The sequence below is a fragment of the Marmota flaviventris genome, chromosome 7 (genome assembly GCF_047511675.1).
Source record: "Marmota flaviventris isolate mMarFla1 chromosome 7, mMarFla1.hap1, whole genome shotgun sequence".
Taxonomy (NCBI): domain Eukaryota; kingdom Metazoa; phylum Chordata; class Mammalia; order Rodentia; family Sciuridae; genus Marmota; species Marmota flaviventris.
In genome coordinates, this window is record NC_092504.1 from 758,865 (window position 1) to 880,760 (window position 121,896).

At 43.8% G+C, this 121,896-nt stretch overlaps 2 protein-coding genes, 1 long non-coding RNA gene and 2 pseudogenes across 10 annotated transcripts; 2 read left to right on the top strand and 3 right to left on the bottom strand.

Moving 5' to 3' along the window:
* Positions 1 to 8,636: 8,636 nt before the first annotated feature.
* LOC139706479 (polypeptide N-acetylgalactosaminyltransferase 1 pseudogene) lies at positions 8,637 to 27,996 on the bottom strand (annotated as a pseudogene).
* Positions 27,997 to 32,987: 4,991 nt separating this feature from the next.
* Positions 32,988 to 34,261, bottom strand: LOC114092516 (neugrin-like; annotated as a pseudogene).
* Positions 34,262 to 52,929: 18,668 nt separating this feature from the next.
* On the bottom strand, positions 52,930 to 68,209 carry LOC114097044 (zinc finger protein 717-like). Its single transcript, XM_071614036.1, has 6 exons — positions 68,081 to 68,209; positions 64,437 to 64,575; positions 57,107 to 57,233; positions 56,804 to 56,896; positions 55,922 to 56,014; positions 52,930 to 54,816 (listed from the first exon to the last, which is right to left on the bottom strand). Exons 2-6 carry the CDS (start codon positions 64,524 to 64,526, stop codon positions 53,423 to 53,425), a joined length of 1,797 nt encoding a protein of 598 aa, XP_071470137.1. The 5' UTR covers positions 64,527 to 64,575; positions 68,081 to 68,209; the 3' UTR covers positions 52,930 to 53,422.
* A 139-nt stretch (positions 68,210 to 68,348) lies between these two features.
* LOC139706489 (uncharacterized) lies at positions 68,349 to 76,392 on the top strand. Of its 2 annotated transcripts, none has more exons than XR_011708109.1 (3): positions 68,349 to 68,508; positions 75,351 to 75,529; positions 76,248 to 76,392. It is a non-coding gene; the product is annotated as an uncharacterized lncRNA (long non-coding RNA). The 2 variants fall into 2 exon arrangements; XR_011708110.1 differs by lacking the exon at positions 68,349 to 68,508 and adding an exon at positions 74,478 to 74,546.
* Positions 76,393 to 77,356: 964 nt separating this feature from the next.
* On the top strand, positions 77,357 to 120,403 carry Pigg (phosphatidylinositol glycan anchor biosynthesis class G (EMM blood group)). Of its 7 annotated transcripts, XR_011707924.1 has the most exons (14): positions 77,370 to 77,708; positions 78,503 to 78,708; positions 83,595 to 83,804; positions 85,095 to 85,283; positions 86,064 to 86,205; positions 98,555 to 98,767; positions 103,259 to 103,476; positions 103,817 to 104,098; positions 105,309 to 105,733; positions 107,422 to 107,613; positions 110,576 to 110,885; positions 113,674 to 113,837; positions 119,477 to 119,679; positions 120,085 to 120,403. XR_011707924.1 is itself a non-coding variant. In XM_027940748.2 (13 exons), the coding sequence occupies exons 1-13, from the start codon at positions 77,555 to 77,557 to the stop codon at positions 117,086 to 117,088; spliced, it is 2,955 nt and encodes a 984-aa protein (XP_027796549.2). In that variant the 5' UTR covers positions 77,380 to 77,554; the 3' UTR covers positions 117,089 to 117,249. The 7 variants fall into 7 exon arrangements, 5 of the variants coding, with proteins under 5 accessions (XP_027796582.2, XP_027796549.2, XP_027796557.2 ...); XM_027940748.2 differs by lacking the exons at positions 119,477 to 119,679; positions 120,085 to 120,403 and adding an exon at positions 116,839 to 117,249 and having other exon boundaries at positions 77,380 to 77,708; XM_027940756.2 differs by lacking the exons at positions 98,555 to 98,767; positions 119,477 to 119,679; positions 120,085 to 120,403 and adding an exon at positions 116,839 to 117,249 and having other exon boundaries at positions 77,380 to 77,708.
* Positions 120,404 to 121,896: the final 1,493 nt, after the last annotated feature.

A 121,896-nucleotide genomic window follows, 5' to 3' on the forward strand; every position in this document is an offset into this window, starting at 1 on the left:
CTTTTAATTGCCTTTACAAAATATGATTAAGGTTATCTTTTAGTGTAGGGAGCAGTATATAAATCTTACTGTATTTTTTATGGACAATAGGTTTAGTCAGAGAACTTATATAATATCAATGAATTTTTAAAGTTTGTAACCTTTATTGTTTAAAAGTAACATACAACTTTAATTTGGAGAACCTCAGGCCTAAAAAAATCTCATAATTACCTAACAAAATATATAAAAATCAACAGAGTCTTAGTATCTTAGAGTCAATCAAATTTAGTCTCTAAGGACAATTGTTAAAATCAGGATTTAAGTTAGTAGTTCAATATACTTAGTGTTTAATCAACGATGTGAATTTATTTACCAAAATTAATCTTTGTCTTAAACAGTAAGAATTATTAGACAAAAAGGATCTTTTTTTAAGGAAATAAACTTACATTTTAGTAGGTGTTTATCATGTCAAAATATGGACAAAATCTTAGCTCACATCAGTATAGTTAAATTAGGAAAATAATCTGAAATATCCTTGAATTGATCAGTTAAAATTTTTATAGTCAGTCCAGTATATATAAATCTTTTTTTTAATTGTTTTAACTTTTTACATCATCTGTTTAAATAATATAAAAATCTTTTTTATTAAGGAAAATACTTGTATCATTGAAATGAATATAAAGACCTTGTTTTACCCAAAGATGATTTCTTTCTTCTTTTTAAGATCCAATGTGTGCTTTCTCTTTGTTGACGCATCTTTTTTTTTTTTTTTAAGAATTTTTTTCTGGTTATACTTGGGAACAATTCTGAAAACCTTAGAATCTATAAACAAATTATTATACTTTGATAAGAAATATCAATGAAAATATAGTTAAAATCCTTAAATATTTTGTAGACAGAATTATATTTTTTATCATCTTATGAGTTTGAACAATAACTTTGAGAATTAGAAACTACTTGAAGATTGTATTTTCACTTAAAAGTAAATTTATAGTAAATACATGTATCTCAAATATCTATAACTGAAAAGGCAGAGTATCTGATAAATGTACATATAAAACATATAAATTATGGGTTTTCTTTTTTTTTCATTTTCAGTCAAATTTTATTTAAAAAAAAAAGCAGCAGATCAACATTACAATTCAAGAATCTAATCTAAATATGTACTTGACAATGAAGCACATCTGAGTATGGAGTGAAAAAGGTTTTCCAAAAGAAAACATCAAGGGTCAGGACTCACCCGGTGCTTTGGTTGCCCGGCAAGGGGAACGAAATGCTGCCATTCGCATAGGATACCAACATGGCAGAGATCTGATGTCTGCAGAAAGCGGCGGAGGAGAGAACTTCATCAATACCAGCGGTGACATAAGCAGTTGGTCTCCTGGTAGGGGGGGTGAGGCACAGTCACCCGAGTCTCCTCAATTTGTCATCGAGCCAGAGGGGAGAAGCCAGGCCGCCGCCAGCGCCCGGAGCAGGCCCAGCGGCTCGCCAGCGTGGTGACCGCGTGACCCCAATTGGAGAGGGGGCGGAGCGGAGCCGCCACCCGCACCCGCAAGGTGGGCAGACCCGCGACCCAGTGGTACATGGGCGTGGTAGGAGGGGCAGGGCAGAGCCGCCATTCGCGCTTGCAAGGTAAACAGACCTGTGACAGCCTGGCAGGTCAAGCCCAGTGGCCTGCCAGTGTGGTACACACGTCACCCCAACTGGAGTAGGGACAGAGCAGATCCTTCTCCCACGCCCGGATCAGGCCCTGCCGGTGTGGTGGTCACGTGACCCCAATTGGAGTGGGGGCGGAGCAGAACCGCCACCCGTGCCCGCAGGGTGAGCAGACCAGTGATCAACCTGCAGATCAGGCCCAGGGGTCCGCAGGCGTGGTAGGAGGGGCAGGGCAGATCCGCCACCCGCGCCTCCAAGGTAGGCAGACCTACAACAGACCGGCGGATCAGGCCCAGGAGCCTGCCGGCGTGGTACAAACACCACCCTAATTGGAGTAGTGGCAGAGCAGAGTCGCCGCCCGTGCCAGGAACAGGCCCAGCATCCTGCAGGCGGGGTAGTCACGACACCCCAATTGGAGTAGGGGCAGAGCAAAGCCTCCACCCGTGCCCGAAAGGTGGGCAGATCTGCGACCGACCAGCGGGACAGGCCCAGTGGCCTGCCGGTACGACAGACACGCCACCCCATTTGGAGTAGGGGCAGAGTAGAGCCGCTGCCAGCTCCCAGAACAGGCCCAGTGACCTGCCGGCGTGGTAGTCACGACACCCCAATTGGAATAAGGAGAGAGCAGAGCCGCCGCCCGCACCTGCAGGAAAGATACGCAAGCAGTATGAAAAGACAAGGAAAGAAAGGACCACAAGCAATGCAGGTCAACGCAACTTTAGAAGAGGTAACAGCTGCAGCAGATGGAATGTCAGATAAAGAATTCAGGATATACATGCTTCAGATGATCTGGAGTATCAAGGAAGACATTAAACAGCAAAATCAGACAATGAAAGATCACTTCGACAACGAATTACGCAAACAAATCCAGGAAGCAAAGGATCAACTATACAGGGAGATAGAGGTTATAAAAAAACAAACAAACAGAAATCCTAGAAATGCAGGAAGCAATAAACCAACTTAAAAACTCAATGGAGAATACTACCAGCAGAGTAGAACACTTAGAAGATAGAACATCAGACAATGAAGACAAAGTATTTCAACTGGAAAAGAACATAGACAGCTCAGCAAGACTGTTAAGAAACCATGAGCAGAACATCCAAGAAATATGGGATAACATTAAGAGACCAAACTTAAGAGTCATTGGGATACAGGAAGGTACAGAGCTCCAAACCAAAGGAATGAGAAGTCTATTCAATGAAATAATACAAGAAAACTTCCCAGACTTGAAGAATGAGACAGAATCCCAAATCCTAGAAGCCTACAGGACGCCGAATGTGCAAAATCATAAGAGATCCACACCTAGACACATTATAATGAAGATGCCCAACATACAGAATAAGGAGAGAATTTTAAAAGCTACAAGAGAAAGGAAGCAGATTACATTTAGGGGTAAGCCAATCAGGATAACAGCTGATCTTTCAACACAGACTCTGAAAGCTAGAAGATCCTGGAATAACATATTTCAAACACTGAAAGAAAATGGGTTCCAACCAAGAATTGTGTATCCAGCGAAATTAAGCTTCAGGATGGAGGATGAAATTAAAACCTTCCACGATAAACAAAAGTTTAAAGAATTCGCAGCTAGAAAACCATCTCTACAAAACATCCTCGCCAAAGCATTACAGGAAGAAGAAATGGAAAATAACAATGAAAACCAACAGTGGGAGGTAGGACAGTAAGGGGGGGGGGAAATAATCAAAGAGGAAAACAAACCATGTTTAGTAACAGAAATAAACAAATATGGCTGGAAGAACAACCCATATCTCAATAATAACCCTAAATGTTAATGGCTTAAACTCACCAATCAAGAGACACAGGCTAGTAGAATGGATCACAAAACAAGACCCAACAATATGCTGCCTACAGGAGACGCATTTGATAGGAAAAGACATACATAGGCTGAAGGTGAAAGGTTGGGAAAAATCATATCACTCATATGGACTTCGGAAACAAGCAGGAGTGTCCATACTCATATCAAATAAAATAGATTTCAAGCCAAAGTTAATCAAAAGAGATAAAGAGGGACACTACATACTGCTTAAGGGAACCATACACCAACAAGACATAACAATCATAAATATTTATGCCCCAAACAATGGTGCAGCTATGTTCATCAAACAAACTCTTCTCAAGTTCAAGAGTCTAATAGACCACCATACCATAATCATGGGAGACTTCAACACACCTCTCTCGCCACTGGACAGATCTTCCAAACAAAAGTTGAATAAGGAAACTATAGAACTCAATAACACTATTAATAACCTAGACCTAATTGACATATATAGAGTATACCACCCAACATCAAGCAGTTACACTTTTTTCTCAGCAGCACATGGATCCTTCTCAAAAATAGATCATATATTATGTCACAGGGCAACTCTCAGACAATATAAAGGAGTAGAGATAATACCATGCATCTTATCTGATCATAATGGAATGAAACTGAAAATCAACGATAAAAGAAGGAAGGAAAAAGCATACATCACTTGGAGAATGAACAATAGGTTACTGAATGATCAATGGGTTATAGAAGACATCAAGAAGGAAATTAAAAAATTCTTAGAGATAAATGAAAACACAGACACAACATATCGGAATCTATGGGACACATTGAAAGCAGTTCTAAGAGGAAAATTCATTGCTTGGAGTTCATTCCTTAAAAAAAGAAAAAACCAACAAATAAATGATCTCATACTTCATCTCAAAATCCTTGAAAAAGAAGAGCAAAACAACAGCAAAAGAAGTAGAAGGCAAGAAATAATTAAAATCAGAGCTGAAATTAATGAAATCGAAACAAAAGAAACAATTGAAAAAATTGACAAAACTAAAAGTTGGTTCTTTGAAAAAATAAACAAAATTGACAGACCCTTAGCCATGCTAGCAAAGAGAAGAAGAGAGAGAACTCAAATTACTAGCATACGGGATGAAAAAGGCAATATCACAACAGACACTTCAGAAATACAGAAGATAATCAAAAACTATTTTGAATCCTTATACTCCAACAAATTAGAAGATAGTGAAGGCATCGATAAATTTCTTAAGTCATATGATCTGCCCAGATTGAGTCAGGAGGATATAGAAAACCTAAACAGACCAATATCAATTGAGGAAATAGAAGAAACCATAAAAAGACTACCAACTAAGAAAAGCCCAGGTCCGGATGGGTATACAGCAGAATTTTACAAAACCTTTAAAGAAGAACTAATACCAATACTTTTCATGCTACTTCAGGAAATAGAAAAGGAGGGAGAACTTCCAAATTCATTCTATGAGGCCAACATCACCCTGATACCTAAACCAGACAAAGACACTTCAAAGAAAGAAAACTACAGACCAATATCTCTAATGAACCTAGATGCAAAAATCCTCAATAAAATTCTGGCGAATCGGATACAAAAACATATCAAAAAAATTGTACACCATGATCAAGTAGGATTCATCCCTGGGATGCAAGGCTGGTTCAATATACGGAAATCAACAAATGTTATTCACCACATCAATAGACTTAAAAATAAGAACCATATGATCATCTTGATAGATGCGGAAAAAGCATTCGACAAAGTACAGCATCCCTTTATGTTCAAAACTCTAGAAAAACTAGGGATAACAGGAACATACCTCAATATTGTAAAAGCAATCTATGCGAAGCCTCAGGCTAGCATCATTTTGAATGGAGAAAAACTGAAGGCATTCCCTATAAAATCTGGAACAAGACAGGGATGCCCTCTCTCTCCACTTCTGTTCAACATAGTTCTCGAAACACTGGCCAGAGCAATTAGACAGACGAAAGAAATTAAAGGCATAAAAATAGGAAAAGAAGAACTTAAATTATCACTATTTGTGGATGATATGATTCTAAACCTAGCAGACCCAAAAGGCTCTACAAAGAAACTATTAGAGCTAATAAATGAATTCAGCAAAGTGGCAGGATATAAAATCAACACGCATAAATCAAAGGCATTCCTGTATATCAGCGACAAATCCTCTGAAATGGAAATGAGGACAACCACTCCATTCACAATATCTTCAAAAAAAATTAAATACTTGGGAATCAACCTAACAAAAGAGGTGAAAGACTTATACAATGAAAACTACAGAACCCTAAAGAGAGAAATAGAAGAAGATCTTAGAAGATGGAAAAATATACCCTGTTCATGGATAGGCAGAACTAACATCATCAAAATGGCGATATTACCAAAAGTTCTCTATAGGTTTAATGCAATGCCAATCAAAATCCCAACGGCATTTCTTGTAGAAATAGAGAAAGCAATCATGAAATTCATATGGAAAAATAAAAGACCCAGAATAGCAAAAACAATGCTAAGCAGGAAGTGTGAATCTGGCGGTATAGCGATACCAGACTTCAAACTATACTACAGAGCAATAGTAACAAAAACAGCATGGTACTGGTACCAAAACAGGCAGGTGGACCAATGGTACAGAATAGAGGACACAGAAACCAATCCACAAAACTACAACTATCTTATATTTGATAAAGGGGCTAAAAGCATGCAATGGAGGAAGGATAGCATCTTCAACAAATGGTGCTGGGAAAACTGGAAATCCATATGCAACAAAATGAAACTGAATCCCTTTCTCTCGCCATGCACAAAAGTGAATTCAAAATGGATCAAGGAGCTTGATATCAAATCAGAGACGCGCCGTCTGATAGAAGAAAAAGTTGGCTACGATCTACATACTGTGGGGTCGGGCTCCAAATTCCTCAATAGGACACCCATAGCACAAAAGTTAATAACTAGAATCAACAAATGGGACTTACTCAAACTAAAAAGTTTTTTCTCAGCAAAAGAAACAATAAGAGAGGTAAATAGGGAGCCTACACCCTGGGAACAAATCTTTACTCCTCACACTTCAGATAGAGCCCTAATATCCAGAGTATACAAAGAACTCAAAAAATTAGACAATAAGAGAACAAACAACCCAATCAACAAATGGGCCAAGGACCTGAACAGACACTTCTCAGAGGAGGACATACAGTCAATCAACAAGTACATGAAAAAATGCTCACCATCTCTAGCTGTCAGAGAAATGCAAATCAAAACCACCCTAAGATACCATCTCACTCCAGTAAGATTGGCAGCCATTAGGAAGTCAAACAACAACAAGTGCTGGCGAGGATGTGGGGAAAAGGGTACACTTGTACATTGCTGGTGGGACTGCAGATTGGTGCAGCCAATTTGGAAAGCAGTATGGAGATTTCTTGGAAAGCTGGGAATGGAGCCACCATTTGACCCAGCTATTCCCCTTCTTGGTCTATTCCCTAAAGACCTAAAAAGAGCATGCTACAGGGACACTGCTACATCGATGTTCATAGCAGCACAGTTCACAATAGCAAGACTGTGGAACCAACCTAGATGCCCTTCAATAGACGAATGGATAAAAAAAAATGTGACATTTATACACAATGGAGTATTACTCTGCATTAAAAAATGACAAAATCATAGAATTTACAGGGAAATGGATGGCATTAGAGCAGATTATGCTAAGTGAAGCTAGCCAATCCCTAAAAAACAAATGCCAAATGTCTTCTTTGATATAAGGAGAGTAACTAAGAACAGTGTAGGGACGAAGAGCAGGAGAAGAAGATTAACATTTAACAGGGATGAGAGGTGGGAGGGAAAGGGAGAGAGAAGGGAAATTGCATGGTAATGGAAGGAGACCCTCAGGGTTATACAGTGGAGGAGGTAGAGAGAGAGGAGGGGAGGGGAGGGGAGAGGTGGGGAGGGGGGAGGGTGGAGGATGGGAAAGGCAGCGGAGCACAACAGACACTAGTATGGCAATTTGTAAATCAATGGATGTGTAACTGATGTGATTCTGCAATCTGTGTATGGGGTGAAGGTGGGAGTTCATAACCCACTTGAATCAAAGTGTGGAATATGATATGTCAAGAAATTTGTAATGTTTTGAACAACCAACAATAAAAAATTAAAAAAAAAAAAGAAAACATCAAATATATTATCTCCAAATACCCAAATTATAAACCACTCCTTGAAAGCCTTTTGTTAAATGGAATCATAAAGAACTGAAGATTTATTGCTGTGAAAACAAATCTGTAGTACAGTAGTATGAATCTTGGGTAATAAGCATAATCAGCTGAATCAAGTTAGGAAGGTGAAAATGTGGTAAGAATGTGTGTGTGTGTGTGTGTGTGTGTGAGAGAGAGAGAGAGAGAGAGAGAGAGAGAGAGAGAGAGAGAGAGAGAATATGAGAATGAGAGAGAAAAGGGAGGGAGGGAGGGAGAGAAACAGACAGAAGACCGAGACTGTAAGCCAGTTGACCCAAGAACAACTGAGATATCTAACTTGTTCAGTTGAGACCAGGCATCATGTTAATTCTCCATTTTTAGAAGGCAATTAAAAGTCACAATTCCAACAGCCCACAAATCAAATAAAAATATTGTAGAAAGAAATTAAAACTATGTTCAAAGAGCTTTTTCTCCCAGCTCATTTTCACCACCCCAAGGAAAATAAAAGCATCCATGACTATCACAGATGAAAATAAAATGAACGTCATTGGAATCAGTTATTTTTTCCCCACTGAGGTATAAAATCTATATAGAAATTTGATACTATACTATAACTAATTGTACTTCTCATAGTTCTGTTTTAATTTTGTTTAAACCCTGTTTAATATAGTTTTTTAATGTAAAAATGTTGTTTTCATGATTCTGTATCTGGTTTCAGTTCTTTTTCATTTGCTTTTATGTCAGTGTTTAATATACTGGCTACCAGTTATAATCAGGAAAAAAGTCTTGGTAATCTCTTCATTGACAGCACACTCAGCAGAAATTACTGATGTGCAAGCAAACCGTAAAAGGTGCAGCTCTCCAGAAAGCACATTTTGTTGACTGTTTCACTGTCTGAATATTCTTTTCCATGATTCTTGATGAAAGACTCTTTCAATCTTGTAAACATCAGTGTGCACAGTCTCACTACTATGCAGTTTCACATCCTTGGACAGGAAGGCTGGTTCACAGCTAGTGAAAAGCCAGAGGAGTCTGAGTTTTAATGGCTGATAAATCTTACATCCCACAGAGGAGGAAAGCACTTTTCCTTTTTTGCTACTTAAGAATGTGGCAGAAACGTATGCTGAGGTAGCCCAGTCAATCCTTATTTTTTTCTTTTTTTAAAAATTTGGTCTCCGAATATTTCTGGAAGGGTAACATTTCGAAGAAGCCACTGCTGGGACCGGCTTCCACTGCAGTCTCTAATGCTGGGCACCTGGCTGTCCTCTTCCATTGCTTTATCCAGGCACTGATTACTGTTCACATGCTGCAGGGTTAATTTCACTGGGTCATAGTCCCAGAGCTGGTTGCCTTTTAGGTGATGGCACTTGAGCATGGTAACTGGGCCATTAAGTTTGGAAACATCTAAGCAAAGGTCATCTGTTCTAATTTCTTTATTGGCAGTATAAGAGAAAACCTGATTGTCTCCCATACCATGACAATTAAAAATTCCAACTTTTTCATTCTCTTTTCTAGCCATGTTATCTAGACACTGATTTGTTTCCACATTTCATATCTCTCCCAATGAAAAATAGTGACGTGGAATTTGAGAATCAGGGTAAATATTCTCTAGGTACCAAGAAAAAGGTTTGCATTGTAGTTTGTGTCTTAGACCAAGTCTTGATGATATATCCCCATAATCTACCTTTGTAACACCTGGAGAAATTATATAGAAGAAATTCTTGAATTCATCCATCCATACTTCTGCAAGTCATCTGTTATTTTTATTGATAATTTGCCCTGTGCCTCCTGGAAATGTGTATGGGGTAGCCTTCCAAAACACATGTCCAACATGTTTGATGCCTAAGGCTTTGGATATCCCCTGAATGACAGCTGCCTTAAAGGCTGCTCCATTATCACTCTGCAGACTTTGAGGCAACCCAAATCGTGGGATTATTTCCTGTAATAATACCTTGACTACCTCTCCTGCTTGTTCAGTTCAGGAGGGGTAGGCTTCAGTCCATCCAGTAGAAGTATCTATCATAACCAATAAATATTGAAATCCATTACTCTTAGGCATATGGGTAAAATCAAGTTGCCAGTCTTCCCCAGGGAACTGTCCCATCCTTTGTAATCCTGGGGGCTTTTTGGCAGAATTAAGTGGATTATTTCTTTGGCATGTTTCACAGGCTTTGACTATTTGGTGGATAGTCTTTGAAAGATCCTTTCCTTCAAATATCTCTCGGGTTAATTTGAGAGTATTTTCTTCTCCTAGGTGGAATGATTGATGTAAGGTATGTAAAATCTTCCACTGGGAATTAGCAGGAAAATAAAGTTTGTCATCTTTCATTTGAATCCACCCAGAGGATAAAAGAATACCTCCTTTAGATAGTGCCTTGTTAGTTTCCTCCTGGGTGTATTGAAGTCTTATCTATGGGGGAGGGCCTGTCCATATCAAAGGGGCTAAGGTAGTTATCTGTGAATTTCCCTTAGCAGCCTCTTTGGCTTGTTGGTCTGCTAGTCTGTTCTCTTCTGTTATCTCATCTATCCCTTCCTGATGTCCTTGGCAATGAATTACTGCTACCTCTTTGGGTAAATGGACAGCCTCTAGCAGTCTTAAGATTTGCTTATATTTCTTTATAGACATTCCCCCAGTCGTTTGAAATCCTCTGTCCTTCCAAATTGCTGCATGTGCATGCAGGATTAGGTAGGCGTATTTAGGGTCAGTATAAATATTAATTCTCTGTTGTTTCCCTATTTCCAGTGCTCTCATTAGGGCTATCAATTCAGCTAGTTGTGAGCTTGTGCCTGGGAGCAAAGATTGTGCCTCTATGGTGTCATGTAAGGTCACCACGGCATATCCAGCTTTGCGTTCTCCTTGTTCCATAAAGGAACTCCCATCTGTGAACATGGTGAGGTCTGGATTGTATAGGGGAAGGTTTTGAAGGTACTTCCAAGCTGAGTAATTTATAGCTAGGACATGTTGGCAGTCATGTTCAGGATTTCCCTCTAATTTCTCTGGGAGGAAGGTAGCTGGGTTTAAATTATAACAAGTCCTTATTTGAGTTACAGGTCCTTCTAAAAGTAGGGTTTGATATTTTAGAAGGCGATTGTCTGAGAGCCATAGTTCACCTTTTATATTTAAAATTCCTGAGAGATCATGGGAGGTGTAGACTATAAGGTCTCTTCCCAGGGTGATTTTAATTGCCTCAGGGACTAGCAAGGCCACAGCTGCTACTACTCTCAAACAATGAGGCCATCCTGGAGACACTAGATCAAGCTCCTTACTGAGATAAGCTACTGGCTGTTGAACTGGTTCTTTCTTTTGTGTGAACACTCCTAGGGCTATTCCTCTTCTTTCAGTAACAAATATGTTGAATTTTTGTTCAGTGGGTAAGCTGAGGGCAGGGGCTTGGAGTAAGGCCCCTTTCAATGCCTTAAAGGCTTTAATCTGTTCTGGTTCCCATATGAGGGAAGTTGTTCCTTGGCATAGTGTCTCTTTGAGGAGGCCATGGAGAGGTTTAGCTATTTCCCCATATCCAGGGATCCAAAGCCTACAATATCCAGTTATCCCTAGGAAGCCTCTAAGTTGTCTTATGGTTTGAGGTAGAGGATATTGTCCTATAGGGGTTATTCTTTCTGGTCCTAGCTTGCGAGTTCCTTGAGACAGCTGTAATCCTAAATATTGAACTTGTTCTTGGCATAATTGAGCTTTTTTTCTTTGAGACTTTATAACCCTTATCAGCTAAGAAGTTTAAAACTCTTTAGTAGCCTTTTGACATTCTTTTTTAGTAGAGGCACACAAAAGTATGTCATCTACATATTGTAGGACAGTCAGAGATGTCTTATCTCTGAACTCTGTTAAATTCTTAGCTAGGGTTTGGCCAAACAAATGAGGGCTGTCTCTAAAACCTTGGGGTAATACATTCCATGTTAGTTGAGATCCACTATCTGGTTCTTCAAAGGCAAACAGGTATTGTGATTGGGAGTCTAAGGGTATACAACAAAGGCATCCTTTAAATCTAACACAGTAAACTAAGCAGTGGTTGCTGGAATCAGAGATAACAGAGTGTATGGATTAGGAACCATAGGGTGGAGAGAAACAACTACTTCATTAATTATTCTCAGGTCCTGAACTAGTCGCCATTCTCCATTGGGTTTTTGAATTCCTAAAATGGGTGTGTTACATGGGCTATTGCAGGGCACTAAAAGTTTCTGTCTTTTGAGGTTCTGAATGATCTTCAATAAGCCCTTTTTTGCCTCTGGGTGTAGGGGATATTGTCTCTGATGTGGAAAGACAGAAGGGTCCTTTAAGACTATTTTGATTGGAACTGCACTTTTTGCCCTTCCAATTTTGCCTTCAGTAGCCCACACTTCAGGGTTTATATCACATTCTAATAAAGGCAAACATAATGGTCCTCTCAGTCCTAAATTCATTGTAATGGATGTCTGAAGTTTTGAAAGTAAGTCCCTTCCCACTAAAGGGGTAGGACATTCTGGGATTATCAGAAATGCATGAGAAAACATCACCCCACCCCACTCACAACTCAGTGGGGGAGTAAACCTTCTGGTAATAGTCCATCCAGACACCCCTTGTATGGTTACAGTATTAGAGGAAAGGGGTCCGGAATAAGAGGTGAGCAAAGAATAACTGGCGCCAGTATCTAAGAGGACCTCTCGGCTCCCTACAGAGAAGCATACCCGGGGCTCACATGAGGTGATAGGAGTTACGGGAGCCAGAATCGAGCCTGGGCCCCATCAGGCCTGTGTGGAGGAGTCTGGCTTCAAGGACCTACACCCCTGAGGACAGTCACTCTTCCAGTGATTGCCTTGACATTTGGGGCAGGGCCTTTGAGGTGGTCACTTGGTTCTTGGGCAATCCTGTTTGAAATGTCCTTCATCTCCACAATAGAAACAAGTCCCTTTTGTGGATTGAGGAGCATTTCGTCTTCCTCCTTCACCCTGGGAGCTTACTCCTCTAAGAGCAAATACCATCGCTTCAGATTCTTTTTCTGTCTCTGAGCTCTTTCTCCTTTTTTCCCTCTATATCTCTATTATAAAAAACCGAAGTAGCAAGTCAGAGGATGTTATCTAAAGATTGATCAGGGCCATATGCCAATTTTTGTAACTTCCTCCAGATGTCTGGGGCTGACTGAGTGATAAATTTGTCCTTTAAAAGTAATTGGCCCTCTGTGGATTCAGGATCCACAGTGGTGTGTTTTCTCATTGCCTCTCTGAGTTTCTCCATGAAAATAGCGGGCTTTCCTGGGGTCCCTGAATAATTTCTGAAATCTTAGAATAGTTAATGGGTTTTTGCTTGATTCTCCTAAGGGCCTCAAGGATCAACACTTGGAAATGGCTAATTTTCCAAGCATCTTGCTCGTCATTTGGGTCCCACTCAGGATCATTTCTGGGAACTGCCTGTGCTCCAGATGGATAATTGGGTTTGCTCCTAGTCTGGGGAAGAGCAAGGTGTAGGTCATCCCCAAATTCCTTGGCTGCTCTCAGAGTTGCTTCCTTCCCATTGAAAGTCAAGGTCTGGTTGAGTAATAGCATAATATCTTTCCAGGTGAGGTCAAATACCTGGCATAAGTTTCAAAATACCTCAATATATTTATCTGGGTCCTCCAAAAATCTCCCCAAGTCAGTTTTTATATGCCTTAGGTCTTGAAGGGAGAAGGGGGTATGTACTTTGATTGGCCCAAATTCTCCTCCTGGAATCTCCAGGAGAGGTAATATATTTGGTTTGCCTGTTGGGGCAGACACAGAGAGGCCAGGATATGGAGGACAGGAAGGCTATTGTTGCACACCAACAGCAGGTGGAGATTTTGTGGGTCCTCCTGATTCTTTCTCCTCAGTAGGTGAGTCCCCAAGATTTTCTCTCTTCATGGCAGATATCATAGCTAAGACTACTTTACATTGTTGGCATAATTTAGGATTTTCCCTTAGGGCAAAGAAAATCTGAACATAATGCACCTCACACCATTTCCCTTCCCTTTTGCAAAATTTATCAAGCTGTAAAATTGTATTAAAATTGATACTTCCCTCTGGTGGCCAGGTTTTTCCATCAGAGAGTTTGTATTGAGGCTAGGCCTGGTGGCAGAAGAAAATGAGGTGCTTTTTCTTGAGCTTCTGAGGGTCAAATCTATCCCAATTTTTAAATATTCAGGTTAGTGGTGCACCTGGCATATTGGAGAGAGAAGCTCTCATCTGAGTGAGAAGAGAAAAAAACAGGACTCAGGCACCTGTGCTGGAGAAAACTGTTCATCTCCCTAAGCTTGAGCTTCCTAAATGGTCCAGAAAACCTGTCTCTCACCTTGCTTTGCCAAGGGGGTTTCTGATCCCCTTTGGCAAAGTGCTAGGGTCTCAGTTTGCCCTGTGCCAGAGACCCTGGGAGGATTCAGACTTAAGGGCATTACTGCTTGTCCTCCCTGCCACTAAAAACCCACAGCAAAAGAAAATCATGCGCTCTTTTGTTGCCTTTGCTCTGTAGACTAAAGGAACCGCCTAAGGGTGAGGGATATCTACTGGTTGTAAGATAGTGCTTTCTGTCAGAGATTACCGGAGGAGTTGACTCTAAAAATTCCTCCCTCTAGCAGCTTAAAGAGAACACAGCACATTTTAAACATTGGAGCAGTAAAACAGACTAGTGAAAGTTACCTATGCATCTTAGGGAACCTGGGCAGATTTTACTAATAATCCCATGCCTTTCTCTCAGTCCTACAATCTGAATTGCTAACATTTCTGACCTGCGAAGGAAGGGGAGCATCCAAGAGGGAATGGATGCGGGGTTGGGAGTGTTGCATAGCCCTCACAGAGGCAAATGTGATTGGGGCTTTCCCTCAGTGCCATTCATCTACCAATCACCCTAGATACCCCTTAGGGCTGTCGGGAGAGGGCTCAAGAGAAAGGGACCTTAGGAATACATCTGAGTGTAGCCCAGACTGGAATTCCTCAGTTGTTCCAAACTCCTTTCTCCACCTCCATGCATCTGAGGCAGATCGGGATTTAGGGACACTGTGTACTCATGCCAATTGCTCTCCAGGCCCAGACAGAAAACTTGGAAGCAGCTTTGGCAAAACCCAACATGCCTGCTCTGTATTGAATAGGTGATTGAGAAGTGTCTAGGTCGGGAAACCTCTCACCCAAGTCTTGAAGAGCGGCGGCTGCACTAATTGTGTTTAAGTAGCTGTCGGGTGCCCACCTTATCCTCCAGAAAGAAAGAGAGAAAGATGCACCTCAGACAGACACGGGGTGCATAGAGAGGTGCTTACCTCAGTGTAGAATCTCGGTGGGACCTCCAATATGTTACCGCTGTTGACCGGTGACAGGTCCTTGCTTCCCCAATGTTGAAGAAATAACACCAGAGAAGCATGCTGAGGCAAGATCAGAGTGGAAAGTAGAGGCTTTATTAAAGGACAGCAGAAAAGACTTCTCCCAGAGGAAGAAGGGGACCCAAGAGATGGAATCCATTGAAGGGCAAATGTGTTCCCCTTTTTATAGTTTTTTCAGTGACGAAATGTAGGTGGGAAGGCCTGAAAAGTGGGACACAGGTGGGTCAAAGAAGTAATCTGGGCAGGAAGGATTTTTGAGTCAGCATCTTCAAGTTTGCTGGGAGCTGTTCATTAACACTTCTTTGGGATGGGATCTGGGCCTTGGGCTTTTCCCGGACTTCATTAATATTCCAAGAGTTGTTCAGCTTTTCCCGGAATTCATTCTCAACATGGCCTCCATTTTGGATCTTAGTCGATATTAGACTTGATTTACCTAACTACACTGACTACCTAACTTTAAATATAGCAGATATTACATCAGTTTTAGATAACAGTACACCTATTATATGTGTATTAAAGGCCATACTACAGATATTATGTTAATATAAGATGCCATAGTATGAATAACATATTAATATTGTCACATGGCAACTATCATATTACATTTAATGCTCTAGTATGGATATTATATTAGTATTAAAGGTCAGGGAAACTACTGTGTCACTTTAGATTCTCTAGTATGGACAACATATTAGCATTAAAGACAATAAGGCAGCTATTATATTAATTTTAGAGCCCACAGGATGAATATAAAAAACTTAAATGCCACGGGGCAGCTACTAGATCAGTTTTAGGTACTATATATTGGTATCACATTACTATTAGTTTTAAATTTTCAAATATGGATATCATATTAATATTGAAGGCCATAGATGATATAATAAGAATATCATATTAGTATTAAAGACCACAGCTCAGATATTTTATTAGTTTTAGATGCAACAGCATGGATATTCCATTAATATTCAAAGGCACATAGAAACTATTGTATCAGTTTTAGAACAAATAGTATGGATATTATATTAGTATCAAAGGCAACAGGAGCTATTATATTAACAAGTTATATTAGTCTTGAAGCCAAAGTTCAGCTATTATAATAGTTTAAGATGTTATGCTATTAATATTAACTTAATTCAAAGGCCACTGGGCAGCTCTTATGTTAGTTTTAGATGTTATACAATGGAAATATATACTAGTCAGAAAGCCCATAGTGCAGCTTTTTGCAGCTGTTATATTACTGTTGGATGCTACACTACAGAAACTATATTAATATTAAAGGCCACAGGGCAAGTATTATATCAATTTTAGATGCAATAGTATGAATATTATCATAGTTAGAGAACCAAAAGAATCTATTATATTAGTTTTAGATGCTATATTTAGATATCATATGTGTACAAAAGGCCACAGTGCAGCTAATATATTAATAAAAAATGCTATAGTATGGATATTACATCAGTGTTAAAAGCCACTTGGCAGGTATTATATTGATTTTGGATACTATAATATGTATATCATGTTACTGTTAAAGTATTATAGTGTGGCTATCATATAATTGTAAATTTATTATATTATATTATATTTTTAGATACTATAGTATATATATTAACATAATATCCACAAGGCAGACATTAGTTTTACATGGTGTATTATGGGAATAAGTATAGGTCACATAACACCTATTTTATCAGTTTTTGATACTATAGTATGAATGTTATATTAGTATTAAAGACCACAGCATAGCTTTTATATCAAATTTACATGTTATAAGTTTTAAATGCTATATTATGAACATTACATTTAATTAGTATTAAAGTCCACAAGGCAGTTATTATATTAGTTTTAGATACTATTGTTTGGATATTATATCCATATTTAAGGCCACAGGACATATTATATTTGCTTTAGAACTCACAGTATGAATATAATTGAATGCAAAGATCAGCTATTGTATTATTATTACTTGCCACAGGCCAAGTATTATATTCATTTCAGATGCCATGGTATTGATACCACATTCAAGTCAAGGCCTCAGTGCAGCTATTGCATTAGTTGTAGATGCTATCTAATGGGCATCATTTAGCATGAAAGCGACATTGAAACAATTACATTGGTTCTGGAGGCCACAATGTAGATATCATATTAATGTTAAAGGCCACAGAAAATGTATTATATTAGTTTTCCAGGACACAGTTTGGGCAATATGTTAATAATAAAGAAAACAAGTCAGTGATTTGATTAGTTTTAGTTGCAGTAAGATCTACGTCATATGAACACTAAAGTTTCCAGGACAGCTATTATATCAGCATTAGATGCTCTACTAAAGATGTTATATTAATGTTAAAAGCCACAGGGCACTGATAATATCAATTTTCAATGCTATTGTGTGAATATCATGTTAGTATTAAAGATCATGGGGCAGCTCTTATATTAGTTTTATATGTCATAGTATGGATATTATATTGAAATTAAGCTCACAGGGCACTGTTACATTAATTTTAAAATCTATAATATCTATATTGTATAAATTATAAATATTAGAAGAAAGCTATTATATTATTATCAGATACTATAGTATGAATGTTACATGTTATGAGTATTATATTAATACAAAAGGCCACATAGCAGCTATTATATTAGTTTTAGATTATATAATATGGGTATTACATTGGTATGAAAGAGCATATTTTATTAGTTTTATTTTATTAGTTGTAAAATCTATAATATAATCACCACAGGACAGCTATTATATTAGTTTTAAATATAAGACTGATCACAAGTTCAAGACCAGCCTTAGCAACTTAGCGAGGCCCTAAGCAACTTAGTGAGACCCTGTTTCAATTTTTTTTTAAAGTGGGGGTTGGGGCTGCTCAGTGGCAGAGCACTTGCCTTGCAAGTGTGAGGCACTGGGTTTGATCTTAGCACCACATAAAAACAAATAAAGGTATTGAGTCCATATACAACAAAAAAATTTTTTTTAATGGTGGGGGGTGGGGGGCTGGGTATGTAGCTCAGTAGTAAAATGCCCTGCGTTAAATCTCCAATACCCACCCACCCCCCCAAAAAAAAAGTGACTGGTAAAGCTATTAGCAGCTACTATATCAGTTTTAGAAGCTATAGTTGGAGATCATAATGGTATTAAAGTTATTGTATTAGTGATATATTCTACACTATAAATATCATACTAGCATGAAACACCATCATGCAGTTATTTTATTATTTTCAGGTGCTACGGTATGAATACTATATTAGTATTAAAGGCCACAGGACACCTTTTATGCAAGTTGTAGATGCTATATATGGATATCACATTAGAAGCAAAAGCCACAGAGCAGCTATTATATCAGTTTTCTATGCAATATTATTTTTAACATATGATACAAAAGGCCACAGAGCACTATATCAGTTTTTGATGCTTCAGGATAAACATAATAATAATATTAAATACAACAGGGCAGCTATTGTATCACTTTTAGATGCTAGAATATAGATATCATATTAGCTATGAATGCCACAGGGCAGATACGTTATCAGTTTTATTATTTTATTTTATTTTTTATTTTATTATCTTATATTTTATTTTATTTTATTTTTCATTTCATTTCATTTCACTTCATTTCTTTCATGTACCAGGGATTTAACTCAGAGGAACTTGACCACTGAGCTACATCCCAGCCCTATTTTATATTTTATTTAGAGACAGTGTCTCACTGAGTTGCTTAGCACCTTGTTTTTGCTGAAGCTGGCTTTGAATTCTTGATCCTTCTGTCTCAGCCTCCTGAGCCACTGGGATTACAGGCATGTGTCACTGCACCTGGCCCTATATCAGTTTTAGATGCTCTATCATGGATATCATATTAATATCAGAGGCTACAGAGCAGCTGTCATATCAATTTTAAGTGCTATATTAGTCTTAAAGGACACAGGGCAGCCACTTTATCAGTTTTTGATGCTCTACTATGAATCTCATATCAGTATTGAAGGCCATGGAGTGGGAATTATATCACTTTTAGAAGTAACAGTATGGATATTGCATTAGTATTAAAAGCTATGAGGCAGTTAGTTATTATATTGACTTGAAATGCCATTATTTTATTTTATTAATTAATGAATCATTTTGTTACAAAAGGCTACCGTGCAGCTATTTTAATAGTTTTGGAAGCTAGAGCATGGATATTATATTAACATTAAAGGCCAAAGGGAAGCTAGTATATTAATTTTACATGCTGTTCTATGGATATCAAATAATATTAAAACCACAGGCAGTTATTATATTAGCTTAAGATGCAATAGGATGGGTATTACATCAATATTAAAAGCCACAGGGCATGTATTATATTTCTTTCAGATGTTATAGTATATATATTATATTGATCTTAAAGGTCACAGGGAAGCTAAGTATTAAGTTTTAGAGTTTATACTATGGATAGATGTTAGTATTAAAGACAACAGGGCAGAGGCTGAGGTTGTGGCTCAGTGGTAGAGCACTTGCTGAGCAAGTGCAGGGCCCTGGGTTTAACCCTCAGCACCACATAAAAATAAAAAAAATAAAGACAACAGGGCAACTATTATATTATTTACAATGATAAAGTATGGATACTACATTAAAATTATAGGCCACAGGGTTGCTATTTTATTAGTTTTAAATGCTGTAGTATGGATATCATAAAAGAATTGAAGATCACAGAGGAGGTATTGTATTCATTTGAGATGCTGTAGTATGTGTTGGGAATCACCCCAGCTCCAAAGACTAACCTCCCCATCCCCCAAGAAGAGCTGTCCAATGATGAGTCCTGCTGACTCACATGATCCTTACCCACCAATCAGAACTTCCCCATCACCATCCAATGGTGAGTCCTGCTGACTCATATGATCCTTACCCACCAATCAGAAAGCACCCCATGCCAGCTGCCAAAACCATTAAACTGTTAAACTGTTCAACCATCAGACCATCCTGGCTCTATAAATATGCAGAGCTGCCTCAATAAACTGGCATTTTCTCCAATGGCAAGCCTTGATCGTTCTTTTTGGTGCCCAAACCCGGAAAGGGGAATTACTCGCTGCTCGAGGGCCCCCTCTCTCAAGGCTTGCCATCCTTGTCCACTCTTTCAAGTGCTGCTACTCACACAACCCTGGTTCTTCAGTAGGTGAGTTCCCCTATCGGGTATCCAACTTCAGATGAGCTATGCAGGGGCTTAGACCATGATCATCCAGCAAACCTCTGATGCCCAATCTGGAGGAGAGAATGCACCCCACCATGACCTTCATGGTCATGGTGGACTCTCTGGAACCCAGTTAGTGAGCAGGAGGTACTGAGGGGTGGAAGAACAGGCACTTTTCTCTCTCTCTCTCTCTCTCTCTCTCTCTCTCTCTCTCTCTCTCTCTCTCTCTCCCTCCCTCCCTCCCTCCCTCCCTTGTCCCTCTCCTGACCTATGGGGGCCTCTTCTTCCCTCCCTGCAGACTCCCCCTTACAATCAAAGTCAGTGGCCCCCAGGATGATCCCTAGATCCCACAATGCTCAGAGATCTGTTTAACTTCTGTGAGCGCTCAAAAAAGTGGAAGGAGATCCCCTATGTTGAGGCTTTTTCTCTTCTTCATTCTCACCCCGACCTATTCAGCAGATGAACCCCCTCCCTACCGACCTCCCCTGTCGGCTCTGTCCAGCCCCTCAGGTGTTCCCCCTGACTCAGCCGACACCTTTAGTTCCCCCCAAACTAGGCCCTGCTCCCTAGTCCCATAAACCATGGCCCCCTTAAGAGAGGTTGCTGGGCCTGAGGGCATTATCTGGGTACATGTCCCATTCTCTATGAATGACCTCACACAACTTGAGTGAAGGTTGGGCTCATTCACCACAGAAGAGAGTTTCAATGGGTCCTCCAGGCTTATAGCCTCACTTATATGTTATTGGCTAATACTCTCCTTCTTGAGGAATGTACCAGAGTCTGGGAACTTGCCAGAGCCCGTGCCGATGAAACTCACCGAGTTAATCCCAATCACCCTCTGGGGCCACTTGCTGCCCCAGATCAAACTCCCAACTGGGGATTATAATACACAAGCTGGCATACAGAGTAGGGACCAATTCTCTGCATGTATTATTGCTGGGCTCAAAAAAGCAGCACGTAAGGCCATCAATTTCCAAAAATTACAAAACACCCCATCGGAATTTCTGGATTGGCTTATGAAAGCCCTTCAGCAGTAACCTAGATCCCAAAACCCCAGATGGCCGTCAATTTTCTTATGACATATTTCCTCTCGCAGAGCTACCCCGACATCTGGGCCAAACTAAAAAAGCTCGAACAAGGCCCTGCCTCCCCCAGACTGAGAAATTTCAGATGCTTGCCCAGGCCCTGCAGGGTGCTTCCTCGGGTCACCACCAATCACCGAAAACCCCCCTGGCACCTGCTTCAAGTGTGGCAAGGAGGGACATTGGTCCAGGGCATGCCCTGCACCATGCACTCTGGGTACCCCATGCCCTAAATGTCAACAACAAGGTCATTGGGGCTCTAACTGTCCTAGATCCCATAGGAGGCCTATGGCCAGGGAACCCTCTGACCTTCTGGGCATGGCAATCAGTTGACGAAACCTTGAGTCCTTGTCCCCGGCTGTAACGAGACAGGAACCCAGGGTATGGATTCAGGTGGATGGGCACAAGGTTGACTTTCTCCTTGACACCAGGGATACCTTCTCAGTCCGGACAGAATTCTAGGGGCAAACAGTGCCGTCCACCTCTCCTATTGTCAGGGTAGGAGGAAAGACCATTTATCCAAGAAAGACTCCCCTATTACTCTGTTCCATAGACAACTTCCCATTCTCTCAGATGTTCCTAGTTATGCCCCAATGTCCAGTTCCTTTGCTCGGCCGAGATATTCTCTCTAAATTCAATACAACAATCAACATCTGGGCTCCTGGCATCAGTCAGGCCCCACAATCAGCCTGTTCATCTTTTCAGGCCCTTTTGGCAGAAGACTGGCCATTCTGCTCCACTTGTGAGGCTGACATGAAATACCATACTAACCTGGTTGACCCGATTGTATGGGATACCCACACCCCCTCCACCATTTCCTGCCCACCAGTTAACATCTTCCCCAATCAGGCTCAATACCCCCTGTCCACAAAAGCTCTTCTGTGCCTACAACCTATTATTCAGGACCTTCTTAGCAAGGGGTACCTCCATCCTGCTCATTCCCCTTACTCCCATACTAGCGGTAAAAAAGCCCAACGGGTCCTACCTACAACTCATCAACACCTCCGTTAGGCCCATACATCCTTTGGTTCCCAACCCATACACCCTGCTATCTCAGATCCCCCACACTGCCACCCACTTCTCAGTCATAGATTTAAAGGATAAATCTTTTTGCCTTTAACCTAGACTGTCCTTCCTCAGGGATTTCAAGATAGTCCACACCACTTTGGACAAACCTTGGCCTCCAACCTCCAATCTTTTCACCCCCAGTGCCCCAAATCCACCCTCTTGCAATATGTTGATTATCGTCTGGCAAATCTCTTTGCCCACCTGCGGGGAGGAAAACACCTCACCACAGCCTTTAAGGCTGTGGTGGCCTCAGGGACTCCTTCCTTGGGCAGATTCGAAAGTCCTAGTCCTCTCATCTTTAAGACTCAGCCGCTACAGAGACGCTTACCCTCCCCTTCTTCTCCCCTCTTTCCAGCCCTAGGAGTATCCAGCCTCTCCAGGAGGGGTCCTGAAAAGCCTTGGCCAAGGTCTCCCACAGCTCCGGCTCCATCCAGGATGAGAGCTTCGACTGTCAGTATTCAGTGATGACCAATCTCTGCAGCTCGAAACTGCCACTTAGGCACTCCTGATGTTTTGGCTCTAGCAAGGACACCCCTTTTGCCAATAAATCAGTCTCCTCCTTCTCTGCATCCTCTTCCCTCCTCCTTACATGGGTAATGTGTCCTCTCTGCTGGTCAACTCTCCCCTACAATGCCTCTTGGATCAAATATAGCACCCAGGCCTGGCCCACTTATCCCTTAGACAACCAAGGCAGATGGCCCCTTTTTGGGTCCCTGGATCCCTCCATTCTAAGGGATTTCCAGGCTTTCTTCTTGCTCCAATCCAGTCCTGCTCTCTGCACCTCTTGCAAACCTCTACAAATTCTTCTAGCCCATCCAAAGGGCGCTCAACAGATGACACAGTTCTCCTACTTAATTTCTTGGCCTTAAAGGGATATCAGGCCTCTCCACAAAAGGCCCAAATAGCATGTATCTAGGGTTCTCTATCTCTCAAGGGAAAAAGGCCATTACAGTAGACAGAAAACAGCTAATTTTGTCTATACCTACACCAAAGACCAAAGATGACTCTCCTTCTTGGGTTTGGCTGGGTACTTCAGGGCCTGGATTACTTTTGAATTTCTCCCTCCTTGCCAGGCCACTATATAATCTAGCTGAGGGCCCCCAAGATGAACCCCTACCCTCAGCAGTAGGGAAGCCCTTTACAAAAAGACCCTCCTCTGGGCACCCGCCCTGCATCTCCCTGACCTCTCCTGACCCATCACCCCCCATGTATTTGAAAAACAGGGACAAAGTCTGGGTGTTCTGGGTCAGGAATATGGCCCCACATTTGAACTAGTGGCCTACCTATCCAAACAGTTCAACCCCACCATCAGGAGCTGGCCCCCATGCCTCAGAGCCCTAGCAGCAGCCCATGACCTCCAGAAAGAAGCACACAAGCTTACCTTTGGCTCCCTGCTAACCATCTCATCTCCTCAACATCTAAAGGATTTTCTCACTTACAAGGGGCTACAGTCACTTCCTCCTTCCAGGGTTCTATCCCTCTTTGTTTCTCCTTGAAAATCCCTCCATCTCTTTTCAGCCCTGCTCCCCATTAAACCCTGCCTCCCTCCTCCCATCTTCTCCCTCACAAGATCCCATCCACAAATGCCTGGAGGTATTATAGACGATTTTACCCTGCCCTACCATCATTTCTGAGGGACCTCTACCCTCTTCTGACCTTGTCTGGTTCTCAAATGGTAGCTCCTTTATATAAGAAGGGGTTAAAGTAGCGGGGAATGCTGTCCTTTCCCTCTCATCCATCATAGAGGCCAAACCTCTCCCACCCAATACCACCAACCAACAAACTGAACTCATAGCTGCCACAAGGGCATGCAAGCTAGCAGAGAGAAAAACCCTCTCCCTATATACAGATCTCCCACGCAGCCTTTTGGAAGAAAGGGGGCTATTGACCACCAGAGGGATGGCAGTCATCAATTCCACACTTATTTCTGGCCTACTATGAGCCTCCAGGCTGTCTTCCCAACTGGGAATGATCCATTGCAAGGCCCACCAAACTAACTCCTCCCTTACTACTATAGGGAATTCCAAGGCCAATCAAGCGGCCTGATCAGCTGCCCTACAGAGCTTTACCTCCTCTCCTCTACTCTTCATTACCACTGGGTATTGACCCAAAGATCCCCAACAACTCTTCCAGTTTCTTCACTCTCTATTCCATTCTAGTCCACAGAGTCTCACTACTTTTCTTCACTCCTTTTTCACCCTTTCCCCACACAATAAGACCCTCCTACAACAGATCACTTCCTCTTGTCAGATCTGCCAGAGAACCAACACCAATACTCCATTAAAACCTAAACCTTTCCCTTCTCATCAGGCCAGCGGTCATACCTCAGCTGCAGACTGGAAGATTGATTTCACCAACATCCCCCAAGTAAAAAACAAGCCTTTCCCACTTCTAACAAGCAGGCCTCTATGGTAGTTGACTCACATAATCCCCTGTTTCGGGAATGCCCATTTCTATCCAATCAGACAATGGCCCAGAATTCACCTCACAGATAACTCAGGGACTGGCTCATGCGCTATCACTCCCTTGGCATTTCCATTGCCCTTACCACCCCCAGGCTTCTGGAATGGTTGAAAGGATCAACCGGTCCCTTAAAGAGACCCTCACCAAGCTCACCATGGAATTAAGCCTGGACTGGGTAAAGGTGCTCCCCTTGGCTTTATTGTGCATTAGGGCCTTGCCAAAGAAGCCTTCTAATCTCTCACCTTTCTAAGTCATGTATGGCTGTCCCCTCATTCCTCCCAGACTGCCTACAGAACCCCTACCCATCTCTGAAACCTATGCCTGCCCCTCCTCTTCCATCTACGTTCTGAACTCTGGTACTATCAAGACTGCCTCCTTCCTGACCCCAGTCTCTCTCAAAACCCTACCTCTTTAACACCTGTCAACTTGTTTACTATTGCCCACCAGGGGAAAAGCCCCCTCTAAGACCAAAATGGGAGGGTCCTGCTCAGGTGATTATGTGCACTCCCTTGGCTGCCAAACTCAGACTACCTAAAAACCAACTTACCCCATGGATTCATATTTCCAGGCTTAAGCCCGGAACTCCTACACCTTCATCAGAAGAGCCAATGATCATCACCTGTCATTAGGTACTTTTGTTAATGCTCCCTCTCATTTCTGGCCCCTCTTGCATTCTCTCTTCACCCTATGTCTGAAGATTCAAGGCAAGTGACCCTAAGGGCCCCCTCCAGCCAGACTCCCCCACACTTGCTTGAATCTGGCCGGTAGTGGGACAGTTGTGTGTTGTCCTTCTGACAATCCACTTAGGTGTCCAGAGCATGGTGACCCCTGAATAAGTGTGATCATAAGAGAGCACTTTACCAGTTGCCTTCTGGGCCTAAGGAGGAAAATGTGTGTTTTGTTTACCCTCCCAGTTTTGTAAGAATTTCAAGTATCAGTATTTAAAGTTGAGGTGTTTCACATAAAACCTGGAGAGATCTGACTTCTCTCAAAGGGAAATACGGAAACAATGGGCCACCGTCCTCCCTTGGCCACCTTCGAGAAAGGCAAAGAAAGAAGCAAGCTGGTACACCCAGGTAGGAGAAAGTTTGAAGAGCAGCCTTAATAGAGAGGAGAGGGAGCTAGATTGGACTAGGAATAAAGAGTGGAATTGAGGGTGTTAGGTGCAGGACAGGCTGGGCTGGTCTGCAGGGCATGCCAAACAAAGTTAGCTGCAGAATGACCTGGCTTCTCAAACCCTCTGTCTGGTTCTTTATCACCTGTTTGCTTCAAGCCCAAACACCCAAGCCCCCGCTCAAGGCTGAACACTCAACCCCCCACTCAAGGTTGAATATTTAACCCCCTTTGTGCCAACAAGGCAGCTTGCAGACCCAGAGACCCCATTAGATTTGGGTTATAAAAACTCCCTGTGCCTGTTCCTTCCCCCTATCATAAAGTTCATTTAGACTCAGGTGGGTAAAATTTCTAATCAAGCTTTTAACCAGCTTCTCCTCAAGAATTACAAATTCCTAGCTACTGATGATACTTCCAGTCGAGACCTATGCCAAATGGACTGACATCATCATGGATCTGTGGTGGCAAGGAACCTTCATTGATACCGGTCTTCTCTTCCCTCCTGTGGGGGCTCCTTACTTCCCTTCTCTCTTTCTCCCACACCACCCCATCTCAGCAAGAAGCAGCCAGAATGAGTCGATGCCCACTCTCATTTAATAACAAAGAGTGGGGAATGTTGGGAGTCCCCCCAGCTACAAAGACTAACCTCCCCATCCCCTGAGAAGAGCCATCCAATGGTGAGTCCTGCTGACTCACATGATCCTTACCCACCAATCAGAAAGCACCCCATGCCAGCTGCCAAAACCGTTTAACTGTTTCAACCATCAGACCATCCCCGGCTCTATAAATATGCAGAGCTGCCTCAGTAAACGTGCATTTTCTCCAACAGCAAGCCTTGATCGTTCTTTCAGTATGGATGTTATATAGTATTAAAAAGCCACAGGGCAATATCATTTCAGTTTTTTTAAAAGAGAGAGAGAGAGAGAGAGAGAGAGAGAGAATTTTTAATAATTATTTTTTAGTTTTCGGTGGACACAACATCTTTGTTTTTGTATGTGGTGCTTAGGATCGAACCCGGGTCGCACGCATGCCAGGCAAGCACGCTACCGCTTGAGCCACATCCCCAACCCTCATTTCAGTTTTAGGGGGCATGGTGTTGATATTATTAAAGGCCATAGATGCTAGTACAACTAATATAATACAGCTAGTATATTAGCATTAGATGCTATATGTGGATATTGTATTAATATGAAAGGCCACAGGAAAGCTATAATATTACCTTAAGAGGCCACAGTATGGTTATAATATTAACAATAGTATCACAGGAAGCTCCTACAGTACTTTAAGATGCTGTAGTATACACACTGTATTAGTATTAAAGTCCAGGCAGGCAGTGGCACATTCCTGTAATCCTAGTGAGTTAAGAAGCTAAGGCAGGAGGATTATAAGTTCAAGACCAGCCTCAGCAACTTAGTGAGTCCCCAAGCAATTTATCAAGACCCTGTATCAAAATAAATAAAAAAATTTAAAAAGGGCTGGGGATAGGGTTAAATGCCCCTAGTTTCAATTCCTAGTACCAAAAACAATGTATTAAAGTCAAAACTTCAGTTATTATATTAGTTCTATATGCTATATTATATATATCCTATTAGTATTAAGCTATTATATTCATTTTAGGTACTATAGTTTGGATATCATATTACTATTAAAGGCCAGAGCTGTAGGCATTTAGTTAAATTATATTAACTTTAGATGCTATAGTTGGATATCATAATAGTATCAAAGTTCACAGGGCAGCTATTATATTACTTTTAGAAGACTTAGTATGGAGATTTTATTAAATTTAAGGCTAAAGGCCATAGGACTGATATTATATCCATTTTAAATGCTATATTATAGATATCATATTAAATGGATATCATATTAAAGGCCACAGAGTAGCTATCATATCAATTTAAGATGCTATAATAAGGATGTCATATTGGTATTAAAGGATACAGGGCAGCTATTATATCAGTTTTGTCCCAATCAGCACCTGTTCCTGAGTCACCATGCCAATCGGCACCTACCACGTCACCAAAGCAACCCTTCTTAAGCTGAAGCTTGCAGACTCACGCTGCTGCTTTCTTCCTCTCCTTTTCTGTATTCTTCCTTTCCTTTTCTGCTCTCTTCCTCTCCTTTTCTTCCCCTTCAGGCAGCCCCCCAATAAAATCTCTTGGTTGAATTTCCATCTCGAGTGTGTCATTTGCCTTTCATTGGATATAGTTTGGATATTTTATTAACATTATAATAACAGGGAAGTTATTATATTAATTTTAAATGCTGTGTATGGAAAATGTAATAGTATTAAAACCTCAGGGCAGTTATTATATTAGTTGTACTTGCAATATTATGAACATTACATCAATATTAAAGCCACAGAGCAGCTATTATATTAATGTAGATGCTGTAGTATGGATACTAATACGAAAGGCTACAGGAGAGCTATACTATCCTATTCTGCAGCCACAGTATGCATATATTAATACTAAATGCCACAGAGAAGTTTTTACAGTACTGAAAATGCTACAGTAAACATACTACATTAGTATTAAAGGCTAAAGTTTAGTTATCATATTAGTTTTAGATAGTATTATGGATATCATAATAGTATTGGCAGCTATTATATAAGATTCAGATGCTACATTATGGAGAATTTATTAATATTAATGGCCAAAGGGCAGCTGTCTTATCAGTTTTAGATGTCAAAACAGGTAATCAAATTAGTACTAATGGCTGCAGGACAGCTATTATATTAGTATTAAGACCACAGGGGAGATATTATATTGATTTTAGATGATAGAGTATATATATCTTATTTGTATTCAAGGATACAGGGCAGCTATTATATCACTTTTAGATGCTACACTAAGCAGTTTTAGATGTTCTACTAGTATGATATCACATTAGTATTAAAGGCATCATGGCAACTATTTGTTTTAGGTGATGCAGTATGTATATAATTTAGTGTTAAGACTACAGTACAGCTATTATATTAATTCAGATGCTACAGAATGATATTATACTAATATTAAAGGTCACAGGGCAGCTATTTTATCAGCTTAAGATGACATAATATGAATATCATATTAGTATTATATTATATTATTAAAGGCCACAGGGCAGCTCTTATATTAGCTTTGAATAGTATAGGATGGATATTTTGTTAGTTTTGAAGATCTCAGAGCAGCCATTATATCAGTTTTAGATGTTCTAGCATGGATATCATATTAATATTAAAGGCCCAGGTCAAGAATTATGTCACTTTTAGGTGTTCAAGTATGAATAACATGTTAGTATTAAAGTCAACATGACAGTTGATATATTAATTTCAATAGTATAGCATAAATATCATTAGTTTAATGGCTACAAAGCAAATATTATACTAGCTTAATGTATTATAATATAAATATCATGCTAATATTTTTTAAATTTTTATTAGTTATTGATAGACCTTTATTCATTTATTTATTTACATGTAGACATTTATTCATTTATTATTGTTTATATGAAAATCAAACCCAGTGCCTCACACATGCTAGGAAAGTGCATTACCACTGAGCTTCAACCCCAGCATATCATGCTAATGTTAAAGGCTTCAGAGTACCTGTTCATCAGTTTCAGATTCTATATCATATATATTAAATATTAAAATCCACCAGAGAGTTAAGTTATTATATTGGTTTCACAAGCTATAGAAAAGGTGTCATATTAATATTAAAGGCCACAATGTAATATCTATTACATTGGGCTTAGAGGCCATAACATGGATATCATATTAGTATTAAAAGCTACAGGGGAGCTACTATATTAGTTTTAGATGCCATAGTATGGATATAACATTAGATTTAAAGGCCATAGCCCAGCTATTATATTCATTTTAGGTACTATAGTTTGGATGTCATATTAGTATTAAAAGCCTCTAATGGCTCTGATATCTGTTTTTGATGCTATAATATGGAAATAATATTAATAGTAAATGCCACAGAGCAGCTATTTTATCAGTTTTCTATGCCATATTATGGAGATCATATAAGTAACAAAGGCCACAGGACAGCTATTATATTAGATTTAGAGGTCATAGTATGGATGATATATTAATAGTGAAGTCTATCGGGAAGCTATTATATTACTTTTACATGCTATCACAAGGTTATTATATTAATATTAAAGGGCAGAGGGAAGCCATAGGATGGATATAATATCAGTATTGGAAAGCACAGGACAGCTTATATATTAATTTCAGAGGCTATAATTTTTATGTCATATTAATATTAAAGGCCACAGGGCAGGGCCTGGGGTTGTCACTCAGTGGTAGAACACTTGCCTGGCATGCATAAGGCAATGGGTTTGATCCTCAGTATCACATAAAAATAAATAAATAAAATAAAGGTATTGTTTTCATCTATAAACTTTAAAAAATATTTTTAAAAGGCCACAGGGCAGGCTGGGGTTGTGGCTCAGAGGTAGAGTGCTTGCCTAGAACATGTGAGGCACTGGGTTTGATGATCAGCACCACACAAAAATAAACAAATTATGGGCTGGGGTTGTGGCTCAGTGGTAGAGCACTCATTTAGCACATGTGAGGCCTGGGTTTTATCCTCAGTACCACCTAAAAATAATTAAATAAATACATAAATAAATAAAATAAAGGTATTGTGTCCATATACAACTAAAAAAAATTTAAAGGCCACAGGGCATGTATTATATTAGTTTTAGATACTAAATTATGGATATTGTGTTAATATAAAAGGTCACAGGGAACCTATTTTATTAGTTTTAAATGCTATACTATGTATGTCATTAGTATTAAAGACCACAGGGCAACTATTATAATACTTTAAGTACCAGAGAGAATAACATGTTAGTATTGAAGGCCACAGGAAGCAATTATATTAGTTTTAGAGTCCACAGTATGGATATTACATTAGTATGTAAAGCCATAGTGCCACTATAATATCAGTTTCTGGTGCTGTATTATGGATTTTATATTACAATTAAAGGCCACAGCGCAGCTATTATATCAGTTTTAGAGGCTGTAGTATAGATACCACATTTGAATTAAAGAACACAGGTCAGCTATTATATTAGCATTAAGTGCTATAGTATGAACATCATTTTAGTATTAGAGGCAAAAGTACATGAATTAGTTTAAGATGCTATATGTGGATATTATATTAATATTAAAAACACAGGAGATCTATTATATTAGATGAGACAGTATGTATATTACATTAGTATGGAAGGCTATCAGACAGCTACTATGTGAGATTGGGATGTTTTGCTATGGATATCATATTACTGTAAAAGGCCAAAAAGCTGTTATTATATTAGAATTAAATGCTATAATGTGCACATTATATAGTATAAAGGTCAACTATTACATTTATTTTGGATATCATATTAATATGAAAGACCACAAGACAGCTAATATATTAGCTGTTATATTAAAGGTTTCAGGGCAGCTACTATATGTTTTATGTGCTTGAGTATGGAAATTACATAAGTATTAAAGGCCACAGCTCAGGTATTATATTAGTTTTAGATGCAACAGTATGGATATCATATTAAGATTATAATATATTATAAGACCACAAGGCAGCTATTATATTAGTATTAAATGCTATAGTATAACTATAATATTCATATAAAGACCACAGGGCAACTATTATAATTATTTTAAATGCTTTAGTATGGATATTATAATAGTTTTAAAGCCACAAGTATGTCATTATATTAGTTATAGAGGGTATAATATATCTTTAGTATTAAAACCACTGGGTGTGGGAGGTCACTCTGAATGATTTGTGTCTTCTGTCCCAGAGCAGAGAAGCTTTGACCATCACTACATCTCATAGTGACCTATACATTTCCCTGGTCCCAGAAGTTTGAGGACATATCTTCAGACATAGGTTTGTCACCCTATAGCCCCTTGGGTCGAATTACACTCACCTGTCCTTTGTAACCATGCCCCTTCTGACCTTTTTTGGATGGAACTTTCTAAGAATAAGGGTCCTCCTAATAATAGCCCACTTCCAAATGTGCTCGCTCGCTCTCACCAGCCTCTCATGACTTTCCCTCACTCTCCCATTTGGGGAGCTTGAGGCCAAGAGTAGAGGAGTCATCCTGAAACTTGTTTAAAGGTAAAGTGTGTGTCTGCATTTTATTTGGTGTCCCTGGAAATTCACACGAGCAACCTTGAGTTCAGATGCCCACGTGGGTCAGGGGCAGCAACTGGGTACCTATTATATTAGTTTTAGATGCTATAGTATGGATATTATTATTATTAAATACCACAGGGCATCTATTATGGTATTTTAGGTACCATACTGCTAATATGATAAAACTAATAAAATAGCAGCATTTTTATCATATTAGCATTAAAGTCCACAGGAAACTATTATATTAATTTTAGAGGCCACAGTATAAATATTATATTAGTATCAAATGCCACAAGGCAGCTATAATATCAGTTTTAGATGCTGTATTATGAGATCTATATTACTATTAAAGGCCAAAAGGCAGCTATTATGCCAGTTTTTGATGCTATATTATGGATACAATGTTAGTATTAGCAGGCCAAAGAGCAGCTATTACATTAGTTTGAGAGGTCATTAATATAATATTAATATTAATGTTAAAGGCTACAAATTATTATACTATACTATTATAGTAGTTTTATATGCCATGATATAAATATCATGATTGATATAGGTTTCAGGTCTGCTATTCTATTAGTTTTTTGTTTGTTTGTTTGTTTGGTTGGTTGGTTGGTTTTTTTTGCAACACAAACTGCTACATTTTATTTTTGCACCAAAGGAAAATAAAAGAACCATTTTACTAAGCAGCTCAAAAACTGTTAGTGTTCAATGATCAAGAAGGAAATGAGGTCAGAAAGCAAACTTTTCAGTTTCTCCCAAACATATTATTGCAAGTATCACAGAAACAATACTGATTTTCAACATACAGAAGTTAAGCAAAAAGGAGAATACTGAAGATGCACAGGTCAGACTGGAAGCAGTGATCCAAGAAGCTTGAATAACCAAGCAGCTCTTTCTGTCCATATTCCAGGCTCATCAAATTCCTCCTATTTCAAAGTAGATATCCACATGCAGAAATCTTGGCAGCTCCAAATATATTAGTCTAGCTGTTTCACATGCATCTCCACAAGCTGGGCCCCAACTCAGATTCTGTACAGGAAGTTCCCATTGCTGTCAAAGAACTCCCATCCCCGCTGCACCACTTTGCTGCTGAAGTTCTGGTTCTGAAGCTCCCCTGTCTTCAACATTTCCAGTTTCTCATCACTTGGCAATCCATTACTGTCAGTTCTTCTGGTGCCTACACAATCATTGGAGTATTTTTGCAGCTCTCTCTGATGACCTAAGGCTGCAGTGATAGGCACAAAGCTTTCCTTCTTCAAGCCCTGGATTCCTTTATTCCTTCCCTTTTGTCTCAATGCATTTGTACTGTGAGTTTTTGACTCTATCACTGTCAAAGCTGTGCTGTGATGCTGACCTTCAGATGAAACTTCATCCCCTGGCATCAGCAAAGAGTTTGATACAGAGTGGCCTGCAGCAAGTGGCTTCACGGTATCTCTAGAGCCCTGGAGCTGCGGGAGTGAGTGGGCAAACTCAGCTTTCTTAAGGACTTTTTGATCTTGCTTCAGTTTCTGTTCCAAAGTGGGTACAAATTTACTTTTTAAAACCCTTCGGATAACATCAGTGCTGACATCAAAACCTTCAGCCAACCTGGGAACTGACCAGGACTCAGCAAATTCCTTATGTAAATACCGTATCTGCTCCATGGCTTCCCACATCAGAGTTCTGGGCGGGGCACCTGGCGCCTCCATTTGCCGAATTTTCTGGAATTGAATTGCTTTTTTCTGTCCTTTCAGGGTGCTGGGGGAGAGAACCAATGGCAGAAGCCATGCGTGGAAGCAAGATGGGTGTTTGAAAAGTCTCGGGCTAAATCACCAAGAGCCCAGCCCTCTTTTGTGTCAGTAAAGGCCACGGGCCACGTTTGCCAGCTTAACACCACTCTGTGCACCAACCCAAAAATCTAACACCTACAACAATAATTGCCTGTAAGCATGCTGAACTATCTAAAAGTGTGACGAAATATACGTCACTAGCGAAGGAACCTGTGTCCCAAGGGAGCTGAACATCTGTCGCAACGCCGCTAACAACAGGTAAGAAGAAACTAGAGTCCCAGTGGAGGACGCCTGGCGTCCGGGGGCGCGGTCCCAAGCGCTGAGGCCCAAGGCCAGCTTCAGGCTGGGGCCGGAAAGGAGCTGGCCTCTCTACCTCCCGCAGCTCCCGCTCCTCTGGCTCCCAGTCGGCATCCGGTCCGGCTCACGGCCCATAGGGCCTGAGCCCGCCAGCCCTCAGGTGGCGAACCCATGGCAGCGACAGCAGTACTGACTCGGCCGCCCAGCAATAGGCTGAGGGTGACCGCCATGGCGAAGTAAGCCGCCCTCCTATTTTATGAGTTTCATATGCTATAGTATGGATATTATATCAGTAGTAGTATGGATATTATATTAGTCAAAGGTCAGTTTTATATTGGAATCAGATTTCATCATGTAGATGTTACATTAGTATTAAAGTCCACAGGGCACCTGTTATAGTAGTTTAAGGCCATGCATGTATATTATATTAGTATTAAAGATCAAAGGTCAGCTATTATATTAGTTTCGGATTGTATATTATAGATACCACATTTTTAATGAAAGACCACAGGACAGCTATTATATCAGGTTTAGATACTTTACTATGGAGATTATATTAGCACTGAAGTCCACTGGGCAGATATTACATAAGTCTTAGATGCTATAATATGGATATTCCATGAACAAAAGTGTTAATATTATATTAATATTAGAGGCCACAGTGTAGATATTGTATTAGTATCACAGGCCTCAGTTTGGACATTACATTAATATTAAAAACCACAGGGCAGTAATTATATGTTATGAGGGCACAGTGTACCTATTTTATTCCTGTTAGAGAGTATGATTCTGATATTATATTATCATCTAAGGCCACCATACAAATATTATATTACTGTTAGAGGCCACAAAATGGATATTACATTAACATTAGAGGCTACAATGTGGACATTATACTAATGTTAAAGAAGATAGGGCTGAATGTAATAAAGCTATGGGCACTATATTACTATAAGAGACCCCATGTGGACACGTTAGTATCAAAAGTCACTATGGATAATGCATTAGCATTAGAGGCTGCATATAAATAACATGTTAGCCCTATCACATCGCCATATCAGAAGCATGTTACCACCGGGTCCAGGAAGGTGACATGCCCTCTGGTGGCTGCTGGGACTTAGTGCAGGACACTGCAGTTCAGAGGTGCATTTATGTCCCCTTCTGGCATTCCTGGGAAATAGATGAACTTCTGTACTCTATCCAGATTATTCAAGGCCATGATTTTGGAAATTCAAATGGAAATGAAACTCATTAAACACTATGTCAAAAAGTGTTGATTGAACAAGCTTTTGGAAACTATGTTCAGTGAAATGAATGTATATGCAAACCGAAATTTCCACAAAACTTGACTCAGAATCGTCCATAACTAAAATTTGAGAAAAAAAAATTTAAACAGAAACAGAAGAAAATCCATGTAATCTTAGAGAGTGGTAACTGTGTGTGTGTGTGTGTGTGTGTGTGTGTGTGTGTTTTCTGGAACTGGGGATCAAATGCAGGGCTGCACACATGTTGGACAACCTCAGCTACATATAACCTCAGCTATATCCCTAGCCCTTGGTGATGAGTTTTAACACACAATACTAAAATTAAATTGGCAGAAGAAAATATTGATAGCATGGAATTTATAAAATTAAATTTTTACCAAGTGTGGTATTGCATGCCAAGAATCCTAATTACTCAAAAGGCTGAGGCAGGGAGATTGCAAATTCAAGGCCAGTATGGAAGATTTTTAAAGGGATGGGGTATAGCTCAGTGGTAGAGCATTTGCATGGCATATGTGAGGCCCTGGGTTCAATCCCCAGTATCACATGATTTTGAGAGCCACAACCAGGTCGGGATGGCGCCTGGCATTTTGCCAGAAGGAGTGGTTGAGAAGTAACACCAGCGTATTCAGTTGTATATATAAACCTCTGCTGTCTGGCAGTGGGGCGGCTCCTGCTACCTCGAGTGCCCGCTACTTTTGAGTTCTCATGGAGTTCCCGTTGAGTTCCCGTTGGTTCTCGCGGGTTTTCTGAGGAGTTGGGGAGTGTTCTAGTGGAGTTCTGGCAATAAAGTAGTTCCTGTTTGAACCTACAAGTGCCTTGTGGCGGCTCTGTTATTTTGTGCCTAGCCAGACTAGCATTTGGTGGCCCATGCAGGGGACACCTGAAGCTTGGGGGTAAGTGAAGTTTCTCGCCCCTGAGGGCAGGGTGAGAGAATGGGTGACCATTTCAAAAAAGAAATGTGTTCTTGTTTTGATTTGTTACGTTTCTGTTTCAAGCTGCCTGCCCCTAGAAATAAATAGGATGCTAGAAAAGTTGTTTGGCCTTGAGGAAGAGATAAAGATAGACCACAAATATACATTTCAAGAAAATAGGAAAATTGATACAATGCAGTTTTGTTCCGTTTTTGTTTCATTCTGTTTCGGTTTTGTTTTGTGATATCTTATTGGGTTGCATTATATTTATAGTAGAAATATGAGATCAGAAATTAGTAAAAAAAAAAAAAAACAAACCAAAAGAGTGTTAAGTAAATTGCTAGAGGAAGGAGGCACCACAGTAAAACCAAGAACAGTTAGGGCATATGTTGATACAATACAAAAATGTAGCCCTTGGCTTTTTAAGGAGGAGTTGTTGAATATATCACAATGGGACCATCATGGTAGAGATTTAAGGGAAAAGAAAAACCCAGGAACTCTGCCTAAAGACTATAATTCCCAGAGACCTCTGTAGTGGCCTGTTTCTAGCCTTCTGCTGTTGGGTGCAAGTGTAGGGGCTCCCTTCAGCTACATATTTCTTCACCTCTGCCCGCCTGGGCTCCTGGCTGCATCCTGAGGACAATCCACGTTTTGCATTTACTATCCCTGCATTGAATTATGAAGGTCCCGATCAGAGATATGAATGGAAAGTACTCTCTCAAGGGATGGCTAACAGCCCAACTATGTGTCAAATTTATGTTAACAAAGCAATCCAGCCACTTAGAAATCAAAATCCTGAACTACAGATATTTCACTATATGGATGATGTATTATTAGCACACAAATATAAAAACACATTGCTAGAATGTTATGCCACACTTACAAACTTATTAAAAAAATTATAATCTAGAGATAGCAATAGATAAAGTACAATTAAATTATCCAATTAATTATTTAGGAGTTCTATTATCCTCAACCATGGTCCATCCACCAAAATTCAAATACGAGTAGATCAACTCAAATCACTTAATGACTTTCAAAAGTTATTAGGAGACATAAATTGGATAAGACCTTATCTAGACATACCAACAGGAGAGTTGGGACCTTTATTTGATATCCTAAAAGGTCCATCAGATCCAAATTCACCCCGCATGTTAACTCCTGAAGCAAGAAAGACATTAAAAGTCATTGAAACATATATGGAAAATATGCATTTGTATAGAATTGATATAAGTTTGCCTTTATTATTTATTGTACTACCAACAAAAATATTCCAACAGGAGTATTTTGGCAAGAAGGTCCATTATTATGGATACATTTATCTTATTCTCCTAATAATATTCTTACTAGGTATCCTGAGGCTGTAAGATAATTAATACTTTTTAAGGAGAGGGATACAGTATTATTATAAAACCCAATTCCTTTTATTCTACATTCATCTTTATGATTATTTAAAATTCTTTAATATTATTTAAATGTATCATTTAAATGCATTTTAATAATGTTCATAGACAAGGTGAGAAGAACCTGGTGGCCTCTGGGAACTGCAGGCTTCACCCCCCAGCCCTGGGACATTCTAGATGATTTTAGATAATTCATTCTTGATAATTCAGCTCTCATCTTGGATGCCTCTAGGAGCTGCAGGCTACACATTCATTCAGAATTCTCAGGGATTCTGAACTGTGTAATATGGTGTTCTGCCCATGCAGCCCTTCCTACAGAGGGCCATGTGGGTTGTTTGCCCTGTGCTGGCCCAGGTAACCTGTATTCTGGTGTTTTGCCCATGCAGCACTGACAGAAGTCTGGGGAGGCTGTAAGTAGCACATACCCCCAGGATTCTGGCTAGTGTAATCCAGTATTTTACAATGCAGCCCTCATTGCAGAGGTCTCTGAGAGCTGCAGGCTACCCCATCACACAGGAGCCCCTAGGGATTCTGGAAAGCATAGTCCTGTGTTCTGCCCATGCAGACCTCACCACAGAGGCTTCTGGGAGCTGCAGGACCCCAAGCATCAGGGACACTGTAGCTTGGTGCTATGTTGTTGCAGATCACACTATAGTGGTACCTGGTGCTCTGAGCCCCCAGGAATTCTGGGTATTGTAGTCAATTCTACTCAGGGAGCCCTGATGTCAAAGGTCTCTGAGAGCTGTGGGCCACTGATTATTCTGGATAAGGCAGTCCATCCTATCTAAGTGGACCCCATCATGAAGACTCCTGGGATCTGCCTGAACACCCAAGATGAATCTCTATACTCAACACAAAGCTTGTCCGAGCAGCCCTAAACAAGAAGGTATCTGGGAGCTCCAGGCCCCAAAGAATTCTGGGTAGTGTAGTTTGGCCTTCTGCCTGCACAGCCCTCACTGTGAAGACCTCTAAGAGTTGTAGGTTGCATACTCACGGGGGCAACACCTCCCCCCCCCCAGGGATTTTAGATAGTATAGTTAAATTCTCTGCCCTATGGTTCTCACCACAGAGGATCTTTAGAGCTACACCCCCTGAGGGTTGGGGGTAATGTAACCCAGTGTTTTGCCACTCAGAGAATTCTGGAGGCTAAAGTCCCCCTTAGGATTATGGGCACTGCAATCCGATGGCTTGCCCACTTACCACAGAAGGTTTGGGGAGTTGCAGCCCTGAGGGTTCTGAATAATGTAGTCTAGTGTTTCAGCCCTGCTGGCAGAATCACGGGAGCTACAGATGCCATGCTTTCCCTGGTACCCTGGAGATTCTAGGTAGTGTGCTCTACCAATACAATTCTCTCCACAGAAACCTCTGGAAGTTACAGGGTTACAGGGTATGCAGTCATCCCCAGGGATTCTGAGCCTTAAGTCTGGTTTTCTGCCCTTGCAGCTCTCACTCCAGAGGCTCCTGGGAACAGAGGCACCCAAGGGTAATGGGTAGCATAGTTTGTCATTTTGTCAGTAACACCCTCACTGCTAAAGTCTCTGCAAGCTGCAGGTTACTGAGGGTTATGAATAGTACAGTCTACATTGGACCTATGCTGCCCTTACTGCAGAGGGCTCTGGTAACTGCAGTTCCTGAAGGATCCTCGGGAGTACAGGCCATCTTAACCCCAGAGGCTCCTGGGAGCTGCTTACCACATTTTTACAAGCCACCCTGAGGACTCTGAAAGTGTAGTCAGCATTCTGCTGCTCAGAACCCACCAAGAAGGGCTGTGAAATCATTGGACTGTGTGCTTGCCTTGGCACACTGATGATTCTAGGTAGAACATCCCACAGATGCCTGCCCACCAAAGGATTCTCCACAAAGGCCTCTAGGTACACTGAGGATTCTGGGTAGAGTATCCCAGCAATTGCCTATCTAGCAAGGCATTCTCCACAACAGCCTATGGTAAACTGAGGATTCTGTGTAGAGTATTCCGGCCACTGCCTGTCCAGCCAAGGATTGTCCACATCAGGGCTACCCTGAGGATTCTGGGTAGGATATCCCAAGACTGTCTGCCCAGCCAAAGATTCTCCTCACAGCCCTCTGACACACTGAGAATTCTGAGTAGCACCAATCACCTGCCCTGCAAAAATTCTACAAAAGGCCTCTCATACACTGAGGGTTCTGGGTAAAGCATCCCAGCAACTGCCTGCCCAGCCAATGATTCTCCACAAAGGCTTCTGCTACACTGAAAATTCTAGGTAGATTATCCAGCGACTGCCTGCCCAGCCAAAGATTCTCCACAAAGGCCCTGGTACACTGAGAATTCTGGGTAGAGTTATCCCAGTGACTGACTGCCCAGCCAAGGATTCTCCACAAAGGCCTCTGGCACACTGTGGATTCTGAGTAGCATATCCCAGTATTGCCTGCCCAGCCAAGGATTCTCCCAAAGGCTTCTGGCACACTCAGGATTTTGTGTAGAGTATCCCAATGACTGCCTTCCCAGCCAGGAATTCTCCACTAAGGCCTCTGGGAACTGCAGGCCACACAATGGCCAGGAGCCCCCTTGAATTATGAGCAGTAGTTGTTCTGCCCCTGCAGTTCTCACCAGAAACTCCTGGGAACTGTGGGCCCCTGAGGATTCTGGGTAGTGTTATCCAGCATTCTGCCTACATTACCTTCAGTGCATGGCCCCTAGGAGCTGCAGGCCACATGCTATCCCTGGCACCCCAAGGATTATGGGTACTGCAGTTTAGGAACTGCCCACACGGCCATCACCACAGTGGGACTTGTCAGAGGGCCCATCCCACTGGGAACAGACTCACCAAGCAAACCCCAGCATCATCAGGTTTCTTCTAAAAAATTGTAGTCATGTAGTTGAAAGAAGTCTCTAACATCCACTATTGAAAATAATCATAATTCTTTAATATCAAATACCCAATTAATACACAGATTTCTCCAACTATTTCAAACAAATTGTATAGTTAGACAAACAAAAACTCAGGTTCAAACTAGGAGCATCCATTGCTGCATTTGGTTCATATGTCTTAAGTCTTCCTTTTTTGTCACCTATTTATTGTCAAAAGTAGTTAATTCATATCTTCCCAGCTGCAGTTAACTATCCATGTCACACCAGGAGACCTCTCAAAGTGACTGTGAAGCTGCAGTTCTCTCTTGGTGCCCTCAGACACTGGCCTGGGACATTCTAAAGTGCTAGAAAAATACTGAAGCTCTTCCCTGTCCGTGCACCTGCCATAATCTTCACACACCCTTGATGGAACATCTGAAGAAAGCTGGCTTCTCAGTGGGTTTGGCTCACTCAAAGAACTCAAGTCATTCACCTATCTCAAGGCTGTCACTCTCTCCCTGTGGAGATCTGACCAGTCCTGGCGGGGGATGGAGTGTCCTTGAGGGGACCATCAGCTCATGCAGGTTGTTAGAACATACTTGTTTCACTTGTATTTAAGGAGTCCCACTGGGAATGACACTGTACCAAGGAAAGCTACCCCAGGACTTCCCAGCTGCGTGATCAGGTGTTGGGGTTTCCCCTATGTGGTGATGTATTTTCTTCTCTTTCTCTCACCTGTCACTTTGCTTTTGCTCGTTTCCATATTGTTACTAAAATAAATGCTATCTTGTATACAGTGTCTTTACTATCAGATCCTGCCTGCCAAATTCAGCAGCTGCACATGTTACACCTTCACCGGAGTCCTGGCCCCTCCTCTCACCACTACAGTCTTTCTTGAGCTGCACTAGAGATTCCATCCTCGAGGCATCCTGCCCAACACATGCCCAGCCCTCTCCAAGAGTGGAGAGAGCCCGCTCATAGACCACACTCCTGACCTGGCTGTAAGGACAGCCCACCAATTTCAAATCTCATGCCATGGAAAATGCCATTCACCACTTCACCCTGGGCTTTAGGAGACCAAAGAAGGAGGTGTGGGGAAAGGAGGACTTGGGGATGGGGATGGTAACTGAATTTCTGCATAAAAAACAAAGTGCTGGGGCTGGGGTTATGGCTCAGCGGTAGAGTGATCGCCTGGCATGTGTGAGGCACTGGGTTTGATCCTCAGCACCACATAAAAAAAATAAATTTAAAAAAAATGGGAGTGTTGTGTCCATCTACAACTAAAAAAATTTTTTTAAAAACCAAAGTGCTTACTGATAGGGGTGGGTCAAACTTATTTATTATAAATAGAAAATTCCACACTTGAATATATTAAAATCTTGTTTCTGCTCACCCTGATCATTATGGTTTTGTTCTTTCATTTCCTATGTTAGTGGAAATGAGATAGAGACTCTCACACTTCAGGTTTCAATAAGAAATCTTCCAGAAGTCTGTTTATTTTGTGTAGAACAGTAAGAGCCAGCCCCCCTTCTCAGCATGCTGAAGGCACTACACAACTCCACCTCACAAGGAACAGATGTTCATTTCGGTACCATTACACTGGGTAGTGCTCAGATGCTCCTGAAAAATCCTGGGACCAGAGGATAGACCAGAGGATAGATAGGTCTAGATAGACCTAGAGGCATCTGTGGCAAGCAGGAGGGCAGTCTTGGAATCATCTACCCAGGGCCCTGGGGAAGCCTCCTTGCTGATCAACATGGGAAATACCTGGTAGGCCATGGTCCAGTACTGTAGGTAGTCAGCTCTCAAGAGTTGCTTCATGGAGCCACTACCCATCTTCTTGGTGACCTCCAGAAGTGGCCAGTCTGTATTGTGTAGGGTTACCAGTACATGGGCAGAGCTGGGTGGCCCAAGTTGGGGTCCTTGCTGAGTAAGAGGTTGAGTGGGTACTGAGGACTCCTCTGTGGCTGAGACCTGTGCTTCCAGCCAGCTTTTTGTTCACATGCCTGTGCAGCCCATAGCCGTCTAAGTTGACCTCCTATACCTCAGCACTGGCTGAGCATGTGCATGCTCTTGGGACTCAGAATCCCCTATCCTTATGAACAGAGGGGCCAATGAGGCTCACTGGTTAAGCAACATGCCAGAGTCTTCCTGTTGGCAAGTAAGGAGACAGGGATGAGAATTCAGGCCTGCAAGTCATGAGGGCAGGAGCCCCTCAAGCCTGCTGCCTTGCCCCTGGGCTCAACCCCACACCTTACCCATTTCAGGCTAATTGGCCCCATGGGTGATTGTGGCCTTGAAGACAGGCCTGTCCTGGGACCAACTGCCCAAGGTAGTACAAAGGGCTTTCCAAAACATCCTGGACGTCACCAGTGTGGTCAGCCTCCATCCCTTCAGGGTAGATGGGCATTCAAGAGGGATGGAAAGACTGGCAGGAACAGGTCTTGGCACTTGAGGGGGAGTAGCAAAGGGTCTGGAGAAGCCCATCAGGACTCACTGAGAAACTGGCATCTTACATGCGGGGAGGGAAAGCTGCAGCCCACATTCATGGACTCTGAGTTCAACTGTTTATGCCTCACCTCTGTGACATTTTTTGAGGCATTTGCCTCCTATAATTCAGTACCAAGAAAGGGTATTTTTTTATATCCATATGAATTTCCACTTTTCATTTGATTGGACAAGGTATGTTCCAACATCTGATTCCCTTTTTGGCCTGTGCCCCCTGCTCACTGTGATGTCTTTGTTGACCTTGTTGATGGCTGGCATGCTGACACTGGCAGAGGTGGCCAACCACCTCTGATGGGAAGCTCAGAGCTCAATTTGTTGCTTAGTAAAGAAGCCTCAGCAGGAAGCTGCAGCATCTTAGATAAACCTCACAGGGAGAGACCACTTCTCATACCCTCACTTGGTGTTGGTTCTATGCTGGACCAGGGAATCTCTGTGGGTCTCAGAAAGAGGCTGCCAGTCTCTGGGCAGAGCTAGGTGGCCCAAGTTGGGGCCTCGGTCTCTCTTTTCGTCACTTGGAGTGTGTTCTGGCCCTGGGCTCAGTGTAGATGTCAAAGGTAGCCTTGGTGGTGGTGAGCCTGCTCAGCCTGTAGAAGTTCTCCCTGTAGGAACCAAGCAGGCACTGGACCTTCCTGCAATGCCCTCAAGAGGGTGTCTGCACACCCAAACTGACACTGCCAGTTCCTGCCCTCAACCCTCTGCTGATGACTTCTGCCTCAGGACCAATCTTTCTGGGGCCAATTCCTTCACAGCTCCTACAGGTGCCACCCTGGGTCCTGTGCCCCCTGCTCACTGTGATGTCTTTGTTGACCTTGTTGATGGCTGGCATGCTGACACTGGCAGAGGTGGCCGACCATGCTGTTGGTGCCTGCTAAGTAGAAGATGCCAGCAGCATGGGTGAACAGGCGTATGAGCCATAAGGGATGAAGTCTCCATCAGTGGCAGGGATGAAACCCAGAAAGCAGCCGGGAGCTGGGTGGGAGGGCCAACAGCTCCCCTTGCAGCCAGAGTAGATCTCCTTCTTTTCCTGGTCTAGACCACAGTTTCTCAAGCCTAGTACTAGGGACCTTTGTGACGGATTACTCGACATTGCATAGGGTACCTGTGCAGGCTGGCAGGCTGAGAAGCATCCCTGGCATCAACCCACAAAATGCCAGTGGCATCCATTCTCCAATTGTGAGCAACAAAAATGTCCACAGATTTTGCTGCATGATGCCACACTGACAGCCAGCTGCTCGGAGGCCAGTTCTGTCCTCTTGCTCTAGTATGAGTCCCTCCTTCCCCTCCCCCTTCTCGCTGGATCTAAATCAGGAACAAGGAAGACCTGCAAGCAGCACAGGGGACTGGTAAAGAAAGATGCACCCTCTCCCAGGGCTGTTTTTTAGTCTCCCAATCAACAATTTTGTGAGGTCTGCACCCGCCTCCAGACCCCTAAAGGACCAGGCAGTTAGCTTTGGATAGAGGGGGCCCTGGATTTCTTTAAGCCCAGAACAGCCTGTTTTTCTTCAGTTGAGCTCCAGAGGAATTTGGGGATGAGTGTGTCACTCAGTGGCAGAGAGCATGCTCAGCTGACACAGGACTCTGGGTTTGATCCCCAGCACTAGAGGAAGGGAAGGAAGGAGGGAAGGTGGGAGAAGGGCCTAGAGTTGGTTTTGCATTTGGGGTTATATGTTTGTTTTGTCTTTGTTTTCAAAACTTGAAGCTAAAGTCACTTTAGGTAAAGCTGTGCATGCTAGTGCCTCCCTAGACTTTGTCTTAGAAGAGTGAGCCAGAGGGAATTCCAGCTGCCAGACTGACCAGTCAGCATGAACAAGTGTTTGGTGATAGGGACCCAGTTGGAGAGCCAAACACTGCAATAGGTGTTCAGCAAATGTTTGCTGGGTGAATTGGGGAAGGGATGAACGAGTGGTCATATAGGACAGAGGCCCTGAGTCTGGGGTCTGTGGATCTTCCTAAAATGTGTGCAGGACTGCATGCGCATGCATTGTTGGAGGCCCACAGGCTCACTGGCTTCCCAAGGGGACACCCATGACTCCCTGAGGTAGGAAGGAAGAAAAGCACCTCTCCCCTGAACCATTGGGGCCCCAGGGGCTTTCAAGGGGAGTGGTGGCAGCAAGCTGCTTAGGGACACCAGCCAGTCAGTGACAGTGCCAGGCCCCAGTCCTAACACTTTCCTCTCTACTCTGAGGCCTGGCATTACCAAAAATAGATAAAGCACAATACACAATTCCATTCCTAGGTGTATACCTCAGGGAACCTAAAACAGGTGCTCAAAAAAAGATTTGTGTATGCTCTTCCCGTAGTCACGGTCATGAAATTTAGGGACAGGCTTAGGAATAGGTCCAGGAAAGAAACACTGGATGAGGAGGCTGGGGATGTGGCTAAAGCGGTAGTACGCTCACCTGGCATGCGTGCAGCCCAGGTTCGATCCTCAGCACCACATACAAAGAATGTATTTCATGTATGCAATGTCCACTGAAAACTAAAAAATAAATATTAAAATATTCTCTCTCTCTCTCTCTCTTAAAAAAAAAAGAAACCCTAGATGAAAAAGGAAGACTAATTTTTCTCCCACTGAGGCAGTGGTGACGACAAAATAGGCACATGGTTTGGATTACCATGTAGAAGCCAGTTTTTGATTTTGAGGTTACGTGGTAGTCACCTCGAGTGTCCACACTTTGAGGAAAACAAATCAGTGCTTCCTGTGCAGGTGCAAATCTGGAAAAGCGAGGACAGCAGGGCAGTATGAGTGGAATGGAAAAGAGCACTTCCCTCCACAGCTGCAGGCTTCTCATTTCCTGTGAGTTTGAAATTATTGGGAAGTAAAATACTTTTTAAACAAACACATTAATAACAGACTAGAAAATGAGACCTCAAACTTCACTAGAGGCCAACCCTCCTGAATCCAGCTCAGTCAAAGCTGTGAAACCACTGCCCAGTAGGAAAATGAGTGTGTCATTGGGGCACTAGAACCAGAGCCACAGTGTGGACATAACATTGAGGTCAGAGGCCACAGTGCAGACACAGCACCAGCATTTAAGGCCTCTGTGGGTATTAATTTAGGGATGGAGGCCACTGTACAGACTCATGTTAGTGGACACAGAATTTCATTCCCTATCTTCCTCTACTGGCTCTCTGCACTAGGCCTGGACAGGAACTTTCCATGCACTACAAGGGGCCTCTACGACCCCAGAAGACTAAGCGCCTGTGCCCTGGAGGCTGCACTCAGCACGAATCCCCTGGAGGTTGCCAGACCTGCACAGGGAGCTGCAGTTCAGTGTGCATGGGCTCCTCTTCTGTTCCTGTGAATTAATGAAATTCAGTACTGCACTAGGATTTTAAGGCCATAATTTGGGAAATTAAAATTGAAATGTAGCCCATCAATCTCCCTGCACCACCACCCCCCCTTTTTTTTCTCCAAAAATGGTAATGGAACAAATATTTGAAGACAACAAAGAATGAAATAGGGGCTGGGGATATAGCTCAGTTGGTAGAGTGCTTGCCTTGTATACACAAGGCCCTGGGTTCAATCCCCAGCACCACAAAAGATAAAAATAAAAAGAATAAAATAGATGGAGAGACCAATTAAATTTTGCACAAATGCTCACTTAAAATACTCCATAGGCTGAAATTTGAAATAAAATTCTAAAAATTCTAAACAAAAAACAAAAAGAAAATCTATTTGTGACCTTGGGTTTGGTGATGAGCTTTGCACACAACACTAAAAGTCCATTCATACAAGAAGAAATGTGGATCTTGTAAAATTTAAATTTATTCTCTGTGAAAGACCCTACCTGTCTAGAAAACAGAAAAGTAAACTACACATTACTATTTATAAAGAACTTGTATTCCAAGTACAGGACAAAATCTTGGAAATCAACATCTAACAACCCAATTAAAAATGGGAAAATATCTGAACAGTTAACTAGGCAAAGAAAACACAGAGAGAACAGAGGACCACATGAGGATGCTCCACATCACAGATCATCAGGGATGGCAGGTCAAAACACTGACAAAGTAACATGGCACAACTATTGGAACCGCTAAACTCTGAAAAAAACAACAGCACTGGCTGCAGGAGCACAAGGAACACCAGCACTCATTTACTGCTGGCAGAACACAAGGGCATGGCCACTTCTAAAGCCAGTCTGACAGTTTTTCTGAAGTAAAACATGCCTGAGTACAGCCCAACAACTGCACCTTATGTTGTCTGTACTTATGTCAAAAGCCAGCATGTAACCATGTCCATCAAGGACACTTGTATCTGAGCAAACCTATAGAAATCACAATCACTCTGATTATCTAGGATGTGTGAGTATCCAAGGATGGGATACAGAATGTGAGGAATGATTAAAAAAAAAAAACAAACCACACTGTAGATGGTGGGCAAAAGGTGCAAACCTAAGCCATTTGAAAATGAGTGGAAGGGTGTTGAGGGCCACAGACAAGTCAAGATGGTGCCTGGCACTTTGCCAGGAGGGTGGTTTGAGAAGTAACGCCAGCGAGCCATTAAGATGATGGAGATTCCTTAATGACTGACTGCTGTATCTAGTTGATGTTAATTAAGTTAAGCTGTGTGTAATTATTAAGATGATGAGGATTCCTTAATGACTAATTGCTGTATCTAGATGATAACTGAAACAAGCTGTGTATAATGAGTTAGGTATATAAATACCTCTGCTGTCCTACAATAAAGCGGCTCCCACTGTTTCAACCTTCACAAGTTGCTTGTCACACACACACACACCCCACACCCCCCACCCCCGGTTATTTTGCCCAGCCAGACTGCAGCAGAAGGGGAAACCATCCTTATAAAGCAGTCTCAAGGGAGCCCGCTTCCCCATTCTGCCAGAGGAAGACACCATCTAGGGAAAGCAGGCCCTTGCTCAACCTTAAACCTACCAGTGCCTTGTTTTGGACTTTCCAGTCCCCAGAGTCATCATGGGCAATAAATCTCTATTATTTATAAACTGCCCAATCTTAGTCCTCTCAAGCTGCTATTGTGATAGCAGCTTGAGAGGACTAAGATTCTGTTTTATTAAAAAGAATGTAACAAAAAAGACATGAACAGCCAGGGGAAGCACAGGGCAAGGAACAGAAGGGTTCTTGGTGCAGGAGCCTCTGTCCCCGTGGAGTTGGGGGCACCATCTGCAATGCACACGGATTTATCCTACAACTCAGAAGCTCCCTGACCACAACTTTTAGGGTTTGTTTGTTTTTAACTTCATCACATAGGTGAGATTATTAGCTCAAATTCCATCCTCTTTCCCCCAGAGAATGGTGTGGTAGAGACTCAAAGTTCCAAGCTTCTGATTGTGCTGTATAGTCTTTCTCACAATCATTCTCTATCTGGAAGCTGTCTGAGAGCCAACCAAGAGTCCTTATTAAAATAAAAGGAATTCCTGTCACCCGGGAGATTCCAGTGCAATTAGGAACTCTGAGGAGTCAAAGTCAAACACCAAATTTAGAACAAAATATGTTTCTGGCATGACTATCACTCATAAAAATACGGTGATTTTTTAAGGAGTTCTGTACCAAGAACTGGGGGCAAAGACAAAATTTATATTTAATATATTATACACCATAATCTGCAGATACAACAATGAATCTAATGTTCAAAATGGAACAATAAATTAAGGCAGATGGCAGGTACCAGATCGCTCACTGTTGGAATGAAAAGTTACAAGTAAGCAACGGGCAAAGGCAGAGTTATCTGTCATAATGCACTGGAGACATCAGCACAAACTCACGTTCAGCCTCACACAGAGACAGTTCCACCTGAAAACCTTATGATCAAGTGTGTGAGTAGATTAGGATGCTCATACATGTGTGGGCCTGCATGGTTGAGAGGCAGTGAGAACATCCAGAGGCCAGATGAGGTTTTCATACCTCTCTCGAATGTAAGGAACCAGAGCTCTTTGAGGAAGTGGCTGACACTAGGACTGGGACAGTAAATATGGGAGCCAGGGTAATTTCAAGTCATAAAGCAAGGAATGTGGGAAAAAACCATGAAAATATGTTAAAGGAAAACAGGAGCTAATGGAAAGATCTCCCAGTGGAAAGCATTCCAATCACTAAAGCAGAAATGAACTGAGCAACAGAATATTGAGAACTGGAAAACAACCACAGCTTAAGGCAACTATCCAGATGTGCACCATGCACAAATAATGATGTAACAGGTAAACGAGTGCAGAATTCCAGATAACTAATGTGCACACTTGGCTTTGGAAAAGGCACAGACCGCCCCCCCACTCCCCAGGTGGTGGCACAAGAGGAACAAGGGCAGCACAGTCTGAGTAACTCCAGATGTGGTTGTTTTATGGGGAAAAAAAATACTTTACCTGCTAGAAATCACAAAGGGTTGCTGAATGCCCCAACTCTTGAACGTCTCCAAATTTCATTGAACTCCTAAGAAATGTTATTGTATACATCTAGTTATAGGGGTAATGATAACAAAAGGACCCATAGGGGCTGGGATGTAGCTCAGTGATAGCATGCTTGCCTAGTATGCATGAGGCCCTGGGTTCCAGATCCAGCACCATAGAAAAAGGGGGATCTGTGCTTTATCTGTGTAATCAAATAGAAAATGAATAATCACTGCTCTTAAGAAAACATGTTGGAGCTAAGACATAGCTGAGGCTCCCAAAATTAACACTCTCCTTACCATGGACTGCAGAAGTAGCCTGTCATGAGGAACAGTGTCCCCTCAAGGACATCATCAGCAACAAAAGGACTTATTGACTACTGGAAAGAAAAGTGACATAGTCTACCTTAGGAAATTATACATAAATTGGGAACATGAGAATGATATTCTCCCAGACAGACCATGACAGACAACTGCAGCAGGCGTAGAGTGGAAGCCATTGTGTCAACCTCTCCAAAATGATTAAACCCTATCTGCACTTTGTTCAATTCACAATATTTTGTTTTGTTTTTTGTAGGGGTGGTACCTGGGATTGAACTCAGGGGCATTTGACCACTGAGCCACCTCTCCAGCCCTATTTTGTATTTTATTTAGAGACAGGGTCTCACTAAGTTGCTTAGCACCTCACTTTTGCTGAGGCTAGCTTTGAACTCACGATCCTCCTGTCTCAGCCTCTCGAGCCACTGGTATTATAGGCATGCACCACCACACCCAACACTCAGTTCACAATCTTAATGTCAAATTTCTGCTTTTTGTTAATCCAAATACAGTAAAAAGTATATGTTTTATTTTAATGAATTCAATCAACAAACATGATATATTTTCACCTGTTAAAGACAGAATTTCTTTTTCTAAAATTTAGAAAGCCTATTAAAAATTTTACATTCATCAGAAAATTGCTTTCGTTCCTTGTAAGCAAGAAAATAACACACACTTATACATATGTAACCTCAAAAGAAGAAATTCATTTGCTGAGCCACTTTTTAAAGTATTTTTGAATAGAGGGGAAATAGTCAGTAAAGTTTCCAGTGAAAATCCCTGACACATGGTGCAACACACTTGTAATCTCAGCTAATTTGTAGGCTGAGGAAGGGGACCAAAGTTTGAGGCCAGCCTGGGCAACCTGGCAGGTGAGGATATAGCTCAGCAATAGAGCCTCCCTGAGTCTGATCCCCAGTACTGTCAAGAAAAAAAATCCTACAATATATAAAGCACAGTGTTTATTAGAAGGCCCATTTTCTTGCTTACAAGGAATAAAAGCAATTTTCTGATGAATGTAAAATTTTTAATAGGCTTTCTAAATTTTAGAAAAAGAAATTCTGTCTTTAACAGGTGAAAATTTATTTTAGTAAATGGATATGATTTACAGATTGTGCTTACTGATTTACCTCTTACACATTCCAATGACTTAAGTCCTGAAGAAATGTCATCTTAGAATGATTTTAGACATCATGCAATATTGATAGTTAGCCTCAAAAATATCACCACTCTGTGTCTTTGAAAACTGATTCAGATTTTTTTTGCTTAGAACAATCTAATCCAAATTTGTAACATAACTTGGAGTGTGTGGATAAATATATAATCTTTTTAAACACTACCCTGCCAAACATATTTCCAGTGCTGGGAATGCTAGGCAAAGACTGAGCTACCCCAAAGACATTTCAGTAAGCAGAAATTAATTACAAATCACTTAAGATTTTCATAAGAAATTGCCAGCAAGACACTTCCAGCAAAAACAAGATACAAAGTATATTTAAAAAATATTGTTTGATGGTGGAATGTGATGGACATCATTATCCAAAGTACATGTATGAAGACATGAATTGGTGTGAACATACTTTATATACAGAGATATGAAAAATTGTGTTCTATATATGTAATAAGAATTGTGATGCATTTTGCTGTCATGTATTTAAAAAATAAAAGCAATTAAAAATAAATAAATAAGTAAATAATATTGTTGATGAAAAATAGAAGTACATAAGATTAAGAAATTCTGTAGAAAACTAAAAAGGGAAGTAAAATAAAAATCAAATGCAGAAACACTTGTCACATCAACCTGAAAATTTAGATAGAGGAAATGAGTGACTTTTGAGTAAAAATACACGTTAATAAAATGACTCAAAATATCAAACGGGCCAATCAGCACAGAAGATCTTGCAATGATGCCGAGTTCCACTGCAAAAGACCCCTGGACTGTAGAGGCTCGCAACTATGTTAAATGACTCTCACAAATCCTAATTTTAAATAAAATGGTCCAGATCTACAAAAAGAAAGAAGAGAGGTAGCTTTTTCAACTCATCCTTGTATACTATCAAAGCCTGGCATAGTCAAGAGTTTGTCTGTGTGGGGTGGTGATTTCTACACAACAGATGTTATTTTCTGTGCTATTGTTAATATGATGTGACTTTCTCAACCAAAGAAAGTAATGAGTTCACTTCCGTGAATGTCATGGAATAAACGTTAGCAAATTCTGGCTTCGCATACAAAATATATTTCAATAATGCTGCAAGTTTTCACACACCTGTTTTTCAATTTTTCAACTCTATTACTTTAGCACTGTAAGGAAAATGAACAATCAAAACATGAATAACAGTAGTGGTGTGGTGGAACCCTCCCTGGGCTCAGCAGTGACTCTGGGGTGCCTCACTGGCTTCTATTGTGACCCTCCGAATGTCTCAGGGCTTCTCCTTCCTCCACACCAGGTTTTTACTCACATGGACCCAGAGTCGGTGTGCTGAAGAGCCATCAGAGCCTCAGTGGAGGGGTGCTTTCCTAAAATAACCCTTGCTAAATTAGGCAAGAAAACCAGATGAATATAAAGGCTCCCTCCAAAAATGTCTCCAGCATGCCAATGCCCCTGAACAGGCAAAACCAACAGGAGAGAACTACTGTGTGGTTGACGATGACTTTTTTATGTTCCACAATATATTTAAGCATTTTTATTTGAAAATATCTCTCTATTGTTTTCTGTTCATTAAAAATTCTGATATAGGGCTGGGGATGTGGCTCAAGCGTTAGCGCGCTCGCCTGGCATGCGTGCGGCCCGGGTTCGATCATCAGCACCACATGCAAAGATGTTGTGTCCACCGAAAACTAAAAAATAATAAATATTAAAAATTCTCTCTCTCTCTTTAAAAAAAAATTCTGATATATAAAAATACTGTGCTTTGTGAAAAGCTGGTAACAGGGCTGGGACTATAGCTCAGTTGGTAGAGCTCTTGCCTTACATGCACAAGGCCCTGGGTTCAATCCCCAGCACCCCCCCCCCCACACACACACACACACACACAAAGGCTGGTAACATCGCAACATTAAAAAAAATTTACTGTTTAATGAGCTGTCCCTTCCTGATGAAAGTATCCCCAAATTCATTTCTCCCGTTTCTCTGAACATCCAATGTACCAACTTGGGGATGAAAGGAGACCACACAGGATTCTTTCTCTTGTGTAGATTTTGATAAACAGGGACTAGTAATTTTGCTCAGAAAGATTTTCCATCTTCAAAAAGTGAATCAGGAAAAGTGGGCTATTGGGTTATAATGCAAACAAACCACACATACAATGACTTAAGAGTATTTATTTCTCTCTAATACAAAGTAACAAGGGAGATTCTGGGGTAGAGTTTTGGAGATCTCTGCTCTCCTCAATCAATTCCTTCTCAAATCACAGTGGTCTTATCCCACCAACAGCTCCCAGTATCACCCTGGGATCATCTGGACTTAAGTCCCACAGGTTATGGGAAATAGGGAGGCACCACAGTCACCAGTCGCTAGATGTGGGCATGACATCCACACTTGCATACACATCCCTCTGGACAGCACTCAGGTCCAGGATACAACAGTGAGGCTGAGAAGTGTAGACTCAGTGTATGTCCACTGAAAGGAGAGTGGGGAGCATACACCTGCCTCTGCCATGCAGCGCTCCTTGTGGAAGTTCTCTGAAGCTTGATGACTGCTCTGACAAAGGCTGGCTTTTCTCTCCTGTGAGTTCTTAGGTGCCTACTGAGGTCTGACTTCCTATCAAAAGATTTCCCACATTCTTGAAGCAGAGGTTTCTACCTTGTATGAGTTCTCTGGTGCCTGCTGAGGTGTGATTTCTGGCAAAAGGTCTTCCTACACTCATCACACCCATAGGGCTTCTCTCCCGTGTGGGTCCTCTGGTGCACAGTGAGGACAGACTTCTGGTAGAAAGACTTCCCACATTTGCTACATCCGTAGGGCTTCTCTCCTGTGTGGGTCCTCTGATGTACAGTGAGGTCTGACTTCTGGTAGAAAGACTTCCCACACTCCTTACATTCGTAGGGCTTCTCTCCTGTGTGTGTTCTCTGATGAACAGTGAGTTTTGACTTCTGATAGAAAGTTTTCCCACACTCATCACATTCATAGGGTTTCTCTCCTGTGTGCGTCCTCTGGTGCACAGTGAGGTCTGACTTCTTGTAGAAAGACTTCCCGCATTCCTTACATTCATAGGGCTTCTCTCCTGTGTGGGTCCTCTGGTGTAGAATAAGGTCTGACTTCTGGTTGAAAGACTTCCCGCATTTGCTGCATTCATAAGGCTTCTCTCCTGTGTGGGTCCTCTGGTGCCTGCTCAGATTCGACTTCTGGTTGAAAGACTTCCTACACTCATCACACTCATAGGGCTTCTCCCCTGTGTGGGTCCTCTGGTGCACGGTGAGGTCTGACCTGCGGTAGAAAGATTTCCCGCACTCGTGACACTCATGAGGCTTCTCCCCTGCGTGAGCTCTCGGCTGTAAAGTGAGGTCTGGCTTCTGGCAGAGAGACTGAGCACCCAAGTCACACTTACAGGGCTCCTGTGTATGTGTTCTTTGCTGTGTCAGGAAGGGCCTCTCACATTCACTGCACACCCAGGGTTTCGTTCTCTGGTGGTGAGTGAGTGTGGGCTTGATGGAGAGGGTCTTTCGGCAGACCCCACACTCATAAGCTCTCCTTCCCACATGGGTTACCCCCTGGACACCAACAGCAAACTGACCACAGCCCTCCGCATAGGCACTGTATTTGCAGGAGGGTTCTCCCAGGTGAACCCTCTCCTGGATGAAGAATATCGTCCCTGTGCCACAGGCCCCACCTTCTCCACCCCGCTCAAGGTCCTGCTGCATCGCTTGAACCTGGTGTTGTGGACCAAGATGCTCAGGGTGCCGGAGGGGCTTTCCAGTCAGGTCACAGGCACCAGGCCCCTCTCCTACATGCATGGCATCAGGCTCACCAGGAAGAAGCATGTTCTGATATACAACAAGCTCATCCATCCTCATTCCTAAGTAGTTTCCATTACTTACAATCAGCTCTGAAATCTGGCTTGAGCTTAAATTAAATGCTCTTTGTAATTCAACTCTCTCTTCGGCTGCACTGCAGCTGGTGATCACAACTTGCCACAGATGTCTTTCTCGACTCTCCTGGCTGGTCTCACTCAGATCCTCCATTTTCTGGATATCTGAAATGATCAACAACAAGAAAACATGCCAATGAAGCACATACCTAGGCACTTCTTATGGAATACTTACATAAAGGTTAAGAAGTTTCTTTCTATCCCAGTGGCCTAGTGACTTAAAATATCACAAATAGGTACTGATGTATGATAAGCATATGCCTTTTCTCCCTAATAAGTTGAGAGCTACCTCAGCATTGGTAGCTTTTACTACGTTAAATCACTCTTTTTCTCTGCTTGTTTGAGTTTTCTTTCTCTTTTAATATCCAAGGAAATATTTAGTCAAAATATCTAACCACCACTTGTCTGTATGTTAAGCTGAGTGCTTCTCATCTGCCATTTGTTTTCCTTCCTTTTGTCTATTTTTTCTTAGTAACTGACCACTTTGTGCCACTTCTTTTCTGATTCATTAGCTCTGAAGATGGTATTTCCCAGGATCTGCTACCACAGAACAAATAGGGCCATTTGTCTGTAACCTAAGCAGCAATGCTCCTGGGGGTAAGCTTCTATATCTACATTTGTTTAGTCTTCCTGGGTAAACAGCTACAAGGCAACTGTGGGGTTTTCAAATCTCTTCCCCACCCTAGATGAAGACAACGTCCATCACATCCCTAGTTCAACCTGACTTCCTCTGCTTTTCAGAACTGTAACAGGCAGGGTCCACACCCATTGCCGCCTTGGGCACTCCCTCCCTGCTGATCTAAAGGTTTTGTTTCTGCAACCCAGGCTGTGCCTGCCATCACTGAGAAGTCTTCCAGCTGAGACCACAGCCCTGGCACTCTCCTGTTTCTGGAGCATGCACCCTGCTTGAAGAATGTACTGATATTTCAACAGTCTCCTGGTTTCACAGAAAACAACTCTTGCACGCATCTCACTCTCCTTCTTGTTTTCATGTGTCCCACAAAGAGAAAGGGAAAATGTTCACTTCAATAACTCCACTCCCAAACAGAAACCTATGCACTCACACCCTTGGTTCACCTGGCCTTGAAACACAGATCTCTAGTTCTCCTCCCAACTGGGGAAAGACTGTGAGAGGAGCTCAACAGCATACCCACCTCATGTGGATTGGACTCTGCCCCTCCTGCCCCCTGCCCAGGATATGCTGACTGACCTGGATGGCTCTGGTCTGGGGGCTCTTCTGCCACCCACGGCTCTGCTCCTTGCTCCAGCTTGATGATCGCCTCAGGTTTGGGGATGCAGTGCCCTGTAGGGGGAAATGGTGCAGGACTCTGGCCTACAGTGGGTCCTCCTCAGCATCATAGAATCTCATGTCCTGTACACAAAGCTATCTCCTGGATTTCTTTTCTCATTTTTCTTTACTCCTTAGGTGAGCTTTATAAATAATAGCTCTTGACTTTAAATTACAGCTTTAAACTATTAGTTTCCAAAGTCATATTTCCATCACTGATACACACTCTATATTATATGTTGTATTTGGAAAATCACCTCCTCAAAATTAAGCAGTCCCAAAGTAAACTATAATCTCTCTAAAACAGCTTCCTCTTGGGACCCTTCCCAAAATACACCCCACTCACTCTGCCTTATCCCAGAAAAACATTTTTGGTGGTTCTTATCTCGCAACTACATATATTTGGTTTTTCTTTCTCAAAAAAAAAAAAAATTAAGTTCTTTAAAAGGAGATATATGTGTTTAATCACTGCTGTTATTCCCACAGCCACCAAACACTAGCATCTGTGAGTTACCTGCCTGGCAAGCACTGAAAGAACCAGTGAATGTCATGATAAATATCTGCGGGGGACAGTCCTGAAGTGTGAGGGGGAAGGGGCAACTGAGACTTTAGAGAAGCTTGCTGAGAAAAAAGCCCAGGAGCCGTGGGATGGTGGATGGACACAGGAGAGCCACCTGTGAAGACTGTAGGATGCAGGTGTCCGACTCAGGGGTAGGACCAGGGGAAATGCCTCATCCAGCGCACTCGGCACACATGGGCTGGGCTCTGCCCCTCCCACCCCCTGCCCAGGATATGCTGACTGACCTGGATGGCTCTGGTCTGGGGGCTCTTCTGCCACCCACGGCTCTGCTCCTTGTTCCAGCTTGATGATCGCATCAGGTTTGGGGATGCAGTGCCCTGTAGGGGGAAATAGTGCAGGACTTTGGCCACACTGCTACCCAGGGCCCTCTGAGGAACAACAACAGTATGGCTTCCGGAGGAGGGTAATGAAGGGGTCAATATGAACCTTTGTTAGTGGAACCCCATACCCTGACAGCAGTAAACCCTGTGGTGCTCACACTTCCTCAGAACAAACTTGCTCCTGGCATTACTGAGACATTCACTCACCCAAGGACACCAGGCTGCTGTAGGTCTCCAGCATCACATCCTTGTACAAGGTCCTCTGAGCTTCATCCAGGTCCTGCCACTCATCCCAGCTGAAGTTCACAGCCACATCCTCAAATGACACCAAGCCCTGCAATGGAACATGCTTCTAATTCAAGTCATCAGTACCAGGTCATGAGAACAAAAAGCCTGGGAGTTCATTCTGTGTGTGTGAGCATGCTCTGTAGGCCACTCCGTGGGGGGGAAGTCATAGCAGAAACATCCTGCCCATACTAAAACTGCCCCCATGCAGCTTCCCTTGCAGATGTGGGATTGCCTTGTTTCCAGGGACAAAGGGATGGAAACCCCTTCCCCCACGAGATTATGATCGTATGAGGACATTAAATGTAAGTGCCTACTGAACTAGGGTGTTGAGCTAATTTAAAAGCAAGTATAATGGAAATCAGGGTAACATGGAAATAGGAAAACCATGTTTTTCCGTGTTATCAGACTGCCCTTCACTGAAGAGGCAGAGCCCCAATCTTCCCCATGAATGTGTTACAAACACAGGGAAGCAATGGTCCAGTCCTGAAACAAGGCAGAACACATATCACATGAACAGAACTGCAAAAGGGCAATGTCCAGGTGAGTGACCTTCGGCTCTGAAGTGTACAAGGAGTTGGTTGTGGGTGTTCTACATTTAACACTTGACTCCAGCAATAAAAAGCCTGTGCTCACTGTTGTTAGCATGCTCACAGGCATCTTCATATTCCCTTCCTAAATCCACAAGAATTGATGCACTTGAAAGTGAACATCGCTCACCTCTTATACCAGAGGGCGTAAACAATGAGAGGCCAGCAAAAATAAGTGACATGCCCAGATTAGCACTGACTCCTGAAAGAAGAATTAGGGAAGGGCCTCAAGAGGAGAGTCGGGAAGAACCAGGGGACAGGACCACCCTCAGCAGGACCCAGAGAGATAAGAATAAAGAATAGGGAAACAATCCTGGAAAAGAGAAGAAAACAAAAGAAATGGCAGAAACAAAACTTGATACTAACTGCTGTGTAGGGGTTAAGAGGGTGTTTGCCACTAGGCTGTCTTCATGGGCAGCTCCATAGATCCTGATGCTATAAACTGAAAATGGGTAAAGGCCCAAGAATCTGATGCACAGAATGTGATGGACACATGGTGCTGAAGCTTCTGCATCATCATGGGGATGTCCTGCTGGCAGTGGACACGTGACCCAAGCACAGGGAACTCGAAACTGAAGGCAAATGTCCATGAAATAGTAAGGACTCAGAGGCAACTGAAGCCCAGGGAGTAAATGGCATGCTCAAGAGAAGCTCAGATTCAAAGCAGAAAAGGCATGAGTGCAGAACTTAAGGGGACACTCATGTTCACTGACAGAGAGAGAATGTGTAAGGCTTACTCCAGCAACAAGGAAAAAGTTCAATATTAAGAATTTTATTTCATCATATTCAGAGCTCATGGAAAAGACTATGACTCAGGAGTCTGTGGCAGGAGGATGGCTGAGCCCAGGAGTTCAAGACCAGCCCAGGCAGAGGCCCCATTTCAAAAAAGATTACTGTGATCATCACGTGGACAACACTGATTAAAAAAAAAGCTGCAGCTCTGCTGGCTTGGGACCTTGGACAGCAAAGTTCAGGCTGAGACAACAACCACAAAACTGGGGAGGGGCAAGTCCTAGGAGTGAGTGAGCTAAAGAATACAAGCCACCAAATCAGCACACAAGATCCACCAGAGTACTGGCCAACTTACCTACTTGGGAAACCACAGAGGGATCAACAAGACACTAGTTTAAAAACTATGACTAAGGTGAAGAAGGATCAGGAGAAGAGAAGGAGGGGAGCAGGGGGAAGTCTGAATTAGAACAAATTATATTCCATGCTTCAGGGGTAGAGCTCTCACCTAGCATGTGTGAGGAACTGGGTTCGAACCTCAGCACCACATAAAAATAAAATAAGGGAAAAAAATGTATCCTAATGTTTATAACTAAAAATAATCAATTTTAAAAAACCCAGCCCCTGGAAGCTGAAAGAGATGGAGAATCAGCTACTAATCCTCATAAGGAATGCGTTGTTTGGATTTTGAATCCAGTCAGTGAGCTGCCTTATAGAACAAAAATCACTTCTCCAAAGAATTCAATAGTATCCACAAACTCTAAGGTTTATAACACCCAGGATAAAACTCAGAATCACTGTTCATGTGAAGAAATTGGAAGAAGTGGGTGACTTATGTGTAGGGTGGAAAATCCCCAGACCAAACACAGTCCACCCAGCTATGACAGGAGAACAGACTGCTCAGCCACCAAAGACCACCTTCATGTCAGGAAGAAGCAGAGGAGGACCAGCAGTGGAAAAAGAAACCAGAAGAAAATGCAAAGTCTTTACCAGTAAAAACATTACAAAACCAGAATGGAAGTTTGCCAATTGATTTAGCAGCAGATGAGAAGACAAAAGAAAGCAACAGAACCTGAAGATGGTCAATATATATTTTCTAACCTTTATGGAAAAAAAGAAGAAAAACAGAGTCTCAGAAAACAGTGGGGAAATTCAGAAATAATTCAACATGTACATTACTGGCATTTCAAAAGAAAACAAGTACAGAACACAAAACACAAGTTTAGAAACCTTCCCAGATGTTGTGACAGCAGTTTATAGGCTCAAGACACTCAACCTCCCTTCATCAGGACAGAAACTACCTGGGAACATAACAGTGGAACTGATGAGATCCAAAGAAAAGAGAGGAGCATGAAAGCAGCCAAAGAAAGGACAGCCACCATGCCTGAGACAGCCACATGTGAGGAACGCCAACTTTCACCATGGAAAGACATCTTCACAGAGTTGACAGAAAAGACACAATCCCACACCAGAGGAACTATCCTAAAGACCATGTAAATTAAAGACATTTTCAGATAAACACAACTAAGACGATTCACCGCTAGTAGGCCCATACTGCAAGATACCAAAGAAGTTCTGCAGCTGCAACAGATTGCCCCAAGAACTGACGAAGACAAACAGAGGAGGATCAGGATCAAAGAAATGGGACACGCCGCACACAACAGATGGATTATAGATAAATTTTCCTCTTCATTTTTTATTCTTTTTTTGGTACCAGGGATTGAACTCAGGTGTTTAACCACTGAGCCACATCCCCAGCCCTTTGTATTTTTTTATTTTTAAATCAGGCCTCACTATGTTGGTCAGGGCCTCACTTAGTTGCTACAGCTGACTTTGAACTTGCAATCCTCCTGCCTCAGCCTCCCCAGCCACTGAGATCACAGATAGCACTTTTCGTCTCTTTTAATCTCTTTAAAAGATATATGATTGTTTAAGCACAATTACTACAACACCTAGGTAACTCCTAATGTATACAGATTCAGCAGGTAACTACCCGTGTACAAAGACAAAAAAGCAGAAAAGACAGAGGTTATACAGGGAACCATTCCACTGAAAAGTACTTGCATTTTACGGGAAGCTATATGGCAGCACTATAAGTATGACAAACTGAAGATCCTCAAAGGATGGTGAACAAATACAGCACGATAGTTCCCTATGGCTGCCATAGCAAAGAACCAGCCCAGGTAACAGCAGCTTTCCTCGCCTGTGGAGGTGGGGCTGCAGGCTGGGGGCTTCTGAAGCTTCGGCTCTGCCTGAGGATGGCCTTCTTCTGCATGGAGACACCCTCATTTCTTTCTTGTGACTAAATAGACTGACAAGGTTAGTGCCCCCACATAATCTTAACAACCTTTCCAATGTATACAGAAGGCTCTCCCCGTGGGTTCTGCATCTGTGTATTCAACCAATTTCAGATAAAAAAACATTTGAAAAAAATTAACTCTGTACTGAACAAGTGGAGTTTTTTTAGATTGTCATTATTCCCTGAACAAAGCAGTATAACTATTACAACTATTTACACAGCATTTAAATTGCATTAGGTATTATAAGTAATTTAGAAATAATTAAAGTGTATGGGAAGATGTGCATGGATTATACGCAAATACTACAGCATTTTACATAAGAAACTTGAGCATCTACAGATTTTGGTATCTCTGGGGTTTCCTGGAATCTGTGCCCTACAGATGCCAAGGGAAGACTACACTAAAAATTTAAAAAGACAGGAAAGAGGAAACAGAAACAAATATTAGATGAGACAAACAGAAAACAGGTAGTAAAATGGTAGTGCTAAGTCATCATACTAATGATTTAATGTAAATAGAGTATTTAAGGCAGAGAATCTTGGACTTGACAAAAAAAAATAGACTCAACAATATGCTCTCCATAAAGACAATTTAAATATAAAGACACAAAACCAACTAAGTAAATATAGACACTGACTGGGGGCTGGGGATGTGGCTCAAGCGGTAGCGCGCTCGCCTGGCATGCGTGCGGCCTGGGTTCAATCCTCAGCACCACAAACAAACAAAGATGTTGTGTCCGCCAAAAACTAAAAAAATAAATATTAAAATTCTCTCTCTCTCTCTCTTTAAAAAAATATAGATACTGACTGAAAGCAAAAGGATGAAAGATACACTATGCAAAAATAATAACAAAAAAGCTCAAGTAGAGCTACCAGAGGAAATAAACTTCAATATAAAACATAGAGCACAGACAAGAGACCGCTCATGGTAATAACAGTTATGAATGTGTGTGCACCTAAAAACAAAGTCTTATGGGACATGAAAAAAAAGCCTCAAAACTAAAGAGGGAAATCAAACCCTCCACCATTATGGCTGGGAATCAATACTCATCTTGTAGTAACTGATGGGACAACCAGACAAAAGACATGAATGGCACCACTCTAACCTGACACCCAGAGAGAAGAGGACTCAAGGTGGAAATCATGAGCATGCTCCATGTCCACATGGAACTAAATTAGAAATCAACAACAATGACAAAAACAGAACTTTACCTAAATACTAAGTGACGTAAAAGAAGAAAGCACAGGGAAATTAAAGTGCACCTGGAACAAAATATACTTATTGTAAGACTGGCACTCATGGCAGGTCAAAGGCAGCCACAAACTCTTTCCCCTCCTTGGGGTGGGAACAACGCCCCTGCAGATAGAATCTGTGCCTGCACAGCCAGCTTAGTCAGAATGTGGCACAGCTCAAACAATAGTAAAAGTTAGAGATGAAAGACTGTCCTCAACTTGAGAGGTAGAGTTGTTAAAGTTCAGACTGAATATCAGTCTCTGAATAAAAGGATGACAATCATCTCACACATTATGTTATACTAACAAACTATAACTGTGAATTTTAAATGTTAAGAAAAAACATAGGGAAGTAACCTCATGACACTGGGTTTAACAATTCTTTCTTGGATATTATACCAAAAACACAAGTAACAAAAACCAGTAAGTTGAATTATACAAAATTGAAATCTTTTGTGCATCAAAGGACACTATTCAACAGAATGAAAAGATAATTAATGGAACGGGAATCATATATAAGACAATAACATCCAGAACATGTAAAACAAAATCCTACAACTCAAAAAAACCCAAAACCTTGTGGTTTAGTCAGCTTTTTCACTATTGTAACTAAAAGATCCAACCAGAACAACTTTAGAGGAAGAAGAGTTAATTTAGGGCACAGTTTCAGAGGTCTGAATTCAGAAGATTCCATTCCTCCGGGCTCAAGGTGAGGCTGAACAAAGTGGCAAAGGAATGTGGCAGAGGGAAGCAGTTCACATGATGATAAGTAAGCAGAGAAAGAGATTCCACTTGCCAGATAAAAAATATATACCCTAAAGCCATGTCCCCAATGTCCACCTCCACCAGCCACATCTACCAGCTTCAGTTATCACTCAGTTAATCCCTAACAGGAGATTAATTCACTGATTGGGTTAAGACTCTCACAACCCAATAATTTCTTCTCTAAACCTTCTTGCTTTGGCTCACAAGTGAGATTTTGGGGGACACCTCACAATACATACAAATGGTTGATACTGCAGTCATCAGAAAAATACAAATCAAAATCACAATGAAATAACCCTCCATACCCATTAGGTACAAATGATTCAAATCTGTGCGTCTCATTCTCTATATATCTTTTAACCAACCCTTGTTCAAATGTGCCCCACTAACCCCTGAACACTGGATAATAAATAAGCATAGTTCCTGAGAGATCAAACCTGCCATTTGAGCACTCATGTCCTTCAGATTTTGCAAAGAGTAACATTTCCACTGCAACAAGATTACTACATTTGTTTGTGAGCAACAAAAGCTCCTCCCCCTATATTGGCCCTATACACATATATTAGCCTAACATGAAAAGAAAAAACCAGAGCAGCACAACTTGACATCAAAACCAGAACTGAGAGGGAAGGAGAAAGCAGTCCTGGAGAAATTCTATTTTGTTGCTTGGGTCACTGGCTGGAAGGTGTCAATTGCTAGCGTAGGGATGAGAGGATATGGATGAGAGGATTGGATTCATGAAGCCTGAGGTGCCTTTGGAATAGCAGCAAAGAAGCACTCAACAGGAAGATGAATCTATAGTCTAACAGTGGGAAAAGATCCAAGCTGGAAATAGGAATGTCAAATTGGAGGGCCACATCAATCAAAAAACTCAAGAGTAAGAGGAATGGGGCCTCAGATGGAACACTTGAAGAAAAAAAAAAAAAAAGGCAAAAAAAAAAATTCATGGAAGAAAAAAATCACAACAGGCCACAGAAGAAAATAAAAGATGGGATTTCTAAAAGATCATGGACAGAGGTCTTAAATATGGCAAAAGATTCAATAGTCAATGGGTCTGACTATAATTTAGGTTACCGGTAAGCGTTTGACAAAATGAACTGAGACTTCATTGACTGGACTAAAGTACAAATGAGTGGGAATATACACCAGAAAATCCAACTTTGCAGTTAGCTGCATACTTTACAGCCACACAAGCTGAGAGAGATGTGTAGACAGTTTTTTCATTACATATGGTCAATTCAATCCTCCAGGCCACCGAAAAGCTATCTGGGATCAACTATTTTAGCAACTCCAGTAAAACCTCATTAAGGTAGCTAAATGTAACCAATGAAGACAGCATTTCCACCTTGGGTTCAGCAAGTCTTCATATCCCAGAAGTTAGCATGCCACCCTTGTGGGTTTGTTGAATTATGTAAAAATTATGCCTCCCTTTTTTTGCCACAACATCAGAAAGACCAGAGACATATATGCACTCAACTTAGATGATTCTAAAGTCTTATAATCTGCTAAAACTACATGCCAATTTTATCTTATTTGTATGCATTTCCTAGAGGCTGAATCTTACTTTTCCACTTAATTCTCAGACCCCATAAAGGTCATTAAATAAAATGTAAAACAGAATGGAGAAACAACTCACCAGAGATGTATCCATTTTTGTTTGCTCTTGGAAATGCACAGAGGGCTCTGGAAGCATAGCTAGGAAAGGTGGTGAATGGAGTGGAGTCATGGAGAATTGGTATGGCTCAGATTCTCCTGCTCAACACACTAGAGAGAAGCTGAAACAGAAATTTTAAAAAGCCTCTATATGGAAGAGAACCCTCTATGTTTCAGTATGGACACCAAAGTTCCCACTGAAGACATACCTACAATCCCACTAATTGGTAAAGATTAGAAATACAATTCATTTTGAGTTACTTAAAACAACTATTACCTACAGATTTAGCAACAAATTAACATTTCCCAAAGAAATAAAAACTTAACAAAAACTGTTACAGATATATACTTCACAAGTGAACTATTTTACTATTGAGGCAGGATACCCCAGAGGACCCCATGTGAGCATTTCCACCACACCCCTTGCTTTTGCATACTTAAGTTTCATGAAAAGTATGCATGTGCCGCGCATGATGGCACATGCCTGTGATCCCAGCAGCCTGGGAGGCTGAGGCAGGGGGATCGCAAATTCAAAACCAGCCTCAGCAAAAAGCGAGGCACTGGGGCTGAGGTTGTAGCTCAAGTGGTAGAGTGCTCACCTAGCATGTGTGAGGCACTGGGTTTGATCCTCAGCACCACATAAAAATAAAATAAAGATATTGTATCCACCTAAAATTAAAAAATAAATATTTTTTAAAAGTAAGGCACTAAGGAACTGAGACCCTGTCTCAGTTGGGGATGTGGCTCAATGGTTGAGTGCCCCTGAGTTCAATCCCTGGTACCAAAAAAAAAAGTATGCTTGCTGCAACCCATCATTTTGGACCCATAGTTATATAGGAAAAATATACATAATATATACTTCTTATAGTACACTGTTCCAGTAGTGGTTCCCAACAAGCCATCTCTCTGTATGCAAGCACTCATACAGTACCACAAACCTGGACTCTGCTATTTATGTTACTGCCTTGGCCAATGAGACAACAGGAAATGTCAAACACACACGTTTGAAAAGCACTTGCCCACTGGTGCTGGTCTCTTCAGACAAAGACATGCTGTGAAGAAGCCTGGGGCTACATTGCTCTAGCCAAGAGCTAGCGCAAATTACTAACCATGCAAGTGTTAAGGCAAGCAGCCTCAGTTGAGACACCCGATGTCCAAAGCCTCATGTGTGATCCAGACAACCCTAGCAAAAAATTTCCAGCTGAATTCCTTCCAAAATGTGGAGCCACAGAACCTCAAATAAATGAGTGCATATTTTTCTCAGTATGTATCAGTTGGTTAGGGTTAGCAAGTGCTTATATACTAATCATCCAGAATGCAATTTTTAAAAAATATTTTTAGCTGTGGATGAACACAATTTACCTATTTTTATGTGGTGCTGAGGATCAAACCTAGTGCCCCACACATGCTAGGCAAGCACTCTGCCACTGAGCCACAACCACCCAGCCCAAGAACTCAATGTTTTTGTTTGGGGTTTTTTTTTTTGGGGGGGGGGTGGTACTTTGGACTGAATTCAGGGGCACTCGACCACTGAGCCACATCCCCAGCCCTATTTTGTATTTTATTTACAGACAGGGTCTCACTGAGTTGCTTAGCAACTCGTTTTTGCTGAGGCTGGCTTTGAACTCATGCTTTCTGACTCAGCCTCCTGAGCCACTAGGATTACAGGCATGTGCCACCAAGCTGGACAAGAACTCAGTGTATTTTAAGGGACAGTCTTAAAATACAATCAAGTTAGCTGCATGGCCACATGTACAAGTACTGAAAATCACAAGCAATGTCAACTGCATGGACTTCAGTAAGAATACTGGTATAAGTGGAGGCCACCTAAATCATTAAAAACAAAATATTTGCAGATCAATAGACTGTTTTAAGTTTTGCTACATCATAAAAGGTATGTTTACTTCAAAAAAATAGTTTGTTACATGTTAAGTGTCCCTTATTCCAAATGCTTGAGACCAGAATTATTTCAAATTTCAGAGTTTTCTGGATTTTGGAATATCTGCAAAGATTTTTTTTAAGTTATAGGTGGACAAAATACCTTTGTTTTATTTATATGTGGTGCTGAGGATCGAACCCAGGGCCTCACAAGTGCTAGCTGAGCGCTCTACTGCTGAGCCACAACCCCAGCTCTCTGCATAGATTTTAATGGTTATATACCTAGTCCAAAATAGTTTCAAATTTCATATTTTTGGATTAAGGATGCCTAATCTATACTTAAAAGAACACACTGTGCCATATTTTATTTACATTTATGAAATTAGTTTGGAGAAGTGTGATCCAGCATAATTTTCCCATTTTAAGTTACAGGCTCATTTTATTACCAAATTTATGATTTTTAAAAATAGACAAATTACATTAGGCAAGAAACACTTGTGTTATCAACATTTTAAGGTGACAATCCACAAGAAGTACTAGGGATAAAAAAAGAGACGTGTTTAAGGCAATGTGTTTTAAAGTACAGTTTATGCTACATGGATAGTTTCCAAACAAACAAAAAACCAATCTCCAACAGTGAAAATAATACTAGTTGTTTTGATTAAACTTGTAGCAAAATTAATAATATTAGCTAAAAAGTCAGGATGCCTAACATTTACGTGATTCTCATGTGATCCTGTGTGAGGCACATCATCTTAGAACCAATTACTTCATCTTTCATATAAGACAGAAGGACCCTGGCAAGCCCTTCCTGAGCTACCAGCGAGAACCATCAGGACAGAGGGAGCACCTGCACATCTCTACAAGCCAAATTTGATGACAGACTGGCTTTGAAAGAGCTCAGATTCTGGAAACAATGGGGGCACGGATTGGAGGAACTAGAATGTGGTTAGAGAGCACTGTAGCCAGATCCTCTCTGGTGCAAGAGGGTATCCCTCTACTCCAGATCACAATCCTATGCCCCCTCCAATAAGTAACATTTGCTAAGCTATGACTTATCCTTCAGCCCAGTTCATCTCTCTCTCCTGAAAGTTGGTCCATACCTTCCCAACAGCACCTTGTGGGTGAGAGCTTCAGATGAGGTAGCACTACCCAAACCTTGCGCACTCTGGGCAGGAGGACCAACTGCTTAGGTCATGCAAGGCTAGTATCCTCCCCTTCCTGGGACTCCTCTTATCTTAAGTGCTAGTGAGAGAATTCAGACCTGAGGGGTACTCTTTCAGGAGGGATTCCGATCCACAGGGCGCCCTCCTTCAAGCTTTACCACACCTACTTAATTCTTAAAAACATAGGGCCACCCCAATCTCCTGCGTATGATCTTCTGTAGACTCAAACCAAGAGCCCTAGGCGGGCTACACGGTGGCGGGGGCGGGGGATACAACTGCCACATCGCAGGATTGTCCACGTACACTTCACCACCCTCTGGGAACTGGGGGGTAGTTCATCAGGGTCGCTGCCAGCCTCATCTCACAGACCGGTAAACTGAAGGTCGCTCCGTGGCCCAGCGGTCTGCACAGCCCCACCAGGCCCGCTCGCTGGGCCAGCTTCTTATACAGAAGGCATACAGGGCCTCCGGCCGCTTGGACTCCGACAAGGCTGTCACGACAGCCCACCCAAGCGCCGCGGCCCCGCGCCCGCCCCGAGGAACTCACGGAGCGTCGCCTCGGGGAGCCCTACCGCGGCTCGCACCTGCACTTCGGTGCCCCGCCTGCGACTCATTCACGGTTCGGCTCCCAGAGCCCGCCGAGGCCAGGGTGCCTCTGCCCCCATCGCACCAACCTTCTGGCTGGCCGCGTCGGAGGGCCGCAGGGACCGGAACTTCCGGGCGGGAAACTCCGGGAGTGGGCGGGGCACCGCACGCGCAGGAGGAAACTGGACCGCGCTCCCGGGTCTCGCGTGGGCGGCCTCTCGCGGTGAGAGACACTTCCCACAAGCCTCTGCGCCGTGCGCTGGCGCCGCGGGAAGAAACTGTTCGCGGATGGCGGCGGTCCCCGAGGTGGCCGGCGTCCACACCCAGAGGCGGAGGTCTGTGGCTGCGGAGGGTGTGGTCGTTGTCTGGTGCGCCCTGAAACACCGCAGTTACGAATCATAACGGCCCCTCTGGACACCTCTCCAAGGCAGGTGTTTTCTGCCACTAGCCTGTGTCCGCGGACCGTGTTCCACGGGCGGACATCCTGCTCTAGCAGGTCACGGAGTCGATGCTCCGGAGCCTCTTGCCGGTTGCATTTCCGAAGTCTGCTCATTGTTTGCCCAGAAATTGCCAATTTCGGGCCAGCCATCTATCAGATCTCTAGTTTGTGAAATGGACTTGAACTTTGTCTTTCGCTTCTGGATTTCTGTCACGCACTGGGGTTTCTGGATCCGGGCCACCACCATGGCTCCTCAAGACAGGACATGCTGCTTGAGGGTCACAGTGTACTTGAGAGGAGGAGAAGGGAGTTAGGGGTGGGGTCGATGGCGCTGTGAGGCTGGCGCCCTTGCCCAAGACTCACCACTGTCTTCCTCTGTTGGAATTATCTAGTCCTATCCTACAACCCCCAGTGATTGTAGTCTACAGATCCAGAAGCTAAGCCTTGATCTTCCCAGAGCCCTCAAACATTGGAATCCCTGTCTCCCTCAGAGCCCTGGATCCCAGGCTTCTCTCTTGAACACCGTCGGTACACACGACCTTGGTGCCTGATATAAAGTCCTGTTGTATGTGGGTTGATAGTCCCTCTCTTTATGTACCTCAGTCCTTTCTCCCAGAATGGGAAGAGTAAGGCACATTTCCTTAGCTCCCACCTTAAACCCAGCTCTAATGTAATCCATTTCTTTCCCCTATAATGGCACATTACTCAGAGCCAAGGAGAGAATCCAGGACCAGCCCACCACATTTCCAACACTAGCTGTGTTGTATTGTTTCAGTGTTCAAGTTCACATTTTTTTTTGTTGAATTTATTCCTAATTATTTTTTATATTACTGTAATATAAATAGAATTGATCCCTTTTTTTATTGGTTGTTCAAAACATTACAAAGCTCTTGACATATCATATTTCATGCATTAGATTCAAGTTGGTTATGAACTCCCAATTTTACCCCAAATAAAAATTGCAGAATCACATCGGTTACACATCCACATTTTTACATAATGCCCTATTAGTAACTGTTGTATTCTGCTACCTTTCCTATCCTCTACTATCCCCCCTCCCCTCCCCTCCCATCTTCTCTCTCTACCCCATCTACTGTAATTCATTTCTCTCCTTGTTTATTTTCCCATTCCCCTCACAACCTCTTATATGTAATTTTGTATAACAATGAGGGTCTCCCTCCATTACCATGCAATTTCCCTTTTCTCTCCCTTTCCCTCCCACCTCATGTATCTGTTTAATGTTAATCTTTTCTTCCTGCTCTTCCTCCCTGCTCTGTTCTTAGTTGCTCTCATTATATCAAAGAAGACATTTGGTATTTGTTTTTTAGGGATTGGCTAGCTTCACTAAGCATAATCTGCTCTAGTGCCATCCATTTCCCTGCAAATTCCATGATTTTGTCATTTTTTAGTGCTGCGTAATACTCCATGGTGTATAAATGCCACATTTTTTTTATCCATTCATCTATTGAAGGGCATCTGGGTTGGTTCCACAGTCTAGCAATTGTGAATTGTGCTGCTATGAACATCGATGTAGCAGTATCCCTGTAGTATGCTCTTTTAAGGTCTTCAGGGAATAGTCCGAGAAGGGCAATAGCTGGGTCAAATGGTGGTTCCATTCCCAGCTTTCCCAGGAATCTCCATACTGCTTTCCAAATTGGCCGCACCAGTTTGCAGTCCCACCAGCAATGTACAAGAGTACCCTTTTCCCCACATCCTCGCCAGCACTTGTTGTTTGACTTCATAATGGCTGCCAATCTTACTGGAGTGAGATGGTATCTTAGGGTGGTTTTGATTTGCATTTCTCTGACTGCTAGAGATGGTGAGCATTTTTTCATGTACTTGTTGATTGATTGCATGTCCTCCTCTGAGAAGTGTCTGTTCAGGTCTTTGGCCCATTTGTTGATTGGGTTATTTGTTTTCTTATTGTTTAATTTTTTGAGTTCTTTGTATATTCTGGATATTAGGGCTCTATCTGAAGTGTGAGGAGTAAAAATTTGTTCCCATGATGTAGGCTCCCTATTTACCTCTCTTATTGTTTCTCTTGCTGAGAAAAAACTTTTTAGTTTAAGTAAGTCCCATTTGTTGATTCTTGTTATTAACTTTTGTGCTATGGGTGTCCTATTAAGGAATTTGGAGCCTGACCCCACAATATGTAGATCGGAGCCAACTTTTTCTTCTATCAGGCACAGAGTCTCTGATTTGATATCTAGCTCCTTGATCCACTTTGAGTTAACTTTTGTGCATGGCGAGAGGAGGGGATTCAGTTTCATTTTGTTGCATATGGATTTCCAGTTTTCCCAACACCATTTGTTGAAGATGCTATCCTTCCTCCATTGCATGCTTTTAGCTCCTTTATCAAATATAAGATAGTTGTAGCTTTGTGGATTAGTCTCTGTGTCCTCTATTCTGTACCATTGGTCCCTTAATTTCATTTTTTGATTGTTCATTGCCCATGATGGAAGTACAACTAATTTTTTATATGGATCCTGTATCTTGTTACTTCACTGAACCTGTTTATTCTAATAATTTTTAGTGAGTTCTGAATGATTTTTTTTGGGGGGAGGGGGGGTACCAGGGATTGAACCCAGAGGTGCTTCACCACTGAGCCCCATCCCTACCCCGTTTTATTTTTATTTTATTTTATTTTTTGAGACAGGGTCTTGGTAAGTTGCTTAAGGCTTTGCTTAGTTACTGAGGCTGACTTTGAACTTCTGATCCTCCTGCCTTAGCCCCTAGAGCTGCTGGGGTTTACAGGCAAGCATCGCTGCCCCATATTATTGATACCAGTGATGAGAATCAGCTGAGTCCTGTATCCCTGAAGCAGGCCAGAGACCCCCCCCCCCTCCCAGAAGATCCCTGCCACAACTAAGCTAAACAGAATTTTTGAGGGTCTCTGGAGCCTTCACAGAGGTGTTTGCATCTCAAAGGACTATAGTCAGGTCCTGCAGAGCTAGCTGGTGGGAAGACTGGGGAGAGGGACTCTCCCTTTCCCAGACATAGATTTTTAATAGTGTCCTTGGCCTGAATTGGGTCCCCGGAACAGTGGAAAAGCTGCTTTTATGTGAACTTCTACAGATTGTGAGCCTCTGAGCCCCTCCCCTTACACACTGGGTATATAAAGTTCTAAAACTTTCTAAACTCGGAATTTCAGAGGGGTGATTTGGTAGAGGCAAAAAGCCTCCCTTTGGGGCTAGGGCTATAGCTCAGTTGGTAGAGTGCTTGGCTTGCATGCACATAGACCTGGATTTGATTCCTCAGCGTGCACGCACACACACACACACACAAAAAAAAAAAAAAAAAAAAACACCTTTGAATCTGACTGCAGCCAATAAACCTGCTACCTCCTATTTCTTGGTGTCCTTCCTTGTTTGTCCTACTTCATCCCCAGTTTTGAAGAGTGAACACAGGAGAAATACCAAGGCAACCATAGAAAAAAAGTTTTATTTACAGGATAGAATAGAATAGAGATAGTGTAACAGGAGTCCACTTAATGCTTTGAATACAACTCTTACTGCTCTTGACACTGCAACTTATTTTTAAAATGGTCTTGTTTTTTTCTCTTCCTCTCTCCTTGCTTCTCCCTAATCTCTCTCCCACCCTAATCTCAGGGAAAATATGATTACCTTTCTTCCCCATCCTAGGCAGAGTTATTGGTCCCTGAGTACACACCCACCATAGGAAAGAAGTAATCCAAACTTTGGGGATGATACCAGAAGATCTCAGAAACTCCCCAAAATTAACAAGTGAATTACAGCTCCAACAGAGAACACATGGAATATAGCCTTTGAGTCACCTCTTAAAAAGTTCCCTGTTCCTGCTGATGGGCAGAATCACAGCCTCTGGGACAGGACTCCTTGGTGTTTCTCCTTTGCTAGCAAAGCAATAAACCTTTTTCCTTTTTCTCAAAACTGTGTCTTTGTTATTGGATTGGCATCAAGGACAAGGACTGAGCTTTCAGCAAAACTGCCAGGTGTTTAAGACCAAGTTGGTCAAACTGACTCGTTGTTTCTATTTGCTCCTACAGTCAGCTGAGATTCCTCAGAGATCACCCTTGTGTACATGTGCAAAGCATCCTGGCTCCTTTAGCTTTTCTTTACCAGTGGTGCCGCTTGCCAGGATGGGTTGGGGTTTCCTATATGGACATTTAAAAGGAAAAACTTTTTTTTAATGTAATGTAAAATGTACACTTGTGTCCGGCCTACCAAAAGTAAGTAAAGCTGAAGGCTACAAAGGAAGGGTTCTTGAGTGAGAGTGCCTAATAATAATGATCACAAGAATCACAAATTTGTCCTGAGTTAATTTGAGCCTGATTTCATAGACTTACAAATTTCCTAATCTCCCACATTGATGAACTTGGTCTGTTTTTTATTGATAAGATTATGAGTTCCTGTCCTTATGGTTTTCAGAGACTGGCTGAAATACTGTTTTTTGTGCTAATTATTTGAAAAAAAAAAAGTAATGCTTTGCTGTCTTTATTGTTGTCTTAGGATGATCCCTGCCCTATGAATGCCTTGTCCAGTCACCTGCCATCTTCCACTGTGTACCTCAGGACTGCTCTGATGCTGAATGCCCTTAACTGTCCACACCCCACCTGATAGAGAACAAGAACTTTGGGTTACTTCCCCCAACTTTGCTCCTTTTCAGCAGGAAGCAGTTTGGAGATGTTATCACCCATTTTTCCATATAAGTGGACTATAGAAAGCTGGGCATGGTGGCACATGCCTATGTAATCCTAACAGCTCAGGAGGTTGAGACAGCAGGATCGTGAGTTCAAAGCCAGCCTCAGCAACTTGGTGACCCCTTGTCTCTAATAAAACATAAAAAAGGACTGGGGATGTGGCCTGGTGATTAAGTGCCCCTGGGTTCAATCCCTGGTATGAAAAAAGAAATTTAATATAGAAATTGACAGTGGCAACACTTCTCTGAAGAGAAGGGGCCCCAGAACTGGGTATCTGAGGAAGTGGGGGTATCCTTCTCCTTTTATACATTTCAGATTTCCTTTGTTCTCATGCTATCCCCCATCGTGCCTAGATGGCCCAAAAAGTGGAGTGGAATGATCCACGGGTGGGGAAGGAGCCTTACAGGGGTACAGGCAGAAAGGAAGCATCCCAGGGGGCATTAATTAACAACTCTTTGTAGGGAGGAACAATTCTCTGGAAACAAGTAACCCTGGCAACAGGTAACCCTGGCAACAGGTGGGGGAAAAGGAAGTACTTTAGAGGTATTAATATTTCATTCCCTTTTGGGTAGGTTGTGGCTTAGTGGTAAAATGCTTGCCTAGCATGCCTAAGGCACTATGTTCATCCCTGGCACCACATAAAAATAAACAAATAAAATAAATAAAGGTATTGTGTCCATCTACAACCAAAAAAATATTTCATTCCTTTTTAATCAGCTTCCATCTTCATTCATTACCTACACTAACTATCCTTTCTGCCACCCCTCACCTGCCAAGATCATATGATCTTTAAAGATAATTACGCTTGTTCCTTTCAATATAAATACTTTTACTTCTGTTGCCAGAATGCCCTTGCTAGCACCCCCAGTGCGATGATGAATAAAAGTGGTGAGAGTGGATTCATTACCTTGTTCCTGGCCTTAGGACAAAAGAGTATATGCTTCCTTCACTAAGTATGATGTAGTGTTTTATATTTCCTTTATCTGTTTTAGTATGATCATTTCTCTTCCTACTTTGTAAAATTTTGTTAAACTTGTTTTCTGCATCTAGAGATGATCATGTGGTTTCACTAATTTTTTTTGACATGGTTTGTATTATAATTTATTTGACTATTAAACCAACCTAGCATTCCTGGAATGAATCCCATATTATTCACTTCATATGTTGCTGGTTTATTGTATTTGTTGAAGGTTTTTGCATCAATATTTCCCTTGCCTGCCTTCACCTGATCCAGGTGAAGCAGTAGGGTGTGACTGATGCATCTGCTGTCTCCCTGTGCAGGCCTGAGTGGTGCTCCATCCCTCACTAAGAGGCTCTTCCTCCACAGCCAGGAGGCAGCTGCACCACTGTAAGACGTGGCTATTTTTTCTTGGCCCTTTTACTTCCTTAAATTTAGTATACAAGTTTAGGCCAGTTTCACCAGTCTTAAGGTAGGAGTACTGGGTTTTAAGTTTAATGTTTATAACTTTATAGTGATTTACCCTTTCATTTATCTGGGGGTCAGTAAAAGTACTAGAAGTTAGACTTACATTCTGTCTGTTCTGTAGGTAATGTCCTATCATCTCAAATTAACTCAGGTCGTTATATTAGAAATTGTACTTTTGCAAGGCACTAACAGACGATAGTTATAAAAAATACAAGGAAAATACAAAATAAAATTAACAAAAGTAAAAACATATTGAGTTTGTATAATAACTATGAACATAATAGCTAAAGGAAATATGGCTGCAGATGTAGCCCTGCAAAGCCTGCTTTACAGGGTTTTTCAATTGCCACATTCCTATGGGAAAATTATTTTCTGTCTTCTGAACTCCCAATGGAAGAGGCTCAACAGGCTGTAGGGATACCAAGTAGACCATAGAGAATGGTGGGTTTCTCCTAATGACACCCTATTACTCCCTGAAGCATCCCAGTGGAAGATTCTAAAGTTGATCACTTCTACTATTTGGGAAGAGATAACACTCTTACCCTAAAACAGAAAATATTTTCAGAAAAGGGCTTAAGGGACACAGTCCAACAGATCATCCAAAGCCATAAAAGCTGCCTTATGTTTTTTGCCTTTCCTTGGGCTCTTACAGCCCTGGTGCTTATTCTTCTTTTTGGTCCTTACATTATCTGTTTGCTTATTCACTTTGTTTCCTTTCGTGTAAAGGCAATAAAATGGAGTCCCAATGGCCATCCCTCCAGACTTCTACCATGGATCCATCAACAGACCCACTGATATATACCATCAGTGTTGGCCTCTGGATTGGCCTGCTGCTTCTCACTTGTCCTAGAACTTCCTCAGAAGGATATCCCTGTTACTCTGATGATGCCCCTTGTCAGCCTGAAGTAAGTAGTCACTGCCCCAACTCCCAACAGTAGCTGGGGTATCCTCTGAGAGAGGGGATTAGGGTCAATGTAGAAGAGCTTAGGTAGCCAGGGCAAGGTGATGAGTGAGGAGGTCAAGGGCAGGGCCAGAACAAAGGAGCATGGAGAGGGTCTTCTAATGAGGTCAATTTCCTGTTTGACAAAAGGCTCCTGGACACAAGTGGGGGACCCAATCAGATAGACACTTCTATACTTGTGCTCCTAAGTGGGGGATCCAATACAAAAACAACAGATGTCTGGGCAGAGGGGGGTACCAATCAATAATAGTAACAAGAAAAAATGGGAAGAAAAATTAAAAAGAAATAAATTAAAAGGTACAAAGTTTCAATTATGCTAGGTGAGTTCTGTGGTCTACTACTATATAGCATAGTGCCTATGGCAATATTGCATATTTAAAATGCACTGAATGAGTAGATCTTACAGCCAGGCGTGGTAGCGCAGTCCTGTAATCCCAATGGCTTGGGAGGCTGAGGGAGGAGGATCAGGAGTTCAAAGCCAGACTCAGCAGCTATGAAGCACTAAGCAACTGAGAGAGACCCTGTCTCTAAATAAAATACAAAATAGGGCTGGGGATGTGGCTCAGTGGTCAAGTGCCCCTGAGTTCAATTCCCAGTAACCCCCCTGCCCAAAAAAGTGGATCTCACAATGTGGTTTTTTTTTTTTCCACAAAAATGAAAAGAAAAAAGAAGAAAAAGAAAAAAGCCATAAAGCTTGGAGGAGGAATTTACAGCCTTGATGGTGGTGATGGTTTCTTAGTGTATCTTACCCCAAATTCACTGAGTTGTAAACATTATGTACAAAAACAAATAAAATATAGGACTTGCTCTACTGCCTACCAGTGCCTTCAGTCCACGTAGAACTACACAAACTCAGCTGCCATCGCAGTGGTGGTCACCACCAACACGCCCGGCTGGGTCGACCTGGGGAGAAGTAGAAGGCTACTTGCAGCGCTCATGGCCTAGGGCGACATACCTGTCGCAGGACCGTCGTCTTTAATGCCATGACACACTTCAAGCTGGCCTTGGGCCTGGTGTCCCGGAGCAGAACCACAGAAGAGGTTTTGTTCCATGTGACTTGTGGAGGGAAGGCTTCAGAGCCTGAAGAAAGCAAGGCACCACCTCGGCGTGGGCGGCAGGTGCGTAGTCGCCTATGACTGGCTTTGACCTAATTTCAGGGTGCCATGGAGCTCCGTGGCCTCAGACTCCCTCTGAGGCGAAATACCGGGCCTTCATCTGCCAGCCTCAGCCAGCACTGAGGAATGCGAGGGCAAAAAAAGTGCAGGCCGAGCAGTCACCTGTCAGCCTTTGGGAGGCCCTCGCTAAGCAGCACGCACGCGGCTAAAGCCAGATTCCCGAGGGCGTTGCCAGAGGCCGGGGATATCGGGGGCGGGACTCCGGGAGTTGCCAGAGGCGGGAACTGGGAACTCTGCCGGGTAGAGGGGGACTTGGGGGCGTTACCAGGGACCTCGGACTCGGGCGCGTTAGCGGAGGGTGTGGTGCTTGGGGGGCGTTGCCGGGGGCGGGGATTCGCGGGGGCGTTACGGGGGAACTCCGGGCGTTGCCAGAGGCGGGGACTGGGAGCTTTGCCGGATGGGCGGGGACTCGTGGGGCGTTACCGGGGACCTCGGACTCGGGGGCGTTAGCGGAGGATGTGGTGCTTGTGGGGGCGTTGCCAGGGGGCGGGGCGGGGCTGGTGCGTTCCCAGGGACCGGGACCCGCTGGGGCTCGGGAGGACGTTGCCAGAGGACAATGACTTGGGGGCAGGTGCTGAGGGCGGAGACCCGTGGGAAAAGCGGCCCCAGAACTCGGGAGCCCCGCCCCTTTCGCGTTTTCCGGCGCGCGGGCGGACGTGACGCCAAGCTGGGGCGACGCCTGTCAGTCAGGCCTGCCGGTTCCTGCTCAGAAGCCGCTAGCGGACGGGAGCGGCGGTCGCTGGGCGAGACTTCGGTGGAGTCCCGCCCGTTCCCTAGCCCGACGAGTGGACACGATGCGGTTGGGCTCCGGGGCCTTCGCTGCCAGCTGCGTAGCGATTGAAGTGCTTGGGGTCGCGATCTTCCTGCGGGGATTCTTCCCGGCTCCCGTTCGCTCCTCTTCCAGGACCCAGCACCGAGCAGAGCCCCCGGCGCCCGAGCCTGCTGCTGGTACGGATCCCTTCGCCAGTGTCCCCCGGCCCTGCTTCCTGCAGAGGACGCTCCCCCTGAGCCCGACGTTTCCCGGGGGAGGGGCTTCTCTTCCCCTGTGGTCCCCAGCCCGAGAAACCGCTTTTACCGCCCTGGTGCCTTTTTCAGTGCCCTACAACTTTGGCACCCTACCGCCACTTTCCTTGGATTACCACAGTCAGCTCCGCGTACCCAGGCTCCATCCCTCCCTCTGCCCATCCAGAGGGCCCCCCCCCAAAACTTTTCCGAATAGGTCACATTGCTGCTGATCCCTCACGTTTTCTGTTTTATCCCAAGCCCGGCCCCCCTTGTTTTTAGACCACGGTAGTTAAGGCCTTTCTGCATCAGGCCCCTTCCTGTCCCTCACCTACACAGCAGTACCCACTAGGTAAAAGCTCCCTGGTTCTGGACCAGGACCACAGAATACCAGCCACCGGCCATGTAAATGCAGTTTGCAAAGCCACCCATCGTTAGGTCAAGGTCAGTGTTCCTGAATGGGACACTCAGGGACTTTAATGTAGGGACTTCCCCTGCCCCAGTTACTCCTTGCCATACTAAGGGCAATCCACTGCTTATTATTGGGGCTCCCTGTGCTTACTCACTATCAACACCTTCTTCTCTCCAGCACTGCCTACCAAGAACAGCCCTTCTTTTGGGTTGCCATACACAGATAGGACAGGTTGTATACTGGAGAAGCAGACAGAAGCAAGGTTTTGAAGGCGCTTGAATGGTAAGTTTAAATTGTAATTTCCCTTTTTTCTTTCAAACGCTTTTAGGAGCCCGTTCCAACTGGACCAAGCTGCCACCTCCTCTCTTCAATAAAGTTGTCATTGTGCTGATAGACGCCTTGAGAGATGATTTTGTGTTTGGGTCAAAGGGTGTGAAGTATATGCCCTACACAAGTTATCTTGTGGAAAAAGGAGCATCTCACAGTTTTGTGGCTGAAGCAAAGCCACCCACAGTGACTATGCCTCGAATCAAGGTAAGCTTGACTTGATTTTTTTGTAAATCATGGTTTGGCTCCTTTGAAGGCTTACAGGGATTCTGTAGTCCTCTGTTTGGAGTCCCAGTTTCCATTAAGTGAAAATTAGTTTGGTGCTGTCAGTTTTACTGGGGTGATGGAACATTAACGATGCTTCACAGTCAGGGTGGAGCTGAGACCTGTGATTTGTGTCCCTTGTCAAGTAGCCAGAGCTCAGGCATCATGGGAAGTAAAAAGGATTTAAAGCCAGATCAACCAGGCCAGCCCAAGAGACATCCTTCTCTGTAGCCTACTCTCTTTAATCACCAATGGGTTAGTTACAACCCTGCAAGGAAAGTTTTGAGTTGCCAAGTCTAATCTTGACTTTATGCATAAGAAGGCAAACTCAGATAATTATTTGACTTGCCCAAAATTGCAGAATACATAAGATCAAACTGTATCACCTGCCCTTACAATTCTACTACGTAAACCCATTCAGCTTGGTAAGAGTGGTTTTCAAGTACCTAGTGCTTTACCCAAGAATCATGGATAAATAAAAACATAAAACTCTATTGATTGTCTCAGGAAATTTTTTTTAATAATTATTTTTTTAAGAGAGAGAGAGAGAATTTTAATATTTATTTTTTAGTTTTCGGCGGACACAATATCTTTGTTTGTATGTGGTACTGAGGATCGAACCCCGGGCCGCACGCATGCCAGGCGAGCACGCTACTGCTTGAGCCACATCCCCAGCCCAAGGAAATTTTTATCTATAGATTATCATATGTTGATATTGTGATGGGGATACGCTGGGGGTGGGTTAGTATCTCTGCTTTCCTGGGGCTTTTAGTCTCTGGAGAGATACATAGACATTCTATTCAACAAATAAGCATAAAATAAATGTGCAGTTATAAAGTGTTAAAGTGTGATGAGCACATGATGGAAAAGAATAGAATGTGATACCCAATGTCGGTATGGGGCTTGTATGAGGAAATGACATTCAAACAGAGACTGGTAGAATGAGTATGGGAGTGGAGGCAGAAGAAACTGAGGCATTGAGTGTGGCTGTACTGCATGCTGTGTGGTATAAAATCTGTGTCTGATAATGTGAGTTCGAAGACTGGATCAGAATGAGCTGCTACTTGATTTAAGACTTGGAGGCAGTATTTGTGGGTGTTCAGTAAATCTGTCCACTTGATGGAAAAAGTTTGGACTGAAGGCAGGTAAGTGCTGTATCATTCCATGACTCTGTCTGTGAGTTTCCCATGCTGTCTGCCACCTTGGGATGTGGTATGTCTTTCACTCAGTGATACTGAGCAGCTACTACACACCTCATCATGTTCTAGACTAGAAGGATTCAGTGGAGAACAAGACAGCAACAGCCTCATGAAGCTTACTTTCTAATGGGAAAGACAGAAAATATAAGTATGTGAAAGGAATTGAAAAGGGGGACAGTGATGGAGTGATGGGTGAGGGAGGGCATCTGCATCACCATGCTCAGGAGCAGTCTCAGAAGCTGCTCTTTTGTTGAAAGCAGAACATACTGTCGAAGCTAAAAGAAAGGTGTCAGGTTCCTGTTCACCAGGGACACTGATGTCTTTATTTCAGAGATTAAGCCCTGTCAGAACTGTGGAAGGAACCTTTTCTCCTTTATTCTTTTAATAAAAATGTCATTGAGACTCCAGTTTGAGAAAATGTGCAAGTACTCTGCAAGCTTTGGGTTCTGTCCAGACCAGCATGTTGGCTTCCCCTCAAATGAGCCCCATGAGTTGGTCCTGTGAGAAAGGTACTGTGCTCAGCTCCATTTCCAGAGGAGGGAGTAGAGACTCATGGAGGTAAAATCACAGCATCAGAACTGAGAATGGCCCTATTTGTCTGATTCTAGAGCCTCTGGTGTCCTACAACTGTACTGAAAAATAGAATAACAAAGTAAGTTCTCTTTAAAGCGTGTTTGCATAGCTTTCCCTAGTTCTGAGAAGTCAAGAGTCCACTCCTCCTAAAGCCACAGCAACACCATTAATGACAGATGGATGTCTCCTTCAGATTTCCTGGAGCTGCAACTGCAACCCAGCTGCCAGCTGCATTCTCCACAGCCAAGGGATGACCAAGTAGAACCAGCTATCCTTAATCAGTGGGAACTCAAACTAGAGTGAGAGCAAGGAATGGCTTTGTAAAAGCCACAAAGGGAGGGCGAGTAGATTTGACTGTATGAAAGCAGGACACTTTTTATGTGGCAAAAAAGTTTGCTAACAGATGATAAACTGAAAAAATTATTTACAGTAGACAAAACAAATAAGGTGGTTAGTCCATGATATGTAAGGTGGGATCAGATCCAGGATGGGCAATCCGGGGGAAACCTGGGAAGGACATAAAGAAACCCATGAGGGAAGAATGTGAAGTGGTCAGTAAACATAGAAAATTCTCAACCTTACTAGTAATCAGAGCAAGGCAAATTAAAAACAATCCATAACACCAGGTCTGTCTGTCACATTGTAAAAATTAAAAGATTGGTAGTGTCTGTTCCTCACAAGGAATGAGGTGAACATATGCTATGAGGTATTGTGGGTGTGGGTGGGTGTCCCTAGCTTGGGCCATCATTTCCTCTGTTAGCACTGTGGTCCATCTGCCATGGTTTCCAGCCAGGACAACAAACGTTTCCCCCCACCTCCTTCTGCCCAAAGTATGGCTCAGTCAGATCACACTCCTGCCGTTCTTAAAACCTTCTAGTGGCTTAGCCTCTGTCCTCTCTGAGCTCCAACTTTCAAGGCTCTGTGTGGTTTTGCTCCCTTTGTCCCCATCCGTATCAAGCTGCTCACCCCCTTCCATGCTTTTCCTTCATGTTGGCCATGCCTGACTCAGGTCCTTAAGTGCACTGTTCTTTTCTGCTCTGGGCCTTTGCAGTTTTCTGTTTTCTCCTAGAAAACTCTATATCACCTCTACAGTTCCTCAGCTCAAATGGCACTTCCACAGGAAATTGGAAAATAAATGTTCATTAAGATGGTCTTGGTTAAATATGTTGTGTATTCATACACTGGATCACTTTGAAACTGTTTAAATACAGTGTCTTTAAATAAAGTGGTATATTTCCTGGGGAAAGAGGTTCATGATATGTTTCTAGAATTTGAGATTGTTTGCATATAGGAAAGAATCTGAAATGGCACTCACCTCAAGTCCCTGGTTGCCTATAAGAGTAGGATTTGGGGATGGAATTTGCATTCAGAGTTTAAAGAATAACTTTGCTGAGATGATTTTCATACAGTGCCATACACATATTTTTGTATATACAATATGATGAGATTCAGCAGATAACGTATATCCAGTCAACCCTACTTCAAATCTGAATTCTGACCCCCATGCTGGGAGCAGTAGTGGTAGTTGTTGCTCTTATTCTGTACGAATTTGTTTGAGCTAGTCTGTACAGTCTTTCTCCCCCAGAGTATGCAGCAAATGATGTCTCTGCTTAATTGTGGTTAGGGTTTTGTTTGTTTTGTTATTTTTTATCATTTTTTTCCAAGCACATCATGCAGTATGGTGTCCACCCTCTTTGTAGGTTGGAACTCACAGGCACTGTTCAGTCAAGCCTGCTCTGTCACTGTTTTTCTAAGTAGGGCTCCCTACTCAGGGAGAAGGAGCAGGTGACTGGGGTTCTTGCTACCACTCTGGATTCCCAGAAATATGTGGAGCTTAAAAATGTCAGCTATAACTGTCTCTTGCTCTAGATCCCCATTTTAAATGTCTGGCTGGGCTTTTGCTTGTGTCGTTGGCCTTCCCTGATTGCACAACTTCTTGGGCATGGGGCTTTTCTACAGTCACATTAGGTCAGGTTCTTCATGGTTGCCATGTCACAGAACTGGGATAGGAAGAGGCAGGAGCAGCCCTATGAGAAACCACAGGTACAGTAGTTTTTCTTGAATACATGCTTCTCAGTTGTTTGTACAGTTCTGGTCAATTTCAAACTTCTTGAATGGTTGTTTTTGATATTTTTGCCTGTTTTCCATCGCTCTTGGGGGAGAGTATTTGCTAAGCCCCCTGGCATTCCAGATGTCTGGTTAATTCACATTTCTCTTCGGTAAGAGGTGTAGTTCAGTAGTAGGGCTCTAGCCCAGCATGTGTGAAGCTCCGAGCTTGATCTCCATTGACATGCATGCACACACATTCACATCTATTTGCTATTGAAGAAGTCTTGGCAGAATTCCTGCACTTGTTGGAATTGTCCATTTTCCTATTTTCTGTGCCACAGGTCCCTGGATGATGATGTTGAGGGTGGTTGTGTAATTCCAAACCATGGAGATCTATCACTGTGGCCTGAAGTTCTATGCTAAAAAATGGGGGTGGTTGTTGACTCAATTCTGCATTATTAGAAAGATACAAGAATATGTCACACCCACCTTCTCCTTCCAGTAAACATGACACAACATTGGGGAAGGTGGCCAAAGGGCCCTGCTCACTTTGAGAGCTCCTAGGAGTCATGTGTATAGGTGGCTTTCCTCCTGTTTATCATTCAGAGATAGTTAGACTTGCTGGATTGTCCGAGTTTGGAGTGGTACTCAAGTTTGTGACTTAAGTACACCGTACTTAGCCACATGAGGTGTCTCAACTCACTAACGCATGGCTTCTCTGGCCACTGCTGTTGTCTGACTCTTCCTAGCCTCTTCCTTTATTGTCTTATCAGGGAAGGAATTGCTCTGTGCCATGCTCTTTGTTTTAGTCAGGTCTGCATTGTTGGGTTGGCTGGTTTTGAGCAGTATCTTTGTGCTTGCCCTGCTTCACACAGGTGCTGTCCTCACGTTGGCTCAGCCTCCAGTATTGGGCAGACATTTCACCTGTCGGTTTGTCAGGTAGTCTTTTGCCTCTGTTGCTGTGCCTTTGGATTCAGCAGTCTAACTGTAAAGTGTTTTCTCCCACAGGCATTGATGACAGGGAGCCTCCCTGGCTTTGTGGATGTCATCAGGAACCTCAATTCTCCTGCACTACTGGAAGACAGTGTGATCAGACAAGCAAAAGCAGCTGGGAAGAGAGTGATCTTTTATGGAGATGAAACATGGGTTAAGTTATTCCCAAAGCATTTTGTGGAATATGATGGAACAACCTCATTTTTTGTGTCAGATTATACAGAGGTCAGTTTTTAAAATAAGAGAAATATGCCGTCCTAGATAGAGCCTGGCACCACCATCATCTAGTGTTATTTTGAATGTGACATTTATTAATTTATGGAGTAGTGTGGGAAATTGCAACCATCATTCATCCGTGTAATCAGTCACAACTGGGGACATGCACCCAGGTGTGGGTGTGAGGAGAAGTCTACGGAACCCATGTACAGAATAGCTGAACACCCACTGAGGATGGGGAAGGGCACCATGCAGATGAGCTGTCAGGGCAGACTCTGATGGGTGAGTGGGGGCTTCCTGAGCAGGCAGAACAGGGAGGCAGCAACCAGTACAGCACAGATGTAGCACCACTGCCAGGGATCCTCTAGCTTTTTGGTTCTGCAGGTGGTCCTGAGGGGCCCTGGCCTATGCTAGGGTGCAGACTCCAGCAAAGGAAGAGTAGGATTAGACTCATGTGCTAGAAGTTGGCTCCAGGAGCAGGAGCACCAGTATACCAGCATGTCTATCTTGGCAGCTGGGATCAGATGGCCTCAGATTTCAGTGTGCCGCAGCTGGGGAGCATCTGTGGTCCTGCTCACACAGGTACCTTCTCCAAAGGTGTGCCCTTTCCCATCTACCAGGGCAGGCACCACATTACTTACCAGCAGTAATGCACTTCCCACAGTGTATATGCTTGTGCACAGGAACACTTCTCTCTGCAGTAGATGTATTGGGGGAGGGAAAGGGCTAGCTGAGGGGTCAGGGCTGAGCAGTCTACCAGCAAGGTCGGGAGCTGCTCAGCTGCTAATCTCTCCATCATGTGTTTGTTTTAGAAACAAGAGCCCATAAGTGCTGTCTCTTTCCTTCCAAGAATAGCCTTCTCATGGGACTGCTGGTTACTCTAACTCTGGGTACTGTCCTGTCTTAGCTGCCCGTTGCCCTTGTTACCCCATGGCAACTTGGGGACAATTTAACTTGCTCCTTTGGGTAGCTTTTAGTTAAGCCTAGCAGTGATCCCACAGAAAAATTTTTTGTCATATCAGCCCTTGCCCATTTAAATTATCTGTATGATATGTCCTGTCCACAACTTAGAGAAATAAAAACAATAGCAGTGAGACTTAATCTAATATTAATGTTCATTTACTTATTTTTAATGACATAAGGATTTTTGTTTTGTCTCGGTTTGTGTTTTGTCTTTTCAGTTCCCATGAGTCCTGTGACCTAAAGTAAAATAAACCCCTAGATTTTAAAATGGCGGCTGCTTTTTCCCTGGCAGGGAAAATTGGGCAAGCCATTTACATGCACATTTCCCCTTCAAAGGTAGATGATAACGTCACAAGGCATTTGGATACAGTATTAAAAAGAGGAGATTGGGACATGCTAATCCTCCACTACCTGGGCCTGGACCACATTGGCCACATTTCTGGGCCCAACAGCCCCCTGATTGGGCGCAAGCTTAGTGAAATGGACAGCATCCTGATGAAGATTCACACCTCACTGCTGTCCAAGGTGAGACTTCTGGGGCTCATCGCATGGGGATGGGTTTAGCATTGCTGATCTTCAGAGAACAGACCTACTTAGGTGAGTGCCACACTCCTGGCTATGCTCAGTCTTCCCAGTAATCCTGAACACCTTCCATTTTACTGTTCTTTGGCAGTGGAGCTCATATTCTGTCCAGGAGAGGCAAATAAGAAGGTAATAACCAAGAAACCAGTATGTTCAAAAGCAATTGGTGCCAAGGAGAACACAGGCGGAGGGAGCGGCACCCCTGTTCTGAGGACCTGCCATAGTTTTAAATGGCCTTCTGTGAAGACCTGCACAGTGTGAGCAGAGAATTAAAGGGAGAGAGGGGTAGACACTTTGCCTGCAGGTGGGTGCCAGCCAGAGAAGCAGCAGAGGCCCAGCAGAGCCTGGCTGCCACAACAGGAGCAGTAAAGGCCCATGGAATCTCCTCACGTGGCTCAAAGCTCTCTCTGGGTGCTGGGGTTTTATCCTCAAACAGTCCTGTAATACATCCACTGTCAGATGAGGAAACTGGGAGTCTCATGCCTGGGGCATGGAAGTGGTAATGACAAATCCTTAGCTTGGGAGACCACAAACAGCCTTCCTGCACTCTCTGAGCTACATTTGGTCCAGTGTGTTTCTCCCATGCCATCACTTGACTCGGACCCTTCAGTCTGGCTCTAGGCTCATGGAAAAAGAAATCCAGTTTGCTGAGGAGTGCCCATTGATGAAGGATCACATGCTCTGCAGTGTGATGGCAGCTGACCCGGTCCCCTTGCCTTTCAGGAGAGAGAGACTCTCTCACCCAGTTTGCTGGTTCTTTGTGGGGACCACGGCATGTCGGAGACGGGGAGTCATGGGGCCTCTTCCACAGAGGAAGTAAGCACACCTCTGATCCTAATCAGCTCTTCATTTGAAAGGAGACCCGGTGAGAACTTAGCAGCGTTTAACATTGTGAAACTGTCTGGTTTTAATTTTTAAAAACTAAACAGGTTTCAAATATCGTAAGCCATATGGAATAAGAATTAAGGGGAGAGGGGCAGTAAGGATTTGGAATTCACACCCCTGGCTGTAATTCTTAAAATACAAATACTCTGTATAGGAATTTTGTTGTTGGAAGTTACTGCCTGGGTATCTGGAATTATTAAAAGAAAACTGCCAGCATCCAGGTGCAGTGGCACACGCCTATAATCCCAGCAGCTCGGGAGGCTAAGACAGGAAGATTTCGAGTTCCAAGCCAGCTGCAGCAATGGTGAGGTGCTAAGCAACTCAGTGAGACCCTGTCTCTAAATGAAATACAAAAGAGGACTGGGGATGTGGCTCAGTGGTTGAGTGCCCCTGAGCTCAATCCCTGGTACCCCTCGACCCACAAAAAAACCTGCCAGCAGCTTTTAGAAATTTGAACTGCATGTATGACTGAAGGAAATGTGAATATGTAAACTTTTAAAAATATATCTGCTGTGTAAAGCCACACATTGAACAACAGTGTCGGCCAGTTGGGGACGCAGTCAGAGCAGGATTGGCTGAGGCCCATTCCTCAGTTTCTGATGTGACACCCTCTCTGACCCACAGTGCTGTAAGTTCCTCAGGGCTACCCACCCTGCCATCCTGTCAGTCCCCATGGGTCTGGCCTGTGCCTCCACAACTTGACTGACACATTCACAGTGGATGCAGCAATTATTTATATTATGCAGCTGAGTCCAATGGATAGTTTCTAACTCTGGTCTCACCCACCCTGCAGTATCAGTCATGCTGGCCCCAAAGCTCCTGGAGCTGCCCATTTTTCTGATTTTTCTCCCAGCTCTCTTTCTCAGTCCTTATTGCTAGCTCAGCCTCGTTCCTGATCTTTTTTGCAGTCTGCCTTTTTGTGTTATTCTACCCTAGCTCCTAAGGGTGTGCTTGTCCACTTCTTCATCAGTGGTTGAAAATACCACAGATAGGCCACACCTGCCAGGTTTCCTCCACTCTCTGACCTCCAAAACTATATACACCCTGCTGCTCCCCTGCCCCTGAACTTGGATCTCACAGATAGAGCCAGTGTGGCAGCTTCACACCTGAACTGTCTCCCAAGTTTGTCCTTCCTTATCCCTGCCAGCAGATGTCACCACTATCCACATGGGTCCCTCTTGCCCCACTTCTTCCTCACTCTCCACATTCCTTTCCATCAAATTTCCCTGTACATAAAACCTTTCAGTGGTTAAACTTAGGATAAAGATCCCATAAAGGCTTCTTGCCAGCCCTACTGTTTCATCCTAGCCACTTTCCCCATTGCTTATGTACCCTACCTCTGCCCTCAGCAGGCACTTCCTCACCTGCCAACACCCTTGTCCTCACCCCTGTGGTCTCCTGCCCCTTGGTCCTAGTCTAAGTTACATCACCTATCAGCTCTTCCACTGCACCCTTTGCTCCCTGCATCATTCTTCACCAGCTTTGTCATTATAGGCTTGTTTGTGGGATTCACAACAATCTGCCTTCTCTTTCCACACTGAGCCAGAGGGGGGCAGGACCACTATATGCCAAGAGCCCCAGACATTGCCTGATGTGTGACAGGTGCCAAGAATTATTTGCTAAATGAATGAATCTTCAAACTAAGGGAGGATTGGTTCGGGAAGTGCTTCCACCTGCTTCTAGCTCTTCATAGCTTTCTCCTCTTGGGTGTCTGGCCCCTAAGATGTATCACTGGCTCTTATAACCCAGCCTTTCCCTGTGACAGCTTAAAAGCCTGCCTCCTGGTTGGTGTACACACTGAGCCACAGCAACCAGTTCTGGTGCCTGATTCCACATCCACACCCTGGGCAAGGTCATTGTGCATCTCTCATATCTGAAAGAGGGCCCCTTCCTTCATCCACTGTTTGGTCACTCAAAAGGGGTTTATTGAGCACCTCTGATAGCCAGCTGCTGTGCTGGGCACCACTGGATTAACAAAAGGGCACAGCCTTTGCCATGGAGAAGGTGAAAAAGAGACTGTCAAGCTGACATTCTTTATGTGGGAATGTTAGAGTCATTGTGTAACAGAATGCCAACATTTCATCTCTAAGGCTTGTATTTAAGCATCAGTAGGGTTGGCGTTGTGGCTCAGTGGTAGCGTGCTCACCTAGCAAGCGTGAGGCCCTGGGTTCGATCCTCAGCACCACATAAAAACAAATAAAGGTATTGTGTCCATCTACAACTAAAAAATAAATATATATTTAAAAAAAAGAATCAGTGGCACTGTCCATGAGTGCTGTGGGTACAACGGGCTTGGGTCCTGATAGTGGCTCTGTGTGGCTTCCCAGCAGCAGGTGCTTCTTAACCGCCATTGGCCACATCTTGAGCCATATTACGTGCCCTATTGTATCTTCACAGAGATGGGTGAGTCATCACAGTCAATTTTAGGACATTTCCATCTTCTCAAAAAGAGGCCCCTTGCTTTTGGCCCCTACCCTCCATTCCCCGCAGTGTGGGCAGTCACTGCTTTGCTTTTGGTGTCTGTGGATGGGCCTCCTGAATGTGTCACATGCAGGGAAGCAGTCCCATTGTAGCCTCGGTGCTGCACTTAAGGTAATGCTTCTCTCCAGGCTCATTGGTCTTTGTTCCTTTCTGTTGTGGAACCATATTCCGTGGTGTGGACAGACCACATTCCCATTCACTGGTGGAGGGGCCCTTGGCTGCTTCTGTTTTGCTGCTGTGAACACTGTGTGCTGTGTTTGGGAGGGCATCAGTGTTTTCCTCCTGGACAGCTCTGCCCTGCCAGACATGCTGCATTTCTGTTTGCTGGCAGCTGGCTGCTGGCAGCAGGATGGTATACATACAGTTTTATATCATTGCTTTTCTAATCAGTTCAGAGGAAGCAGAAGAAATGTGCTTCTGCACTATCTCTTAGGTCTACATGATCACCTCCACTGCTGTTCTTTCCTTTTTTATTATTTATTTATTCTAATTTGTCATACACGATGGCAGAATGCAATTCATTTCATATTACACATATAGAACACAATATTTCAAGTCACTGATTGTACACAAAGTATTTCACACCATTCGTGTCTTCATACATGTACTTAGGGTAAGATGTCTACTCATTCCACCATCATTCCTACCCCCTTGCCTCCTCCTTTCCCCTCCCTCCCCTTTGCCTTATCTAAAGTTCCTCCATTCCTCCCAGGCTCCCCCTCCATTGCCATTATGAGTCAGCCTCCTCATATCAAAGAAAACATTTGGCCTTTGGCTTTTTGGGATTGGTTTGCTTCACTTAGCTTTATATTCTCCAACTTTATCCATTTACCTGCAAATGCCATGATTTTATTCTCTTTTAATTCTCAGTAATGTCCATTGTATATATGTACCAAAGTTTCCCTATCCGTTCAGCTACTGAAGAGCATCTGGGTTGGTTCCACAATTTTTTAAAAAATATTTTTAATTGTAGTTGGACACAGTATCTTTATGTTATTTATTTATTTTTATGTGGTGCTGAGGATCGAACCCAGGTCCTTGCACGTACTAGGCAAGCACTCTACCACTGAGCCACAACCCCAGCCCTGGTTCCACAATTTAGCTATTATGAATTGTGCTGCTATAAACATTGATATGGCTGTGTCCCTGTAATATGCTTTTAAGTCCTTTGAGTATAAGCCAAAGAATGGAATAGCTGGGTCAAATGGTGATTCCATTCCAAGTTTTACAAGGAATCTCCATACTGCTTTCCAGATTGGCTGCACCAGTTTGCAGTCCCACCAGCAAAGTATGAGTGTGCCTTTTCCCTCACATTCTCACCAACACTTATTGTTGTTTGTATTCTTGATAACTGACATTCTGACTGGAGTGAGGTGAAATCTTAGAGTAGTTTTGATTTTCATTTCTCTAATTGCTAGAGATGTTGAACATTTTTTCATATGTTTGTTGATTGATTGTATATCATCTTCTGAAAAGTGTCTGTTCAGTTCCTTGGCTCATTGATTGGGTTATTTGGTTTTTTGGTGTTAAGGTTTTTGAGTGCTTTTTATATCTTAGAGATTAGTGCTCTATTTGATGTGCTTGTGGTAAAAATTTTCTCCCATTCTGTAGGCTCTCTGTTCACCTCATTGATTTTCTTTTGTGAGAAGAAGCTTTTTAGTTTGAATCCATCTCATTTATTGATTCTTGGTTTTAATTATTGCGCCATAGGAGTCTTATTAAGGAAGTTGGAGCCTAATCCGACATGATGGAGATTTGGGCCTATTTTTTCTAATATTAGGCGCAAGGTCTCTGGTTTAATTCCTAGGTCCTTGATTCACTTTGAATTGAATACTGTGCATAGTGAGAGATAGAGGTTTGATTTCATTTTGTTACATGTGGATTTCCAGTTTTCACAACACCATTTGTTGAAGAGGCTATCTTTTCTCCAATGTACATTTTTGGCACTTTTTTTTGGCAGGGGGAGGGTACCAGGGATTGAACTCAGGGCACTTGAGCCACATTCCCAGCCCTATTTTGTATTTTATTAGCGACAGGGACTCACTGAGTTGCTTAGCACCTTGCTAAATTGCTGAGGCTGGCTTTGAACTTGCAATCCTTCTGCATCAGCCTCCTGAGCCACTGGAATTATAGGCGTGCACCACCATGCCTGGCAGCATCTTTGTCTAATATAAGATAACTGTAGTTATATGGGTTAGTCTCTGTGTCCTTTGTTCTGTACCATTGGTCTATAGGACTATTTTTGTGCCAATACCATGCTGTTTTTTTTTTTACTATTGCTCTGAAGTATAGTTTAAGGTCTAGAATAATAATGCCACCAGCTTCACTCTTGCTAAGGATTGCATTGGGTATTCTGGGTCTCTTATTTTTGCAGATGAATTTCATGATTGCTTTTTCTATTTCTGTGAGGAATATCATTGGGATTTTGATTGAGATTACATTGAATCTGATTTAGTGCTTTTGGTAGTATGGTCATTTTGACAATATTAATTCTGCCTATCGAATGTAGATCTTTCTATCTTATAAGGGCTTCTTTAATTTCTTTTTTAGTGTGCTATAGTTTTCATTGTAAAAGTCTTTCACCTCTTTCATTAAGTTTATTCCCAAGTATTTTATTTTTTGAGGCTGTTGTAAATGGGGTGGTTTTCCTAGTTTCTCTTTCTGAGGATTGGTCACTGATGTACAGAAATGCCTTTAATTTATGGGTGTTAATTTTATATCCAGCTACTTTACTGAATTCGTTTATTAGTTCTAGGAGATTTCTGGTGAAATATTTTGGGTTTCTAGGTATAGAATCATATTGTCTGTAAATAGTGATAATTTTAGTTCTTCTTTTCCTATCTGTATCTCTTTAATTACTTTTTCTATCTGATTGCTCTGGCTAGAGTTTCAAGAACTATGTTAAATAGAAGTGGTAAAAGAGGGCAACCCTGTCTTTTCCCAGTTTTTAGAGGAAATGCTTTCAGTTTTTCTCCATTTAGAATGATGTTGGCCTGGAGCTTAGCATAAATAGCTTTTACAATGTTGAGGTATGTTCCTAATATCCCTAGTTTTTATAGCATTTTGAATATGAAGTGATGCTATATTTTATCAAATGCTTTCTCTGCATCTATTGAGATGATCATATGATTTTTATCTTTGAGTCTATTGATGTGATGAATTACATTTATTAATTTCTGTATGTTGAACCAACCTTGCATCCCTAGGATGAACCCTACTTGATCATGGTGCATTATCTTTTTGATATGTTTTTGTATTCAATTTGCCAGAATTTTGTTGATAGTTTTTGCATCTATATTCATTAGAGATATCGATCTGAATTTTTCTTTCTTTGATGTGTCTTTGGTTTTGGAATCAGGGTGATATTGGCCTCATAGAATGTGTTTAGAAGTGTTCCCTCTTTTTCTATTTCATGAAATAGTTTGAGAAGTATTAGTGTCAGTTCTTTAAAGGTCTTGTAGAACTCAGCTGTGTATCCATCCAGTCCTGGGCTTTTCTTAGTTGATAGGCTTCTGATAACATCCTCTATTTCCTTGTTTGAAATTGATCTGTTTAATTCGTGTATATCATCCTAATCTAGTTTGGGCATATCGATGCCTTTGATATTTTCTATTTTATTGGAGTCCAAATTTTCAAAATAATTTCTAATTATCTTCTGTATTTCTGTAGTGTCAGTTGTAATATTTCCTTTTTCATCACGGATGTTAGTAATTTTGAGTATTCTCCCTCTTTTTGTTAGCATGGCTAATGGTTTTTCAATTTTATTTATTTTTTCAAAGAACCAACTTTTTGTTTTGTCAATGTTTTCCATTGTTTCTTTTGTTTCAATTTCATTGATTTCAGCTCTGACTTTAATTATTTCCTGTCTTCTACTGCTTTGGGGGTTGATTTGTTCTTTTCCTAGGGCTTTGAGAAGTAATGTTAGGTCATTTATTTGTTGACTTTTTCTTCTTTGAAGGAATGAACTCCATGCTATGAACTTTCCTCTTAGAACTGCCTTCATAGTGTCCCAGAGATTTTGATATGTTGTATCAGTGTCCTCATTTACCTCTAAAAATTTTTTAATCTCCTCTTTGATATCTTTTGCAACTATTGTTCATTCAATAGCATATTATTTAGTCTCCAGGTGTTGGAGTATCTTTTATTTTTTATTTTATCATTGATTTCTAATTTCATTCCATTGTGGTCTGATAGAATGCCGATCTCTACTTTTTTATTTACTAAGATTTGCTTTGTGGCATACTATATGGTCTATTTTAGAAAAGGATCCATATGCTGCTGAGAAAAAAAGTGTATTTGCTCATTGATGGATTATATACTCTATATATGTCAGTTAAGTCTAAGTTATTGATTGTATTATTGATTTCTATAGTTTCTTTTTTTAGCTTTGTTTGGAAGATCTATTCAGTGGGTGAAAGAAGTGTGTGAAAGTCACCCAGAATTATTGTGTTGTGGTCTATTTGACTCTTGAGCTTGAGAAGAGTTTGATTGATGAATATAGATGCTCCATTATTTGGGGCATATATATTTATAACTGTTATGTCTTGTTGATTAATGGTTCCCTTAAGCAGTATGAAATGTCCATCTTTATCCCTTTTGATTAACTTTGAATTGAAGTCTACTTTATTTGTTTTGAAGATGGAAACCCCTGCTTGTTTACGTAGGCCACGTGAATGGTACATTTTATCTCAACCTTTCACCTTCAGTCTGTGGGTGTCTTTTCCTATGAGATGATTCTCTTGAAGGCAGCATATTGTTGGGTCTTTTTTTTTTTATAATCCAATCTACCACCAGCCTATGTCTTTTTATTTGTGAGTTTAGGCCATTAACATTTAGGCTTATTATTGAGACGTGATTTGTATCACCAGTCATTTTTGTTATTTTTGGTATTTAGCTTAACTTGATTTCTCCTTTGGTTGTTTTTTCCTTTACTGTAGTTCTTTCCTTTGCAGATTTTCATTATTGTTTTTCATTTCCTCCTCCTGGAATATTTTGCCAAGAATGTTCTGAAGTGCAGAGTTTCTTGCTGTAAATTCTTTTAGCTTTTGTTTATCATGGAAGGTTTTTATTTCATTGTCAAATTTGAAGCTTAATTTTTCTGGATATAAGATTCTTGGTTGGCATCGATTATCTTTTAGAGCTTGGTATATGTTGTTCCAGGATCTCCTGGTTTTGACAGTCTGGGTTAAAAAAATCTGCTGAGATCGAAATTGGTCTTCCCTTATAGGTAATCTGATTTTTCTTTCTTGTAGCATTTAAAAATCTATTCTTATTCTGTATGCTAGGCATTTTCATTATAATGTGTCTTTGTGTAGATCTTATACATTTGTAGATCTTATACATTTTGTGTAGATTTTATACATTTGATGTCCTGTAGGCTGCTTATATTTGATTTTCCAGTTCATTCTTTATGCTTGGGAAATTTTCTGATATTATTTCATTGAAGAGATTGTGCATTCCTTTGGTTTGAATCTCTGAACCTTTCTCTATTCCAATAAATCTTAAATTTGGTCTTTTGATGGTATCTCATAATTCTTGGATATTCTGTTCATGGTTTCTTACCATCTTCACTGTGAGGTCAGCTTTATTTTCAGGATTGTATATTTTGTCTTTATTATCGGAGGTCCTCTCTTCGAAGTGATCTAGTCTGTTGGTGATGAGTTTTTTAATTGTCTTATTGTTTCTTTCATTTCAAATATTTCTGTTTGGTTTTTTTTTTTTTTTTTTCAGTATCTCTCTCTCTTTCTTGAAATAATATCTTGCAACCTCTGTATTTGCTCTCCTATCTCTTTGTTGGTGTGATTGATGGTTGCCTGTATTTGGTCTCTTATGTCTTTGTTGGAGTGATCGGTTTTTGCTTTTATCTGCTCACTTAGGTCGTTCTTTAATTCCCAAATCATTTTAGTTATGTATATTCTGAATGCCTTCTCTGATATTTCACCTATTGTGCTATCTATGGATTCTATTGTTGTAGTATCTTGGTTTGTTGGGGGCACTTTCCTCCCTTATTTTTTCATGATGTCTATGTATCTTTCTCTCTTGCAGTGTTATCTGAAGTATCATAGCTTCTGCCCTATTGTCTTATAGTGTCCCTATAGGTTATCTATACCTCACTATTAAGGAAGAAATCAATATTACAGCACTCAGTGTACCCAACGTGCAGCCATATATCAGTTAGCTTCTATTTTTACATTTATAGTTTTGTCACTATAATCAGAAATGATGAGTCCGGTTATCTTCTACCATATAGTCAATAGGTTTGCTTAATGGTTTACAGTTTCTAGTGGAAGAAGGGGGCCTGGGGGGTTGGCTGAGATGTTTATGAGGTAGGATGTGAGAATATGGAGGTATTAGGTTATATGACTAGTGAGAGGGTAATCATAAGAAATTAGCTGTTAGTAGGAGAAACAAGAGATAAGCAACCCCTTGCAAGACTCCGTTACCTCAGCGACAGGATAACTGTTAGCACCCCTAGTAGAGAAACCTCTGGTGCAGCAGGCCCACAGGGACCTTGGTGACTTCTTACCAGGTCCTTATTGTTATCCCTTGATAGAAGCGGCAATATCTTGAAATTATATTTTACCACAACTTACTGTTGAAGAAGCCGGTTATTTGTCCCACGGAGTCTCCTGCAATGGATTTTGCTGCTTGTTCTCTTCACTGTTAACTGAGACTTTCTCTATCCATCCTATGGGTTTCCTCTGACCCAGACACCAAGCAGATTCAGGCAGTGGGTTTGTTCAGTTCTGTCTGTTCTGGTATGCTTTGGTCTGGTCTGTTTGTTCTGGTTCGTTTTTTATTCTGATTTATTCTTTTCTGGTCTGGTCTGGTTTGTTCTGGTCAGGTCTACTTTGTTCTGGTTTATTCTGGTCTGGTCTCATTTGCTCTGGTTGGTTTGTTCCGGTTTGTCCTTTTCTGGTCTGTTTGGTCTGTCCTGTCTGGTCTGAGCAGGGCTGCTTGCCCCAGGAAGGATATAGTCTCTGGCTATCTGCTGTTTTGTGATTCTGGCAGCCATTGAATGTCAACTAGGTCCAGTAGTTCAGTGGAGTTTGCAAACCATGTTGTTTTAACTATTATAGGTATTTCCTATAGGTATTATATTATAGGTAATTATAGGTAATATATTATAGGTATTTCTTAGTCAGTGCCTTAGTCCATGAGAGCTGCTATAATAGAATGCCACAGATAGATAACTTAAAAGAAAATGAGTTTATTTCTCAGTTCTAGAGCCTGGAAAAGCCAAGGCCAAGACATGAAATATGGAGCACTCCATCTCCACATTGGAGCTTAAATGCTGCCTCTTACCAAGGGGAGGGGTGCTGATATTCACATGGCAGAAAGCAGAAGGGCAAGAAGGACTCACTCCTTCTGCCAAGCCCTTTAATAACAGCATTGGCCTCATAAGCTGACGCCTGCCCAGAGGACCCAGGCCTAGCACTGTGCATTGGAGATGATGCTTCCATCACACAATTCTGGGAGATGCCTTCAAACCAAAGCAGCCAGAATAATGCTATAAAGAAAGCTCCCCCGTGTGCCTGCTTTTCTGTTGCCCAATGTTAAGAGAGACAAGCGGGCTGCGGTTGTGGCTCAGCGGTAGAGCACTCGCCTAGCATGTGCGAGGCCCTGGGTTCCATCCACAGCACCACATAAAAATAAATAAATAAAGATATTGTGTCCAACTAAAAAATAAATATTAAAAAAAAGAATTTTAAATTAAAAAAAGAGAGACAAGAAATGGGGGTTATTCCTCACCAATTTCATTTTGATGAATGAGTTCACAACTAAGTTTGCTCTTCTTTTTAGTATCGTTGTGAACTTATGGAGTTAGGCATGTTGATTTGATTCCACTCATCAGTTATTTTTAGTATTCAATTGCCACATCTTTGGCCAGTGGGAATATCTTTGTATCAGCTCCTGAGTCCTTTAGACAAGGCCTTGGTGGTAGTTGTCCGCTCTCCTGGCCCTCTGGTCTGTGCAGTGTTGCTAGTCCATTGTGCGGTGTCCTTGAGACCTGATCAGCTTCCACCTTTTCCTTTGAGTGGAAGTACTGTTTGAGGGCCACCCTCTCAGAGAGGGAGGTGCCTGCTGATGCTGGCCCCTCTGTTCTCTGGACAGAGTAAGGAAATCTAAGATAAAACAGGCTTGAGTTTGTATTCTTCCAGTTCATATTCAGGATGATGCAATGAACTGCTTAGACCTTACTCTGTCCTTTCATTACCCTCTAGGAGTACTGGGTTCATTGTCTCCACTCAGCAAAGAATTGAAGAACAGGACACAGAGAGAGCAAGCAAGCAGCAGGTTTATTCTAAAAGTGACAGAGATAGACTTTCTAAAGAGAAGGGGCCCCAGAGCTGGGTGTCTGGTGGGGGAGTTTTGGCTTGTTCTTTTTATGGTCTCTGGAATTTTCTCCTTTCCTCCCCTGTCCACACTCTTCTCACTATTATCTATGGGTGCTCCTTCTGTCTACCTGTCTACTTCAGTTTTTCTATCAGATCCCCTGCTTACGAGCACAAGTACAGAAGTGTCTGTCTGGAATTTTAAATTTTTAAAAAAAAGAGAGTGCTTCTGTTCACAAGCACTTGTGTTAACCAGGATATTGACCACATCAGAAAACCCTGTCCATGCTGTTTTGTTCTGGTCCTGCCTCTGACCTCCTCACTCACCATCTTGCCCTGGCTGCTGAAGCCCTTCTACATCTCCCTCACTTTCAACCTCCCAACCTGGTTATCAGCACCCAAAGTTGATAGTTAGGGGCGTATGACTCACCTGTGCCATCTCTGGCAGATATATGATCTCAGGAGTGTGTGAGACCTGGGCAGGTGGGGGTGGATCTGTGTTGTGCTTTTGTTTTGTTTTAGCTTATTGTTAAATACACACACACACACACACACAGGAAGAAAACAAATAATAAAATCGTAGAGGAAAGTTCCTTCTAAGCACAACCCAGAAGCCATTGTTAAAGGATCAGTCGAGAAGATAAATTTGACCAAATGAAAAAGTCTGCACAGCCACAAATCACTACAATTAAAGTAAAATCTGCAGAGTCACACTTGAGTATCCAAGAGACCAACACCTTGCTGGGCCATCTGGGTAGACTTCCTAGTGACAGAGGAAGACCTGCAGGCCTGTTCACAGCCTCTGGCGGGATGGGGCTGCTGGCTCTCCTTACAGATGAGAAAACTCAACCAGGCTGAATTTCTTCAAGTTTGTGCCGGACAGTGGCAGAGCAGGACCTGAACGGACCTATTGCCTGACACCACACCCACCACCCTTGCAAGGAGCCAGCAGGATGGCCAGCTGCAGTGTCCCGACAAGACACCCACCACCCTTGCAAGGAACCAGCAGGATAGCCAGCTGCAGTGTCCTGACACCACACCCACCATCCTTGCAAGGGGCTAGCAGCCTGGCCTGCTGCTGTTGGACTTGAAGACCTTTCGTTACAGGCGGACATCTTGCAGCTCCAAGTCAAGGGTGACACCTGCTCAGTAAATTCAGCCTCATTCTGATCTCCCCAGGAGAAGCATCTGCTCAGGGGCCACAGAGAGCTGAGCCTGGGGCCTAGAGAGAACCCAGAGTGTTCTGAAACTAATATAGTCAGGTTTAGTGTGGACTGTTGACATCACTGAAGTGACCACTCTTGGCCTCTGCAGGACTGCCTGCCACCTCCATGCTCAGCCCTGCTCAGCAACTCATGCAGTACTGAATTGTTAGTCTCTCCCAGGAAAGTGTCATTCAAGGATGTGGTTTCTATGTGAGTCTGTGGTGAATGTTTTGAAGACATTTGTAGAAGGCCAAATTCAAGAATGCATACCATCTCCCTGTCATTTAGAATGTTCTCTCTTCTCTAGGGGACATCCGACACCCAAAGCGTGTCCAGCAGACTGATTTGGCTGCAACACTGGCAATTGGACTTGGTTTGCCAATTCCTAAAGACAGTGTGGGGAGTCTCTTATTCCCAGTTGTAGAAGGGAAACCAGTGAGGGAACAACTGAGATTCTTACACCTGAACACAGTGCAGCTCAGCAGGTTGCTGCAGGAGAACATGCCATCTTATGAGAAAGGTAAGCTAACTGGCAGTTCCCAGCCTCTGAGGTCAGCATCTGTGCCCCGTGTTCCCATGTGCTTTGTGCTGTGCATTGTGGTTGTCATGGGCTACTTTGTGTCTCACGCTCTTCCACCATGTCCCTGCCTTCCTGACCCTCAGAACCTCACCTGTCAGCCTCAGCACCCACAGATGCCTCATCTAGGTGTGGTTCCTTCATAACCGTATTCATTCTGCTAACATTCACCATGTTCTTCTTATGAGCCAAGGAGTGTTAAAGGCACTGGAGATAAGCACACATGGCACAAGGTTTCTGTCCTCACAAAACCTTCCAGAGGGAGGAAAGAAAAGTACCATGGTGGATGCCAGATGGCCACCTTGAAAAAGAATGCACAGGGAAGGGGAGTGCAGGAGTGGGTGCTGGCGACAGGACTTACCTTTGAGTAGATGCCCAAGAGGGAGCCCCACAGGCTGAGGAGACCAGGCGCTGCAGCAGGGACATCAGAGAGATATGGGGGCCCACTGGGCATCGGAGGGCTTTGACTTTTATTCTGGGTAAGGTGGGGGCCACTGCAGGATTTTGCACCAAACCCAGAATCTTGGGTGTGTGTTTTCCAAGGCTCTCAGGAGAAAATGAGTCAGAAAGCAATTGCAGTGCTCTGGGGAAAGAGGAGGCTGCCGGTGGCAGTGGAATCTGGGAGAAACAGTAGAATCTGGGAGAGGCCTTTACACTGTGGATGTTTTGAAGGGAGTGAAACAGGATCTGCTGGAGCACTGGAATACAAGGTCATAGAAGACCCATGGGAAGGATGGGCCTCTGTGTTCTCAGCATGGCAGTGAAAGGGGGCTATCATACACTGCTGTGGGCAAGACTTTGACAGGAGCAAGTTTGCAAGGCAGGGTCGTGGGGCACAGTGACCAGGAAGCTATGAACAGAGTTTCATGAGGAAGCAGTGTTGCCCACGAGCATCTGGGCTGGTTCCATAATTTGGCTTTTGTGAATTGCACTGCTATACACATTGATGTGGCTGTGTGTCAACTACTGGGAACTGACTGCTGACCTGGCAGTACAGGCTCATCAGGACCTGCAGACCAGCTCAATGGGATACTGGGGAAGCCTGATTGGGGTGGTACAGGTGAGGACAACAGAAGGTGAGCAGGGAAATGGACTGGGTTGATGTGGGGCTGAGAGCAAGTGTTTTCAATTTAAGCCAGAGCTACAAAGGATGTTTATGTGCCAATAGGAATGGTCCTGGGAGGAACAAAAAATTTTAAATTAATTTTAAAAAATGGTCCCTGGATAAGAATATGCCTTCCTGGGGCCCTCTGTAGATATTTGAGTTTTGTTTTGTTTGTTTTTAGAGCATTAGAGTTATACACAGTAGTTGGATTCATTTTGACAAAATCACATATGCATGGAATTTGATTTATTCCATTTCAGTCCCAGGTGCCCCCTTTTCTCCCTCCTTCTGTTCCACTGATCATCCTTCCTCTCATTTACTTATTTTTGGTTGGTGTTTTCTACCTACACATACAGGTAGAATCCCCTATGGTATACTGACATATGCATATAGCATGATTTTGTTAAATTCATTCCCCATTTTCTCCCTTTTCCCTTCCCTCCTCCCTCCCTCTCAATCTCCCTCTTCTACTCCATTGGTCTTCCTGTATATTTTTATGATATCCAATCCCCACCCCACCTTTTCCCCTTATTTTTCTTTAGCTTAAGCATATGAGAGAAAATATTTGACCCTTGATCTTCGGAGTCTGACTTGTTTCACTTAGCATGATGTTCTCCAGTTCTGTCCATTTGCTGAAAAAAGTAAGATTTCATTATGTGTATGTACCACCTTTTCTTAATCCACTAATCTATTGACGAGCATCTGGGCTGGTTCCATAATTTGGCTTTTGTGAATTGCACTGCTATACACATTGATGTGGCTATGTCACTGTAGTATGCTGATTTTAGACTTTTTGGATAAATACCAAAGAGTCAGGTAGCTGGGTCATATGGTAGTTCCATTCCTAGCCCTTTGAGGAATCTCCATACTGCTTTCCAGAATGGTTGTATGAGTTTGCAGTCCTATCAACAGTGTATGAGTGTACTTTTCCCCCTAATCCTCACCAGCATTTATTATTATTTGTATTCTTGATCATTGCCATTCTGACTGAAATGAGATGAAATCTTAGTGTAGTTTTGATTTACATTTCCCTGTTTTCCAGGGATGTTGAACATTTTTTTTATAATTTGTTGAATTGTATTTTCAAATACTTTACTCTGCCACGTCCAAGCACATCAAATACCAACTCACCTGACCCCAGGCCCCATCTGAAGTCTAGAGAAGGTGCCTCCGGTTTGAGGCAGCACTTGACCTGATGTTAGCAGGTCTTCCTCTTGGAGGTTGTGGGGTGCTGCCAGCAGCAGGTGACACTGTGAGTGTCACATGTAGAAGACAGGCCTTGCAACTGGGGACTGGCCAGGAGCCACGGGCAACAGGGCGGGAGGACCTGCTGAGCCAGCGCATAGCCCTGAGGTGTCTAGGGAGGAGCTTCTCGCAGGTGAGGCCTAGGCAGCACACATTTCAGTCCAGACCAGACCCAACTATTACTTTTGGTTGTTTGTTTTTATTTTTTCCAAAAATAGTTTTTATCAGCATGATAGTTTTTCATATTTATTGTTGTTAATATGTACCCTTTCTCTTGCACTAGAAAAAACACCAATGAAAGCAAGAGACAATGGAAGCATTGTTTGCCTATTTCAGAAATATCAGGGTAGGAGAAATGGAGAGCCAGAGTGAGTAGGGGAAGAGATGACCCTGCCAGACAAACCCAGGACGGCCCCTGGAATGAGGAAACATCCCTGGGGTCTTACACCCCCAAGAAGCCTGTGTCCACACTGTCCATACATGTGCTAACACAGAAATGGTATAGCTCTCAGAAAAGCCTATAGAGACCCACTTTACCCATCCTGTCCTTGGGCAGTCTTTCCACTCTTGTGGGACTGGCTATTCCTTGCCTCAGGATCTTTGCACATGCCTGGGATCCTTAACTTTCAGCTCACAAGTCAGACTATCCTTTTCCCACCCCACTTACAATCTTAAATCAGTTCCTCCCCATTACCAGAGGTCTTGCATTATACCATCTGCTTTTCCTTTGCAGCATTCTTCTCAGTATATAAGGGTGTGTGTGTGTGTGTGTGTGTGTGTGTGTGTGTGTGTGTGTGTGTGAGTGACCCCTACAGAATCCTGCCAAGGAAGCAGGAATTGTACCTATTCACTCACCATGTGTCTTACCCAACATACCACCCTTGGCCTATAGTCAGGGCTCAGGAAGTGTTTGTTTGGATAAATGAACAGGTGGCCCCATGTCTCTGTGATTCCTAGATGGGGACGTTGTGGGGTATAGACACAGGTGCCTGTGTTTCTCTCTCTTAGAGGAACTGTGGACACAAGTGGCCCACTTCAGGGTGGGAGGTGCAGCATCTTGTTGCCAGCTTTGGAGTTTCACCCTTAGTTTAGATGTCTACTCCCACCGCTCTGTGAGTAGCAGGTGATTTGCCCTCTGTCTTAGATGCTGCCTCTGGAAACAGGCATGATGCTCACATGACACTCCCAGCTCATTGCTATGGAAAACAAGGAATAAGTTGCTTGGCGTGGTGCTGGCCATTGCCTCTTCCAGGTCACATCCTCCAGTTCTCCCAGATTGGCTTGCAGGCCTCGGGGTACACGTCTGGGGCTTGTGCCACAGGCTCTAGACTTCAGCAGCTAATGTCACTTGCTGGGCAAGGCCCGAGGTGTGCTCACAGAATCCCCCAAGCTCAGTGTCTGTTTGGGGAGCCTGCTGATAGGCACACTAAGACTGCCCTCCAGTGGCCCTTCTGGAGCATGAAGACTCAGAGAGGAAGTTCTTGGTTTACAGACCCATCTGGTCACTAGTAAGTGTGATCCAGCAAAGACTTAGCCCAGCCAGCTCTAGAAAAGGGCCATGTCAGCCTTGGTCTCCAGCAGACATGAGGCTGGGTTCTTTTGGGAGCTGGCATTCCATGTAGGCTGCACCACTGGCCATCCTGAGCAGGGACAGGCCTCAGTGGTGCTAGTGCAAGGACAGAGGGCCAGCCTTTGCTGGGCAGGTAGGCATGGTGGGCAAGGTCCCCACACACACTGCCAAGACAAGCATTCTGCAAAACAGGGCCTGTCAGTAATGCACTTCAGGGTAGTTTTAATACTGCACGAGAAGAGTGGAAAGAGACAACAGGGAGGAAGGGGAAAGGCAAGTGAGGGAGGTGAAGAAGGAATCCAGGCGGAGCAGCAGCAGACATTTCTGTCACTGTGTGTGCTGATGACCCAGGCCTGACATTGCTGATAATGGACACACACATTTCCTCAGCTTCCTCAGCCCCTCCCCTAAAGGGACAGAGAGGTATCTGTTCTAAAAATGTGCCAAGAAAAACCGAATACTCTGGAATTGTGTCTGTTCTGACATGCGTGTGATCTTTTGGTTCTCTTGCTAGATCCCGGATTTGAACAGTTTAAAATGGCCGAAAGATTGCATGGGAACTGGGTCAAACTACACTTGGAGGAAAACCGTTCAGACGTCCTGCTCAGCCTTGGAACCAAGGTGCTCAGGCAGTACCTGGGTGCACTGAAGACCCTGAGTCTGTCTCTGAGCACACAAGTGGCCCAGTACGATATCTACTCGATGGCAGTGGGGACTGTTGTGGTTTTGGAGGTATGGATGTTCATGGAGCCATGGCTCAGGTGCTAAATTTGTTTGGTAACTCAGCCAAAATAGGACAGTTCAAAATATATATAATAAGGTTGTTGCTAAACAAGAAAACTGAATTTTTCAACCCTTTTGTTTTGTGCCTTGACTTGGACACAAAGCAGTGCATGCAACAGGTGTCTACCTTCAGCATTGCCATGGGAAGAGAAATAATAAGGCATGTGGTTTGGGTAGACAGTTAAAAGTAATCCTTCAATGGGCTCTTCTGACCTCGCTGTATGAGCAGCTGATGAGCTCAGAGGGATGCCACCTGCTCACAGAAACCACTGGTGTTTTTCTGTTCCAGGTTCTCACCCTGCTCCTCCTCAGCAGCCCACAGGCGCTGCGCAGAGGGGCTGACCTGGAAGTTCCTCTGCGGTCTCCTGTGTTTTCCCTGCTCTTTTATTTGGTATTCCTCGTTCTTTCGGCCATTCACGTCATAGTGTGCACCTCAGCCACAAGTTCCTGCTACCTCTGTAGCCTCCCGTGGCTGGTGGCAGGAGGGCTGATGGTTCTGGTTTCCGCACTGCTCTGTGCAATTGTCTCCACTCTCACCCGGACTGTCATCGAGAGCACTCTCCTGAGGAAGGTAGGCTGTATCCACGTACGCTCTTGTTATGTCGGCCAGACTTCCAGTCATCAGACATTGGTTGAACACCTGTCATGTTCCAGTATAATTCTGGTAGGGCAGTTCCCTGGGATAGCCACATACCAGAGGGGTTAGTTGGGAAGGACCTCAGCAGCCACCCAGACCTCTGGCATCTTGACTGCAAGGTTATGGTTGTAGTCAGGTCCCAGCCCTTTATTCTCAGTTGAGAAAAAAGGTTTCCTGAACTGGGGAGGAAGTAGAAGCAGAGCTGCTACACAAGGATGGGGAGTGTGAGTCTGAGTCCTAGTAGGCCCTTGCCCTGTGACTGAGGGACAGTCTCAGGTAGACACACAGGATGGCCCTGCTCATCTGGTCAGCTTCACCAAGTGCAGTTTTCTTTTCAAGGCTGACATTTTCTTTTGCAATTCTTAGTCTCTGGTTTGGCACCTTTGTTTGTGAGCTTAGAGGTGGTGACAGGAAGAATGGATAGTTGCAGTTGGGTCCAGAGTGCCCTGTGCAGAGACTCCAGCCCCATCCCTCCTTGCAGGGGTTTCGGAGGCCCTCTGCTGTGTCTGGGCCCAGGCACTCATGTGTCCCTAGGGCATGATGGTCTTCATCCACAGCTGCATCTCTAGGGCCTGGCTGGGCTCGTGGTGACTCTCCCTGGGTACCTCACAAGCAATGGTTTCAAAAGAATGCGAACAGTTGCGCCCTCATCTTGAACGGTCTTTGGCCAGCCTGCTTCATGGATAGTACTGTGTGCCACCCTTGTCATCTTAACAGAAACCATTGTAGTGGGGATCATGGAGTTCTGGAAATTCATGGAGAAATTAGATGTGTGGTTTAAGGAATTTATCAGGGTCCTTTGGTTTTGAACAGGAACTGGCATGGAAGCGGGAGCAGGAGGGCTGGGTCAGGAGCCACTGGCCAGTGCCCCAAGCTCTATCACTGCCCAGAGAGCCCAGGTGCTTTCAGTCTCTGCCACCGAGCTTATGACTTGCAGTCCAGGGTGAGGACAACTGGCCGGCCATGTGGTGTCAATGTCCCAGAAGCAGGGGAGGGGTCTTCCAGAATGGGCAGCAGGCACTGGGCTGAGGACCAGCAGGTGTCTGTCACAGGGGGTTCTTCACTGTGAGTGAGGATTTTAGCACATGCAGAGAGACACATGTCATTTTCAGATTACTACGGAAAATGCATTTCCTCCTCACAGAATGCAGCTCTCCCCAGCTCCAGGTGGTCAGAGATGGACCTTCTCCTGATGCTGGGCACAGCAGGCCACGTCCTGAGCCTGGGTGCCAGCAGCTTTGTGGAAGAGGAGCATCAGACCTGGTACTTCCTGGTCAATACCCTGTGTCTGGCTCTGAGCCAAGAAGCCTGCCGTAGCTGCTTTCCAGGAGATGACAGCAAGCCTCAGCACAGTGTCCACATGCTGCAGGACAGTGCAGTCTACAGAGCCCCCATACTCCACAGAGCAGGCCACACCTCCCCCTCCTCAGAAGCACTTGGGGGCCACACACGGTGGGCTATCCTGGCAAGCCCCTGGCTGGTGCTGGCCTGTTGCCGACTGCTGCGGTCCCTGAACCAGACGGGAGTGCAGGGAGCCCACAGGCCTGACCTCGGCCTCTGGCTCACCAGGTAAGCATGAGCCTCAGCTATGGGCTAGACCCTCTGTAGGTGATGGTCACACACTAGGTCTTTTACATTTAGGCCTGTTTTATCTTATGAATAGGATAATGTAAGGAATCTAAAGAAATGAGCAAATGTAACTCAGGAACGAGTGTTGAAAGGTGGCCTGATAGGTTTTCGGTGCTGAATTACAGATAACTGATCATGATTAAGACCCTGAATTCTAGAGTGACTGCTCCTAAGATATGACTCTAGGTTGAGCTCATAGTGGCTAAATCTGCACTGCTGCCTGGGACGGGAAGGATGAGGTCAGCTGGGCAGGGGGCTGGGGCCTCTGCTGCAGCTCTGCCCTTTGTAGCTCCTTCTTCCTCTTGTCATCTCTCTTTCTCCATCCGGGAGGACAGAGCGTGTGACGATGGTCAGCACTATGAGCCTCTTACTGTGGCTGGAGAGCACAGAGAAAGTGAACTATAGCGGACAGGAGCATTTAAAGTAAGGATGGTACACACGAAGGAAACTGAGGCAGAAGTCAAGATGGCTCTTTTACTGGGGTGCTAAAATGGACAAGAACAGCAAGAGGAGCAGACGGTGACCATCTGCTCAATTCATGGACCTCATAACTGCAAAACACAGCAGCAGTGCTGGTCCTCTGGGGCCCAGGGAGTTTCAGGTTCACGTCGCAGGTTATCTTGCACCTGTGATGATGAAGCCCAGCTTGAGCACAGGTGAGCCGAAGAACCCTGGCCCCACATGGCCTCTCCTTTGGGATTCCCTAGTGCTGAGTCAGCAAGTTGCATGTTCCAGCAGACCGCTGGTGTCTGCCGTGTGTCCCAGAGCAGCCCTGGAAGTGAATTCCCAAGCTGGAGATTAAGGAGCAGGGCTAGAGAGAGGCCAGGCCACTGAGCCCGACTGTGTGAAGTTCCTGCCCCAGAAGAGCACAGTGACACCCCCACTTCATATTTTCTTGGGAAATTGAAGCATTGGAACAGTCCTGGCATGTTGTTGGCCTGTCATCTCAGGCAAGGACATGCTGCCGCTTGCCTCCTGAGCTGTCCTTGCACTGTCTGAGCATTCCTGTTGATGGTAAAGAGGCAGCAGCATCCTGTTGGAAAGGCCCCTGCCTTTTCTGTGGTGGTGTGCCGCAGTGCAGAAGAACACCCGAGATGGTGGCGCAGTTCAAACCAGGCGACCCCAGGAAGGCCATCCTCCTGACTTGACACTGCCACATCACTCCTCAGATTTCTGAAGTCTTTTCCCCTTTCTGTGTGTGCCTTGGAAGAAAGTTACTCATCCATTTTACCACTGCTGCCAGTCTGAGCTGTGTGAGTATGAGCTGTGTACCATGTACTCTGTGTACCATGTGCTCTGCCCACTCCTCCTCATCCAGGAGACTGTGGGGTGGCAGCCTCTGAGTTCATCTGTGTGAGTGAGCGGCACAGGCCAGGAGAGGAGGGTCCAGGGGACTGGGACCGTGTGCACCTCTGAGTCCATCTGTGAGGGGAAGGGAGACTTCAGCTTGGCAGTCTTATTTATAACGTTTGAAGAACCTTTGTTTGAATTTAAACAACCAGCCTTTTTTTTTTTTTTTTTTTTTTTCCCTTATCAGGAAAATTAGCTGTTTTTACGTAGCTATCATTACTATGAGACTCAGAGGTCACTAGTTTGGTAATGATTCTGCATTTTCTGTTTCATTTCAGCTCTGACCATAAGGTGGAGCTCTCTGGTCTGGCCGCTCTCTCCCTGCTGGTGATCTTCTTGTTGGTTCAGAGAGGGTGCTCCCTAGTGTCCAGAGCAGCTTTGGCACTGGGGCTGCTGGGTGTTTTCTGCTACAGGGCAGCCATTGGGAATGTGCTGTTTCCATGGCAACCAGGCGACAAAGGCTTTTCAAAGTAAGTGCACTGGACACATGAGAACTTGATTTTAGAAGTATCTTTGTATTTTATGGTAATTTATGTCCTAAAAAATGCCATGCCAATCTTACAGCACTAGGGCTTGGTTTTTGTGAATGGTGATTTCATCGATAGCTACTAGAGCTTACCAAACCTTAATGAACTACTCTGTTAATTCTTTTAGGAGAGAAAGAAAACTTGGAAATAAGGTCATTGAGATATGACTGTAGAGATGAGAAGGTGACAGTGAGTGCTGCTCCCCAGCAGGTGGGAGAGGAAGCAGAGAGCCTCGTAATTTACAGTGTGCTCCCAGAGGGCCAGGAGCTCGTGCCACGCCTATCAGGAGCACTCAGTCACCACTGTTTCTACCTGCTGGTGGCCTCTTCTGCTTGGGGGTATGGTGGTACAGGCTCTGCCTACTCCTGAGAGGTGGCAACCATAGCTACCCCTTTGACAGGCTGTCTTTCTTCTTAAGCAGCTCTTGAGGTAAGGCAGAGGGCAGGAGGGATGGAGACGCAGGCATGCTCCCTGAGGCATCCCTTACAGCTGCGAGAGTCAGGACAAGGCAGCTGTCTGATGAGAGTGGTGACCCTCACAGTTCTATGGAAGCTCTCAGGCAGGACACTGTGGACCAACAGTCTGTAAAACTGTCATATGACCCCAACAAGTGTGTTTCACTTTTCATATTTATATAAAAGACTGAAATAAAATATTGGTAATTATATTTAGAACCTGAGGTCATAGGTGGATTGTAATCTTTCTTTTTACGTATTATTAAAACTTATGTGTGTCTAGAATTCACAAGTATTGCTTCTCTAATTAAGCAAAAGGTCCAGCTCTGAGCAGGGGTCGTGGCGGGGCTATGCAGGTGGTTGTGGGGTTCGGAGGCATTCCAGAAGCACGTGCTGACAGAAATGGTGTTGAGGCAGTGCCTGCTGGCGGGGGGCAGCAGCATGGTAGGGCTTCCTGCCCCAGAGGCTGCGGAGGTCAGTGCCAGAGCAATCCATGGAGACACCTCAAAAGCTGTTGGCTTCCCAGTCTGAGACCTGGCAGACTTCCAGGCTGAACACTGTCACACAGTGCAGTATGTGAATGAGTTCCTCGTTTCTTCCCAGGTTTATGTGCCTGATGTCAGCATCTCTCACTTCAAGACTTCAACCACCTTGCCTTGTCTTGCCTGCTATCTGCAGCATGTCCTTTGCTGGTGTCCAGAACATAGCCTTTCTTTTCTTTATTTTTTAGTTGTAAACAGACACAATACCTTTATTTTATTATTTATTTTTACGTGGTGCTGAGGATTGAACCCAGTACCTCACACATGCCAGGCAAGCGCTCTACCACTGAGCCACAACCCCAGCCTGCCAGTGTGCCTTTTATTTCAGTGTGCTTCCTATAAAATGCGTCCATCCCTCTGCTCATCTGTCCTGCTTCTGAATACTTCCTGGTTCCAGATCCACCTGGTTCTGGATCTGCTGTGGTTCTAGATTCATCCAGTATTTTAAGATCCCTTGCTTTTGGTACCTCACTCTCTTTTCCACTCAGAAGCCAGGCTTGGCTGGAGTGTGAGGTCAAGCAGGGTAGTCCTGGGGGTGCCAGAAGCACTGATTATCAGAGTGAGGCGGGTCCATGGGAGATGTCCAGTGACACCTCCCTCCTGTTCACCACCAGCAGCTCTGTCATCTTGTCCTCAGGCAGGCCCTCTTCTAGACCCTCTTTCTCTTTGAAACTTCTTCAGTGGTTCTGACCTCAGAACCCACCTGGACTGTTCTCACTTTCGTCTTGGCCTGGGCATGGCAGGACACCTAAACTCAGCTGTCCAACCAGGGCCATGTAACAGGCACATGGCACACAGTGCCCACACTGTTTGGATTAAACCAATCAAATTAAAAAATGAATATTTTTAAGGCATAAACATTTCTAAGAAAACCTAATATAGGAACTCATTTTTCAAAACTGATATTATGTTGGTATTCACTTAAAATTTACTTAGTTAGCATTATTTTAAATGATCAGCTTTTTTAGTTTATATAAAATATATATGTTTTAGGAATATATGTGGCGTGGTGGCATGTGCCTTTACTCCCAGAAATTCAGGAGGCTGAGGCACAAGAGTCACGAGTCTAAGACCAGCCTGGGCAACTTAATGAGACCCCAACTCAAAATAAAAAAGGGCTAGGGTAGAGCTCAGTGGTAAAGCATCCCTAGATTCCATCCCCAGTTCCTCAAAAAAAAGTAATATATGTTTCATAAGATGAAGTTCTCAAGTGTGGTATCATAAATTATATCCTTTATAGATTTAAATGAAGCTCTCAAGTACTTTGTTCATCATAGCACTTAGTATGTATCAAGTGTTTACTATCTGCCAAACACTTTATATGCTCTCTGTTGCTAATTGCTAGGACAGGCATGTGAGTTGTTGATGCTGCTCTGTTCTTTCCACAAATGGCAGAGCTGAGTGTCGAAGTCAAAAATAGAGCTAGTAAGCAGCAGAGACAGGACTGAGTGGCTTGGACCATGGTCCATTTTCCACATGTGTACATATAATTGTGCAGATCCTCGTTTAGATTTGCCTTACAGTGACACGCTCAGTCGCACACTTAACATTTGTGAACTTGTAGACATTCCTGACAGCTGGGCTAGCACAGAGGATTTCGGTTAACGATGCAAAGCAGGTAGGTGGCTTTTCTGGTATGCTGCAGGGGTGTGGCTGTGGTCTTGCAACCAGGTGATCCTGGGACCACATGAGCATGACTTCACCAACTCCATAAGGAAGGCACACATCAGGCTGCCCCTTGCAGGAAGATGGTGGAGGTGACACTCCTTCCACAAGGGTGTCACAGCCCCCTTAGCTGGCTGGACACATTCAGGCACTCCCCAGTTATATATGTTTTTCATGAGAAAATATGTATTTGAATTTTTCTAGCTGGTATGAATGAATTAACTTGTTTTGCTCTTTTTTTAGGGGTATTATTGAAGCTCGTTTTGTTTATGTCTTTGTCCTTGGCATTCTGTTCACGGGCACCAAAGACTTGCTTAAATCCCAAGTCATTGCTGCAGACTTCAAAATCAAGACTGTAGGTTTGTGGGAGATATATAGTGGATTAGTTCTTCTGGCAGCATTGCTCTTGAGACCACATAATCTTCCGGTATTAGCCTTTAGTCTCTTGATTCAGACTGTAATGACTAAATTCATCTGGAAGCCTCTGAGACACGATGCAGCTGAGATTACTGTAATGCATTATTGGTTCGGTCAAGCATTCTTCTATTTTCAGGTAGGTTGTTGTTATCTGGGTAGAAGACTATTAACTTTCAACGTCATTTAATCTTTTAGTTTTCTTTGAGAAAATTTTACAAGTTGTAGAGTGATATTTGTTCAGTGGAAGAATTGTCAGTATGCATGATGAATTATGCTTCAATTTCATGTGAAACTTTAAGAGTAGAGTACAGCTCCAAGGTGTGGATGAATGGGTGTAAGACAAGATTGCTGCTTTGCAGGGTCAGGGGGTCACCTAGTACCGACAGTCTAGGAGGCGGGTCTGCCCTTCACTGGCTTCAACAGTTAGTCACTGTGCTTCCTCATCCCTTTACCCTTGGTATTGGAGCTGTCCACCCTGGGGCCTGAAGGATGGTCAGGGCATCTCTCCAGTGTTCAAAGACCCATCAGCAGCAGGCCAAGCCCACTTTGGGTATGCAGGGGTAGGACAACTCCTGGACAGGGGGCAAGCCTAGGAGGGATCCAGTTCCACCAGCCTCCTGGGATCCCCAGAGCAAGTGCCACCTCTCCTCTGATCCCCTCCCAACTCAGCTCCCTGACTGATCAGCTACGGGACATCTCTGTCTCCTCCATCAGCCTTCCTATGCCAAACAGACCCAAAGGCTCCCAGAGGCTTGTCTGGCTGTGTGTCCCAACAGGTCAGTCTCTTCCCCAGCCTCCTCTGCTCTTGGTTTCCTAAGCTCCCAGCATTACCTGTGGAGCAGCCCACAACTAAATGGCTTGTCTCTGTTTGACCTCAAAGCCCAAGGGTGGTAGGTGAAATTAGAGAAATCTCTTAAGTCCTTGTGTAGCATGACCAGGTGGAGACCATCATGCTTTAGAGTTCCCTGGCCTCCCAACTATCGCAGCCCCTGGTCACTCACTCCATATGCCAGCTAAGCTTCCCCACTGTAGACTCTGCTCCTGTGGAAGGCAGGGGCCCCTGGATGCCAGTATAGGGGTCCTTAATAGAATGCAGAGAGCCACAGGCACAGATGCTAATATCCAGGACTTCCCACCTGGTAACCTCTGGCAAGCACCTGCTTCACCTTAGTTTCCTTATCTATAAGCTGGGAACAGTACGTAGTGCCCTTATCCCAGGTTGTAGTGCGGCCAGGAGCTTAGCTGTGCCTGGCCCTGGTACTGAACATTTTTGATGCTGGTCGAAGAGACAGCTTCTGGAGCACACTTTGCTCCAGGTTTGGCCCAGCTTCCACAGTGTGGCAGGAGGCAGCATGGGGCAGCAAGCCGTGCCCTCTGAGCTCTGCAGGCCACACCACTAGTGTTTCTGCACCAGGTACCCCCCTGTACTGGACTCCAGGCCTCACACTGACAGCCAGAGGAGTCCCTAGCTACCCTCCTGCTGTCTTCTTGTCCTTCTGTTCTCTGCCCCTCACTTCCCTCCTTGACCTTCAGGTTGAGCTTCTTTCCCTTCACTGTCAGGTTTCCTGGGAGAAGAGTCAGAAGCTTTGCTTCTCCTGCATCCTTCTCTGAGCCCTTCGTTCCCTCCACAGCATGAGGATGGGAACATGGGTGTCCACTTGTGCCGGGTCCTGGTCTCTGTCTCAGTTTCCTCCCTGTGCACCGCATCAGCATGGTTGAGGGTTATGAATTCATACAAGTAGAGCTTCAGCATGTGCAGCCTAGCTACTGAACCACGAGGTCAGCCCTCTCTGCAGACTGATGCTGTTTTGGGGCTGCCATCAGTCTCCCAGAGCCAGACCTGCTCCCGTCCAACCAGGCCTTCTGCCCCTCATCCTCCCTCGTGCTTCTTTCCCATGGAAGCCCCTCCCCACTGCCCCCACCAGGAGTTAGGGAACAGCTCACTGTGAGCAGAATGAGTTTCAGGGGAAGATGTACAGTGGCGTCTGCAACAGGTATGGCCTCACACAGGTGAGCAGGGAGTGAGTAGTGCATACCTCTGCCACAGGTGTTCCTGGAACCACACCTGCCAAAGGATGAGGGAGTGGGTTTGGGACACCCAGTTAGGGCTCAGGTAGGCAGTTCCAAGAGGGGCCCTGGCTGCGCCTTGTGGACGCAAGTGTGCCACAGACCATATGCTTCCTCAGCGTCTGAAGAGGGTCCTCATGACACAGAGATAGAGGGTCATCACTGCCAGCAGACTGACAGTAAAGTAGCAGAATCTTGGCAGATCCGCTTTTTGATCCAAAAATCCCATAGCAGGATGAGCTATGTGGCATTGTCCCCCATGTCCCATATCTTATGGCCCACCAGAGCTGGGCTACAACCAGCCAGAATGTGGGCAGCAGTCAGAAAAGCCACCCTCAGTAGCAGAACGTTCCCTCCCAGAGCAGTTGGCCCACTCTGCCACATGATTCAGCAGTATCCATCAGGACCCACTGTATAGACAGCACTTGACCTCCAGCCCAGTGTCCCCTCAGACACGCTGGGAAGCTGTGCCCTACAGGGCCACATGTATCACCTTGGAAGGCCCTTGTAGGACATCCACACGTGTATCAAGGTCAGCCTCTGGGTCTGCCAGAGGTGTGGGTATGCTTCAATAGCCAGCAGACTGGCCTATGCCAGTGGCACAAGACCTAGTACTCCACTCCTTCCTCCTGGGCCTATATCATGTGGCAGGCAGATGGACAGGTCACCCACAGCCAGCCTAGTAACCTGAAGAAATGGCAGGCAGTTGGCGCTCACCAGAGCCTCTGGCTCTTCTGACTGTGTGTCCTCATTGGTGTGCTCATCTGAGCCATATGTGTGTGTGTTTCACGTTAACATAGTGGTGGTTGGTGTCTGTATTGCTAAACCAGTGTCAACCCTGTTCTCCTGTGTTCCAGGGAAACTCCAACAACATTGCCACCATTGACATCTCAGCAGGCTTCGTGGGCTTAGATACCTATATGGAAATTCCAGCCACATTCCTGACAGTGTTTGGGACATATGTGGGGCCTGTGCTGTGGGCCAGCCACTTGGCACACTTCCTGAGCTCAGAAGCAAGCAGGTGAGGTGCTTTCTCCGTCTTCTAGCATAAATCTAATGGCAGGTTGCCTGTTCTTAAAAGTGAAACTTATTCTGGATAAGGGCATCAAAACCCCAAGGGTTAGACCATTTTTTTCACAGATTTTCTTTTCCTTAAATAAGCACAGTTTGTAGCTCAGAGGCCTGGGTGGGTCTGAGGCTCTGTGGGCCAAGTTCAGGTCTCCCAGTTCAAACCACACAGTGGAAATTTCTCTTGCTTGTTGGTATTGGGAGGGAAGCTAGTTCTTCCCCTTGGGGGCAAGAAGACAAAAGATGCTGGTTCTTGGCTTCCAAACGCCCTGCCACAAGGGAAAGGCCCCAGAAGGGGTTGCCGCCCATACAAGAGGCTGAAGCCAAGCAGGGAGAGTTCAGAGACAATCGCACACCAGCAAGGCCCTCCTGGGGGATTTGCACACATGTGCCTCCCACCTGCACAGCATGCCCTCACCCTTCCTTGCCTGTTCTCTCGGCTGCAGCCCTACCTCCTTAGGATTTGCTGTTTCCTCCTTACCTGTGGATTTGTGCTCAGTTCCTCCCTGACAGGAGGCTCCATGGATCTGGCCTTCGCCAGCTTGTTCACCAGGCAGCCTCAGTGCTGGGTAGCCCGCCTGATGGAGTCAGCCACAGCAGAGTGTGGGCAACTTGTTTCTGAGTCCCCCAGGGTAGCCAGAGAGCCGCCCATAAAGCTGTTAGACTCGTCTGTGCCTGGTTTCCCCATCCGTAGAACAGAGGTTGCTTGGGGCAGGAGAGGGAGTGTGGCATCACTGGGAAGTGCCCCCGTCCCTGGTCTGCAAACGCACAACTTGCTCCATCTGCAACCCTGGTCCCAGGTGCTTGTCCACTCACTAAGCCATATAGCCAGCGGCACTGCACTTGCCTCCCACACACTCTGGTGGACACACCAGGTCAGCCAAAGCCTCACAGGCATACCACTTTGACCAGTGGCCCCAACCCTAGGAGCTGTGACACTCATGTGCCCTGCCAGTCTTTCTGGTGGGGCTTCCACATCAGCCATGACTGGAAGAGCAGCTCTGGCTGCGGCTGCTGTACTGTTGACTATGGGCTGACCCTCAGGAGATTCTCAGGCTCCACTGACCACCCAGTGACCCTACAAACTCCACATCCCTACCTCTGCCAGCAGTGTCTGTGGGTCTGCTCTGTCCTCTGGCTTTGCTGTGTGGCCACCTTTGTGGGTTTGCATTCGTTCCACCCCAGGTTCTCGTCCTTCCTCAACCCCAGAACCACTCTGAGATCCCCAGGTTATGCATGGCTCAGACTGCCCCGAGGCTCCAGCCCAAGCATCTAGCCTCCTCTCAGCATCTCCATGGAGGTACCCTGCAGGCCTGGAGTTGTGTTCATACTCAGCCTGTTTCCATCAGGGCAAAGGTGGGCATTAGTGTCATCCACTAGAGAGCCATGAGATGGCCTCAGCCCTGGAGAGAGCTTCCCACCCCAAGCTCTAGGTGCACATTAGGGTGCAGGTGAGAGCCAAGTGCCTTCCAGCCAGCTGACCCACAGCCCTCTGAGGGTGAGAACTTCATCTCCAGCCAGACCCTAGCTTTCTGCAGATAAGGGACACCTAAAACAGTCAGCTGCACTCAGGGCAATGTGTGGACAGACCCCACAGTGAGGCTCACCCAACCCACAATCAGGGCCAAAACTGAGCTCTGGGGCAGAGCTCCTGCTCACAAATCTGGAAGTTGCCTCTCTGCAGCTGTCTAGGATGCTGTGTGGGTGGGTTGGAGACAGGCTGCAAGTGGACACTGGACTTAGAGAAACAGAAGCCCCTTCCTTGGCAGTAAACACCAAGAGGGCCAGGAGTTGTGGGGTCTGTCCACCTCTGTCTGCAGGGACTGGCACATGGCTGAGCACACTTTGGGTGGAACCCAATTGCACAGGTGCAAAAGATGCGGCTCATCCTCCGTCTGCCTGGCAGGCCTTCTGTAAAGAGCAGCAGTCTTGGCGCCTTGGAGCTGATGACCAACATGCACAGCAGGCACATCTGTGTTTTGGAGAAGAGACAGCATCTTCCAAAAAGAGTTTTAATCGATTTGATGGCTTCTCTAATTAAGGAGTTATCTTGCACTTTAGAACTGGTTTCTTCCTTCATGTTCAAAAGCTTAAAACATCAAGCTGAATCCGCCTCCCTTTTGTCCCAGTGATGTAAGAAAGCTGTGAGCAGATCTAAATGGTGCACAGAGCAATACTTCCAATAGGTCAAAGCTGCGTCCACGTGCTCCCTGCAGCACAGGTGTCCCGTGCCAGGCGATAAGAGAGTAGTAAGAAATGTGTTACCATTCAGGGACTGAGGTGTGGCTTCTGAAGGGATGGTGTTTTGGACTGTCAGCTGGAGGACGAGGCAGAGTAGGGCTGTGTGGCAGCTCACCTTACATGAGCCCTTGGGTAGGAAGGAAGCTGTGGGTCCTGTACAGTCCCCTGGGGGCCAGCCAGAGCCCACATACCATGAAGCTTGTGCAGAGTGTGCACCTTTTAGAGGTGTTGGTGCCATTGCCTAGGATGTGCCGAGGCAGCCCCTGTTGGGTCCAGCAGGGCACCCCAGTGCCACAGTTGGGGGGGAGCAATGAGGGGACATAAACTGACCATAATGTGAAGGCTACGACCACTGGGTTGTGCTAGTGGCTCTGAAGGGGGTCAGAGTTGCGGCCCACCCAAACAACAGGTCCAGTTTCCTTGGGGGCAGGTCCTGAGTGGCAAGGAAGGTCTGCAAGCAGTCAAGCTTGGCCTCTCCAAGAACCGGAGACACAACCCTCACGTGCCTTCTTCCCTCTCAGAGCTTATTGTTAGTGAGGCACCCTGCCCTCAGTGGGTACATCTTCTCTGGTACACCTGCAGGAAATCAGCACAGGTTCTGGAAATGGGTGAGCACAGGGAGGTGCTCAGTGCTCTCCAGTACAGGAGAAGAGTCTTCTTCATGTCTGGTCCCGAGTTGGGGGCAGGAGCTAACCCACTTCTCTTGTTGACAGTGGTCCTGCACTGAGCCGTGCTTGCTTCTGCTACGCGCTAATCTGTTCCGTGCCAGTCGCCACGTATCTCATCCTGGTGACGTCCCTGCGCTACCACTTATTCATATGGAGTGTGTTTTCTCCAAAGCTCCTCTATGAGGGTATGCATCTGCTCATCACAGCGGCCCTCTGTGCGCTCTTCACAGCTGCAGATCAGAACAGCCGTGCAGGGCCAATACAGAGGTGGACACTGGAAATGGGTGGCTCTTAAAGTCTGCTGTCTGCCCTGTGGGTCTGAGTACTGAACAATCTATTAGATTCAAGTTCCATCTAAAAAAAAAGATGTAAACTTATGAAGTTGGTAACCAGCTTCAGCTGTACTTGAAATTAGATTAAGGAGTAAGTACTTTAATAAAAGGTGACTTTAAAATACTTCAGTGTGTATTGTGGTTTCCCTATTGCCAATCACTCCAGAAACTTGTGCACTTTTAAGTTCCTCTGATGTTATGCATGTTATGATGTGTGTTTAAACTGATGAACAAAGATCCTGGAGTATCCTCAGAGTGCCTGGGGCCCCTGGGCAGGGGGTTACCTGCTCCAGGAGCCACATTATGGCACCCAGGCCCCTGAACACTCCAAAGCCATGGACACCCAGGGGCACTGGCTTATGTGGGAGGAGTCCATCACTGCTGATAGCATTTAAATGAACACTCTTCACAGAAATTACTCCTTTAAAAATAATCTATTTTTGTTAATATAAGGATTTTTTTCTGGGGTTTTTGTACATATACCCACAAGGGAGTTTCATTATAAGTTACATCTTTGCCTAATTAGAGAAAAGTAGAGCTGCTTGTTAAATATCTGAAGCATTCTAAAAGAAATTAAATATAACATTTTCAAGAAAAATAATTATTTTCCAAAAAAAAAATTTTTAAAAATTAGCAAGTATTTCAGTCAGCTTTTTTGCTGCGGTAACTAAGCACCCAACCAGAACAATAGTAGATGAAGAAAGTTTAAGAGGTCTCAGTCCATAGACAACAGAATCCAGCAGGAGGCAGCTCACATAATCAGTAAGCAAGGATACAAGATACACCAGATACACCACTCACCAGATACAAATATCCACCCCAAAGCCATACGCACGCCCACCTCCTCCAGCCACACCATAGCTGCCTTCAGTCACCAATCAATCCCACCAGAGTAGTAATTCACTCTTTGGGTTAACTCTCCAAATCCAATCACTTCATAAACCTTGCTGTTTTCTCTCACATGAGATAATGGGAGATACCTCACATCCAAACAATAACAGTAAGAATGACATTTTAAATTTTTAAAAATCTGTCTTATATCTGATTCAGTTGAAGATACACCTCTTGTGAGGTGTTTACAGAGTAAGAAGCAAGAGAACTGCACAGACCTAGGGATAGAGAGGAATGAGAGCCCCAATGTCCTCCTCACACAAACCTGTGGATGGACAGCAGTGGGAGCCAGTGTCCTCCTCACACAGACCTGTGGATGGACAGCAGTGGGAGTCAGTGTCCTCCTCACACAGACCTGTGGATGGACAGCAGTGGGAGTCAGTGTCCTCCTCACACAGACCTGTGGATGGACAGCAGTGGGAGCCAGTGTCCCCCTCACACAGACCTGTGGATGGACAGCAGTGGGAGTCAGTGTCCTCCTCACACAGACCTGTGGATGGACAGCAGTGGAGTCAGTGTTTTCCTCACAAGACCTGTGGATGGACAGGAGTATAGTCTCTTCAATTTTTTCCTTTCCTTTTATTTGAACTACTTTCAAATACACATTATTCTTAAAGAGGGATATTTAATTGCAGAGTGGAGCCTGCTACAGTGTGCAGGATCTTTCATGCCCTGTGCATTGCAGCCAATTGATTGTTCCTTGACCCTGAGTTGGTGCCTGCCCAGGTGGTTTAGGGCAGGTACCTTTCTGTTTAAGGAATGGCCTGTGCATATGCTGCACATGCTTGGATCGTCTTAAGTCAATGCCTAAGCACTTCTCAGCTCCCCACCCAACTCATCAGTTAAGTCCTGAGGGTTTGCATCTCCACGTTTTTCCAGACTTTAGTTCATGATGAAATCTCAGTGGTGGTGATCGTCAGCACGCTTGACCATCAAGATTCCAACATCCAGAGACCACTCTTTCTATGAAATTAGTCTGTGTGTTTAATGGGTCCAGTCCCCCTTGACACCCACAGGGTGCTGGTGCTGGGCACTGGCCAGTGGTCCTTGCACAGCATTCATGACCTCCCCTCCTGGACCTGCAGATCCAGTGAGATATCCCTGCTGCCGCTCAGGGGTGTTCTTGGGCACCCGTCGTGGGAGCCCAGGACATGTGGGGCCGGCCTTCCTCTGTGCCAGGCCAGCAGCTTCCGCACTGCTGCCTTGGCCTCCAAAGCTCTACTGATTCAGAAGAAGAAGGCAGCCTGAGAAGAGCTAGGCAAGAGGACTAAGGCAAGGAAGCTTCATCACCCAGGAGCGGCAGTCAGTGACATTCAGTGACTAGATTCACAGCTCTGGGTGGGAGGTCGTGAGGGTATGTGGGGGGACACTCTCAAACTCTACCGCCTCATCTGGACCTTGGTGAGAGCCACAACTTCTCCCTAAAACCCTCTCCTCACTGGTCATCCACTCCACACCAGGAAAAGCTTGCCTTGGTTCCGGACCTGATCACTGTTACCGCTGTTTACCGGTGATGAGTCTTTGCTTCCCGAATGCCAAAGTATAACACCAAGAAGCACGCCGAGGCAAGCCAAGAGTGGAAAGTGGAAGGCTTTATTAAAGGACAGCAGAAAAGACTTCTCCCCGGAGGAAGAAGGACCCGAAAGGCTGAATCCTTGGAAGGGTAAGTTCTTCCCTTTTTATAGCTAAGGTCTTCTTTTAGTCCTCCCACACTCCTGTCCTTTGTTTCCCTCTATCCTGCAGTGATAGAATGCAGGTGGGAAGGCCAAAAGGTGGGAGGTAGGTGGGCTGAAGGAGTAATTTGGGCAGGATGGGCCTGGGGCGGTTTTTGATTAGTACCTCTCTGTTTGCTGGGAGCTGCTTCATTAACAGTTCCTTAGGATGGGACCCGGGCCTTAGGGACATTAACATTCCAATTTCCCCAATTGCAGCTCTGGTTTCCTGGACTCCATTCTCCATAATGGTCTCCATTGTCTTTATCTTCCTCCATGTTAGACCCGATTTACCTATACTACACTAACTACCTATCTTTAAATCTGGCTTCTCCCTACGACCCTCTCCTCAACAGTCATCCATTCCACACCAGGAAAAGCCTGCCTTGGTTCCGGACCTGATCACCATGGTCTAAGTGACTGTGCATCTGCTGGACATAAAGCCTAAGGCTTAAGACTTTTGAACTTAGCATGCAGAGGAAATGTCTGTCATTAACCTGTCATGATTAAATGTGTTTTGCAGTGCTTAGAATTAATCTAGAATTGTTTGCTGTGAATTGATTATTAATCTATTGCAGTGCCTAGCATTAAGGATTGTGGTTTTCTTGATTAAGAACCTATAGAGTGAAATTGTATGGAGTAATTTGAGTGAATAAAGCATTAAAAGGGGCAGAAGCGTGTGGACATTCTTTATTTCTCCCCTCGACTGCATACATGGCAATTTTGCCCCCTCATGACAACTTTCCCGTCATTTTTTTTTAGATATAGCTATCTTTTTTTTTATTTCTTACATACATGACTATAGTGGAGTGCGTTATGATCATAATTATCCATTCACAGCACAATTTTTCGTAACTCTGTAATATGTTCATGCCAAATTATGCCATTATACATACGCTCTCTCATTATTATTATTATTATTGCATTACAATTCTTAATACACCTTTATACCACAGTTTATCATATCTCTGTTTGTATATAAGATGAAGATTACCCTAGATAGGGAAGCGGGGTGGGAGAGAAATAGAGGGAGAGGGGGAATAGCATGGATGTTGGAAGGAGACCCTCATTACACAAAGTACATGTATGAAGATGTGAATTTGGTGTCAACTTTCCAGGCATTTGCTGACAGAACCTACAGTCGGGCTGCCCTTGCTTCCTGAGGCCTTGATGAAGGATGCAGTTTCACTTGCAGTTGTGGCAATTCCTTGGCCTTTCTCCACTAGCAACTGCGTCCTGTGAGTTGGAACAGTTTCGCCCCTCCCCTTCCTCTCTCTGCCTCTTATTTATTTTCCTTGACGTGTTGTACTGCACAGAACCCCCAGTGTGGTGTTGAGCAGCAGTACTGGGAAGAAGTCCCTGCCCTGCTCCCAGGGGTGGGACGCTGTTCTGTCTCCACGTCAAGTGTGACTCAGCTTGTGCCAGAGTTGCCTGTGCCAGAATAAGGAAGCTCCCTTCTCCTTTGCTGAGTTTCTATTTGTTCTTACCATGAGTTAATCTTGGATTCTATGAACTGATTTTCTTTTCTTTTTTTAGCTGCAGAGGGACACAATATCTTTATTTTATTTATTTATTTTTATGTGGTGCTGAGGATCAAACCCAGAGCGTTACACATGCTAGGCAAGTGCTCTACCACCGATCCCCAACCCCAGCCCCTTGTCAGCTGCTTTTCTGCATGTATTATGTTAGTCATATATTTCTTCTTTATTCTGTTAAATTGTTAAACCAAGAATTCTTGATACCAATGGATTTCTAATCTAATAGGGTTTATTTGGATTCTAACAGCTCGTAGCCAGGAAAAGGAACAGGTTCCTGTAACTACCAGCAGCAGGACTAGGTTCACCAGACCAGAGCTAAGATAATTTTTTAGATGATGAACATCTGGAGAAGGCAGGCACAGTTGTTTGCCTGGACCCTCTGTAGGCTGCAGACAAGCAAGGCAGACTACATGCACTAGAGAAAGCTCCAAGGCAGAGGGCAGTTGGTCAAGGCTGCTCTCGGTGCTTCTGGGCTGGTTGGGGATCTAGCAGGATGGAGAGGTGTGGAGAGCCACCAGGGGCTTCGGGGAAGGTTTACACACACATTCTGGATGTGAAGCAGCCTTGCTTTCACCCCTGGCTTGATTAACCTCCTCCATCTCTCCTTCCTTCCGGTTTTTTTGTTTTTAA

Bases quoted from the DNA above. Each gene is read 5' to 3' on its own strand.
- LOC114097044 (XM_071614036.1), bottom strand. From the start codon at position 64,526: ATGACTCCACTCCATTCACCACCTTTCCTAGCTATGCTTCCAGAGCCC. The intron at 57,234-64,436 runs GTGAGTTGTTTC...GTTCCATTGCAG, and splicing joins CAAAAATGGATACATCTCTG to GGCTTGGTGTCATTTGAGGA. The intron at 56,015-56,803 runs GTCAGTCAGCAT...TTCCCCCTACAG, and splicing joins CCCAGACCAGAGCCATCCAG to GGCACTGCATCCCCAAACCT.
- Pigg (XM_027940748.2), top strand. From the start codon at position 77,555: ATGCGGTTGGGCTCCGGGGCCTTCGCTGCCAGCTGCGTAGCGATTGAA. The intron at 98,768-103,258 runs GTAAGCTAACTG...TTCTCTTGCTAG, and splicing joins CATGCCATCTTATGAGAAAG to ATCCCGGATTTGAACAGTTT. The intron at 105,734-107,421 runs GTAAGCATGAGC...GTTTCATTTCAG, and splicing joins CTCGGCCTCTGGCTCACCAG to CTCTGACCATAAGGTGGAGC.